The sequence below is a fragment of the Hyperolius riggenbachi genome, chromosome 3, assembly GCF_040937935.1.
Source record: "Hyperolius riggenbachi isolate aHypRig1 chromosome 3, aHypRig1.pri, whole genome shotgun sequence".
NCBI classification, from domain to species: domain Eukaryota; kingdom Metazoa; phylum Chordata; class Amphibia; order Anura; family Hyperoliidae; genus Hyperolius; species Hyperolius riggenbachi.
The window spans coordinates 62,278,405-62,391,208 of record NC_090648.1 but is presented as its reverse complement, the minus strand read 5'-3'; the positions used below and the strand labels follow the sequence as shown (position 1 = coordinate 62,391,208).

Genomic DNA, 112,804 nt, shown 5'->3' with positions numbered 1-112,804 from the left:
TCGTGTCTCGCTCTCCTCCTCCCTCTCTCTTGTATACAACACTGGCAGCCCTGGGGGGGGGGGGGGAGGGAGTCGTTCGTTGCAATAAAACAGGCATGATTGCCTGCCGCGACGAACGACTCTGGGGGGACACGCATGTCCCCCACAGGGCTCTACACGAGAGAGGGCAAGGGAGGAGGAGAGCGAGACACGAAGCCGGCGGCTTGATCTGTTACATTGCCGCCAGCTTATTTCTCATTTAATTAAATCACTTTTTTAATACACATATTGTTATCTTCACTATGAATGCAATTAGAGCCACCCACGGCGTTTACATTCAAGGTTTTGTTACGTGAAGTAATTAGCATTGAAATTGGCAACAGCGCCACCTGCTGGATGCGCCCGGCTAACGGATACGTACCAATAATTTCATTAATTTGGAATAAGGCTGTAACATAATGAAATGAGGTATAAAGTGATGTGCTGTGAATACTTTCTGGATGCACAGTATAACCTTGACTAAATCTAATAAGGAGGCCCTGCCTGTTCAGTAAGCCAGCACCTATTCAGTAGGACCTAACACTGCTACTGCCTATAGAGCGCGTGTTCTGTGTTTGTTTGCAGTTGTTTACATATTACATAACCGCTTTTAAATAGCAGAGAAAGCCAGACCAATCCCTCTGGTTTACTTTTCAATGGAGGAATAATCCGATATTGTGCCTGAATCTGGTCAAGCCGATATTCTTTCAGAGAAGTGTAAACTCCCCAGCTGTATATAGAAAATATCAAATATTTGTACTTAAAGTGAACATCCGGACTAAAAATCGACTCAGCAGCACTGGAAAGGCCTGGTGTTTCTTTAACAGTTTCACAGCATCAGAACTTTGTTTCTCTTATCCAAGCCTCATTTTTAGCTGCACAGAAGAAAACTGCCCGGGCTTTTTTCCCCTGATGCTGTGCAAAGCATGATGGGATTTCTGATGTTGTTGCTCTCGTTCTGCTATTTTGGTGCAAATTTTTTTTTTTTTACACTTTGAATTTGACATTTGAAGCCTAGCGTGTGCAGCTGGGAGGGGTTATCAGGACACAGGACAGTTGGAACTGTGTCTCCTGCTCCATGTCACCTCCTTTCAACCAAAAAGATGGCTGCCCCCATGACAAAGATGGCAGCCCCCATGAACCACAAACATTTGTCTGTTCTTTTAAAACAGGGTGGGTAAAAAATTATATTACCTATCTATTCTAATTAACATAACTAATGTAACTTAATGACAGTATGTTTGTTTAGGCTGAAGTTCCCCTTTAACATTTACATGCGGTTATTATTCAAGCTATTAAAACCCCATACCTGTTATTTTTTTAAGTCCCCCTTATGCTCTAAGGGCTCATTCACACTACACAACACAAGCACAAACACGATTTCGTGCTTGCGTTGCCATCGCACGGTCAACGCACGGAATGCACGTCGGAGAGCGCAGACGCCGGCAGCCGTACCCTTCGGGAAACGTGTGGCGTGCGATTTTATGTCCCCAGAAGCGTTACATCGTAACACATGGGAACGCACACCTGTAGTGTGAATGGTAACATGAAAATCTATGGACTTTCATGTTGCCATGTGGATCGTACACTATGTGCGTTGCGTCAAAACTGACAGCGCAACACATAGTGTGAATGAGCCCTAAGCGCTTTTTCACACTGGGAGCTGTTCTGTCTTTTTTGACGGAACGCACCTAGGATGCACTAAGAAAAGTAACATGAAAATCTATCGACTTTCATGTTACCTTTCACATTAGACAAAGTGTTCCAGAGCGTTACGTTATAATGCCTCTGGGAGCTTTTAATCATCTGACGCAAGCTTTTCCCATCAGTTGAATTTAGAACTAGCGCTGCTGAAATGTTTTGAACCGCAACTTCCCGACGTCATGCCATAGGTCTTAAAGGATACCCGAACTGACATGTGACATGATGAGATAGACGTGTATGTACAGTGCCTAGCACACAAATAACTATGCTGTGGTCCTTTTTTTCTTTCTCTGCCTGAAAGAGTTAAATATCAGGTATGTAAGTGGTTGACTCAGGGCCCGTTTCCACTATCGCGAATCCGCATGCGTTACCCGCATGCGGATCCGCACAGCCAATACAAGTGGATGGGCCTGTTTCCACTTGTCAGTTTTGTTGTGCGTTTTTCTGTGCAGGATTTTTCTGCACGGCAGAGCCCTCAGAATTTGCTTGCGTGTGGAATGCAGGCGAATCGCACGCAATGTATTTAATAGGGAAATCGCATGAGGTTTCCCCATGGGTTTTATTTCTGCGAATTCGCATGCGATTTCGCATAGGTAACTACCTATGTTAATTCACACAGGCAGTGACATGGTTAAAATCGCATTACCCTAACCTATGCGAAATCGCGGCAAAAAACGCATGTGGAATCGCACCCGCATGCGTTTTTGCCTGAGGTGATTCGCCGGTGATTCCGCAAGTGGAAACCGGCCCTCAGACTGGAAGTGACTACAGTGTGACCCTTACTGATAAGAAATTCCAACTATATAACACTTTCCTAGCAGAAAATGGCTTCTGAGAGCAAGAAAGAGGTTAAAAGGGGAATTTCTTATCAGTGAGGGTCACACTGTAGCCACTTCCTGTCTGAGTCAGGACTGAGTCAGCCACTTACATACCTGATATTTAACTCTTTCAGGCAGAGAAAGGAAAAAAGGAACACCGCATAGTTATTTGTGTGCTAGGCACTGTACATACACATGTCTATCTCATCATGTCACATGTCAGTTCTGGTATCCTTTAACACATGCATGAAATCGGGTTCTTGCATGCGTTGACTAGTGTATAAGTCTATAAGCTGCATGGTGGGGGCTTCATGGTTCGAAATTATTTTTCCAGAGAATCCCATAGATAAATGACATACTACATGCCCCTGGCCATCTACATAAACTAAAGAAAAATGTGTTTCATCAGACCACCTTCTGAGTGCTCCACTTCTGACATCCACCTGTGAATGTGCCAACAATGAGCATGTAAATAAGGGTCAGCATGGGAACTGGTTTTTGGCTCCCAACTCCTTACTATATAGTTATCCTACCTGCCTTTGTCCCAAAATAACATCTGTGAAAATGACAATTCTCTCAAAGTCTTGTCTTGCATGATTTCCGGACACTCCATGGAACAGCCATTTTCTACATAGCATGGTATTTATGACTTACAGCAGTGTGACTGTCCATGCCAGGAACCTACACACAAGCAAGGAAAGCTATGCTCATCCTGTTGAGGGCCCAGGATTTAATTTGGAAAGGAGGTACTGAGAGGAGTGGTCAATTTACTTACACAATCATTAAACCTCTGCACTCAAACGCTCACAACAAGCTGGCACTGGAATCTCAGGTTCAAGAGCATAAAATGTTAGTACTGGGCCAACACAGAGGAGAAGGAACGCCGCACGTCTGACATGATTGGGTTCAAGCGGGGAGGTAGTGGCAGGTGAAGATGAGAGAAGAGAGGCAATTTCATCTAAGGTGTGGATGAGAGAGTGTGAGGAGATGGAATAGAAGCTGTAGAATGAACAGGGACATTTCTCGTGTGTTAGCGACAATTTTCCCATTGATGTAGTTGGTAAAGGCAGACAGGCCAGAAGTTGGGGGGGGGGGGGGGGGGCAGTGGAGGAGGGAGTCAAGATTGGCAAAAAGGCGATAAGGGTTGGAAGCCAGAGATAATGCAGGGATGTGGAGTCGGTCCAAAAATCCACCGACTCCGACTCCTCAGTTTAGGATTCCACCGACTCTGACTCCTCTAATTTGCATATTACAATTTTGTTGATTAAAAGTATGTAACATGAAATTCGTCTCTTAACTGCCAACGCTTAGGAATTTTACAAGACAACTGAAGTGAGAAGGATAAGTAGACTACTATATTCAGGGCCGGATTTACAGCTCAGGAGCCCATAGGCACATAAGCGCTGGCGCCTTAAACCCCGCCCCTTAACACAGGCCACACCCCTCATATCACACCCCCTTTATCTTATTAAGTAAAATCACACAATGTAATGTAGGTATTACCAAAAACAAGTAGAGAATACCAACTGTGCAGATTTTAACGACAGAATTTTCCAAATATATATTATCAACAATAAGCCAATAATACAAATCACAAAGACATTATATAAATAAAAAATTATGATAAATAGTTTCTAATCACAGGCAGGTAGTAATAAGTAGATTGTAGTGATAGGAAGGTAGGGGTAGGCAATACGGATGGTGAATAAGTTTGCACATTGAAAGTGGACCAATCAAAATCAGCTGCAATATGATTTGATTGGTCCACTTTCAATCTATTGTTGGAGGAGAGGTCAATGACATTGGGGTACCTGTACACAGTACATCTACACCAAACACAATCAATCAATGATTGTTTCTACTGAAAAAAAAACACAGGTAGCTTTAGCAGGGGCTATTCCACTACTTTGCATGGAACAAATCAGATTCAGACAGCTTAGAACTATTTACTTGACTTGATTACCTTAATTAATCAGCTACTCTAGTGGTGGCTGGTAGTGATCAGTTAATCCTAGTGGCAGGCTTGCAGTGATAGGTTGAATCTAGTGGCAGGCTGTATTAGGAAGCTAGAGGTCTCCCCTTAAGGTCCGTACACACACCGGACTTTTGGCAACGACGGGTCCGTCGTTGCCTCCCGCTGGGTGGGCGTGCCAGCGACAGTCCGGCGTGTGTACGCTCTGTCGTCAGACTGATACGGCTGTTTCTGAGCGATCCGCCCGGCGGATCGCTCAGAAACAGCCGTATCAGTCTGACGACAGAGCGTACACACGCCAGACTGTCGCTGGCACGCCCACCCAGCGGGAGGCAACGACGGACCCGTCGTTGCCTAAAGTCCGGCGTGTGTACGGACCTTTAGTATAGTTAGCTAGATATGCTGTCACATTTATAAACATGGTATAAAACAACATTCTAACAAGTTTTCAGATGTCATTAAAAAAACAAAACAAAAGAAAGATTTCTGCACAGATCACTAGGCCTTTGCATAAATAGGGCCTGTTAAGTGCAGACAGAGACAGGAGATGACACAGAGGGGAACTCCTCTGAGAGAGTTAAACAGCGTTCTGGTATATCTGATGGCATGTCCGGCCTCCCTGTTCCTCTCTCTGTGTCATCAGCCTGCTCTGGCAGAAGGTAGGAGTGGACATCCCTCTATTTCTTTACCATCTGGCCTGTAATAAATAGGCCATTTTGCACCTTATCCTGTTTCCATGTTCTATCTATATGGACACTACTCACGGTGCACAGCAGGAGACTTGCTGGTTTCATTGTTCAAGCAATGACATCTCTCCTCAGCCATGCACCCAGCAGCCTCTCCTTGGCTACAGCGACGTCTCTTGTCATGTGACATGCCAGCACATATATGCTGTTACCAGGGAGAAGACACTGGGTGCACTGCAGAGGAGAGATGTTGTCTCTGGAATGTTGGAGCCAGTGAGGCTCCTGCTGCCATCAGTGCCAGGACAAGGTTCTCCTTCAACAGAGGCAGAGATTCCAAAGTGCCCCCTCCCGGTGATCCTCCAGAGGCTTCCCACAGCCTCCTCCATACCACTGTCGATGCCCAGGACTCTTCATGTTTGTGCTCCTCTTCATGCACATGCATGGCTGTGCTGCACCTGCTTGAGCATGGCTGCGCAGTAGCATGGAGCCGCTCATGGACAAGCAGCTCTGGCTTACTGCACAGACATGGGTGAACTTGCACTGACGTGAAGAGGAGCGTGGCCACATAACATATCTGACATGCTCTTCTTGTCATATATGTTCCCGGGGTCCATGCACAACAACGATGGGGGACTTAAGAACTTGGGAAGCCTCTGCAGGATCCAGCAGGTAAGTTTCACATTCTCTGTAATACTGTCTCGGGTACACTTTGAGTACCCATGTTAAACTTAAGGTGCCCATACACAATGAGACATTGTTGCCTTAAAAGGAACCTTAACTGAGAGGGATATGGAAGTTTCCTTTTAAACCATACCAGTTGCCTGGCAGTCCTGCTGGTCTCTTTGGCTGCATTAGTGGCTGAATCACAGACCTGAAACAAGTATGCAGCTAATCCAGTCTGACTTCAGTCAGCTCACCTAATCGGCATGCTTGTTCAGGGGCTGTGGCTGAAAGTAATAGAGACACAGGATCAGCAGTAGAATCAGGCAACTGCTAATCTTTTAAAAGGAAAAATACATATCCTTATCAGTTTAGGTTCCCTTTAACATGCTGCCCGAAATCAAATGGCATTAGCGATCGGGCAGAGCAGTTCTTTGCTGGTCGATAGGGAGCAGACCAGGGGTGCAGCAGTATCTGTGCAGGGTGGGGTGGGAGTGGCCTGTGACACATCCTACTGCTGGTCTTCCTGGGGATTCATATTGCAGAGTTTTAATGCAGTGAAGTGAAGTACTCTCACTAACCTTTTCAGCCGGTGTGATTTTACCTCTGTGCTGCTCTCATCTCCCAGTGCCTGCCCAGTGCGTGTAGTGACCCCATGAACTGGTGATGTATGTGGGTGCATACATGCCGCTGGGTCACTACAGGTAGCAGGAGATAACAGCACAGAGGAAGGAGTGCCGGCTGAAGAGGTGAGTAGAGTGCTTCACTGAGGTAATTCTCCAGAAGCTCCAGAGAGCATCGTTAGGAGGGGAGGGGGGGGGAGGGGGGGCACCTGTGAGAGCACTGGTAATTAATTTTTAATAGATTTCATTCTGAAATCTATTAAAAATCAATGTGCAATGTGCGGCAATGACAGATCTCTCTCTGATCAGATGTCAATCAGAGTAGGGTCAATCTTTTGTGCAGTGAGAAAGTGTGTCAGTGTATGGCAGGCCTCAGGCTTATGCTCAGTGACATGACATCAAGGTGACCTCAATACTGTAGTGCCATCTAATCAACCACACATGCATGCACACACACACACGCACGCACGCACGCACGCGCCCACATGCATGCACGAAGGCACATGCCCACACCCACGGGGCACGCACGCACTCACAAAGGCACATGCACACAGGGGCACACACACACATGGGGGCACGCATGCACGCAGATGCACGTACGCACAAAAGCACATGCACACACACACACAGGGGAATGCATGCATGCATGCACGAAGGCACATGCACACACACACACAGACAGGGGCACACACACGGGGGCAAGCATGCACGCCCGCACAAATTCACATACACACACACATGGGGTCATGCATGTATGCATGCATGCACACACACACAGGGGGCCACACACGCATGAAGGCATGTGCACACATGCGCACACACACACATGAGGGCACAAATGCACGCACAAAGGCATGCACACGCACAGAAGATGCCACGCACGCACGAAGGCATGCACACACAGAGGTAGGCACGCACACACACGTGGGGGAAGGGGGAAGAATTGAGGACACTACAGTAAGATTACTAATCACCTTGACAGCCATGGAGGAAAAAAAGGGAGGGGGGGGGGGGGGGTAGGACACTAACACTACGAGCCCAGAGTCCTGCTACACTCACACGCAGTTTCACTGATGATGCATCTGCACTCTCATTCCCTCCCCCGCCCATATCTCCCCTACATACATTTTTTCAAATACTTACTTGTTCCTTCCTACTTGATAATTTCCACCACCTGTGTATATCCAGTGAGCCAGCCTGACGTAAGCTTCCTTCCCCCGGCCTCCGCAGAGTTCCTCCTCCTAGGCAAGCTGCAGGAAGCAGGCCCCGGCTTCCTGCTGTTGCCTAGTAACGTTACCCCCACAGATGGTTCTCTTTGATGACAGCGCGGACCGCGGCTAATGACGCAGGGAGGGCGCCGCTGCCAAATCTCTGATGCCGGCGGACCACATCTCGGGTGCCAATGCATTGATTGGCAGTGCAGTGTCGGCGGCTCTAGCGAGAATGACCAGGTCAGGACTGGCTGCAGAGCTTAGTTTGGAGGTGTAACTTGAGGACGGCGGCAGAAAGAGTGGAGAGTAATGCGCCCTTACGAAACTGCGCCTCCTGCCTCTGCTTCCGTCTGGGATTTCCACTCCGCTTGCTCACACACTTTGCGGAGAGAGACAAGGGGGCACTTTGGGCGGCTGGAAAGCCGCCTCTCACGGAGGGGCCGCCCCTAGGCACGTGCCTACAGTGCCTAATGGCAAATCCGGCCCTGACTATATTTATTCCCTTTAGACTAAAACTAGTCCTTGGTAAGAGTACTTGTAAAAGGTACAAACCGGAACAAAGAACATCTATCAGGCCCTAGGCAATGTAACTGTGGGAACATGTAAGAGTGATGTGCAGGTACTCTGCAGGGGAATGAGGAGATTGTAAACAGACAACACCTCTGTGTTCAATGTGCACAGCATTCTCCGTGGATTCCCTGCAGCTCTGTGGGGAGTGCATATGTAGAGTATAGTACTACTGTGTAACAAAGTAAACCTGAGACAGATGAAATTAAAGTTTTATACATACCTGGGGCTTCCTCCAGCCGCCTTCAGGATAATCAGTCCCTCGTTGTCCTCCTTCACCACCCGGATCTTCTGCTATGAGTCCAGGTACTTGAGCCAGTCAGGCGTAGTGCGCATGCACACACTCCGCCGCCGGGAGCATACTACACCTGTGCAGCACTATTGCGCAGGTGCAGAATGTTCCTGGCTGTGGGAGCGGCATGCGGCCGGACAGCGCTGACTGGCTGAATTACCAGGACTCATAGCAGAAGATCCGGGTGGTGGAGGACAGCGAGGCACTGATTAGCCTGAAGGGGGCTGGAGGAAGCCCCAGGTATGTATAAAACTTTACTTTTCATCCGTCTCAGTAACCTTTTAATTTGTAGTCACCATTTTGCATAAATCAGCATCAATGCAGAATTATTTCCATCTCGTTGACCATCTCTATTAGTGACACAGCTACACATCAGGCTTTATTCTTACAGCATAGATGTTATTTAGTATATATAAGAGATTCCTGTGTACACATCATATATACAGTCACAATCAGATATGTATATCTGACCTTAAAAATACGGGGACTGCTTTATTGAAGCCGCACAAGTAACTAATTTTGATTGGTTTATTTCATTTTTGTGGACTAAGCATAGCTATTACTGTATATATACTGTATAAATACATTATTTTTAATGACTATTATCTGAGAAATAGAACATTTTATCATATTTTCTATTTTAATTACAGTTACAAATTCATTAGGAGTCGCTGCATTTTTTCCCGACTCCGACTCCAGGCACCCAAAATTGCCGGACTCCGACTCCACAGCCCTGAGATAATGAGCGGAGTAGTTTGTATGGCAGGAGAGAGTGCCACGTGGAAGGCCTGTAACTTTGCTGTATAGTCAGAAAATAGAGGGGCAACTTCATCTTAAGCTGGCCACTAACGATACAATCTTTTTCATCCAATCTTACCATTTCTATGTTATATAAGGTAACTGTCTAAATTATCCATTCAATATATTCCCTCAGTTTACCCTTATATTACATAGAAATGGTAAGATTGGATGAAAAAGATTGTTTTGTTAGTGGCCACCTTGATCATAAGGAAGGCGCTTGACCCCAATTGCTGGTGTAAAACACCTCCTGGTTGCAAAATAATGAAAGTTAAACCGAATGGGAGCATTAGTAACTACAAGCTTGTCAGCAGTTGACACGCGGTGTGGTTACTGCCTGGCAAACAAAGCATGTAGCTTCCAGGGCTGGCTGCTGCTGATGCACGTGCAGGGATCACCACAAGTGCTGGATGCTTGCAGATGGTTGCATGCACATACACAGGAGTGGCTGGGATGACCTCAATGCGTTTATTTACAGTTACCCGGGGCTTCCTCTAGCCCCATGAGGTCTGGGGCCTCCTTCTCCGTTTACTAGATATCCTTGTCGGTAATCCGACAGGCTGCGCTCTTCTGTGCCTGCATGGCCTGGCTACACACACATGCACCCTGGGTGCACTTCGGTGCCTGGGGCTGGGAGCATTCTGCCCTGGTGCAGTACTGCAAAAGCGCGTGTGCAGACGAGGCGTGCATGCGTAGAGGCCCACAACTGACAGTGAGGCCTGAAACACACCAGAGGAGTTTTTCTGAGCGTTTTGAGTTTTTAAATCTGCTGCTAATGTTATCCTATGTGTCTGTGCACACTGGAGCAATGAGGTTTTGTAAAAAACCCCATAGCATTACATTGGGAAGAGCTTTTAGGGGTTTCAAAACCTCTTCCCAATGTAATGCTATGGGGTTTTTTACAAAACCTCATTGCTCCAGTGTGCACAGACACATAGGATAACATTAGCAGCAGATTTAAAAACTCAAAACGCTCAGAAAAACTCCTCTGGTGTGTTTCAGGCCTGACTGAACAAACTACCGGCAAGAATATCTAGTGAACGTAGAGGATGGTGAGGGAGGCCACTTACCTCCTGAGGCTGAAGGATTGGTTCTAGAGAGAGTCTCAGCCACATTATTCCAAACAAAATAATCAAAGTACTGCTTTCATTGTCGTAAAAAAAAAAAAAACACTATGAGCTTATTTGTCAGTTGTGGAAAATCTTAACTGACTGCAGATTCCTGTGAAAAGATAAAAAAAAAAATGGCAATACTGTGCAACAGTGCTCTATATTTAAGGTGAGTAGCATTTCCCTTTTAAACGTGGACCTAATTGATAGTTTCTCACATCCAAGGTTTAGGCTACGTTCGCTGTTGCATTCCCTGTGGCAGCAGAAACACAATGCAATGGATCGGGGAAGTGGAACCGCACGTTATCCGCATGCTGTGTTGGGTACAGTGAAGCATACAGACAATGAAAAGTATGCTTCACTTTCACACTTGTCTGTTTTTCTGTGTGATTTCTGCATATGAAAACTGAGAACCAATGTTAATCAATGGGCTAGTTCACACTTGAATGCATTTTTCACATGCAGAAAAACAGCTGACAGCAATTATGCAGCACTGGCAGAAAACTGGTAGTTGAGGCTCTGTCCCCACTTGAGCGGAGGAAAGGACATTTTCTGTCCGTTTTCCGCTCCACAGTGAATGGCTCCTATTTTACAAATAAGAGCTGATTACACTTGTCACGCTGCAGGCCGCACTTCTGTGCAGTCCGCGATATTCCTGGGCACTGATGCATTTTCTCATATAACCTATGGGGGAGTGCATCTGCCCCGGGCTCTAGCCAGACCACGGAGGACCATCAGCTCCAACTGGTCGCGCGTGGTACGGAACGAGTGAGAATAGACGCATGCGGTAATCAGTAAAACACTGCATGCAGAGTGTTGCCATGCTACAACCCATTATATCGTAACGCACCCACCGCACAGTGAACGTGGTGCCATAACTCCCAACTTTTTGAGATGAGAAAGAGGGGCACTTAAACCACACCCCTAGACATGCATACCATAAAGATTTCATAAGAAAATATGTTGTTTTATAATTCAAACCACACTGGTCCTTTTTACCCTGCTTCATTTTCCTTCATATTAACATTTTAAAATTAGTAATATATCAATTTAATGGTTGGGAATAAAGTTTAGAGTCACTTTTTTTTTTAGTAGAGAAATACTGTATATATATTTACATAGAAAGAGGGACAAAAGTCCTGAAAGAGGGACAAATGAGGAAAGAGGGACAGATGGACAGGGCTCCCAAAGAGGGACAGTTGTGGTGCATTGCATTGTGGTAAGCTGTGGTGCCTTATTGTGTGATTGAATAAATACAGTAGATAACGCCCTCTTATACACTACATGAAATGAAAGCACATTATAACATAAATGATAATACACTGGAAGTGGGATTCTGAGTGCTAGAAACGGATAAAGCAGGCGACAACCGCAGTTCGGACAACACATTCCTTAGAAAAGCGTTTACGTAGGTTTGGGTCCTCATGAGCCGCCGTAGCTATCTGCAGTACAGTACACCAGCGCTAGAGGTGCATGGTGCTCAGGGAGAGTGACACAAGTGACTTCCGCCCGGCGGTCATGTTTCTGAAGACCAAAACCCATTGAAGGACAATTGCCGTAGCAGCTCCGGGAGGCGGTACACTTAGAACCCGGAAGTAGATTGGTGTTTGTTGTTAGAAGGTTGTGTCTGCTGTGTGCTGTACAGTGCTGTGGATTGGAAGAGGAGTAGGTTGCCTGGAGGAGGACGTTGTAGCTGTGTAAGAGCACAGGGCGGACAGGGGAAGCATGGTGAGTGTAATATACACATATATCACACAGAGCTCACTGCTCTACACACAGATTGTTGTGAGCCTGGAAATGCCAGCAGTGCCCATACAGCAAAGTGCACTTATCCTTTCAGCCCATTGAGCCCTGCAATGGATCAGTGGCCTGGGATGTGGCTCACTGGAGACCTGTTTAACCCAACCAAACTCAAAGTTGCACATAGAAATCATGTTGATGATCAGGAGGGAAGGCTAGGGTTAGTTATCAAGGGGTTGATGTTTTGTGGGAGAGTTTACAGTAATGGTGGCCAGTAGGGTTGCCAGGTGTCCGATTTTAGACCGGACAGTCCGGTTTTTGGCCGCTGTGTCCTGTCCAAAAAGGCACGTTAAACCGGACAATTAAGATGTCCGGTTTTATGCCTTTTGCCACTTGCCGCCAGTAACTCCGAAACATCCGTTCATCAGCCGTTTCGGAGGTCAGGTCACACCGTGACCGTCACAGAGATCATTCTGCCCGATTAGCAATAGGGATTCGGGAAGCACTACTGTGGATATGGCACCGCCCCTGTTTGTCATCACATCACAATACTGAGATCCGCCTCCAACATGGCGGCCTGTACGGCTCCGAAGTTGCGACATGGTGATGTACGACATGCCGCGCTAACTTGTGTGCGCATGCGCAGTGTCTGTAGTGAGGCTGTCTCCTGATGGTGGGAGCGGGGTTTTCCTGCAGTTTGTAATTCGGCAAAACTGTGCAGGACTCGTCACCAGCAGTATGGCGTTCAACTTCGGATCTGCTACAGGGGCCAGCACTAACCCAGGTAGGAAGATAGTGAGAGATGGGGACACAAAGCTCGGGGGGTGTTGTATAGAAGCAGCACGCTGTCACACATCATGCTTGTCAAACCTTATGTTACTGCTGTCTCTCAACACGATTACAGCAATTGAAATACAGTTTGATTATGAAGTCAGTGTAGCCCGTTTTGGGTAACAGGCCCGCCACCCGTCCGCCAGCGCTGCGCGACCGCTGATTCGCTGCCTGGCTGTCAGTCAAAGGCACAGCCAGCCAGCTTACGCGGCGTAAGTTACGCCAGCTTAACTACCGCCCCCGAGCCCGCGCTTCCCGACGTTGCTACGTGTAATGCTTGTGCATTTACTGGTGAAAAGCGGTCTCTTATTATGTGCATTTACTGGTGAAAAGTGGTCTCTTATGTGCATGTACTGGTGAGGACAGTTAGTGACATGGCTATGTACTCTGTAATGTGCTGCAGAAGATGTCAGTGCGATATAAATACTGTAAAAAACATTTTTTAAAAAGCCCATTGCTTAGCCCCACTCTACATAAAAGTGCGCTTCTGACTCCGCCCCTAACTCCACCCCCTGTCCGGTTTTCTCCATCAGCCGACCTGGCAACCCTAGTGGCCATACATGCTACAATTTTTTTTTCATCCAATCTTACCAATTGTATGTAGTATAAGGGAACTGCCTAAATTATCCTTTCAGTATATTCACTTAATTTATCCTTATACTACATAGAAATGGTAAGATTGTATGAAAAAATTGTACCATGTACCATTAGGTGTAACCTCTCCCACAAAGCCTGTATACAAGAACGAGGACTGCTGCCCAGCAAGGATCGGAGCTCGATCACTTGGGCAAAGGTTTGTGGGTTAAGTCTGTACAGAGGTGCCACTAGCCTGAAGGCAGTGTGTTCTGATGCGATGCAGTGGAGAGGGTGCTAGCATAGTTTAGGGGACTAAACAGGAATCCTCAGAGACTGACCCGATTACCGGGAGGTTTTCTGGGAGAACAGAGCGGCCGGGAAAGACGTTGAGGGACCCCAAGCACTTCAAGGAGCTGGAGCAAGCCCCTGGTAAGTATAAATTGGCCCACACACGCCATCTCAGGTACACTTTAAGCGCCAAGGGCTGCATTCCTCTCTTCTCTGTCCTCCCTCCTTCCCTGCAAATTTGCAAGCTGTGCAGTATTGACAGGGTTTACTTACCTAATTGCAGCTTCCAGCACTGTTCTCCATGGCCACGGCGGAGTCACGTGACACGCTGGCACATACTGATGCCGCTTTGGTGTGTCACATGACGCTGCTGTGGCCACGCTGGGAGCTGCGATTAGGTGAGTTAACCTTGTCATTTTGCACCGCTCGCGACTCTGTAGAGAGGGAGGGAAAAAGAGGAGTCTGTACCTACAGCAGCGGGCAGGATTCATAGCGCTTATTGGCTGCATACAAAGAATGTCTATAGACTGAAAGCTACTCTTTGAATCTTGTGAAGTTTGCCCTAAATGGTATCATTCGGATTTTTAAAAAATCTTGACGTATTCCATTATTGACGAGATTGATTAACAGTTGTAAATACACTAACACTTGTGCATAGCTATTGGTATTTTTTTTATTATGTATTTTATATAGTTTATTTATTTTATTTAAATATTTATATAGCGCCGACATATTATGCAGCGCTGTACAGAGTATATTGTCTTGTCACTAACTGTCCCTCAGAGGGGCTCACAATCTAGTCCCTACCACAGTCCTATGTCATATGTATGTATCGTGTAGTGCATGTATGGTCTAGGGCCAATTTTTTGGGGGAAGCCAATTAAGTTATCTGTATGTTTTTGGGATGTGGGAGGAAACCGGAGTGCCCGGAGGAAACCCACGCAGACACAGGGAGAACATACAAACTCCTTGCAGATGTTGACCTGGCTGGGATTCGATCTGGGGACCCAGCGCTTGCAAGGCGAGAGCGCTAACCACTATGCCACCGTGCTGCCCCGTTCTGACATATTCTGCAGAGCTTTACAAAGTATATAGGCTTTTCACTGACTGTCCTCATAGGCTCTCACAATGGAATCCATACAGTATCCCTAGTCTGATGTCCCTACTTGTTAGGCTGTGGTTAGAATTGGGGCCAGATTCATACTGATGGGTAGGTTTGGCAATTGGGTTGTGGTGAAAGATGGGGTTGAGAGTTTGGTTAAAGCGAATCTGAACTCAGAACTTCCTCTCTGCTCTAAAAGATAAACAACCGCATAATATTTAAAGAAAAACATTTCTTTGTTACAGCTGATACAAATCCTGCAATAAATCAGCAGTGTGTCTACTTCCTGCATTCATGGAAGCAGACATAGGGTTAACATCTGTGTTTACAAATTAGCTGTTCTGCTGAGGCAGCCAGCTGACACATGAGAGATCAAATTACACTTATGATTAGTCACAGATGAGGGGGTATTAAACAGGCTAAACTCTCTAAATACATATAGGGTGTGCTTCTCTATTTTCCTTCTGTACTGTGCAAGAGTTCAGGTCCACTTACATAGGATTTGCTGTCAGATATCACGGCCAAAGTTGTTTTACAATCATTTGTACTAGTGCCAACAATTCTTTTTCATAAACTACTGCATACAAAACTAATAAACTGCGTTCATAAGGCTTAAAGTGAACCTCCGGACTAAAAATCGACTCAGCAGCACTGAAAAGGCTTGGTGTTTCTTTAACAGTTTCACAGCATCAGAACTTTGTTTCTCTCATACAAGCCTCATTTTTAGCTGCACAGAAGAAAACTGCCCGGGCTTTTTTCCCCTGATGCTGTGCAAAGCATGATGGGATTTCTGATGTTGTTGTTCTCTTTCTGCTGTTTTGGTGCAATTTTTTTTTTTTTTTACATTTTGAATTTGACATTTGAAGCCTAGCGTGTGCAGCTGGGAGGGGTAATCAGGACACAGGATAGTTGGAACTGTCTCCTGCTCCTTGTCACCTCCTTTCAACCAAAAAGATGGCTGCCCCCATGACAAAGATGGCAGCCCCCATGAATCACAAACATTTGCCTGTTCTTTTAAAACAGGGTGGGTAAGAGATTATATTACCTATCTATTATAATTAACATAACTAATGTAAACTTGATGACAGTATGTTTGTTTAGGCTGAAATTCCCCTTTAACATTCATTTACACATTCTGTCTTCCCTTAGGGGGAAAGAAAAGGAACCAACAAGTATTACCCTCCAGACTTTGATCCTGCTAAAGTAAGTATGGTCTGCTAGTGTGATGTACAGCGTTTGAGACGTCAGCTGATTTTTGCATATGTAGATGCCTTTAGTACCATATTCCTCATAGCTTCTGACATCTGAGTGCAACCACATAACGTTATCAGTGTGCTTATATTATAAACAGGTTGATTAGGTGAGCTGTCATAAGGGTGTACAATCAAGGTTATGTCATGGTTAGTGACCAGCTTTTAGCTCCATTACACATGAATGAACACCCACTTGGGGTAGATGGGCATTCTTGTTTGGGTAAGCAGCTGAATAAGTTGTGTTTTGAAACACTTACTGCAAAGTTTAGTGCAAATAGGGCAGTTATAAAAGCCATGCTATTCCGCTAAAGTGCTTACACACGGTGGGAGCACAAGCATTTGAACCCTTCAGTCCATGGCATGAAGTAGTTAAAGCAGACCTGAACTCAGAACGTCCTCTTTGCTCTAAATAAGCAACAGCATAATAACCTTTACAGAAAAATATTTATTTGTTGCAGCTGATAGAAATTCTGCAAGGAGTCTACTTCCTGCTTTCATGGAAGCAGACATAGGGTTAACATCCTGTCTTAACCCTGTGGTCCTGTGCCATGAGCTGACACAGCTGAGAGATCAAATTACGCTTCCACTGATTGTGTTATGTGTACACACAAGTTAAGATGGCCATTGGATAGCTCCCTCACAGATCATTATCTGACCAGAGATGGATCTATCTGTATGAATCCCTCCGCACACCACGCACAGATTTTCAATAGTTTACACATGAAATATGTTGATAATCTGTGCGCACCTGGGCCATGTGGAGGGTAGGGGCAGTTTGCTTTCACCTGTCCATGGTGTTGTTCCCGTGTCTTCTTTACTTGCTGGCTTCCTGTCTCTTCACTTCTGAGTCCCGGGCGCCTGTGTGACAAAATGCTATAGAGGGCAAACATTGGGGTAGTGTGGCACGTACCTTACGTGGCCACTAGAGGCCTCTAGTGTTCAGCCTCTAGAATTTGTTACATCACACAGGCACCCTGGGAGTGAAGAGAGAGTGAAGGAGCAGCCAGCGGGGAAAGAGGAGACCGGAATCGGACCGCAGACAGGTGAGGGGTGGTACTAGTGAAAAGTCTGCTCTTCTACACGCTTCCTCCAGGTGAGAGTAGCTTCGTCACTTGTCACAAAATTTCCCAATCGACCAACATTTTCCTACCTGTGCAATCGGGCAATTTCAGCCATTGTGAATCATTTGCGGCATTGATTTCTAGCAGATTGAGTTGGCTGGATATTGATGCAATAAATCTTTGTGTATGGCTACCTTTATTCCATCTTTAAAGGGAAGGTTCAGGGAGGGGAGTGAAAAAATAAAAATCAATTTCCACTTACCTGGGGCTTCCTCCAGCCCGTGGCAGGCAGGAGGTGCCCTCGGAACTACTGAGCCTGCGCAGTACAGCCCGGAGGACGTCCGATGACGTCAGAGCGCCGGCGTGGGAGGCAGAAGTGCCGGGCCTTGGAGCGCAGAAGAGCCCGACCTGGCAGCCGGCCTGGCCAGGTTGGGTCGGCCACCGGAGACCACCGGGAGCCTGCGAAGCGGCGGCGAGGGCACCTCCTGCCTGCCACGGGCTGGAGGAAGCCCCAGGTAAGTGGAAATTGATTTTTATTTTTTCACTCCCCTCCCTGAACCTTCCCTTTAAGACCAGTTCAACTATAAGTGGAGTCTGGTGGGTTGTGCTACCCTTTGGCTTTCCCTATCTCGCTGGAATTCCAGGAGTGAGGTCTGCTGCCATAGTTTGTGCCTCTTTTATCCCACCCTCAGAATGGGAGGTGTTTATGTTCTCACATCAGTTACCAACTGTAGTTTACAATAGACTTAAATAGAGCAGAGCGTTAGTCTTTTATTGAGGAACAGACTAGGTCAGGTAGAGCGGAGTTGCTTAGAAGCCGGGGCTGATCTATTCCTCTTTGTTTTATTTCTCCTTTCAGCATGGCTCTCTCAATCGCTACCGGAACAGCCACCCTCTGCGGGAGCGCGCCCGCAAGCTGTCACAGGGCATCCTCATCATCAGGTAAGAGGCGGGGGGATTCCTTACTATAGCAGAATGAGTACACATTACACCATAGATCTTACTTACTAACCAGACACCTTGTGTACTGAACTCTATTTCACCCAGTTAGCTAATTAGCCCAATCCTGTATGGAGCCTGTATGTATACTGGATTTCTTATGGCCCCCTGCAGAGCCATATATAGGGATGGGGTTCAGAGTGAGCTCAGCCAGTCCCTTCTCTGAACCAGGCTGCAGCTGTAACCTCCACAACCCTTGACTTTGGTGCCCCTAGGGAGTTTGCATCCCTGGGTAACTGCCCATGTTGCCACTATGGAAGAACCAGCCCTGTTCATGCTTTAGATATTAGATGTATACATTTTTCTTATTTTGGTGTATTTCTCCTCCGCCCAGGTTTGAGATGCCTTATAACATTTGGTGTGATGGCTGCAAGAATCACATTGGAATGGGTATGTGTCCCTCTCTTCACCTCTTATCAGACCGCTCTATTATTCCTCATTTCTCATGAGTTATTGTTGTGTGTCTGTCAGGTGTGCGATATAATGCAGAGAAGAAGAAGGTCGGCAATTACTACACCACCCCCATATACAGGTCTGTATGTCACTCTGTAACTAGCAATCAGTACATGGGCATTCCACCAGCTGTAGATGGAACCATGCTTTATTCACATAACTTGTAGATCAGGTGTGTTCATTGCTCTGTGCTGTGATTCCTGTTCCTGTGAATGCCCCTCTGACTTCCTCTGGAACAGGAAGTGACATGCAAGAAGTGAAGTGATGCTCAGACCTGACTACAGGTGTGAGATAAGTAATGCTAGGAATATGCTTATACAGTTTGTGGCAGATCAGGTAGGGAATCAATGTCCTTCAGATATTATCATCGCTATTTATATAGTGCTGACATCTTCTGCAGCTCTTTACATAGTCTTGTACCTTAAAGGACCACTATCCCGAAAAATTTTAAAATGTAAAATACATGTAAACACATACAAATAAGCGTGTTTCTTCCCCAGTAAAATGTGCTATAAATTACCTTTCTCCTATGTAGCTGTCACTTACAGTATTTATTAGAAATCTGATAGAACTGACAGTTTTTTGACTCGCTCATCACGTCATGGGGTATTCTTAGTATTTTATTTATTAGTTACAAAAGCATTCACTATCTATACAAAGATGCAGGCCGTCCCTCCTACCTATTTGCGCACTATTCTGGCAGTTGGACTGAGCCACTGACGTTCACTAAGTGCTTTTAAAAATAAAGAAAACACCCATGAAGAGATGGGCTAGCCTAAAATCTGTCAGTTCTGTCATATTTCTACTATCTACTGTAAGTGACAGAATTTATAGGAGAAAATTCTATATAATAAAGAGTAATTTAAAGCACATTTTACTTTGGGAGAAATTTACTTTTTATTTGCGATGGTGGTCCTTTTTAAAGAGAACCCGAGGTGAGTTCTAACAATGCTAACAGCACACAGAGGCTGGGTCTGCATATACTGCCCAGCCTCTGTTGCTATACTGCTCCCCCCTAAGTTCCCCCTTCGCTCTGCTATGCCTCATAAATCATCAGCCGAGCTGTGCCGGCTGTACTTCTGTAAGTGTCAGTCTCGGCTGCTCCCCCGCCTCCTGCATAGCTCCGGTCCCTGCCTGCTATGGAGGAGGCGGGGGAGCAGCGAGACTGACACTTACAGAGGTAAACAGCCGGCTGCGACACGCTGCTTGACGACAGCTCGGCTGATGATTTATGGGGCATAGCAGAGCGAAGGGGAACTTAGGTGGATTGGGATAGCAACAGAGGCTGGGCAGTATATGCAGACCCAGCCTCTGTGTGCTGTTAGCATTGTTAGAACTCACCTCGGGTTCTCTTTAACTGTCCCTCAGAGGGGCTCACAATCTAATCTCTACCATAATCCTATGCCCATCGTAGTCTATGGCCATCTTTTTTAGGGGAAACCGATGAATTTATTTATATGTTTTTTGGGATGTGGGAGGAAACCGAGGTGCCCAGCGGAAACCCATGAAGACACGAGGAGAACATATAAAACTTGGTGCAGATAGGGTCCTGGCTGGTGTTCAAACCAAGGACCCAGCACTGCAAGGCGAGAGTGCTATCTACTACGCCACCGTTCTGCCAGTTGGTTGTTTACCTGGTATGCTACTCTGTACAAGCAGATATGAGACAGGATTTCATATGAACATTAATAATGATTTGTGCAGAACCAAGCTATAGACACATTGCTCATGTACCACAGCACATGTCCTCTTTAACATTTATGTTGGCCTGTGTTCATGCTGCAGGTTTAGGATGAAGTGTCACCTGTGTGTGAATTACATTGAGATGCAGACAGATCCGGCTTCCTGTGATTATGTCATTGTGAGCGGGGCGCAGAGGAAGGAGGAGCGATGGGATATGAGTGAGAATGAGCAGATTCTCACCACAGGTAAGCGGACAGGTGCTACACACCATGGGGTGACTGCGATGGGATCAGGCGGGCGTGGCAGCGCATTTCACGGTTCCTCGTTTTTTCCTCCTACAGAGCATGAGCAGAAGCAGAAGCTGGAGACGGATTCCATGTACCGGCTGGAGCACGGAGCGGCTGATAAGGAGAAGCTACAGAAGGCAGTGCCATCCCTGTCTGAACTTCAGGAGGCCCAGAGCGCCTGGAAGGATGACTTCGCCCTCAACAGTCTCCTGCGCAGCAAGTTCAGGGTGAGACTGCAGCTCCACCATGGGTTGAGTCCTTTTTCAATATTGTTTAAAATGAAATAAATGTGGCAGCCTCCATATCCCTCTCTCCAGGTGTACTTTAAGTGAACAGACCACTAGACCAGTGGTTCCCAACCTTTTCCGGCCCGGGAAACACTTTCTGACCATATTTTTCTCCGGGGAACGGCGGGGGGGGGGGCGCGGGTGTTTGCGCGACCTAGTGGACAGTGCCGTGCGCAGCAGGCTATAGGGGGGGGGGGGGGGCTGGGGTGCGGCTGCATAGCTAGCATAGTTGCCCCAGTATAGGGAGTTTAGTTGCCCCAGTATGGTTAGTATAGTTACCCCAGTATAGTGCCCCAGTATAGCTAGTATAGTCCCAGTATGGATAGGTAGTGCCCTTGTATAGTGCCCAGTATGGGTAGGTAGTGCCCCAGTATAGCCAGTAAAGTGCCCAGTATAGCTAGTTTAGTTGCCCCCAGTATAGCTAGTTTAGTTGCCCCCAGTATAGCTAGTTTAGTTGCCCCCAGTATAGCTAGTTTAGTTGCCCCCAGTGTAGGTAGTTTAGTTGCCCTCAGTATAGCTAGTACAGTTCCCCCCAGTATAGATGCCCAGGAGGGGGGAAGCAGCGCTAGAAGGAGGGGCAGTGGAGGCAGCGGTGGGGAGGGGGGAAATATCCCCCCTCCCTCACCTGGGACACCTCCTTCTGCCTCTCTCCCCCTCCATTTAGCGGTGGCAAGTGCAGGCTCGGCGGCGAGGAGACATGTGCAGAATTACTCACCACGCCACGTTCCAAGTGCCGGCAGCGTCATGTCGTCACAGATCTCCGCCTTCAATGCCGCCCACTGTGCTTCCGCTAATCAGGAAGCACAGTGGGCGGCATTGAAGGTGGAGATCTGACGACATGACGCTGCCGGCGCTTGGAACGTGGAAGTGGTGAGTAATTCTCCGCATGCCTCCCTGCCCCTGAGCCCGCACTTGCCACCGCTACTCTATGGAGGGGGAGAGAGGCAGAAGGAGAGGTCCCAGGTGAGGAAGGGGGGGGGGATATTTCCCCCCTCCCCACCGCTGCCTCCACTGCCCCTCCTTCTAGCGCTGCTTCCCCCCCTCCTGCGCCCTAGAGTAGGAACAGGTCTGGCGAGAGGCCAGACCTGTACGGCACACCAGGAAACATCCGTGCCGCGGCACAGCGGTTGAAAAACGCTGCACTAGACTACCAGGGAATACCTTAGGGGGAGAAGGGGGAATTAAGCTAATAAGGAAAGCTATTAAGATGGAAGGGGAGGGGGGGCACTAGACTACAAGGGAACGCTATAAGGTGGGGTGAGAGCGACCTCTATAAGGATACCCAAACTGACATGTGACATGAGATAGACATGGGTATGTACAGTACCAAGCACACAAATAACTGCTGTTACTTATTTTTCTTTCTCTGCCTGAAAGAGTTAAATATCAGGTATGTAAGTGGTTGACTCAGTCCTGACTCAGACAGGAAGTGACTACAGTGTGACCCTCACGGATAACCAAATTCCAACTATAAAACACTTTCCTAGCAGAAAATGGCTTTTGAGAACAAGAAAGAGATAAAAAGGGAATTTCTTATCAGTGAGGGTCACACTGTAGTCACTTCCTGTCTGAGTCAGGACTGAGTCAGCCACTTACATACCTGATATTTAACTCTTTCAGTCAGGGAAAGGAAAAAAAAAGGAACACATCATAGTTATTTGTGTGCTAGGCACTGTACATACCCATGTCTATCTCATTATGCCACATGTCACCTCGGGTATCCTTTTAAAAATGTTTTAATATAATTTCAGTGCTAGGAGAAAAGAGTACATAATGCAGGAAAATATAACTTTATTTCAAAATCAAATATTGACACCATACATTGTAGCAGCAACGAGACTCAATTTTTTTTTTAATAAATTGGATAAACAGCCAAGTATAATTTGTGTTTTCTATGTACAGTAACACTTTTTTTATTTTATAACAATGGGTGAAAACTAAGAAACGATTTTCTTTTTCTAGTGTTTTTCCTCTATAAAATGCATAGGTATTAATACTGTAATTCCTGGGGGAAAAAACACTTAAAGGGACTCTGAGCACCTCTCATGGGTATGCCTTTAAGCCAGACGACTTCCAACAATGTTGTGCTATGACCCCTCTGTAGGAGCCTCTTGCAATGGCCATGCGTGTCACTTCCTCTTCCTGATTCATTCAGTGATGCACTTCTCTAACAGAGAAGACAGGGGGTGACCTGGAAGTTATAACATAGCCAAGATGGCAGCCACGATTTTTAAATTGAATGAAAATAGTGTAGAACGGCGATTCAGGCTGCGATATGTGCAGCTAGTGCATGGCAATATTACTGTTACCACCGGCAGCAGGTTAAAGCGAGTTATGCTATTAGCGAGACCCGCGGTACTCGAGTAATGTGAGCGTTGCTACAGTCCTGGCATTACTAAAGTGCATTACCGTAGCAACACTTGCTGTATTCGAGTACCGTGTGTCATGCTAATAGCATAATTTGCTTTACCCTGCTGCTGGTAGTAACGGTAATATTGCCATGCACTGTCTGCACATAGCAATATTACCTCAGCTTTGTGCATCAACCATGATGTAACATATACTTCCATTTCAGAGTTTGCAAGTATGCAGAGACTTTGTGGGATTTAAAGGGAACCTGAAGTGAGAGGGATATGGAGGCTGCCATATTTTTCCTGTAGCAGTACCAGTTGCCTGGCTGTCCTGCTGATCCTCTGCCTCTAATACTATTAGCCATAGACACTGAACAAGCAGGCAGCAGAGCAGGTGTTTCTGACATTGACAGCTCTGAGAAGATTAGCTCCATGCTTGTTTCTGGTGTTTCATCAGACACTACTGCAGCCAAATAGAGTAGCAGGTCTGCCTGGCAAATGGTATTGTTTAAAAGGAAATAAATATGGCAGCCTCCATATCCCTCTCACTTCAGGTTCCCTTTAACCTTCCTGGCAGTAAGCCCGAGCTGAGCTCGGGATATGCCGCGCAGAAGGATTTCTCAGGCCGTGCTGGGCCGATTTGCTCACTTTCTTTTTGCAACACGCAGCTAGCACTTTGCTATCTGCGTGTGCATTCTGATTGCCGCCGCTCCGCGCTCGATCACCGCTGATCGCCGCTCCGTGCCCCTTTGATTTCCTGATCGGAGATCGCCGGAGGCGATCGAAGAGGGCGGGGGGATGCCGCTGTACAGCGGCTATCATGTAGCGAGCCCTAGGCTCGCTGCATGATTTAAAAAAAAATAAAAATTAAAAAATAGTGCTGCGCTGCCCCCTGGTGGTTTCTAATAGACCACCAGGAGGGTTAACATAACTCTCTCCAATTTCACATGAGAGCAAGATGCTTTCTAGACACAGAAGAAAGGAAGGAGGGAGAACGTATTGTCAATGTTCCGGAGGAAATGGAAAATGTGCAGTGTTCAAGCCTGCTTATTCTGTAAATAAACCAAAAGGAAGCACATTTCATCTGTAGCTCCACTTCCTGGTGACATCTGGGTCCTTATTCAAATCACTTTTCCTCTTAAAGAGACTCTGTACAAAAAAAAAAAGTCCCCGGGGGTACTCACCTTGGGAGGGGGAAGCCACAGGGTCCCAATGAGGCTTCCTCCCCCCTTGTAGCTGCAGGCAATCCAGTGCTGGCTCCCCCTAAGCGTCCCGCAATCCTGGCTCGACAAGCTTGACAACGCTTGATATATTTACCTTCCCTGGCTCCAGCGGGGGGCGCTGTTGCGCCTCTCAGGACGGAGATAGGCGGAGCAGAGAGCCATTACTACGCCTGCGCTGGAGCCAGGAAGGTAAATATTTACATCCCCGCTGTTCGGAGGGGTACAGCGAGACCGCCGTGGGACACAGGAGGACGGGGGAAGCCTCAATAGGACCTGGAGGCTTCCCCCACCGAAGGTGAGTACCCCCCAGGGGATTGTTTTTAGTTACAGATTCTCTTTAAGTTTTCTCCTAAGTGATATTTTCACACCTCATCAGTAAAAAGCTTTTTAAGCCACCAGCAAGCAAGAAAACACTAAGAATAATTCTGACGGTACTTCTGCACCCACGTTTTGGTACCGTTTCATTTGCAGAATGCTGAAAAGTTATTTCAAACATGCAAAATGCTCTTCTTACTTAGATCAACCGCAACTCCAAAGTTAAGAGATAAAATGATTTGAATAAGGGCTTTTGTCATGGGTGTCCATAGGAGGGGGCAAGGGGATCATTCACACAAACCCCCAGCACGCTGCAGTGACTTGTGAGATTATCTCTCTGATTGGGCTGCACTTATGATCGCACACCCGCACCCATAAGTTTAAGCCAGTGAAGTTTTGCTTAATGGCCATGCCCATTATAAACTTCCCACCCTTATAATGCTTTCTGCGGACCCCCTAGTGTTGTAGCATAACCATGGATAGGTCAAATGCCCAACTGCAGTGGAAGTTTTACATATTGCGTTTTCACGCTACTTTGTAGTTTTGTTTATAGGGCCTTCCTTACTTGATTTAAGGGCTCGTTCACACTAGGTCCAGAAACCTATCTGTTGCTCCGTATTTCAGGCTGGATCAAAACCGGAGCCATGGATACCAGTGTTTTAGATAGCAGCTGTCTTCACAAAAAACGGATCCGTCTGCATTTGCGGGGACCTGTTTTCAAAACCTGAACGGAAGGTCCGGATCTGCTGCATTTTCCCGCAACACATATGGATCCTGATACACGGAGGGGTAGTGGTAGGCAATAGGAAAACTGATCCCCCTCTACACAGGCAGATTTGGGCACAGAAACGGATCCGTTTCTGTGTCACAGTCTGTGGGGGGAGAGGGGGCCGTCGTGCTGGAGGGGTATAGCAGGCAGGACTGGGGTATCAGCGGGGACCCCCCTCACCTGGGTCTCCCATCCCCGCTACCCCTCCAGAAACATGCCGCAAAACTTGTTACAATGTATAGCAGCGGCGAGTGGGGAGCTTACCTTCTCCTCCTACTTCCTCCGCTCGCTGCCTGCAATGCTGCCCTCCGAAGTATAGAGGGCAGCATTGCAGGCAGTGATGCGGCGAGCAGAGGAAGTAGGAGGAGAAGGTAAGCTTCCCACTCGCCGCTGCTATACATTGTAACAAGTTTTGCGGCATGTTGCTGGAGGGGTAGCGGGGATGGGAGACCCAGGTGAGGGAGGGAGGGGACGTTCCCACTGACCGCTGCCAACCCCGACCTGCTTGCTATACCCCTCCAGCATGGTGGCTGCTTCTCCCCCATGGCTGGGCATATCTTTCCATGGACTGTAAACGTATGCATTTTGGGAAAAACGGGGGGAGGGAAAAAAAAAAGTTTAGAAAAACTGATCCGTTTGAAAAGGATCTGATCCTGAATGGACCAGTGTGGACCTAGCCTTATTCTATTTTCTAAACCTAGGTGGAGAAAAAGCAGATCCGAGAGGAGGAGGAGAAGGACCAGGCTCTGCTGAAGAAGACATCATTGGATCTGAAGCTCCTCCCAGAGACAGAAGAGGATAAGAAGATTGCGTCTCTGCTGAAGTACCACAGCCTGGAGTGTAAGCACATGGGAGGCATTGGGGGGGGGCAAAGGGAACAAGGAGGAAAGAGAATATCAAATGACAACTTTTTAACAGTCTCTTCAGTACAAACTTTCTACTTCTAGACTATTGACTAAAATGGCTAGAAAATGGGCTGCAATGCAACCTTATTTAGGAAACAAAAGTCAGTGATTTAAAAAGTGCTTTTTTGGTGTACCAGAGTCGAAGCTCGGGTACAAAATCACATACTTGCCTAAGAAAAGGGAAGCCTCTTGATCCTAGAGAGGCTTCCCGTGTTGCCCTTCGGTCCCCTGTTGCCAGCTGTGGACCCTCCCAAAGATTACCGACAATGGGCTTGTCGATGATCTGTTCGGGACTGGGCTCCTCTTCAAGCAACAGTACTGCGCCTGCACAAGTAAGGCCGCGCCTGTGCAGTAAGACAGAGCTGCTCGTGCACAAGCGCCCCCATGCTTCTGCGCAGGCGCGGGCTGGGCTCATGTTGCTGCAGCACGGCGGCGCTAGTGCCAGAAGAGGAGCGCACACCTAATCAGCTTGAGGCAGCAGCTATGGGGGACCAGAGGACAGCGAGGGAAGCCTCATTAGCATCCAGAGGCTTCCCTCTCCTTAGGTAAGTACCTGGGTTTTTTTGGAGGGGGGGGGGTTATGTTGGCCTTTGGTTCTGCTTTAAGCAAACCTGTCAGATTTTATTTATATATTTTTTTGTTTTCGAAATATCTCTTATATAGCAGAAAGTCACTAAATAATGCAGGCAAAGCATCAATAAAAGTTTCAAAACCTTCATCGTACTACAGAAAAAGTACATGTATAAGTCAGGTGGTGAGACCAAATGGTAAAAAGAATAAACATAAAATGTAGCAACAGTATGCCTTCTGAAAGGCAATAGTCAAACAGAGCAGAACATGCTGCTCAAATCACTACTGAAATAAAACACAATTTTTGCTGATTGCCGTAAGGTACACTATGCCTGTGACATTTTGCCAAACCATTTCCACGGGAAATAACCCATATACTGTGTGCAGTTAGAACAGGGGCAGCTGCCTATCAGTGGTGGCTGATAATCTACACGCAACAAAAGTGGAGGCAGAGCAGCGATACAAGGTGGCCCCTGTATGCAGCAACGCTGCTACTGCTCGCAGGCCGCATGGAATTAACAACTGTAGAGAGCTTTGTGGGCCACCAGAAAAGGCTCAGCGGGCTGCATTTGGTCCCTAGGCCAGACTTTGGACATGCCTACTTTAGAGGGACCCAGCTCCGGGACAGTGGGCGTAAGGGTGATCGGGGAAGCTTCTGAAGGCATCCCTCTGAGTTATCTCTCTGGAATCCCCCCTCCCCTCTTTAGTCACGTATGATTTAAAGAGACTCTGTAACCTCAAAAACATCCCCTGGGGGGTACTCACCTCGGGTGGGGGAAGCCTCCGGATCCTAATGAGGCTTCCCACGCCATCCTCTGTCCCACGGGGGTCTCGCTGCAGCCCTCCGAACAGCCAGCGACAGACCCGACTGTAAAATCAATATTTACCTTTGCAGGCTCCAGCGGGGGCGCTGTGGCTGATTTCCGCTCCGAACTACACGGAAATACCCGATCTCAGTCGGGTCCACTCTACTGCGCAGGCGCCGGAAACTTGCGCCTGCGCAGTAGAGCAGACCCGACGGCGATCGGGTATTTCCGTGTAGTTCGGAGCCGTCAGAGCGCCTGCGCAGGAGCCGGGAAGGTAAATAATGACGTCATCTTGTTCGGAGGGCTGCAGCGAGACCCCCGTGGGACAGAGGACGGCGTGGGAAGCCTCATTAGGATCCGGAGGCTTCCCCCACCCGAGGTGAGTACCCCCCAGGGGATCTTTTGATGTTACAGATCCTCTTTAAGGTTTTCGGTGGTCCACAGTGCTCTTTTTCTGTAATCTGAAGGTTTCTCTGTGCAATGGTGAGGGGATGTGAGTGACCCAAGGTCCTGGTTTTCTGCATGTGGAACAGGAAAAAGTGCTTGAAGGGTAGTTGTGCAGATCAATGATGAGCAGTACAGCAGTTAGTCAGACAAGCCAATGATCAGCAACAGAGCAGGAAGTCAGCCATGCAGGGTTCAGCAACAGTTCCGGTAGTCAGACAAGCCTGTGATTGACAACAGAGCAGGAAGTCAGCCAGGCAGGGTTCAGTAAGTTCCGGTGTAATGTCTGATTGCGCTGCCCGGAAGCTCCCTTCCACACTGAGTAGCACGCATGCGCAGTGTGAAGATAATTATGCTGCTGGAGGTAAAATAGTAAATATCTTCACTTCCACACCTCTTACACTCAACAAATTTTCAGGGTAGGGAGGGCCCCCCCCCTCCACCCCCGAACTACCTCTATACCAAATTGCAGCGCCCGCTGGTTCTGGAGATAGATTACAGAAACCTATCTCGGGAATCAGCAGGTCTCGGGGGCTGCAATTTGGCATAGAGGTCGTTCTGGGGGTTCCCTCCCTACCCTGAAAATGTGGGGAGTGTAAGAGGTGTGGAAGCGGAGATATTGATTATTTTACCTCCAGCAGCATCATTCAATAGGAAATGTGGCCACACTCCTACTGCGCATGCGGGGCAGCACAAATCCACAGGCAGCGTAATCAGACACAACACCGGTAGTCAGACAAGCAAGTGATTGGTAACAGAGCAGGAAGTCAGCCAGGCAGGGATTGGCAACAGTTTGGGCAGTCAGACAAGCTAGTAATCGGCAACAGAGCACAAAGTCACCCAGGCAGGGTTCGGTAACCGTTCTGGTAGTTAGACAAGCAAGTGATCGGCAACAGAGCAGGAAGACAGCCAGGCAGGGTTTGGACATCCCAGGCTATTGCAGTAATCCTGGGAGTCTGGGCTTGTGTAAAGTGGATATTGTTTACTGAGATTCTCATACTTTTCTCCATGACAGCCTATGAAAAACGCCAGGAGAAGAAACGTTCGGAGATCTCTAGCCGCTCCTGGTTTTTCCGGGGAAGTGATGGCAAGATCCAGCCAACAAATCGCTCCCTGAAGAACCTGAAGATCCGGCCTAAACCACCATCCAGCCCGGCAACGTCTGCTGTAACACTTGGAGTTTTACGCCGGGCATCAAAAGAAGGGAATGGAGAGGAAAAGACTGCAAGCCAGAGCGAGGACACGCCTCTGTCCGCACAGGAGGATGATGGGAAATGGCAGGAGAGCACCGTACACTTACAGACAGAGGGCGAGAGTCCTCATACACAGACTGTCAATAACACAGGGACCCCCAGACAACCGCCTGCCACTTCCTGCCTTGTACCAGACTATTCCGACTCCAGCTCTGAGTCAGAGTCATAAGCTACAACCTACAGAGTTAATTTATTCTACTTATTATTTTATATTAAAAGGACCTGCCACTATTGCAGTATTTCACTCCTTTTTTAATGGGATATGAGAATTGATAATGTTCTTCTATGTTCAGTGTGACAGAGGTGGACCATGTGAATGTGTTTTGGGCAGAGATCTAACCAAGTCTATGCTGCTTTGTTTCCTAGGAATCTCTTCTATATTCATCTGTTCTACATAAGGGAACCTGTCATATCGCAGAGTTTGAGCAAGCTAAAAATTCTAAGGGTGCTTATACATTACTCGATTTTTGGCATCAATATCTGCCTGATTTGATCATAATTATTAAATCTGGCAGAGATTGTTGCCTCAACATGGCCAGTGAAACCTATCGCTGCGATTGATCTCAGCTGAATCGATCGATCAGGCATGGGGGGGGCTTAGCGGATTCTGAGACACATTACATGGGGCGTTGGCCTAGCTGCAATTTACCATAGATTTCATTCTGGAATTTATTGGAAATATGTGGGCAGGCAATAGGACCCTCTCTGATCAGATACGATCAGAGAAAGGATCTATCTGATGGTCGATCTGATGGACATCATCTAATGTATGGCCTCCTTAAAGTGAACCTCCGGACTAAAAATCTACTCAGCAGAACTGAAAAGGCTTTGTAATTTAACAGTTTCACAGCATCAGAACTTTGTTTTTCTTACCAAAGCCTCATTTTTAGCTGCATTTTTAGCTAAGCTCCACCCATCAAAGAAAACTGCCCGGGCTTGTTTTCCATGATGCTGTGCAAAGCATGATGGGATTTCCTATGTTGTTGTTCACGTTGCCTAGCAACTAGGAGGGGTGATCAGCACACAGGACAGTTGGAACTGTGTCTCATGCTCCCTGTCACCTCCTTTCAACCAAAAAGATGGCTGCCCCCATGAAATCAAACATTTGCCTGTTCTTTTAAAACAGGGTGGGTAAGAGATTATATAACCTATCTATTTTGATGAACATAACTCATGTAACTTAATGACAGTATGTTTGTTTAGGCTGAAGTTCTTCTTTAAGTGTTGCAGTTTTATAAGTGTATGCGATTAACATTCCCCTCACCCTGGGGACCTCTGCTGTGTGTATAGATACACCTCTTGAACAACCACTGGCGATCATTTCAGGAACAGCTGTACAGATGCTGCTCGGAAAGCCTGTACAGCGCTATGAAGAGTGGAAGGAGGCAACAACGTTTGACACAGAATCGTTAAACTATTTAGTCCTCTACTACTTTCATTTGTGATCGTTTTGGGTGATAATAATCTAGCTTCTGTACATAGCTTGTGCTATGGGGAACTGGTTGTGGACTAATATTGTTTTATATAGCTTAGAGGGAACCTAAAGAGAGAGGTATATGGAGGCTGCCATGTTTATCTGCTTTTAAACAATACCAGTTGCCTGGCTAACCTGCAGTAACAAGCAAGCAGCTAATCTTGTCAGATCTGACAATAATGTCAGAAACACCTGATCTGCAGCTTGCTTGTTCAGGGTCAATGGCTAAAAGTATTAGAGGCAGAGGACCAGCAGGACAGCCAGGCAAATGATATTGCTTAAAAGGAAATAAATATGGCAGCCTCCATATACCGTATATACCCGCATATAAGCCGACCCCCCCCCCCAACTTTTACCTGAAAAACCAGGAAAAATGATTGACCCCCATATAAGCTGGGGATAGGAAATGCTAGATTGGTGCAGGCCGCGTGATCCCCCCAGTGTGTCCCAGTATAGCTAGTATAGTGCCCAGTATGGGTAGGTAGTGCCTCAGTATAGCTAGTATAGTGCCTCAGTATAGCTAGTATAGTGCCCAGTATAGCTAGTATAGTGCTCAGTATAGTGCCTCAGTATAGCTAGTATAGTGCCCAGTATGGGTAGGTAGTGCCTCAGTATAGCTAGTATAGTGCCTCAGTATAGCTAGTATAGTGCCTCAGTATAGCTAGTATAGTGCCCAGTATAGCTAGTATAGTGCCCAGTATAGCTAGTATAGTGCCCAGTATAGGTAGGTAGTGTCCAGTATAGCTAGTATAATGCCCAGTATAGCTAGTATAAAGCCCAGTATAGGTAGGTAGTGCCCCAGTATAGCTAGTATAGTGCCTTGTATAGGTAGGTAGTGTCCAGTATAGCTAGTATAATGCCCAGTATAGCTAGTATAGTGCCCAGTATGGGTAGGTAGTGCCCCAGTATAGCTAGTATAGTGCTCAGTATAGCTAGTATAGTGCCCATTATAGCTAGTATAGTGCCCCAGTATAGCTAGTAAAGTGCCCAGTATTGGTAGGTAGTGCCCCAGTATAGCTAGTAAAGTGCCCAGTATAGCTAGTATAGTGCCCAGTCTAGGTAGGTAGTGTCCAGTATAGCGCCCTCCCGCTCCCCCCGCGGCCACCGCTGCTATTACGTGCTCAGCCAGCGGCCGCTTCCTCTAATCCGGGTTCCCCTCTCCAACCTTATGCATATAAGGGTTTCACAGCAGCGCGCCCGGCGCTGCTGCTGTGATGAGGCAGGAAAGAGCGCGGCTTCCTGTAGCTGCGATGTGTATCGCCGTTACCAGGGGAACCGCTCTTTCCTGCCTCGTCACAGCAGCGTGAAACACTTATACGCATGGAGTTAGAGAGGGGAACCCGGATTAGATTAAGCGGCCGCTGGCTGAGCAGGTAATAGGAGCCGGGGGACCGCGGACTACCGACCACCACGGACCAAGACTCGCATACAAGCCGACCCCCCCCCCAACTTTTGGCCCCCTTTTTGGGGGTTCAAAAATTTGGCTTGTATGCGAGTATATACGGTACCTCTCATAGAATGTCCTCATACAGAACAGCATTATAACCTTTAAACAAAAAACATTTCTTTTGTTACAGCTAATACAAATCCTAAAATAAATCTGTACAGTTTCTACTTCTTGATTTATGGAAGCAGACATTGTTAACATCCAGTGCTTTCAAATGAGCTTATCTGCCATCTCTGCCGTGGCAGTCATGTGACATCACCAATACTGATAGGTGTGTCTTGAGGATATTTTTGGAGGTTTTCAGGAGTATGACGGATAGGCTGTGGTAGTGAGTTCCAAAGGAGAGGTGACACTCGTGAGAAGTCCTGGATGCCAGAGTGAGAGGAGGTGACCAAGCAGGACAACAAGGTCTCTTGGGAGGAGTAAAGGTTCCGGAATACATGATATTTGGAGTTTAATAAGGAAGTGTATGGAGGGGATAGGCTATGCAGAGCTTACTATGATAGTGTTAGAAGTTTGAACTGGATCCTTTGGGTGACTGGTAACCAATGGAGCGATTGGCAGAGAGGGGCAGCATCAGAGCAGCGGGAGGGGAGGTGGATGAGAGGAGCAGCAGAGTTCAGTAGGGACTGGAGAGGTGCCAGTCTGTTTTTTTTGGTAGGCCACAGAGTAGGGTATCACCATAATCATCACCAAACATGATTAGCAGCACATGTACAAGCATTTTAGTAGCCTGCGATGGATGTAGCAAGAGGTTTTTAATGTTAACCCTATTGGGACCGGCCGCCTAACCCCCTTAAGGACCAGGCGTTTTTGCTGAAAGGAGGAGGGGGGCGCGTTTGGGGGGGGGGGGGGGGGGGTCAGGCAGCCGGATCCCCTCTGTGGCGTGCTGGGCTGTGTGTCCCCCCCCCCCCCCCTTCCCTTTAGCCAGATGTCCTCCCTGCACGCAGCAGCCATCACTCACCTTACAGGCTCCAGCGATGTGCCGCAGTGGACCCCTCTGCTCCGGCCGGCATCTCTGCTCCTACTGCCGCTCAGTTCTGGGTCGTGGCTTGATGACGTCATCAAGCCGGGACCCGGCGCTGACGTCAGAAGGAGCAGAGATGCCAGCAAGAGCGTTGGGGGGAGCCGATCGTCACGGGAATGGCAGGGAGGTGAGTGGATCCTCTTCTTTCCCCCCCCCCCCCCCTGCCGCCGCAGCTGTCAAATTGATCACTACGATCTGCCGGCGATCGTAGTGATCACATGATCAGCAGCCATACGCAATGGCTGCTGATCACTGAGGGGAGATGTCAGCTGTCATGTGACAGCTTAATCTCCCCTCTCAGGTGCGCACGATCGTTTCGGGACGGTTCGTTAGCGCAGACGTTGAATCAACGTCCAGTCAGGGCGGCAGCACCACCTGCTGGACGTAGATTCAACCTACGTCGGTCCCCAAAAGGTTAATATGTGGTTGAAATGAGAGCTCAGAGTCCAGAGTTACCCCCAGACAGCGAGCTTTAGGAGTTGAGGTTAATGGGGTATTTTCTACATTAATTGTAACTATAAGTGGGGAGCAGAGAGAGCTGAAGGGAATAGCACAATTTCTGATTTGAGGAAACAGAATGACATGAATGCAGAAACAGCAGAATGACAGTCAGGGACTCGAGATAATAGTGCACAGAGGTCAAGAGCTGAGAAATAGATTTGAGTGTCATCAGCATTGAGGTGATGCTGGGAACCAAAATAGTGTATTAATTGTCCTGGGCCATGAAAATTATTATTATGCATTTATATAGCACCGACATCTTCCACAACGCTTTACAGAGTATATACAGTGTCTACGTCACTAACTTTCCCTCAGAGGAGCTCACAATCTAAGCTCTACCATGGCCCAATCCATTGGAGTCTAGGGCCAAGTTGTAGGGGAATCCAATTATCTGTGTTTTTGGAATTTGTCCAGAGGAAGCCCAAGCAGTGCCCTGGCTGGGGTGCAAACCGGGGACCCAGCACTGCAAGGCGAGGGTGGTGTCCACTATGCTGGGGCTTCCAAACCCTGCCCTCAAGTGCTGCCAATAGTACTTTGTTTTGTAGGAAAACAAACCTTCACAGATAGAGTAATAATTAGTGTCTCAGCAGAGCTGGTTATATAACCCTCTGGATTTCCACAAAACATGCACTTTTAGGCCTCATTCACACCTAAAATCGAAAACACAAGCATCTTGCATTTTTGTGTGCTTTCCCCCCACCCCCTCCCGGCGCTCCACTGCGCGTGCGTTTTCTTTTCTAAGCGCTTTTCCAGAGCGGTTTTGTAATTCACTCCCTGACAGCAATCAGGAAGTGAACTCTTTGACCTGGAAAATAATAAATACAATGGATTTTATTCTAAAAGAAAAACAAACAAACGCAATCGCTGCATAAAGCAGTTTCGTGAGCATTTAGCGCTCTTCCTATACCTTCCATTATAGCAAAAACGCCCCCAAAATGGTCCAGGCATTGCTTTGCTGGATGCACAGCGCACGAACCGTGCTGATATGAACCTTCTCAGAGATTCAGTGCACAAGCGTTTTGTGGGCGATTTTAAAAATCACCTGCACTTGAAAAAAGGACAAAAACGCCCCTAGTGTGAACGAGCCCTAAGGGGTACTTGAGGACAGGTCTGGGAAGCCCTGCACTACCCCACCGTGCATGGGAAAATAGAAGAGATCCTAGAACAGAGCCTTGTGGTACATGAACAGATAGCCGGCGTGGAGAGAAGTAGGTGTAATGCTGGGTACACACTATGAGATTTTATGGTCGATTTACTGTCAGATCGATTATTTCCAACATGTCCGATTTGCTTTCCGAGCATTTTCCGATAGATTTCTGTTCATTTTAATAGGAAATCGATTGGAAAATGCTCAGATATCAATCGGAACGCAAATCGGACATGTTGCAAATAATCTTACAGTAAATCGACCATAAAATCTCATAGTGTGTACCCAGAATTAGATTAGGAGACGGTTAAAGAGAATCCAGACAGGTAGGAGCTAAACCAAGAATGTGCTAGCCCCATGACACCCAGTGAGGAGAGTGTCTGGAGAAGCAGAGAGTGATCGATGGTGTCAAAGGCAGTGGAAAGGTCAAGGAGTATCAGTACAGTAAATTGGTCTTTGGATTGTTGCAATGAAGCAACATAAATTCACAATGGGGTGAATAGGAATTGGAGCTGACAAAAAGTATATTTGTAGTAGACATGTGAATAATAAAAGGGTTACTAGTAAAGAATATCCGTGCCAAATAATTTCAAGTTGTACGATTATGCAAGTTTAGTATGTATTTTATAGTATATACAGGCGCTGATCCAAACTTTATCTCATGTGTATGTTCCACCAGCTGCTCAGGATCAACCACATCCACAATCGGTTCCAAGAAAAAATGCATACAAATCCACAGTGCTTGGTACTCAGATCGGCATCTGCAGTAACCCCACAGTGCTCAAAAGCATATTTCCACAGTGACCATCACCAGAAATAAAATGAGAAAGGTCACTTCTCCATCCAAGAATCACATATACATTTATTAGAAGCTGAATCTACATCACATATACAATGACTTACTTCTGGGTCCTTTTGACAGGGACCCTTAGTAGTTAAAAGCATATAATGTAACCCAGTACACATTTAAAATCCAAAAAACTATCTCATATAAGTTGCCCAGTCTCCAGTTCCAACTGATATAGCTTCAGCTTCTAATAAATTTTTATGTGATTTTTGGATGGAGAAGTGACCTTTCTCGATTTATTTCTGGTGATGGTCACTGTGGAAATATGTTTTTGAGCACTGTGGGGTTACTGCAGATGCCGATTTGAGTACCAAGCGCTGTGGATTTGTATGTAAGTTTAGTATGTAACTGTGAAGCTTGAAAATGGACTAATCAAGTTCCTTCAGGCCTTGTTCACATTATAAAAAAAAATTAAAAAACACAAAATCCAGGCTCGTCACCTTGAGCTAGGACATTTAAATACTTGTAGATTTAATAGGGAGGTGCTGGAAGGGGTGTGGCAAGCAAACCATCAAAATGAACTTCCGCACACTCATGCAAATCCTTATGCGAATCCATTCTCAAAAATCATGCAGCAATCAATGCTGTCCCTACAGCTAAGTTAAAAGCTGGGATCTTCGTTACAAGAATAAAGTCTCTTGCGTAGTCACATACACCGCGTAGAGGTAGCCCAGTGTCGTGTGTTTCCTAACTCTGGCCCTGTAACATGCATAGCACAAACATGCACGCATTCAGCGCATCAAAACCTATCTAGGGAATAGGAGCACATATCCTTAACGTCCTCCCTGGGACAGATAGTGGATCTAACTAATCCTGCAAGTACCTACATATGTACCATGCGAATACACCTGTGTGTTCGCATGGTACATACAGTGGCTTGCAAAAGTATTTGGCCCCCTTGAAGTTTTCCACATTTTGTCACATTACTGCCACAAACCTGAATCAATTTTATTGGAATTCCATGAGAAAGACCAATACAAAGTGGTGTACACGTGAGAAGTGGAACAAAAATCATACATCATTCCAAACATTTTTTACGAATCAATAACTGCAACGTGGGGTGTGCGTAATTATTCGGTCCCCTGAGTCAATACTTTGTAGAACCACCATTTGCTGCAATTACAGCTGCCAGTCTTTTAGGGTATGTCTCTACCAGCTTTGCACATCTAGAGACTGAAATCCTTGCCCATTCTGCTTTGCAAAACAGCTCCAGCTCAGTCAGATTAGATGGATGGCGTTTGTGAACAGCAGTTTTCAGAACTTGTCACAGATTCTCGATTGGATTTAGATCTGGACTTTGACTGGGCCATTCTAACACATGGATATGTTTTGTTTTAAACCATTCCATTGTTGCCCTGGCTTTATGTTTAGGGTTGTTGTCCTGCTGGAAGGTGAACCTCCGCCCCAGTCTCAAGTCTTTTGCAGACTCCAAGAGGTTTTCTTCCAATCAACTTTGACCAGCTTCCCTGTCCCTGCTGAAGAGAAGCAACCCCAGAGCATGATGCTGCCACCACCATATTTGACAGTGGGGATGGTGTGTTCAGAGTGATGTGCAGTGTTAGTTTTCTGCCACACATAGCATTTTGAATTTTGTCCAAAAAGTTCCATTTTGGTCTCATCCAACCAGAGTACCTTCTTCCACATGTTTGCTGTGCCCCCCACATGGCTTGTGGCAAACTGCAAAGGGGACTTCTTATGCTTTTCTGTTAACAATGGCTTTCTTCTTGTCACTCTTCCATAAGAGCCAACTTTGTGCAGTGCACGACTAATAGTTGTCCTATGGACAGATTCCCCCACTTGAGCTGAGCTGTAGATATCTGCAGCTCGTCCAAAGTCACCATGGGCCTCTTGACTGCGTTTCTGATTAGTGCTCTCCTTGTTCGGGCTGTGAGTTTAGCTGGACGGCCTTGTCTTGGTAGGTTTACAGTAGGGCCATACTCCTTCCATTTCTGAATGATCACTTGAACAGTGCTCCGTGGGATGTTTAAGGCTTTGGAAATCTTTTTGCAGCCTAAGCCTGCTTTAAATTTCTCAATAACTTTACCCCTGACCTGTCTGGAGTGTTCTTTGGACTTCATGGTGTTGTTGCTGCCAAGATTCTCTTAGACTACATCTGAGGCTGTCACAGAGCAGCTGTATTTGTACTGACATTAGATTACACACAGGTGCACTCTATTTAGTCATTAGTACTCATCAGGCAATGTCTATGGGCAACTCACTGCACTCAGACCAAAGGGGGCTGAATAATTACGCACACCCCACTTTGCAGTTATTGATTTGTAAAAAATGTTTGGAATCATGTATGATTTTCGTTCCACTTCTCACGTATACACCACTTTGTATTGGTCTTTCATGTGAAATTCCAATAAAATTGATTCATGTTTGTGGCAGTAATGTGACAAAATGTGGAAAACTTCAAGGGGGCCCAATACTTTTGCAAGCCACTGTATGTAGGTCAGGGGTCGGCAACCCGCGGCTCCGGAGCCGCATGCGGCTCTTTTCCACCTTCGCCGCAGCTTCTAGGCGGCTCCGGTGTCAGTGGCTGACTGGCTACGGCGCGCGTGTGCTGTTGCAGGCCGGCAGCCTATCAGAGAGGCCGCCGGACCAGTGCAGTGCAGGGCTTCGGGCGGCCATTTTCCCGTAGCCCTGCAGTGTAATGCAGGCAGGCAGGACGTGACGTAGGAGGAGGATCGTGGGAGTTGCGCGCCAGAAGGTCGGGACCGGAGGTCGGGACAGGAGGACATCGTGACAGGAGGTCTTCTGACTAGGTGAGTAAATGTTTTTTTTTTTCAGATCTGCTAATGAGCTGTGCATATGGGGGTCATATCTGCTAACGAGCTGTGCATATGGGGGTCATATCTGCTAACGAGCTGTGCATATGGGGGTCATATCTGCTAACGAGCTGTGCATATGGGGGTCATATCTGCTAACGAGCTGTGCATAGGGGGTCATATCTGCTATGAGCTGTGCATATGGGGGGTCATATCTGCTAATGAGCTGTGCATATGGGGGTCATATCTGCTAACGAGCTGTGCATATGGGGGTCATATCTGCTAACGAGCTGTGCATATGGGGGTCTTATCTTTGCTAACGAGCTGAGCATATGGGGGTCATATCTGCTAACGATCTGTGCATATGGGGGTCATATCTGCTAACGATCTGTGCATATGGGGGTCATATCTGCTAACGATTTGTGCATATGGGGGTCATATCTGCTAACGAGTTGTGCATATGGGGGTCATATATGCTAACGTGTTGTGCATATGGGGGTCATATCTGCTAACGATTTGTGCATATGGGGGTCATATCTGCTGAAGGATTGTGCATATGGGGGTCATATGTGCTAACGATTTGTGCATATGGGGGTCATATCTGCTGAAGGATTGTGCATATGGGAGTCATATCTGCTAATGATTTGTGCATATGGGGGTCATATCTGATAACAATTTGTGCATATGGGGGTCATATCTGCTAACGATTTGTGCATATGGGGGTCATATCTGCTGAAGGATTGTGCATATGGGAGTCATATCTGCTAACGATTTGTGCATATGGGGGTCATATCTGCTGAAGGATTTGTGCATATGGGGGTCATATCTGCTGAAGGATTTGTGCATATGGGGGTCATATATGCTAACGATTTGTGCATATAGTTTTGCGGCTCCCAGTTTTTTTTCTCTTTTCCGAAACGGGTCCAAGTGGCTCTTTATGTCTTAAAGGTTGCAGACCCCTGATGTAGGTACTAGCAGCTCCCTTGCAGGATCAGTTAGATGCACTATCTGGGGTCCATGTTTTCACAAACTTAGCACCTCTAATTATTATAATTTAGTATTTATATAGCACCAACATCTTCCACAGGTTACTTAACTTTCCCTCAGAGGGACTCATCTAATCCCTACCACAGTCATATGTCTATGTACATATCGTAGTCAAGGGCCAATTAAGAGGGAAGCCAATTAACGTATCTGTATATTTTTGGGATGTGGGAGGAAACACACCTAGACACAACATAGTCATCCTTATCATTCCCAAAGATATGGAGCCGAGATTGATGCCATTGCCTGAGCTCCTCTGCCAGCATCAAAGATGGCTTCGGTAGGCTGCCAGTTTTCCGGTTTATACCGGAAGTAGTGAGTGATAAGCCGGAAGTGGCTGATGGTGTTGTGTTTGTTGCAGCCAGATAGATTCTGCATTGTGCTGTGTAGAAGAGTCACGGTGCCTGGAGCGCCATCTTATCTCCGGTAATGTCCTCTCCATGACCCGCTGCGCCTTCCGCTCATGTCACCGGCCAGTCCCCTCCCCACTCATCTCCCCGGAGGCTCTGCCTGCTGCCTTCCTATACCAACCTGTAGCCAGTACTGGTCTCTGCCATGTGTATCGTGTCACCCCATCCCTGCTGTGCAATGCTGTGTGTGACTGTGACCCCCAGACACTGCCACCCCTGTCTGTGTACCCCCAGCACCTGCTGTGCAATGCTGTGTACCCCCAGACACTGCCACCTCGGTATATGTCTACCCATATCATCACTCTGCCCCTTCCCTGCTGTGTGACCCCAGACACTGCAACCCCTGTCTGTGAACCCCCAGCACCTGTTGTGCAGTGTTGTGTGTCCCCCAGACACTGCCACCCCTGTCTGTGTACCCCCAGCACCTGCTGTGCAGTGTTGTGTGTCCTAGACTCTGCCCCCTCTGTCTATATGTACCCCTATCATCACTCTGCCCTTTCCCTGCTGTGTGACCCCAGACACTGCAACCCCTGTCTGTGTACCCCCAGCACATGCTGTGCAGTGTTGTGTGTCCTAGACTCTGCCCCCTCTGTCTATATGTACCCCTATCATCACTCTGCCCTTTCCCTGCTGTGCAATGCTGTGTGCCCCCAGACACTGCCACCTCAGTATATGTCTACCCATATCACCACTCTGCCCCATTCCCTGCTGTACAATGCTATGTATGTGCCCAGACACTGCCACCCCTGTCTGACTACCCCTGTCACCGCCCTGTCCCTTCTGTGCTTTGCAATGCTGTGTGACCCCAGACACTGCCACCCCTTAATATGTGTACCCCTATCACCACTCTTTCCTGTCCCTGCTGTGCAATGTTGTATGCCTCCAGACACTGCCATGCTTGTGTATATGCACCCTTATCACCACTCTGCCCCTTCCCAGCTGTGCAATGTTATGTGTGACCCCAGATACTATCACCCCTGTGTATGTGTACATCTATCACCACTCTGCATTTCCCTGCTGGGCAATGCTGTGAGCCCTCAGACACTGCCACCTCGGTCTATGTGTACTCCTATCACCACTCTTCCTCTTCCCAGCTGTGCAATGCTATGTGTGACCCCAGACACTACCACCCCTGTCTGTGTACCTCTCTTACTACTCTGACTATACTGCCATGTGTGATACCACAGACTATACCATTCCAATGCACTTTATCACCGCTCTGCTCCTTTCCTGCTGTGCATTGCTATGTGCCCTCAGACACTGCCACCCCTATTTATTTGTACCTCTATCACCACTCTGACCCTTCCTTGCTGTGCAAAGCTGTTTGCCCCCAGACACCACCACCCCTGTCTGTGTACCCCTATCACCATTCTCCCCCCTTCCCTGCTGTGCAATGCTATGTGTACTGTGTGCCCCCAGACACCACCACCCCTGTCTGTGTACCCCTATCACCACTCTCCCCCCTTCCCTGCTGTGCAATGCTATGTGTATTGTGTGCCCCCAGATACTACCATCCCTTTCTATGTGTACACTTATCACCACTCTGCCCTTTCCTTGCTGTGCAATGCTATGTGCCCCCAGACACTACCACCCCTATCTATGTGTACCCCTATCACTACTCTGCCCATTCCTTGCTTATACTGCCATGTGTGATACCAAAGACTGTACCATTCCTATGCACTTCATCATCACTCTGCCCCTTCCCTGCTGTGCATTGCCATATATGACATTGCAGGCTGTAGCAATTTTATGTACTTCTATGACCTCTCTAACTTATTCTTCTTTATTTCAGGTGAAGATTTAAACACCCCCTTCTAATAAACATGACGTCCCTGGTAAGTGTCCATTCTTGGTTACAGTGCCATCTGATATTATAGAATATAAAAGGGATCCTAGGCAAGATCTTCCTGAATTAATTCTATCGTGGTCCTATTATTTGTTGGATAGATCCTAAAGTGGATCCGAGATGAAAAACTAACTATAACAAGTAACTTATCTATATATCTTATCTAAAGTTTAGATAGTTTACACCGCATATCTAGCTGCAAACAGCTTCAAAAGTTTGATTATTTATTCTTGTGATACAATGAGGGCAGCCATGTTCTGTTTGTCACATTGTCATAGGCTGAGGGCTGGAGATGCTATCAGCTTGCCTGTGTGTAAATTCAGTCCCCTCTCCTCCTCCCCTCTACCTATGAAATCAATGGCTAGTAACCTCCTCCTGCCCAGACTGAATTCCCATGAGCCCTTGCTACAGTGCCAAGGCACTGTGAAAAGCTGTGGGCCAGGCTTGTTTAGTTTATAGGGAATTAGAGTATTAAGACAAAGCAAACAGTATCTTTGAACTGCCGATTGCAGCGGACACTTATGGCACACTGTACATGGCGGAAGGGGGGCTAGAGTCGCTGACCCCCATAGGTAGGCAATGGCTTGTCCCCCCCCCCTCCTTCCCCAACAACTCCCTGTGTTACAACCCTCCCTTACGAAGAGGTTTATTGTAGAAGAAAAAAAAAAGCGTCCTGGGTACTGAAGTTTGAGTTTGGAAGCAGGTACAGTTTTTGTTGTCTTTAGCCATAAAACATCACCACCCTATTGGAAGTGTAACAGCAGTAGCAGATTGTTTAAGCCTGGTACACACCATGAAATTTCCCGTCAGATAGATGGGTCGAATAGATAATTTCCGACAGGTCCGATCTGATTTCCGATCGTTTTTCTGATCGATTTGCATAGAAGTGATCAGAAAATCGATCAGAAAAACAATCTGAAATCCAATCAGATCTGTCAGAAATGATCTATCGACCCATCTATCTGATGGGAAATTGCACGGTGTGTACCAGACGTTACTGTGAGCAGTTATTTTCAGAATGCTTCTATGCTTGAAGTCCCTTGCTTGTGTTGTGACCTGGTCTTTATCTTACAGGGAGGGAGCGGTCAGTCTGTTACGGAGTATGTTGTGCGAGTTCCCAGGTAAGACGCAATACGTACGCTGTACACCATCCATCCTGAATTGACTGAAAACCAAACGTCAGGCACCACCTATGGATAAGCTTTAGATGGGAGCTTTACTAGTCTGAGCATATTCAGCAACCCCAGTGCACCATGGGTAGTGGAAGCTGTGCCAGAGCCTTCGCTGCACATTCCTGGGTAGAGCTCAGGGCTGCAGTGCTGCCTCTGTTTCTGCTGGTTCGGTTCTCCCATCAGTCTTTGCTATGCTGTTGGTTATTTACTTATTTTTTTACTTGGCACACCAAGTTTATTAACCTCCTTGGCGGTAATCCCGAGCTAGGGTCGGGGCTGAAAACTGCAGCTAAGAGCGGTAATCCCGACCTCTGCTCGGGGTAGCAGCTGGAGGCGGTGTGCAGAGTATAGCGCGCAGCGGGTGTTTCTACATACCTCCCGGGGGATCCCGATGTCGGCCACCATTTTTCTTCTGAGGCTCTGCTTCCTCCTGGTGTGATCGCTGGCTGTTGTCATGACTACAGCCGGCAATTTAATTTGAGTTGCAGCGCCATCCGGAGGATGGAAGCATAACTGCAGCGCTGCAGCCAGGGAAGTGAGTGATTTGAAGAACTGCTGCAGATCTCCCTGCCAGCATGATTTTTTTCCGGGATTTAGGGTTTGAAAGGGTGCAAAAAAATTGAACCACTTTCAGACCCTAAAATCCAGAAAGAATCATAACGCCAAGGGGGTTAAAGGAAACCTGAGATTAAAATCACCTCGTGACATATACTTACCTGGGGCTTCCTCCAGTACCATACATTCCAGTAGTCTGTCTGGTCCCCTCTGATGCGCTGCTGTGAGACCTGCAAGTACCGGGATACTGCACATGCACAATCCTGGCCTTGTGCACCTTCCGATCGCTTTTCCGTATTCGGGAGTGATCTGCCCAGTCGTGTAATTTAATGAGCCAGACCGCAGGATAATGTAGGCGACCAGAAAGACTACGGGGGGATGGGTTTAGACATAACCCGAGGTTACAATAGGTTACAATAAAAAACAGATCATCGGAGGGGTTTGTGTGGCTGATATTGTGGTGAAACCCCGCCCACAGTGTGATGTCATGACCATGGTCCTGACAGCTTGCTGTCCATGAACCTCGTTGCATTGTGGGAAATAACGTCTGTTTCCAGCTGCCAAGCAACCAGCATCCCCCTCTGTGCATAGAACTCTCAGTAACGAACACTCTGTACAGATCACCTGGCAGAACTAAAGATGTCCCCACCAGTGATAATTTCAGGATGTAAATCAGGGAGAGGGAAGATATTACAATGGGCAAACACTGACTAAATTATCTATACATGAATATTGTAAAAAAAACAAAAAAATGAAGGAATTTTATTCATTGTTGTTTTCACTACAGTTCCTCTTTAAGACAATTGGAGCAATAAAAAAAGCAACTTCAACTGTACATACATGTCATAATAAAAGGAAGTGCAACATAATGGGAATAGTGCACGTAAAATGAAAGGCCAAAGGCAAGCATGTGATTTAGGAGTCTTCTTGGTGTGCCTGTTTGGTACTTTAAAATAAAGTACAGTATTTTTTGCTATTCTATTTTCTGCCTGACTCTGGTACGGTTTATTGTGTAATAAAATCTGGAAATCTATCGAAATTCTCTAACAATAGCGCCCCCTTGGCATTTTTTCATAGTTTTATCAGTTGAAAATGGATTGATTAGGAAGGGTTGTTGTTTTGATGGAGTGTAGGGAGGCTGCTGGTGAGAGCAGTATGAGATTTATGCCTGCATAGCTTTATCCTGCATCAGGCAGCACAGTAATAGATAGTGGTGGGAGCGGTGTGATTGATATTAGATCAGATTCCTTCTGACACAAGTGTCAGGCATTTTTGGGGTGAAAGGTTAGGCCCTGGATTCTGCTACTTACATAAGATAGTGCTAAGGGTATTTGAAGTGGACCTGAACTCTTGCACAAGACAGAAGGAAAACAGAGAAATGCACCCTGTATGTATTTAGACAGTTTAGCCTGTCATTTGTGTCTAACCACAAGTTGTAATTTGATCAGGGCTGTGGAGTCGGTCCAAAAATCCTCCGACTCCTCAGTTTAGGATTCCTCCGACTCCTCTAATTTGCATATTACAATTTTGTTGATTGAAAGTATGTAACATGAAATTCGTCTCTAACTGCCAACGCTTAGGAATTTTACAAGACAACTGAAGTGAGAAGGATATAGAGACTACTATATTTATTCCCTTTAGACTAAAACTAGTCCTTGGTAAGAGTACTTGTAAAAGGTACAAACCGGAACAAAGAACATCTATCAGGCCCTAGGCAATGTGACTGTGGGTACATGTAAGAATGATGTGCAGGTACTCTGCAGGGGAATGAGGAGATTCTTCCTCTATTACACATTCTTCATGCACAATCTGAACCAGGTGTATGGGCTATAGACAACACCTCTGTGTTCAATGTGCACAACATTCTCAGTGGATTCCCTGCAACTCTGTGGGGAGTGCATATGTAGAGTATAGTACTACTGTGTAACAAAGTAAACCTGAGACAGATGAAATTAAAGTCTTATACATACCTGGGGCTTCCTCCAGCCCCCATCAGTCTAATCAGTCCCTCGCTGTCCTCCTCCGTCACCTGGATCTTCTGCTATGAGTCCAGGTACTTGAGCCAGTCTGGTGTAGTGCGCATGCAAACACTCCGCCGCCGGGAGCGTACTACACCTGCGCAGCACTATTGTGCAAGTGCAGAACGTTCCTGGCTGTGCAAGCGGCACGTAGCCAGACTGCTCTGACTGGCTGAATTACCTGGACTCATAGCAGAAGATCCAGGTGGCGGAGGAGGACAGCGAGGGACCGAATGGCCTGAAGGGGGCTGGAGGAAGCCCCAGGTATGTATAAAGCTTTTCTTTTAATTCGCCTCAGGTACCCTTTAATTCATAGTCCCCAAACCAAATTTTAACAACATATCAATTTATTTGATTTCATGAGCAAAGAGAGTGCATACATTTGCATAAACCAGCATCAATGCAGAATTATTTCCATCTCATTGACCGTCTCTATTAGTGACACAGCTACACATCAGGCACACTTACAGCATAGATGTTATTTCGCATATATAAGAGATTCCTGTGTACACATCATATATACTGTACAGTCACAATCAGATATGTATATCTGAGTTTAAAAATACCGGGACTGCTTTATTTAAGCAGCACAAGTAACTAATTTTGATTGGTTTATTTCATTTTTGTGGACTGAACACAGCTATTACTGTATATATACATTATTTCTCTAGCCGTCATACGGGACACTGGAGATGTGGCTCCGCCCATCCAATCAGTGGAAACCACCTGAAAGAGTAAAAAGAGTATTAATAGCCCCCACCCTCCCCTGGCTCCTCAGTTTAATTTGGTTTCCGTCCCGGAAACACCGAAGAGGAGTAGCTCCCTTAGTTTTTATTATTTTTTAGCTTCACTAGGTGGTGAGGCCAAGAGAGACCGGGTGTTGGGTGATCGTTGTGAGCGCTAAGTGGCGTCTCTTTATGCACCCGGTTTTCTGCCGAACGCGGTGTTCGGATGTCGATCCCTCTGCCCTCCGTATGCATTTGTGCGGGCAAGGATCGTGGGACTCTCCCCCAGCTGCTTGGCATGGCAGCACTGCGCATGCAGGAAATCCCTGGGCCACAAGCGATGGTTGGGAAGCTGGCGCTGGTGGGGGAGTCTAATATAGGAGAACTAGGCAGCATAAGAAATGGAACTGCTCCTGTTGTTCTCCCCCATGCTGGGAAGATGGGATCACAGGCAAGAGGCTTCCCAGTCTGTTCCAGCAGCAGAGGTGACTGCATTGACCATACTGGAGAGATGGGATCACAGGCAAGAGGCTTCCCAGTCTTTTCCAGCAGCAGAGGTAAGTGCATTAACCAGGCTGGAAAGATGGGATCACAGGCAAGAGGCTTCCCAGTCTGTTCCAGCAGCAGAGGTGAGTGCATTGACCATGCTGGAGAGATGGGATAACAGGCATGAGGCTTCCTTGTCTGTTCCAGCAGATGAGGTGTGTGCACTGATAGCGCTTTTTTGCAGGGATATACACTCATATTATGCAGTTTAGAGTGTGATTTCACCTGTGTTTTATCCTTTCCCGCTATCTATATCATAGCAAGCTGAAAGTAAAAGCGGGGGAGGTATAGGATAATGTTTGGAGAAGCCAAAAACGAAAATTTGCTATTGCAACATTAAGCTTCCCCAGTATTATAACGAGATGAGTAAGGAAAGCCCTGAGCAGTTTTAAGGAATCATTTGTTTCCTATGCTAGATGCAGAAACTAACATTTTACAGGGATGTGCACTCATATGTTTAGTATTGGAGAGTGATTTTCCCTGTATATATTTTTTTCTTTTCACCTATCCTCTGTGTCCATGTGATCTAACTGTGAATGTTAAGCAGCAGGTGGGGCAGCAATTGGCTTCCCCAATATTAGAACATGATGATTTGTCAAACCTGCACTGAAGCGATGGTGATTGACAATTAAGGAGTAATGGAAACTTTCAAGAAATGAATCTCTGGTTAGTTTTCAGGGAGTCCCTTGTTTCGAATTTGACTTCGAATCTGTTGCGATTACGACTTTCAGTCGGTTTCGATTATAACTGTCAGTACGTTATGACTTTCAGTATGTTGCGATTATGACTTTTAGTATGTTGTAATTATGATTTTTAGTATGTTGCGATTATGACTTTGTCTCTTTCGATTATGTCTTTGTCTCTTTCGATTATGACTTCGAGTCTTTCGATTATGACTTCGAGTCTTTCGATTATGACTTCGAGTCTTTCGATTATGACTTCGAGTCTTTCGATTATGACTTCGAGTCCTTCGATTATGACTTCGAGTCTTTCGATTATGACTTCGAGTCTTTCGATTATGACTTCGAGTCTTTCGATTATGACTTCGAGTCTTTCGATTATGACTTCGAGTCTTTCGATTATGACTTCGAGTCTTTCGATTATGACTTTCAGTCTTTCGATTATGACTTTCAGTCTTTCGATTTTGACTTTCAGTCTTTCGATTTTGACTTTCAGTCTTTCGATTTTGACTTTCAGTCTGTTTCGATTTTGACTTTCAGTCTGTTTCGATTTTGACTTTCAGTCTGTTTCGATTTTGACTTCTAGTCTTTCGATTTTGACTTTCAGTCTTTCGATTTTGACTTTCAGTCTTTCGATTATGACTTCGAGTCTTTCGATTATGACTTCGAGTCTTTCGATTATGACTTCGAGTCTTTCGATTATGACTTCGAGTCTTTCGATTATGACTTCGAGTCTTTCGATTATGACTTCGAGTCTTTCGATTATGACTTCGAGTCTTTCGATTATGACTTCGAGTCTTTCGATTATGACTTCGAGTCTTTCGATTATGACTTCGAGTCTTTCGATTATGACTTCGAGTCTTTCGATTATGACTTCGAGTCTTTCGATTATGACTTCGAGTCTTTCGATTATGACTTCGAGTCTTTCGATTATGACTTCGAGTCTTTCGATTATGACTTCGAGTCTTTCGATTATGACTTCGAGTCTTTCGATTATGACTTCGAGTCTTTCGATTATGACTTCGAGTCTTTCGATTATGACTTCGAGTCTTTCGATTATGACTTCGAGTCTTTCGATTATGACTTCGATTCTGTTTCGATTTTGACTTACAGTCTTTCGATTATGACTTTCAGTCTGTTTCGATTTTGACTTTCAGTCTTTCGATTATGACTTTCAGTCTTTCGTTTTTGACTTACAGTCTTTCGATTATGACTTCGAGTCTTTCGATTATGACTTCGAGTCTTTCGATTATGACTTCGAGTCTTTCGATTATGACTTCGAGTCTAGTTTCGATTTTGACTTACAGTCTTTCGATTATGACTTCGAGTCTTTCGATTATGACTTCGAGTCTTTCGATTATGACTTCGAGTCTTTCGATTATGACTTCGAGTCTTTCGATTATGACTTCGAGTCTTTCGATTATGACTTCGAGTCTTTCGATTATGACTTCGAGTCTGTTTCGATTTTGACTTACAGTCTTTCGATTATGACTTTCAGTCTGTTTCGATTTTGACTTTCAGTCTTTCGATTATGACTTTCAGTCTTTCGTTTTTGACTTACAGTCTTTCGATTATGACTTCGAGTCTTTCGATTATGACTTCGAGTCTTTCGATTATGACTTCGAGTCTTTCGATTATGACTTCGAGTCTTTCGATTATGACTTCGAGTCTTTCGATTATGACTTCGAGTCTTTCGTTTTTGACTTACAGTCTTTCGATTATGACTTCGAGTCTTTCGATTATGACTTCGAGTCTTTCGATTCTGACTTCGAGTCTTTCGTTTTTGACTTACAGTCTTTCGATTATGACTTCGAGTCTTTCGATTATGACTTCGAGTCTTTCGATTCTGACTTCGAGTCTTTCGATTATGACTTCGAGTCTAGTTTCGATTTTGACTTACAGTCTTTCGATTATGACTTCGAGTCTTTCGATTATGACTTCGAGTCTTTCGATTATGACTTCGAGTCTTTCGATTATGACTTCGAGTCTTTCGATTATGACTTCGAGTCTTTCGATTATGACTTCGAGTCTTTCGTTTTTGACTTACAGTCTTTCGATTATGACTTCGAGTCTTTCGATTATGACTTCGAGTCTTTCGATTCTGACTTCGAGTCTTTCGTTTTTGACTTACAGTCTTTCGATTATGACTTCGAGTCTTTCGATTATGACTTCGAGTCTTTCGATTCTGACTTCGAGTCTTTCGATTATGACTTCGAGTCTAGTTTCGATTTTGACTTACAGTCTTTCGATTATGACTTCGAGTCTTTCGATTATGACTTCGAGTCTTTCGATTATGACTTCGAGTCTTTCGATTATGACTTCGAGTCTTTCGATTATGACTTCGAGTCTTTCGATTATGACTTCGAGTCTTTCGATTATGACTTCGAGTCTGGTTTCGATTTTGACTTACAGTCTTTCGATTATGACTTCGAGTCTTTCGATTATGACTTCGAGTCTGTTTCGATTTTGACTTTCAGTCTTTCGATTATGACTTTCAGTCTGTTTCGATTTTAACTTCTAGTCTGTTTCGATTATGACTTTCAGTCTTTCGATTATGACTTTCAGTCTTTCGATTATGACTTTCAGTCTTTCGATTTTGACTTTCAGTCTTTCGATTATGACTTTCAGTCTTTCGATTTTGACTTCGAGTCTTTCGACTGTGACTTCGAGTCTGTTTCGATTTTGACTTTCAGTCTTTCGATTATGACTTTCAGTCTGTTTCGATTTTGACTTCTAGTCTGTTTCGATTTTGACTTTCAGTTTTTCGATTTTGACTTTCAGTCTTTCGATTATGACTTCGAGTCTTTCGATTGTGACTTCGAGTCTGTTTCGATTTTGACTTTCAGTCTTTCGATTATGACTTTCAATCTGTTTCGATTTTGACTTCTAGTCTGTTTCGATTTTGACTTTCAGTCTTTCGATTTTGACTTTCAGTCTTTCGATTTTGACTTTCAGTCTTTCGATTTTGACTTTCAGTCTTTCGATTATGACTTTCAGTCTTTCGATTATGACTTTCAGTCTTTCGATTATGACTTTCAGTCTTTCGATTATGACTTTCAGTCTTTCGATTATGACTTTCAGTCTTTCGATTATGACTTTCAGTCTTTCGATTATGACTTTCAGTCTTTCGATTATGACTTTCAGTCTTTCGATTATGACTTTCTATCGGTTTTGACTTCGTCTGGTTTGATTTTAACTTTGAGCCTCTTTCGAATTGGTCTGCAAACCTGTTTCGAATTGGTCTGATATACAGGCCGGCACTTTATCTATGCTGGCTGTGGAGATTGAAAATCTTGTAGAGAGGGAGAGCAGAGTTGACAATCCTGCTCTGAGGGCCAGTGCGGTTGTGTGGCAGAACTGTTCTGCATGGGAATTTACTGCCCATAAGGTTCTGTGGACCTATGCATAGTACGGTGTTGTTTTGGCAGAGTAGTGCTCCAGGGTTGTGGCCCTCCCTAGTTATGTCTTTTCAGACTACTTGTTTATCATCTCCAGTGTCCCGTATGACGGCTAGAGAATATTACAGTTAGACTTACCAGTAACTGTATTTCTAGACGTCATACGGGACACCAACCCACCTCTATTCCTGTCGCACTCTCTTACGGCTATTGGATTGGGGGTTTATGGGTTACACTTCTTTTGAGGTGTCTTATTTCCTCTCCTCTTCTCTGTGTTTTAGTTGGAAGTTACTTGCATTACACTGAGGAGCCAGGGGAGGGTGGGGGCTATTAATACTCTTTTTACTCTTTCAGGTGGTTTCCACTGATTGGATGGGCGGAGCCACATCTCCAGTGTCCCGTATGACGTCTAGAAATACAGTTACCGGTAAGTCTAACTGTAATATTTTAATGACTATTATCTGAGAAATAGAACATTTTATCATATTTTCTATAGTTACAAATTCATTAGGAGTCGGAGTCGGTGCATTTTTTCCCGACTCCGACTCCAGGCACCCAAAATTGCTCCGACTCCACGACTCCGACTCCACAGCCCTGAATTTGATCTCTCTCCTGTGTCACCTGATTGCCACAGCAGATAAACTAATCTGTAAACACCGGATGATGCCCCAATGTCTGCTTCCATGAAAGCAGGAAGTAGACACACTGCAGATTTATTGCAGGATTTCTATCAGCCGTAACAAAGTAATGTTTTGTTTTTTTAAAGGTTATTTTTTAGAGCAGAGAGGACATTTATGAGTTCAGGTCCACTTTATAGTGGCCTCATACATCAGGCGATTTTGCAGGCCGATCAATCGGAGGAAAATTGGTGTCGCAAATCAGTCGAACAGATCGATCGGACATGCTGGTAAAACTATGCCGTTGCCCGGCTGTTCTGCTGATCCTCTGCCTCCAATACTTTTAGCCATAGACCCTGAACAAGTATGCAGCATATCAGGTGCTCTGACTGAAATCTGAGTAGAATAGCTGTATGTATTTCAAGTGTGTTATTCAGACACCACTGCAGCCAAAGAGATCAGCAGGACTGCCAGGCAACTGGTTATAGGAATACATTTGGTAGCCACCATATACCTCTCAATTCAGGTTCCCTTTAAAATGAATGGCCAAGTATAGGCCTGCCTTATATCATACTCTAAACACTATGCTGAAAACCTACACAACACTATTTATGCTTGTTGTAGAGAGCTAGAGAAGTATATAAAACTTAACTTTTAATGAACAATTAAAACTTCAGGTGTGGCCTGTATTGCCTATGTGGTTTACTTGACATGTAAAAAATATGTCAGAACAACCTATTGATATCGCCTCATTATTAACAACCAAAAATAACATTTATGAAACGCTTTTCTCCCGTAGGACTCAAAGCGCATAAGCATGGCTCAGACCAATAATTGGTTGAATGGTAAATTGTGGTACAGAGGAAGAACAATAGTCCGGAAATGCCAGGCTGAACAGGTGTCTTTTCAGTCTGGATTTGAATAAGTCCAGGGAAGGGGCTGTTTTTATTGGATGTGGTAGGGAGTTCCAAAGGGTAGGGGCAGCATGACAGAAAGCTCTGTCTCCAAAGGTTTTGAGGCCCACTCCGGGAATCTCCAGGTTTATGGATCCCGCTGATCTGAGGTTGAGAGATGTGGTGCAGTTTCAGCAAGTCCTTCATGTATCCAGGGCCCAAATTGTGTAGGGATTTGAATGTCAACAGTCCAATATTGCAGAGTATTCTCCATTTTACAGGTAGCCAGTTCATGGAGCAACGAATCAGTGTAATGCGACAGTGGCGAAGCGGGTTTGTTAGCAATCTGGCAGTAGCATTCTGTACTAATTGCAGGTGATACAGGTCATTGTTTGGGAGGCCTGCATAGAGGGCATAGCTGTAGTCCAGCCGTGATGTGATGAACTTGGGAACTAGGGTTGGGAGATCCTCTGGGGGAATGTGTTTAATTTTTGCAATGTATTAGCAGGATGTCTACCCCTTTAAATCACATAAAAATGAATGCATATTCATACACAACACCATCCTCCACCTAACCTGACATGTTTCACCTCCATAAGTACAGTAGGCTTCATCAGAGGACAATTAAAGTGCAGTAGTGCGATACATATACAGTAGTTAAAATACATTCATATTATCAATGAAGCATAGCTACACTGCCATATACAGTATACAAGCCAGTGGCCGTAGAGACATGGACATAGAGGTGATAAATATGTACCCATTTTCCACAGCAGTAATAGAACACACTAGGGGAGAGAGCCATACCTATTGCAGCTTGTTCATGCAGCAAGAGGACTCTATCTGGGCATTCTGTATTACCAATAGATTCCATGCCTGAAAAGAAGTGCAGTTTGTGCTTGCTGTTAGTTCTGGTAACTGATAATATCAGTGCAGTGCTTGATGTATCCACTGGGAGGCAGTAGAAAAGCAAGAAACAATCATGAAACAGATTTGGAGGCAAATTACAAAATCCAGTTAAATGGAGCTGCCTTCATATCACAATTCTGATTAAAGATCCAGATACATTTTGAGATAGTTTCTCCTCACATCTCAGACCTGGAGAAAAAACTCAAACAAGATTGTTTTGTAATGTGATAGGTTTGTGCTGATACAAAACTTGCTTTGATTAAACAGTTGGGTTCCGTTCACAATTGGTCCACTGCCAGATCGTTTTTACGGATTGGTGGGCAGAAAAACAATGGACATGTGGAGCGAACACGCCCTGTCCCACACCCCATGCCACAATAGACATTCCTGATTGATGGAGAGCTGATGTGTTGCCATAGCCCCTGCCTGTGTTGTGGAAGGGCCCGCCTTGTTCGCTCCCCTGGGCGGTCCTTTATCCCTCCCCGACACTGCCTATTACCAGCCACGCGTATGGGACACTGGTTCCTCCTGCAGGGCCATTTGTGGGCAAAAATATTCCCATCAGGGTCCAAATTCCGCATTTAGGCCCAGAGATCTATACCTATGCCATGGGGCACACATACACTATGCAGACATTTCGAGCTCCTCCGCAGACTACTGGTGCAGGTATAGTGCATAAGGTACCCTTCCTGCTTCAGCTTCTCCGGTATTGTGGCAACCAACCAGTGCTCGGCATTGCACTGGGCTACACAAGGTAAATAGGCGTACTTTACTTACATTGAAGCCTAAGGCACAAGAGCTGGGGCATTTATAACCAATCATATGGCCATTAGTCTGAGCTTCAGGTTCCTGGGGGCCAGGGGTCTTCTCTGTCTCCACTGGGGATGATCAATGAGATGCAAGTATATGCAGCTTGAAAATGGACCAATCAGTTTAAACCTGGGTGAGACTTGATTGGTCCATTTTCTAGCTGCATATATTTGCATAAAAATGTGCATACACTTGCATAAGCTCAGAAACATTTGCACATTGTTGATCATCCCTAGTCTCCAGTAGGCCTGAAGCAGCCAGCCTTGCAGTGTTATCATTGGTGCATTTCCTGTTGGCTTCTAATGTACAGTATATGAATAATTCTCTATTTCACTCCGTTTTACAGGAACCCCAGCAAACGATACAATGTCATGGCCTTCAATGCAGCAGATAAAGTGGACTTCTCTACTTGGAACCAGGTACACAGTCTCGGCTATATAAATGAGGTATCCATTCTCATCCTGTCTACTCCCCAGAGTGCCAGTGATCATGTGACGGTGACCAGCCTGCACATGGGCTGCACTCTGTCCTAGCGGCGTGTCCAAAGTAATCCTGCAGAGGGGTCACAACCCAGATCCTGTGCAAGATGTGACTTACTTTTAAAGGACACCTGAAGGGAGAGCCATAAGGGGGCTGCCATATTTATTTCCTTTTAAAGGATACCTTAGCGCTCTTGCAAATTTAAAGACGGGGAGCAGGCATGTGTAGGATGCTCTCCTCATGCCGACCACTACGCCTGTTCCCCCTTCGTCCACCTGTTACGTTTTAATAGCCCCCGAAGCTACTTCCTGGTCTGGAGGGTTGGTGAGCAGTACTGAAGAGGTCACCACCTGTGATACATTTCAGAATGGAAATCTGGAGGAGGAAAGATTTTGCATTGAGCAATAACTGACTAATGTATAAAGTAAAAACCATTTCAACCGCCCGGACTTGAAGCTCACGTCCAGGCAGCTGCGGTGGCGCGATCGCGTGCGCGCCCCCGTGGTGTCCCCCGGTAGCCCTGGGATCAGTGAACGGGAACATGGTTCCCGATCACCGATCCGTGTCCCCAGCAGAAAAACCGAAGCGCTCTTACTAGAGGCTTCAGTCTTTCTGCAAATAAAATTTTCCATGTCCTCCTTGTGCTTCCGGTTAGCGAGAAGCACAAGGAGACAAAAACTCAAGGTGGCCATCTTGTGGCCAAATAGTAAAACTACATCTACATATTTTTTTACATTACAATTTACACATATAATAACATTAAAAATTAACGGTTTATTTCCCACACCAAAATATTACCCAAATAAAACATTTTAATGGAAAAAAAATTACAATTAAAAAAAACCCAAACAAACATAAATAGTTACTTAAGGGTCTGAACTTTTTAAATATGCATGTGAAGGGGGTATACTACAAACATTTTTAAATTATAAGCTTGTAAATGGTGATGGACGCAAAATGGAAAAAATGCACCTTTATTTCCAAATAAAATATTGGCGCCATACATTGTGATAGGGACATAATACATTTAAATGGTGTCATAACCGAGACAAACGGGCAAATAAAATACATAGGTTTTAATTATGGTAGCGTGGATTATTTTAAAGCTATAATTGGCGAAAACTGAGAAATAATAATTTTTTTCCATTTTTGTTCTTATTAATCCTGTTAAAATGCATTTATAAAAAAATTATTCTTAGCAAAATGTACCACCCAAAGAAAGCCTAATTAGTGGTGGAAAAAACAAGATATAGATCAATAAATTGTGTTAAGAAGTGATAAAGTTATTGGCGAATGAATGGGAGGTGACAATTGCTCTGATGCATAAGGTGAAAAATCCCCGTGGGCTGAAATGGTTAATATTGTAAAAAAAAATAGGCATTTTAATCAGAGTGTAAAAATATCACGTATGAAGAAACTTCCAAGAAAAAGTGAATTGAATTGGGGTCCTGGTGAGAATCTAGTGCAGACTTTCTCAACCAGGGTTCCCTGAGGACTCTGCAGGGGTTCCTTGGCATTTTACCCCATCGTGGGGGAAGTTTAATAGGGAACATTATAATAGGAGTATCAGAATAATAATGAGCACATTAATAAAAAGCACTAGAATAAGAAGACAGTATAATGTGTGGCAGTGTAATAGCGGGTAATGAAATAAACATTCACATCTATTTTTAAAGTTCATGCCACCTGCAAAATTGTTTGCAGGGGTTCCTTGAGATCCAAAAATCATTTGCAGGGTTCCTCCAGGGTAAAAAGGTTGAGAAGGCAGCCACACCCCCTTCCTCAGTCTGGGCGCATTGTCTCGGCTCAGGGCATTGTTCTTCCCTCTTGCCCCACCCACTTTTTGTCATGCATCACTCTGTCGATGGCCTCGGCCACCCACTTTCGCCCGAGGGATCGAAACTCGACACTCTGCCGGGCAACAGTCCCTGAACGTGCGTACATAAAGCTCCGCCCCTATCTGCCAAAACACCTGGGGTCAGAAGCCAGCATGGAACTATGGCAATGCCTGTGCAGAAAGCCATAAATGGGCACATACATCTAAATATACAGACAAAAATAATAAAGTAAGAGCCCCAAAAAATACCTCCAATGCTAAAGGTTAGCACGTCCGTGATGAGTGAAGACACAGTAGCCAGAATAGTATAGTAATGGAATGTTAACGCCAACAGCGCTAAGTAATGTAAACTGTGATCTCATAGGTGGTACTGGAAGTATACACATGTGCCACCCAGACATGTTCCAGGCAGGAAAATAACAAGGTTACAGCAGTGTGACCGAGACTCACAATGCACGTATGATTTACAGCGGAAGTGTTGCGTCATCAGTTATCTCATTGAGAAAGACTGTGTGCTGGGCCATAGGGGAGCTCCTGCAGCGTCTGTCCCTCTCGACCTGAACTCAGAACTTCCTCTCTGATGTAAAAGATAAGCAACAGCATGATAACCTTTAAAGAAAAACATTTCTTTATTACAGCTGATACAAATCCTGCAATTAATTTGCAGTGGGTCTACTTCCTGCTTTTCATGGAAGCAGACATAGGGTTAACATCTTGTGTTTACGAATAAGCTGCTCTGCCTAGGCAACATAGCTTAATTACAGCTGTGATTAGTCACAGATGAGGGGAAATTAGACAGGCTGAACTCCCTAAATACATACAGGGTTCATTTCTCTCTGTTTTCCTTTTGTCCTGTGCAAGAGCTCAGGTCCACTTTAACTGGTTCCTTCCCTGAGGATAGTGGTCCTGTGTGCAGTATATGGCCTGCATATAGTATCTGTGTACTGTTTCCAAACTATTCCTGCCCTACTCTTTGTAAATGTTCAACAGTAATGTCATCTGTGTAAAAATAGCACACCACCATGCTGAGAATCTAGTGCAGGTACAGCAGCTGTTGATGGCCGACCCCCATCTGTACATCCTTAACTTTCCAATGTCACCTGAGGGATCAAGTCCCGATCCCTGCCAGGAGACATGCCTCTTACGTGTGATCTGAGGCTTCAGTTTTCCTTTGTTTTTGCACTGCTTATCATGTCTGTGCAGGTCTTATCTGCACATCAGCGCACATTGACTACATAGTAAGACCATTGATAAACCATTTCTTAAAGCTAATGGGAATCTATTAAAAAAAAAAGAAAAAAGAAAAAGAAACCAGATACTTACCTAAGGAGAGTGAAGGCTTTGGGTCTTAAAGAAACTAAAGTTGAAGAGAAATCGAGAGCCCAATATGGTGTAGTATGTCAAAATTGATTGGATAAATGAAACAGTGAGATGGTAATACTCACAAACACGGGTTACCACCTAGGTAACCACTCATTAGGCAGGTGAGGAGATTAGACCTGTCCTCACTCAGGATTAAGAAGTCGCTCTCTGTAGATAGGAAGAAAGGGGGTAGATCACCCCTCCACCTGGGGTGGACTCAAATATCCGGCACCTCTGTTCACCTACCAATATATTTGGGTCTTAAGGAACCTTCCCTCTCCTCTCCCGGTGCCCTCGGTGCAGCTCTGGCTCCCCCTTTTAAATCCCCCCGCCGCAGGGGACTTCGGGAGCGGAGTCCTCCCAAAGACAGGCAGCTCTGTACTGCGAGTGCGCGAGAGAGGGGGTGATCGCGTGTGTGCAGTATGTAGCGGCCCGTCTTCGGGAGCACTCGGGCTTCTGAAGACTTTTGCCTGATATCAGCCCAGAGTCATGTGAGCTGATCCACCTGTTGGATTGGCCAAACCCCCTGTTATCCGTCGCTTTTCTAGTCGTTTGTCACACATTTACATGCCTAACTATCGCCCAACAGACCACGTTTGGACAATTGATGGGTGGAAAATTGTGGTAGCATGTTTGCAGTCCTAATTGTGATTTTCAGTGTAAAGGGGCCCTACAACTTCTATCCTCAGATTAACCAAACACAGCTTCTGTTTCCACCAATCTTCTCCTGTTCAGGTTTTATGGACAGGTGCTTTTTAAGATGTTTCTCCCCCAACCTCCAGTATTTCCCAGAGGCATTGTGTGAATTAGGATCGGTATGTCTTGTCGTGCGCTGTCTGTAGAGACATCCAGTCCTCAGTTCCATTCGGAATGTTTGGAATGTTGAAGGAATTTGTTGCCTTCATTCATGTGAGTTCATCAGAAGATAAACAATCCACAGTGCTGTTATTTATCTCAGTAGCTCCAGCCATCATCATCTCCAAGATAATAGCAGAATTGTGAGCATACATCTGGCTGCTGAGCTGAATTATTCCTCTGATGGGGGGTAAGGGGGGGGGGGGGGTGTAAGGTGATGGCCTCGCTTAAAGAGGACCTGTTTTGATGAAACCGCCTGACCTGCCATTGATTGTATTCCAGCATGTATTCAGTAAAGGTGGCTATACACATGCTGATCTGCCATCACATCAACCATCAGATAGATCCCTCTCTGGTCACAGAGCTATCTATTACCTGCTCACACACTGCAGGCAGATTTCCAATAGATTTCAGCATGAAATCTATTAGAAACTGTCTTAGTAATTAGATTGTGAGCTCCTTTGAGGACAGCGCTATACAGCGCTACATAAGGCCCCGTTCACACTTGCGAGTCCGCAAGTGTCTGGGGGTCCGCTGGCCGCAAAGAGACCGTACGGGTCTCTGCGGTGGCCACAAGTTGCGGATCCAGAATGTATCAGTTCCGGCTACAATAAAGTAGCCGGAACTAGATACATTGCAGTGCCAGAAAGGCACCGCAAGCATGGGGGATACCGGGGTGTAGTCCGAGCCCCCCAAGTGGCATAGGACCGGTGCTGGAAGCATCCGGTCCTATTGCCAGTGTGATGAGAAACATCCGTTTCTCATTGCACAGCATGGCCGCATGTTCGGGTCAGGATCCGGCCCGGGTCCGCAGCCGCACGGGACGGACGGCAAAAATGGAGCATGTTGGAAAAAAGCCGGATCGTCCCGGAGCTGCGTTCCCGGATCGGATCCGGATCCGGACGGTCGCACGAGTGTGAATGGATACATTGATTAACAATGTATCCATTCACCATCCGCTGTGTACGGAGCGTTCCGGGTTCCGGGGAAGCCGGACCTGGAACGCTAATGTGAACCGGGCCTAAGATGTCGGCGCTATATACGGTAAATACTAAATGATAATAATAGTGTCACTGCCTGCTGAGCCCCCTCACTTTATTTGCCCCCCTCTAACCCAAATGCCAACCACCAATGGAGGAGGAGTAGAGGATCCGTGCCAGCATGACAGGTGCCATGCATCACCCACCACAGGTCCAGGGAAGAGGGGACACATACGCTTGGGGGTCACCGGTTGGAGGTCCGTCTGTCATCAGGAAATCGAGTGCCGTTATCGCCATGTACACGGTTGAGCCCTTGCAATTAAGATTTTTCAGCGTACCCAACTGGTTCTCTCAAACTATTTCATCCAGAAATCAATTGAAAGGTCGGGTGGCCATGTTGCATCAGATTTGATCATTATACCCAATGTATGGGCACCCAAAGGCCACATACAGACATCAGACCATAGTCTTTGGAAAATGAAAGATCACAGACCAATCTTACCACCCTTCATGTAGTATGAGAGCCATACTCTACACAGTCTTTTCTATGGAGCTGAACTCCACATCAGGACAAAATCTTGGCAAGATGCTGCACACACAGATGCTGTACAGACACAAAAGATCAGTATCTGTAAAAGATCTGTTCCTGCCAAAAATCCATTCCTGCAAATTGCAATGATAGTCTATGAGATCTGCAGATCATCATACACACATGATTTAACTGACATTCATCTGCAGATCTGCAGATCTGAAAATCCATCCTGGTGGATCTGATCTGCAGATGAATGTCAGTTAAATCATGTGTGTATGATGATCTGCAGATCTCATAGACTATCATTGCAATTTGCAGGAATGGATTTTTGGCAGGAACAGATCTTTTGCAGATACTGATCTTTTGCGTCTGTACAGCATCTGCGTGTGCAGCATCTTGCAATGATTTTTTTCTGATGTGGAGTTCAGCTCCATAGAAAAGACTGTGTAGAGTATGGCTCTTATACTACAGGAAGGGTGGTAAGATTGGTCTGTGATCTTTCATTTTCCAAAGACTATGGTCTGATGTCTGTATGTGGCCTAAGGCCTGATTCACACTTGCGTTGGAGTGACAAATGGATTTGTAAAAACAGATCTGATCACCGGTCGATCTGATCCGCTTCCATTCTGTTTCCCCTCATCCCCCCCAGATCCCAACCCCCAAAGTGGATTTCGCTCCTTAGCACGGTCTGTTTCATCATTAGTGTAAAAACACATTCTGTTTTCTCATTGCCCCAATGCAGGGATTCAGCTTCTGTTCCGCTGGGCTCAGTGGTCCAGAAAAATTGCTGCAGAACCAAAGTTGCAGTCCGCTCAGCTGATTGTGCAGAATGGATCAGTTTGAACAGATGAATGTGAACAAATCCATAGGTTAACATTGGATCCATTCGTATCCGTTAAGATCCGCCCCGATCCGCAAACAGAACGTTATTTTAACGCCAGTGTGAACCGGCCTGAGACCTGTCACCCTGACTCCTGGCTTAACTTCTCAGTAGTCACACCTAGGACAAGCATGCAGCCAATAGAGTTGGAAACTTCTTCTGTATGCTTGTTACTGGGCAAGGAAGGAGCATGAAAATCTTTTTTTTCATATATTAAAACATGTAGATTTGAACCAGGAGCTTCTTTACAGCAGGAGGGCGCACAGTGATGAGTCACTAGTGTGCTGCTGATCTGCTCAGTCCAATCAGCATGTTGTGGCCTGTGTGTATTTGCTTTAGTTCAGCTTACAAAAGTCAGGTGTAGTGTAGTGCTCTACTGCAGGTTTTGTGCTGCATCAACTGAATAAACGGAGTGGCTGGACAGAATTACAGATCTCTTGGCACATAAAACGCTTCACATGTACTGTATTTCATAACATTCAGCCGTTTGGCTTTATCAACTCTTAAAGGGAGATAAAACTCTGACATAACATTCAATAAAAATGTGTTTTCCTTTTTATTATCCATACAGTTACCATATTTGCTTTTGTCCACAAGTAATATTGTCTGTCTACAAATTACAAGTACCCAAAGTACAGGTTATCTGCTCTGAAAGCTGCCATTGCAATTTCTTGCATAGCTGCTGTATTTATATATCTAGTGATCACTTATCAGCTCTCTGCTTGTACAGTAGAGAGAGCTCATTTTCAGCACAGCTAGGATTGTAGCAGACAAAGGAACGTAAACAAAACATAATGTTATCACCTCTTTAGATGTGGCCAGAAGTTGCTCACTGAAGCAAGGAGTTTTCCACTGAAGTGCTGTGGCTCTGTTCCTACTAGAGCGGAGAATGGCTATCTTTTGTGTGTTCTCAGCTAATAGAGTGAACGGCTCCTATTTATAAATAGGAGCCTTAAAGAGGAACTCCAGTGAAAATGTTAATACAATTTTTTCACAATAATTATGTATACATTATTTAGTCAGTGTTTGCCCATTGTAAAATCTTTCCTCTTCCTGATTTACATTCTGACATTTATCATATGGTGACATTTTTACTGCTGGCAGTTGATGTCAGTGGAAGGAGATGTTGCTTGCTTTTTTTGGCAGTTGGAAAAAGCTGTAAATCGCTATTTTCCACAATGCAATGAGGTTCACAGACAGGAAACTGTCAGGACCATGGTCCTGACATCACACTGTGGGAGGGGTTTCACCACAGTATCAGTCATACAGAGCCCCCTGATGATCAGTTTGAGAAAAGGAAAAGATTTCTCATGGGAAAGGGGGTATCAGCTACTGATTGGATGAAGTTCAATCCTTGGTCACAGTTTCTCTTTAACACTTGTCATTCTGCAATGGATCCACGGGATCCATTGCAGTAAGCGGACTGCACTTCTGTACAGTCCATGATAATCCCATATAGCCTGTGGGGGAGTGTATCTGGCCCAGGCTCCAGGCAGACCAATAGAGCAGACACCACACTGGCCGATTTCGCTGTCCGCACGTGGTCCAGGAACAAGTGCGCTTAACTGTTTGAATGCTGTTCTACTACAATTTTTTTGTGGTAGTAGACTTTATGATGTCAGTAATCTTGCAGAGTAGAAGTGCTGAGCTCCATACCACTTTAACAAGTAAGCATATTTATGATTTATACATCTGTTGGGGGGATCTCTCCATAATCCAGGCTCGCATGGAACGGGACCTGAGTGCTAAGAAGATGTATCAGGATGAGGAGCAGCCAGAAACTGGAGCCGGCAGCGAATTTAATCGCAAGCAGAGGGAGGAGTCCAGAAGGAAGAAGTACGGAATAATCCTCAAAGAGTTTAAAGTGGAAGATCAGCCCTGGCTGCTGAGGGTTAACGGCAAGGCGGGACGCAAGTAAGTGTGCAGCATCTGTAGACAGGACGCCACCTCGCTGTAAGGACTCATGGCATTGGCTTTCTTGTCTCTCCAGGTTTAAGGGAATCAAGAAAGGGGGCGTGACGGAGAACGCATCATACTTCATCTTCACGCAGTGCCCAGACGGAGCGTTTGAGGCATTCCCTGTGTCTAACTGGTATAACTTCACCCCATTGGCCAAACATCGAACTCTGACGGCGGAGGAGGCGGAGCAGGAATGGGAGAGGTGAGGGCCTGGTTTACTTTCAGTACATACAAATCGCCGTGTGTTGAGTCGTCAACAAACTGCAGGAAACTGCTTTCTAAGCTGCACTTAGTATTAATACAGCGCCAACATCCTCTGCAGCGCTGTACAGAGTATAGTCTTGTCACTTCAACTGTCCCCCAGAGGGGCTCACAATCTAATCCCTACCAGAGTCATATGTTTGTGTGTATCATGTAGTGTATGTATCATAGTCTAGGGTCAATTGCGGAAGGGGGGTGTTTAACGTAATGTATGTTTTGGGGAAGCCCAGGTAGGCACAGGGAGAACATACAAACTCTGTGCAGATAGTGCCTTGGCCGGGATTCAAACCGGGAAGCTTTGGGAAAGGCAACTCTGAAAGAATGACTGTTGTTTTGATTGTACAATGGGGGGGAGTGAGGTGCAGTGTCTGCTCACTTAAGCCTGGTACGCACCTGCAATTTTGATTTGCCAGTTACTGACCAATTGTACCACCTACATGTAGTAGGATAGCTTACCTGCACAATCTGTTCATGGTATTCAGAATCCTTTGGCCCTCATGCTACATGGAGGGGGTAAAACTGGATAATCATTGGCCAATCAAAATAGTATATGTACCAGGCTTTAGACAGACATCTGCTGGAGGACAGATGTTTGTTTGTTTCTTTGTAGTTTTATTGACACCGGGATCACATTTGAGAATCGTATGCAGTTTGCCTTGTTGCCAAAACATATATAATACTTTGTATGCAGTGGCGTAGCTAAGGAGCTGTGGGCCCCTGTGCAAGTTTTACATGGAGTCCCCAAGCACTCAATACATAACAATTGATATGTTGCACCAAAACCAATCAAGGACAACCACAGGGTCAGAGGTGCAAGAAGGGGATGGGGAACAGTTTGTTAATGATTACCACTATTTAAAGCATCTATAGAAGTGATTATTATGAGCACAGGACCAATAGAGAGCTAATACTGTAGTTAAGGGAGGACCCTTTAGGGTCCCTCTGGCCCAAGAACTCCGATGTGGTCGCACCCTCCGCAACCCCTATTGCTACGCCGCTGTTCCTATGGACATTTGAGGTCAAATGTTGCAGATTTTCAGCTTTGTTGCTTTTTTTTTTTGCGATTCATATTGCAGATAGTCAACTGGCTGTCTGCTGAAGTGTGCGGTAAATGCAAAGAATTGTCCACGGAAAACTGCAACAATTTTACACGGACATCTGATGGTATCTTCTGCAGCGCTTTGCAGACTATACAGTCTTGTCACTAACTGTCCCCAGAGGAGCTGGCAATCTATCCCCTGCCATAGTCATATGTCCCCATAGTCTAAGGCTAACTCCATGCAGATAGTGTCCTGGTTCAGCGGTGCATGGCGAGAGAGCTTGCAGTCATTCTTAACAAACAAACAAACAGAACATTTATATTGCGCTTTTCTCCTGGCAGACTCAAAGTGCCAGAGCTGCAGCCACTAGGACGCGCTCTATAGGCAGTAGCAGTGTTAGGGAGTCCTGCCCAAGGTCTCCTACTGAATAGGTGCTGGCTTACTGAACAGGCAAAGCCGAGATTCGAACCCTGGTCTCCTGTGTCAGAGGCTGAGCCCTTAACCATTACACCATCCAGCCATTCTTATGTAACCATTTTCCTGGGATACAGCACATAACTATCCCGTAATTAATGCTCATGTTCCCTTGTGTTCTATGCCTGGTAATGCTCTTACAGAAGTCTAAATCCGTATAGCTGCCTGTAAGGGAGGGAAAAGGCGGCTCACTGATGAATGGGGCTGTGACATGAAGCTGAAATGACATTACAGCTACTTAATAAGTACATCACATTGTGGCAGGAGGCCTGAGGTTCATGTTAATGCTCTCAGAGTGCAGCAGAAAATGTTGTCAGTGCTTGATAACAGAGTAGTGTGATATACATAAGGGAACGATGGTACCTGGGAAAGGAAGATCAGCAATTCAAGTTATTTATTCCTAAAGAAGGAGAGTTCCTGAGGTTCCTGTAATTCAGGGAAGTCCAAATTTTTTCAGCCAAGGGCCATACCACCGTTCTTGAGTGCTAGGCGGCTGAACTACCAATAGGCACACTATGCCTGTGACATTTTGAATAAAATATTTCCACTGGAAATAACGGCCCTTTTCCACTAACCTGCGTTTTGTGATCTAATTCCGATTGCTAACGGATCACAAAACGCAGGGTACAGTAAAATGAATGAAAATAGCAGCAGCCATTTCCAGTAGTGCTATCCGATTACGTTGCGGTTTTGGCCCTAGAGCAATAGTCCTGCCGCATTTTAGATGTGATCAAGTTCTCTATACTCAGTATAGTAGCACAATCACATTAGTGAAAATGCAGTGGTTTGAAACTCAATTGCGGTCACGTTTCATTGTGGAAAAGAGCCCTAACCCATATACTACGTGCTGTTAGCACAGTGGCAGCTGTTAATCCATGGCTGTTACTGCTACTGGCATAGCAGCAGCTGCTAATCAGTGGCTGTTACTGCTGCTGGCACAGTGGCGGCTGCTAATCAGTGGCTGTTACTGCACAGTGGCATCTGCTAATCCATGGCTGTTACTGCTGCTGGCATAGCAGCAGCTGCTAATCAGTTGCTGTTACTGCTGCTGGCACAGTGGCGGCTGCTAATCAGTGGCTGTTACTGCTGCTGGCACAGCAGCAGCTGCTAATCAGAGGCTGTTACTGCTGCTGGTACAGTGGCTGTTGCTGCTGGCACAGTGGCATCTGCTAATCCATGGCTGTTACTGCTGCTGGCATAGCAGCAGCTGCTAATCAGTGGCTGTTACTGCTGCTGGTACAGTGGCGGCTGATAATTAGTGGCTGTTGCTGCTGGCACAGTGGCGGCTGCTAATCAGTGGCTGTTACTGCTACTGGCATAGCGGCAGCTGCTAATCAGTGGCTGTTACTGCTGCTGGCACAGTGGCATCTGCTAATCAGTGGCTGTTACTGCTGCTGGCACAGTGGCGGCTGATAGTCAGTGGCTGCTACTGTGGCAGCTGGTATCCTACCTTTTTCAGTGGCTGTTACTGCTGCTGGCACAGTGGCATCTGCTAATCAGTGGCGGTTACTGCTGCTGGCACAGTGGCATCTGCTAATCAGTGGTGGTTACTGCTGCTGGCACAGTGGCATCTGCTAATCAGTGGCGGTTACTGCTGCTGGCACAGTGGCAGCTGCTAATCAGTGGCTGTTTCTGCTTCAGGCACAGTGGCGGCTGATAGTGGCTGCTACTGTGGCAGCTGGTATCCTACCTTTTTCAACTTGCGATCGCCAGCAAATTGTGCTGCGCCCAGTGGGCGCCTGGCCTAAGGACACGCTCTGTAGGAAACCCTGGATAATTGTGTTCTTGTCCAAGGACTCTTTACTGAATTGGTAACTGGCTAGCCAGGTAAATAGCCGGGGGTGGAACCCTAGTCTTGTATGTAAAAGTACACTGTCTGGCCAGCATACAGTTTATGCATGTAGAATGTGTATCTCTTCACTGCAGGAATGATGGTGCGGCGTTTTGTTTTTTGCGGGTTTTGACAACAGTACCAGCATTGTCAGATTCTGACAGCACTAAGGGGTCTGTGCTGTTGCCAATCTCACTTATCACCTACCTAACCTGAGTTTTTCATCTTTGTGTGTATACAGGCGAAACAAAATCCTCAACCACTTCAGCATCATGCAGCAGCGGCGCCTTAAGGACCCCGGGGGGGAGGACGAGGAGGATGAGGAGGGCGGCAGTAAGCAGGACAAGGCTGGCAAGGGCAAGAAGAAGAAAAAGAAGAGTGACCTGAAGATCCATGACTTGGAGGACGATCTGGAGATGTCAACCAGCGAGAGTGATGACAGCGGGGAGGAAGGTGAGAGCAATTGAAATATAGGGTGTCTGCTAGTCATGTCTGGACTGTGGTGATGTTAGGTTGCATTGAAACGTCTCCTGGGAGTTGCTTTCTATTTAAAGTCAGTATCTACAGAGAGGTTACCAAGGAATACACTAGAATTTAAAAAGAATTCTCAACCACGAGTTTTTCCCTGCCTGAAATGGTGTATGCATTGCCAGCCCTCCTCCCCACTGAGCTCTGTAGGAACTATACTGTCATATCTAGCTTGCTTTCTAAACAGGTGAGCACAGCAACGATTGTCTTTCAGCAGCTTCTGCAGAGGGGTGAGGTGTATTTCCCTTTTCAACCTCATGTCACACTGCACCGCCCTCAGCCAATCAGTGAGGAGCAGGAATGTGGGAAGGAAGATAACAAGCTCCCCTCTCCCTGTAATGTACCAGAACAGAGCCAGGCTGACTGGGATAAGATTCATTACAGCAGACACGTTTATGATTGTATTTGAATGCTTGCAATGCAGACTGCATGTAGACTACATAAAAAAAACAGAGAAGTAAGTTAATGGAATTTGATTTTGTGGAATTTGATTTTGTTCATCCTCCAACTGCAACCTAACTTCACACACGAAATGGACATCCATTCTGTAGCTGAGTGGCGAGACCGTACTCTGTTTAAGGAAGAATTAGGTGTAACCGGCCCTCTCGACAGGCTAGATAATGAAAAGGGTCGTACATTTGTATGGTCACAAGTCCTGCAGTGACAACAGTGGGATAGTACATTACCGTATATACTCTAGTATAAGCTGACCCTCAACTTTTTACCTTAATGTGGAAAAAATGACTGACCCGAGTATAAGCCGGGGGTGGGAAACGTAGTGTGTGCCACCAGCCAGAGCGGAAGCAGTATTAGAATGGCAAGGCATTAAACGCAGAACAGTTGCATTAAAGTCAGAATAATGAGGAAATAGCCACTCCAATATAGATTACCGTGTCCGTAGGCTGGCTAAGCCAACCCCCACGTGCGGAGCGCTGTTGGCCCTGTCTTGTTAGATTACATGGCCATGAGCCACGCTGCCTGCCTGACCCCCCCCCCCCCCCCCCCCCTACAGGCTACTGTGACATCTGTCCCCTGGCGTTTGCAGGCTTCTACGAACATCCGTCCCGCCAGCATATACAAAGATTTGTCCCAACGTAAGTCCATCCCCCTGGCAAATGCAGAGCTCCACGTAGTTCTTAAATCACCATTCCACAACGCTGTCTCCTCCATAGCCAGTCAGTGGCAGTCTCCTCGTTCTGATGCCCTCTAGTGGTGCCTCTCAATATGTGCACAACCACAGGGATAATAATAACTGAGGAAATGTAAAGATTTCTCATGGGAAAGGGTTTATCATCTACTGATCGGGATGACGTTCAATCTGAGGTTAGAGTTCCTCTTTAATGTTCCACCTGCTGTGATGCTGTGTGCAGGCCAGAGTCATGTGAGATCACCATGTACAGATGAGTTTATAGCATAACACAAGAGGAATTGTCTGTAAAGATAAGTTTGTAGGTTTTAGGCCTGCACGATTTTAGAAAAAAAATTGAATTGCGATTTTTTTTTTTCTCTTTTTTTCTTCAAATCAAGCATTAGAATTTAATTCATAATGTACAGTAACAATTACAAACATGCATTGACAGAAAATGACATCATACTATCAATTTAATAGTATGGTTTCATTTTCTGTCATATTTATGTTTTACTGCATTGTGAATTGATCAAAACAAATAGCAGCTATTAATAAATGCAAAGCTGAGTACCACAGCAGGTCCTGGGCAGTGGGTGGTGATCCAAGTTGCTTGCTGGACAGGATAGTGGAGAAATAACAGATCCTGGGCACTAAGCAGATGTACAGTACACAGTATGACCACGGGAGACGGGGTGCAGAGTGCAGAACAGGAGTGCCTGATGTGCGGAGCCTTCTCCTCCACAAGCAGCGTGCTGGCCGCATTACACTACTTACTGCCGCTCTGACTCCTTCCGGCCAGAAGCACGCCGCGCAGCCAACTCAAACAATTTTACGCATGGAACGCTTAAAATAGTACGTGTAAAAAGCTTAAAATTGTATGCATGAAAAAATTGCCACTTTGATGATTAGGAAATCGTCTTGCCACAAATCACGATATCTATTTTAAAACGATATACCGTGCAGCCCTAGTAGGTTTGGAGCATAGTGATGTGGCAATGTGGTCATTTAGTATTTTACATTTCATTTAAGGTGAGAATCGGCCGAAGACCCAGAAGAAAGCCGCCCCGTCAAAGAAAAAAAAGAAACATAAGTCTGATGACGAAGCCATAGAAGACAGTGACGATGGTGACTTTGAGGGACAGGAAGTGGATTACATGTCAGATGAAGAGAGCAGGTAACAGGAAGTTGTGTTTCTCTTGGTCATGTGACATATGACTCTGGGTACTTGTGCAGATATTTGAGGTCCCTTTTGTCCTTCTGTTGCAGTTCTGATGACGAACTTCCAGGCAAGCCCAAAGTCACCAAGGAGGATGAGGGTCCTAAAGGTAACAGACTGATACCTAATGCTTATTTTAGTCTGTGAGGAGTGCTTAGTATTATTTTATTTTTTTTTACTATGTTTAATGCTTTAAAGCAAAAATGTAATTACGATTGTAATCCCACTTTAAAAAAAAAAAGGAAAATAATAAATCTATCCCATGACACATTAAGTAGACCCATTTCCATTGCGTTCTGTACATCCTGCAGGAATTGATGAGGCGAGTGAGAGCAGCGAGGAAAGTGAGGAGGAGAAGGTAGAGGAGGAAGAGGATGAAGAGAAGAAGGCCAACACTCCTCAAGAGAAGAAGAGGAAGAGAGGAGGTGAGGCTCAGGGAGGGTTCCTATACAACCAGTGGCTGTGTAATCTCTGTGTAATAACATGCTGCGTAATCTTCCCACCCGCAGAGAGCAGCGAGGAGTCAGAGACATCTGATGAAAGTGATATAGACGGAGAGGCTTCCTCTGCTCTTTTCATGCAGGTATGCAAAGTGGTGCTTTTATATAGAGAACCCATAGAGGCGGGAGAGGATTCTTTACTGTGAAAGCAGAATTTCCTGCTAAACTTAATGAAAAGTCTTGGGAGAGAGACATTTATGCTAATTGTAATAGAGACTTCTAGGAGCTGGAAGAAGCCCCAGGTGAGTAAAGCTCATGTATCCTTTAAAAAGGTAGGCAGTAAAGGGCAGACACTGCTTTGTTTTGTTGTTAAAGAGACACTGTAACATCAAAAAGTTCTCCTGGGGGGTACTCACCTCGGGAGGGGGAAGCCTCAGGGTCCCAATGAGGCTTCCCACGCCGTCCTCTGTCCCACGGTTGTCCCGCTGCAGTCCTCTGAACAGCGGCCTGACAAATCCGTCAGCTTGTTCAATATTTACCTTTGCAGGCTCCAGCAGGGGGCGCTGTTGTGGCTTTCGGCTCCGAAGTAGACGGAAATACCCGATCTCAGTCGGGTCCGCTCTACTGCGCAGGCGCCGGGGACTTGCGCCTGCACAGTAGAGCAGACCTGACGGCGATCGGGTATTTCCGCCTATTTTTGAGCCGAGAGCCGCCACAGCGCCTGCGCAGGAGCCGGAAGGTAATTATTTACATAGCCGCTGTTCGGAGGGCTGCAGCGAGACCCCCGAGGGACGGAGGACGGCGTGGAAAGCCTCATTGGGACCCTGAGGCTTCCTCTTCCCAAGGTGAGTTTGATGTTACAGGTTTTCTTTAAAGGGATACTTAAAGAGAACCTGAACTGAAAATAAAAAGTCAAAATAACCATACACGGGTCATACTTACCTCCTGCGTAGTCTACCTATAAATCGCTTTCTCCTCTCCTGTGTCCACAGTGATCAATGAAATTCTCCATCCTCCATTTTAAAAATGGCCATTACCCCATAACAGCTTCCTGGTCAGCACACTGTTAAACTGTAATATCACCAACTTGGCCATAGGGAAACATGGACATTACCTTGCACATTCGGTTGTAACTGACGGTTGCTGATATATAACTGACAGCAACTGGTATATTTCAGTTCTGACAAAATATTGTCAGAACTGGAAGGGATCACTGTAAGAAGAAAATGGTGAGCTTCTGAGAGGAACAGACTGTGAAGTTAGTATGTAATATTTAATTGCAGCTACGTCATGTGTTTGTTTTAAATAATTTTACTTGCTTCAGGTTCCCTTTAAAGAGGAGCTGTCAGCCACACTATCTCCGGAAAAAAACACATATATAAGTAGATAAATACTTACATAACCTTTATTGCACTGTCCATGTTTTGATTTCAGTGATTTTTCTACAGTAAAAAAAGAGAAAATCCTTCTTAGCATTTCCCATTTTAAGTGTGGCTAATTTGAAGCCAATCCTGTTGTCATTTCCTCCCTTACTCTCCTCTGCCTGATTTTCCCGGCCTTCACTATAGAAAGTGCATTGTCTCAGCATGAGAAATATTGGTCAATCAGAGAAGAACAGAGGTGTGGGAGGGGACAACAGAAGGAAAAGAGGCTTCAGCCAATCAGGCTGCATTAGTTAAGTCTGAGGGGAAGTAGAGAAGAAAAAAGAACAACCCAGCACCCCCTGCAACTTTGTGTACCAAATTTTGTGTGTACCAAAGAGTCGGGTAAACTGGGGAATGATACTTTATCAACAATAAAAGTAATAGTGATTTTAACTTTTGGATTGCCTGGGTAGCATCCTTATTACTTGTTTACCAGATACAAATAAATAATTGATTTTTGATTTTATGCCCGACAGTTACTCTTTAAGTCACCTGTAAAAAAAAGTTTCACTTATCTGGGGCTTCTACCAGCTCTCTGCTGCTGTCCTGTGTCTGCGCTGGTCCTCAATTATCCTCCTATCCCCCGCTGCCAGCTACTTTTGTTTTCGCCGACTCAGCTGCAGAGGGCTGGCAGAAGCCCCAGGAAATTGAAACCCTGTATCAACAAACATTAAATAAGCCCCTCCCCGTGCCATTCATTTTCATCCAATTTAATGGTGGAAACATGTAATGGGCTTAAATGGTATGGATTATTCTTCTTTAACCTAAAGCGGACCGACGCAGGTTAAATCTACGGCGGGCGGCGCTGCAGTTCTGACCGGACGTAAGCTCTATGTCCCATTCACCGCTCGTCCCCGCCGCTCTGTCCCCGCCGCAATGTGCTGCCCTGCCGCCTCTATGACGGCAGAGCACTGTGAGCCGGGCAGGAGCCGTTGTCATTGGCTCCTAGCCCTGTCATTACTATAAGCCGTTCCCATTGGCTTACATTGAGTGACAGGGTCAGAAGCCAATGAAAGCGGCTCCTGACCGGCGCACATCGCTGTGCCGTCATAGAGACGGCAGAGAGAGCAGCCTGCGGCGGGGACAGAGCGGCGTGTCCGGCGGGAGCGACAGATTATTGCGGTGATTCGTCGGGATGCAGCGTTTTAGCGTACCAGCAGCCTCTGGTCCTTAAGTAGTCAGAGGCTGCTGGTACGGAAGTGGTTAAAAGACATTCGAGGTGAAAATAAACTGATAAGGAAAACCATTGTATCTATCCTCCGTCTCCTAAAATGACTTTTTTAGGTATCCCACAGTTGTATTTTATATTTACATCTAGTTTTTAAGTTTTTACTGTTTCATTGTCTCTGCTCAATGACACCTTCATTGATGTATGTCAGAGCTCAAATCTATGATTTTTTTTGTGCCTTTTTATCTCTTCCCTGCTCTCAGAAGCGTTTTATTGACAGGAAAGTGTTTTATGGCTGTAATTACTTATCAGTGAGGTTATGCTATAGTGTGACCCAGTCCGTCCCAGTCCCGACCCAGACAGAAACTGTCACTTACATACCTGATTAACTTTTTCAGGCACAGAAAGAAAAAAAAAAAGGAACACAGCCTAGTTATTTGTGTGCTAGGCACTGTACATACACATGTCTATCTCATCATGTCACATGTCACCTTGGTTGTCCTTTAACTTACTGAGACAATATAATCTGATATTTCTGTATTTTCTTGGGATTCATTGCTTCATGGGGCTATGTCATGTCTTCTGATTTCTCTAGAAAAGGAAAACGCCACCTAAAAAGGATAAAAAGGGCGGCTCCAATAACAGCTCTCGCGCTAATAGTCGGCCCGGTACACCGTCACCTGACTCAGCCAACACCTCCAACACGCTGAAAGCAGCAGCCAGCAAACTGGAGCAAGGTATGTTCTGGTCATGTGATCATGGGATATACCATCTATATCTGCATGGGAAATATGGTACAGCCCAGCATTGCAAATATTTCCAGTAACTCCCCCGCTGTTATGCAGGCTGTGATTGATTTGCAAATACTCCCTGCAATATACAGAATAATAGAGTACAAGGAATTGCTCTTTTTTTCAGCAAAAGCGGAGTTTCACTTTAATGCAATACTGAACTAAACGTTCCTTCAGTTTATTCCATCTCATAGCCATATTCTCCATACCTGAATAATGTATTGCCAGTATACAATGTCATCCCACCTCACCTGGCCACAGCTGCAGTCTGTTCTGTCATCTTTTGAGGTCACCATCTTGCTTTTTGGAAATTCTGAGTCTGATTTCCTGCAGCACTGACATTCCTTAGGGCCCGTTCACACCTGAGCGGGAATCGCGCGATTCCCGCTCACGGCAAACCCACAATGTAGCGAGTGGCAGTGTTCTCACTGCCGCGGTTGCGGTTGCGGTTAGCGATAACCGCAACCGCGCTGCATGCAGCAGTTTGACGGCGATGAGCGTTCCGCGATTTGCGATCGTGATTAGCGTGCATAGCACGCTAATCGCGATCGCTCCAAAACTGCCGCAGTGTCCAGTGATTTTTCCACGCTAATCGCGGGAAAATCACTCCCGCAAAACGCCGGCGGTAATCGCTGGCGTTCTGCGATTTTAAGTGTGAACGGGCCCTTAGTGAGACCTGACAGCTGCTGCAGACGCTAAAAGGTTATCCTTGTCCCTCATCATGTCAGTTTGTTTACACTAGAGGGACACCGCAGGTTAAAAATCAAGACGGTGCTGTTGACGTCACATAATTTGGCAGTGAAAGAAATCTGTATCGAAAGGACCTTCAGTTTTGCAAAGGTGCCCGTCAATGATACAATCCTGATTGTACAATCTTACCAAATCCATGTAGTAGAAGAGTAAACTGAGTGAATATACTTTGGCTACTTCAGGTAGCTCCTCATATTATATAGAAACGGTGAAACTGTACAATCAAAATTGTATTGCTAATGGCCACCTTAACTGCATGTGTGGGACCATATTTAGGAGAGCCCACCCATAGCTTGCATTTTTGTTTGTTTATTTTGTTGCAACAATTTCTGAGCCCAGCTGCAGGAAATATTTTGGACAGCGAGTAAGAGGGATCAAAACTTATATTTGGGGTGTTATTGCTGTCTGTGTGTCTAGAAGATGCCTTGACACTAAGAAGGTTTTTGTTTGTGTTGTTTTTTTTTTCTCATCTGCCAGCAGTAAAGATGCTGTCCTGCAGGCTGATTGTGGATCAAACAACATGAACAAATTATATTGCGAATATAAATCATTTCTTCATCTTTTATTTTTTGATTTCTCATTTTGCAAAGCATTGATTTATGTTTTCCCCCTTTTCGCTAAAGTTCTTCTTTTAGGTGATACTGAAGCTACTGTGGGGGGGAAAAAAGGCAGATTATGGAGAGGGAAGGCTCTGAGTCTCGTACAGCTTTCTCGATCCTCTCTCAGCCCCCTCGTTCTAGCGCTGTCACCCCTGCTGCAGGTAATCCACCAACTGGTCAAATACCAGGGCTGTGGAGTCGGAGTCTGAGCAATTTGGGGTGCCTGGAGTCAGGAAAAAATGCACCGACTCCTAATGAATTTAAACTGAAATTAAAATAGAAAATATGATAAAATGTTCTATTTCTCATATAATGGTCATCATAAATAATTTACATATACAGTAATAGCTATGCTTAGCCCACAAAAATGAAAAAAAAAAAAAGTTACTTGTGCTGTTTCAATAAAGCAGTCCCCGTATTTTTAAAGTCAGATACACATATCTGATTGTGACTGTACAGTATATATGATGTGTACACAGTAATCTCTTATATATACTAAATAACATCTATGCTGTAAGAATAAAGCCTGATGTGTAGCTGTGTCACTAATAGAGATGGTCAATGAGATGGAAATCTGTGTTGATGCTGGTTTATGCTCATGAAATCAAATAATTTGATGTGTTGTTTAATTCACAGTCATCAAACCAAAATTTTAAGGGTACCTGAGATGGATGAAAAGAAAAGATTTTTTTTTTTTATACATACCTGGGGCTTCCTTCAGCCCCTTCAGTCTAATCAGTCCCTCGCTGTCATCCTCCGCCACCTAGGTCTTCTGCTATGAGTCCTGGTAATTCAGCCAGTCAGCGCTGTCCGGCCGCGTGCCGCTCCTACAGCCAGGAGCATTCTGCATCTGCACAATAGTGCTGCGCAGGTATAGTACACTCCCGTCGGCGGAGTGTGTGCATGCGCACTACACCTGACTGGCTCAAGTACCTGGACCCATAGCAGAAGATCCATGTGGCGGAGGAGGACAGCAAGGGACTGATTACCCTGAAGGGGCTGGAAGAAGCCCCAGGTATGTATAAAACTTTTCTTTTCATCTGTCTCAGGTTTACTTTGTTACACAGTAGTACTATACTCTACATATGCACACTCCACAGAGCTGCAGGGAATCCACTGAGAATGTTGTGCACATTGAACACAGAGGTGTTGTCTATCACCCATAAACCTGGTTCAGATTGTGCATGAAGAATGTGTAATAGAGGAAGAATCTCCTCATTCCCCTGCAGAGTACCTGCACATCATTCTTACATGTACCCACAGTTACATTGCCTAGGGCCTGATAGATGTTCTTTGTTCCGGTCTGTACCTTTTACAAGTACCAAGGACTAGTTTTAGTCTAGAGGTAGACGATCCGCCAGATATCCAGGTAACTGGTATTGTTTAACAGGGAATAAATATGGCAGCCTCCATATGCCTCTCGGTTCAGTTCCTAAGCGTTGGCAGTTAAGAGATGCGTTTTATGTTACATCCTTTCAATCAACAAGATTGTAATATGCAAATTAGAGGAGTCGGGGTCGAGGAGTCGGTGGATTTTTGTACTGACTCCACAGCCCTGTCAAATACACATTCAGGGACCCTCGGAAGGCTTTTAAAGCACTCGTGTCCCTGAGGGCTCCCAAAGACGGGCAGCTCTGTACTGCACATGTGCGAGTGCATGCGTTGTACGGACCACCTCTTCCGAGGGCTCTTGGAGGTGGCACGTTTAAAACGGCACAGTGCTGAAACAAGGACACGAAGAGAGGACCATGAAAGTGCTATGAAATCCAGAGCCTTCCTTCCTGTAGGTGCTTTTTTCCCATAGTTGCTTCAGTATTGCTTTAAAGAGAACCCGAGGTGGGGTTCTGACAATGCTATCCGCATACAGAGGCTATCCGCGTACAGAGGCTGGGTCTGCCTATACAGCCCAGCCACTGTTGCTATCAAGATGCCCCCCTCCCCGCTCTGCTATCCCTCATAAATCACAGCCTTTGTTTACCTCTGTATTGTCAGTCTCGGCTCTCCTCCTGCATAGCTCCGGTCCCCGCCCGCGTCCCTTCCCTCCAATCAGCGGGGAGGGAAGGGACGCGGGCGGTGACCGGAGCTATGCAGGAGGCGGGGGGAGTGCCGAGACTGACAGTACAGAGGTAAACACAGCGCGCTGTGACACGCTGCGTGTCGACAGCGCGGCTGTGATTTATGGGGGGATCTGGATAGCAACAGAGGCTGGGCAGTATAGGCAGACCCAGCCTCTGTATGCAGATAGCATTGTCAGAACCCCACCTCGGGTTCTCTTGAAAGGAAACCCGAGCTGAGGAAAAAAACAAGTTTTATACATAGCTGGGGCTTCCTCCAGCCCCATGCGCACGGATCGCTCCCACAACGCCGTCCTCAGTCTCCTCCCGCTTCTGTACCGGGTCCCGTTACTTCCTCCAGTCTGCACAAGAGAAGTGCACCCTCTGCATATATCTCCTGCGGCTGCTGGAGATATGTAAATAGCACACTTCGCTTGCGTGCAACTGGAGGAAGTAACGGGACCCGGTACAGAAGAGGGAGAAGACTGAGGACGGCGTTGTGGGAGCGATCTGAGCGCATGGGGCTGGAGGAAGCCCCAGCTATGTATAAAACTTGTTTGTTTTTCCTCAGCTCTGATACACTATTTTAAAGTCAAGAAGGACCTGAGGCAGTGAAGAAAATCCACCCAATGAGGAAACGGACCACCTTTCACCCAGAATACTTTGGGTTTTTTTTTTTTTTTTGCCAGAACCTGGATTTATCGAATATCTCCTGCTTCTCTTGCATTTGGGTGATTTCTGGGCCGAACATGTGTAGTATCTCTCTCTCTGTGACTTCACAATGCTTGTCTTCATGTCTCCCAGGTAAACGCGGGGCTCTTCCTCACACACCAGCCGCAAAACGCTTAAAGATGGAATCCGCGGCCCAGAACACCTCCGGAAAGTCAACCCCACAGCCGCAGTCTGGCAAATCCACGCCGAGCAGCGGGTGAGTATATTTTAGTTTTAAAAAAATTAGGAGAGATTCCCTCACTAATCCCTGCGATTTTAAAGGAAACATGGAACCTATCTATCTATCTATCTATCTATCTATCTATCTATATATATATATATATATATATATACATACATACATACAGGGAGTGCAGAATTATTAGGCAAGTGGTATTTTTGAGGAATAATTTTATTATTGAACAACAACCATGTTCTCAATGAACCCAAAAAACTCATTATTATCAAAGCTGAATATTTTTGAAAGTAGTTTTTAGTTTGTTTTTAGTTTTAGCTATTTTAGGGGATATCTGTGTGTGCAGGTGACTATTACTGTGCATAATTATTAGGCAACTTAACAAAAAACAAATATATACCCATTTCAATTATTTATTTTTACCAGTGAAACCAATATAACATCTCAACATTCACAAATATACATTTCTGACATTCAAAAACAAAAACAAATCAGTGACCAATATAGCCACCTTTCTTTGCAAGGACACTCAAAAGCCTGCCATCCATGGATTCTGTCAGTGTTTTGATCTGTTCACCATTAACATTGCGTGCAGCAGCAACCACAGCCTCCCAGACACTGTTCAGAGAGGTGTACTGTTTTCCCTCCTTGTAAATCTCACATTTTATGATGGACCACAGGTTCTCAATGGGGTTCAGATCTGGTGAACAAGGAGGCCATGTCATTAGTTTTTCTTCTTTTATACCCTTTCTTGCCAGCCACGCTGTGGAGTACTTGGAAGCGTGTGATGGAGCATTGTCCTGCATGAAAATCATGTTTTTCTTGAAGGATGCAGACTTCTTCCTGTACCACTGCTTGAAGAAGGTGTCTTCCAGAAACTGGCACTAGGACTGGGAGTTGAGCTTGACTCCATCCTCAACCCGAAAAGGCCCCACAAGCTCATCTTTGATGATACCAGCCCAAACCAGTACTCCACCTCCACCTTGCTGGCGTCTGAGTCGGACAGGAGCTCTCTGCCCTTCCAATCCATCCACGGGCCCATCAAGACTCACTCTCATTTCATCAGTCCATAAAACCTTAGAAAAATCAGTCTTGAGATATTTCTTGGCCCAGTCTTGAAGTTTCAGCTTGTGTGTCTTGTTCAGTGGTGGTCGTCTTTCAGCCTTTTTTACCCCGGCCATGTCTCTGAGTATTGCACACCTTGTGCTTTTGGGCACTCCAGTGATGTTGCAGCTCTGAAATATGGCCAAACTGTTGGCAATTGGCATCTTGGCAGCTGCACGCTTGACTTTTCTCAGTTCATGTGCAGTTATTTTGCGCCTTGGTTTTTCCACACGCTTCTTGCGACCCTGTTGACTATTTTGAATGAAACGCTTGATTGTTCGATGATCACGATTCAGAAGCTTTGCAATTTTAAGAGTGATGCATCCCTTTGCAAGATATCTCACTATTTTTGACTTTTCTGAGCCTGTCAAGTCCTTCTTTTGACCCATTTTGCCAAAGGAAAGGAAGTTGCCTAATAATTATGCAAACCTGTATAGGGTGTTGATGTCATTAGACCACACCCCTTCTCATTATAGACATGCACATCACCTAATATGCTTAATTGGTAGTAGGCTTTCGAGCCTATACAGCTTGGAGTAAGACAACATGCATAAAGAGGATGATGTGGTCAAAATACTCATTTGCCTAATAATTCTGCACTCCCTGTATATAAAAACTATATGTATGACTCCTTACTAACTTCCTCCACAGTCAAGCCAGCACCATCCGTAGTATTTAAAGCTCTTTATTTTCTTTTAAAAAAGCATGACAAGTTTTCACAGCAACAGCAGCGCTGTTTCGATCACCAGATCTTTCTCAAGCTGTACAAAATTATGTCACACCAAATCAGCAACAGCATGCCTTTAAATGGCCCCCTCAGTATACCTTCACCAATCAGAGTCAAGTACCTGTAGCCTACAGGTACTTGACTCTGATTGGTGAAGGTATACTGAGGGGGCCATTTAAAGGGAAGTTTCAGGGAGGGTGGGTAAAAAATAAAAATCAATTTCCACTTACCTGGGGCTTCCTCCAACCCGTGGCAGGCAGGAGGTGCCCTCGCCGCCGCTCCGCAGGCTCCCGGTGGTCTCCGGTGGCCGACCCGACCTGGCCAGGCCGGCTGCCAGGTCGGGCTCTTCTGCGCTCCAAGGCCCGGAACTTCTGCGTCCCACGCCAGCGCGCTGACGTCATCGGACGTCCGCCGGGCTGTGCTGCGCAGGCGCAGAACTACTGCGCTTGCGCAGTACAGCCCGGAGGACGTCCGATGACGTCAGCGCGCCGGCGTGGGACGCAGAAGTTCCGGGCCTTGGAGCGCAGAAGAGCCCGACCTGGCAGCCGGCCAGGTCGGGTCGGCCACCGGAGACCACCGGGAGCCTGCGGAGCGGCGGCGAGGGCACCTCCTGCCTGCCACGAGTTGGAGGAAGCCCCAGGTAAGTGGAAATTGATTTTTATTTTTTACCCACCCTCCCTGAAACTTCCCTTTAAATGGCCCCCTCAGTATACCTTCACCAATCAGAGTCAAGTACCTGTAGGCTACAGGTACTTGACTCTGATTGGTGAAGGTATACTGAGGGGGCTATTTAAAGGCATGCTGTTGCTGATTTGGTGTGACATAATTTTGTACAGCTTGAGAAAGATCTGGTGATCGAAACAGCGCTGCTGTCGCTGTGAAAACTTGTCATGCTTTTTTAAAAGAAAATAAAGAGCTTTAAATACTACGGATGGTGCTGGCTTGACTGTGGAGGAAGCTTTGGAACGTCTGGAGTGCAGAGACGCTACAAGCCTTAGCACATCTATCCTTTTTTTTTTTTTTTTTTCCCCTCGGGTGCTTGCTTTACACTGATTGATGACTCCTTACTAACTTCATTGCTGCAGTTTTCGCCGCTCCCCACCGCCGCTCTTATTGGTTTTTTTTAATCAAGAACTTGAGGTGGGGTTCTAAGAATGCAATCCACATACAGAGGCTGGGTCTGCCTATACAGCCCAGCCTCTGTTGCTATTTCAATCCCCCCTAACTTTCCCCTGCACTCTGCAATCAGCCATAAATTACAGCCGCGCTGCTGATACACCGCGTCAGAGCGGGCTGTGTTTACATCTGTCCTGTCAGTCTGCCGCTTCCCCCGCCTCCTGTAGAGCTCCGGTCCCCGCCTGCGTCCCTTATCCTCGCCGCTGATTGGAGGGAAGGAATGCGGGCGGGACCGGAGCTATGCAGGAGGCGGGGGGAGCAGCAGACTGACAGGACAGATGTAAACACAGCCCGCACAGCGCGGCTGTGATTTATAGGTGATTACAGAGTGCAGGGGGAAGTTAGGGGGGATTGAAATAGCAACAGAAGCTGGGCTGTATAGGCAGACCCAGCCTCTGTATGTGGATTGCATGATTAGAACCTCCGCCTCGGGTTCTCTTTAAGTTTGAAAATCCTGTTCTTTAAGCAAGATGGGGGCGACCTCGGAACTACTTCCGGGGCATTGAGGCGTGCATAGATCACGGGCACTTTCCTGTACAGCACGAGAGGGCTCCAGCACGGAGCATGCCCAGTATGTCCGCTATTTATTGCCTGCTCCTGCATGTGTCCCATTTCGCTCTGGCCTCACAGAGCCGCTTGCACCACCTCAAACAGGAACACGCACAGAGGGGTTGTGGAGATGCCCGGCAAAGGTGACATAACAGACAGAAGAGCACAGCCTCTTCCTGTCTGTTAACAAATGACTTATAAGTCAATTACCGTATTTCCCGCCGTATAAGACGCTCCGGAATATAAGACGCACCCAGGTTTAGAGGGTAAAAAACAGGGGGAAAAAAATATAAACTAAACCTGGTGCGTCCATATTTCAGGAGTGTCTTATACATGACCTCCCCCAAATGGTGTCCTCCTGTGTACCTCATGTGCCCTCTTATCTCACCCTGTCTACCCTAAGTGTCTTGTGGTCTCCCCCCTGTGCCCTCTGGTCTCCCCCCTGTGCCCTCTGGTCCCCCCCCCCCCCCTGTAGTTAGCCCCCTGTGGTCTCCCTTGTACCCTGTGGTTGCCCTCCTGTGTCCTCTGGTCCCCCCCTGTGCCCTGTGGTTTCCCCAGTGTCCTCTGGTCCCCCCCCCCCCTGTGCCCTGTGGTTGTCCTCTGGTCCCCTCCTGTCCCCTGCGGTTGCCCCCCTGTGTCCTCTGCCCCCCTGTGGTCACCCCCGTGTCCTCTGGTCCCCCCTGTGATTGCCCCCGTGTCCTCTTGTCCCCCCCCCTGTACTCTGTGGTCCCCCTGTGTCCTCTGGTCCCACTCCTGTGTCCTCTTGCCCCCCCCCCCCCCTGTACCCTGTGGCCACCCCCCTGTGTCCTCTGGTCCCCCCTGTGGTCGCCCCCCTGTGTCCTCTTGTCCCCTCTGTACCCTGTGTCCTCCTGTCCCCTGTGGTCTCCCTGCTGTGTCCTCTTGCCCCCCCCCCCCCCCCCCCGCAGCGTCCTCATGTGTCCCCGCTGGCCTGGCCTGCCCCTCGCTTATGTCTCCGGTCCCCCCGCTTATGTCTCCGGGTCCCCTGAAGTAAGCGGCAGCGGCAGCTTACCTCCTCCATGTGTCCCCGCTGGCCTGGCCTGCCCCCCGCTTATGTCTCCGGTCCCCCCGCTTATGTCTCCGGGTCCCCTGCAGTCAGCGGCAGCAGCAGCTTACCTCCTCCATGTGTCCCCGCTGGCCTGGCCTGCCCCCCGCTGATGTCTCCGGTCCCCCCCGCTTATGTCTCCGGGTCCCCTGCAGTCAGCGGCGGCAGCAGCAGCTTACCTCCTCCATCTTTCCCGCGGCGATTGAAGACATCCGGCTTCCCCCGTGCGGCTTCCTCTAGTGCCGGCTTCTAATGACGCGTCATTAGAAGCCAGCACTAGAGGAAGCCGCACAGGGAAGCCGGATGTCTTCAATCGCCGCGGGCAAGATGGAGGAGGTAAGCTGCTGACGCTGACTGCAGGGGACCCGGAGACATAAGCGGCGGGGACCGGAGACATAAACGAGGGACAGGCCAGGCCAGCGGGGACACATGAGGACGCTGGGGGGGGACAGGCAGGGAATCCCCGATGGCGTCGAGTCGGCGGGTCTTATCGGCGGGCGCGTGGAAGTCGGGGATTCCCTGCCTTTGCCGTATAAGACGCAGGGACTTTTTCTCCCCATTTTTGGGGGAGAAAAAGTGCGTCTTATACGGCGAAAAATACGGTAGTAGAGGCTGCAGGAACAAAGGTATGCCAGCCTTAAAGTGAACTAAATGCTCAGTCGGGGATTTTATCAGGGCTGATAACAAGCAGGCTGAGCAGTGAAGAATGAAGCAGAGAGCAGGGTAGGTGTTTTCTCTAATGTTCCCACTGATATATATAGTAAAATACATGAGGGTGCTTCGTTTCTGCTTCACTTTAAAGGCACATACCTCAATTGGCAAATATTAAAAAAAAAAAAAAAACCTGGCTTCAGGTTCCCTTTAAAGGGGTTCCTAAGCCTACAAATAAACAGATTAAATTACCTATGGCTTTTTGCAGCCCCCTGCAGTCATCCTGTACCCGCGGCGACCCTCCAGTCAGCAGCAGTGACCAACTTGATTTATTCTTTCTTATATAAATGTTGCACTCACTATGGCTCAGTAACCCACCTTAGTTTATGGTGCTGCATTGTAAAGAATACAACCTCAATTCCACCTTAAACTCTTGACTTTTCTGACTTATATTTTTTCCCATTCACAAATCACCGGTACCGACTCACTTGCCAACAATGCCCCCGTAGATTTTTGGATCTCAAAACATTTGCTTTAGGAAACTGTGATGTTATTAAAGCGGATCCGAGATGAAAAACTATAACAAGTAACTTGTCTATATATCGTATCTAAAGTTTAGATAGTTTACACAGCATATCTGGCTGCATACAGCTTCAACAGATTATTATGATGTATTACTGTGATACAATGAGAGCGGCCATGTTCTGTTTGTCATCATTACACAGGAAATCTGCAACTGCATCTCCAGCCCTCAGCCTGTGAAAAATTCACTCCCCCCTCCCCTCTGCCTCTGAAATCTTTGGCTAGTAGCCGCCTCCTCCTCCTGCCCAGACTGAGCTCCCATAAGCCCTTGCTACATGGGTCTCAGAGTGCCTAGGCCCTGGAGGAGCTGTGGGCGAGGCTTGTTTAGTTTATAGGGAATTAGAGTATTAAAAAGAAAAAAAAAAGTATTTGGCTTGAGGAATGCCCTATAAGGAACACAATTATGCAATGAGTAAAAGTTCATCTCGGATCCACTTGAAACTGTAAAGGTGACCACACACGTCAGCTGCTTTTCACTCAATATTCCCGGCAAAATCAATCTTTATTATCGATAATCAAGAAAGATTATGTAGGTTGATCGAATCTGCCAGAGATTAATGGTGCAACGTGGCTGCCTTATGGTAATTTTAATAAATTTCCATCAAAATTGTTCAAAACAATCGATCCAACATGTTGGACAGGGTATCGCGGGAAAATTGTTGGGTGGGAGGCAGTAGCAGCGGTCAAATTTTTTTTTCCGATGACCCCCTGGCTGGTAGACACGCTCCCCAATCTGAGGGATCTATCTAAAGGTTGAATCTGCCAGCCTATCAGGTAGTGTATAGGCGCCTTTATACTGTGCTAGTGTTTGAGGAAAAGGATCAGCAGGACAGCTAGGCAATGGGAACCTGAGATGAGACACATGGAGGCAGCCAGTCAGACGCCTGAAACAAGCATGCAGTTAATCCAGTCAGACTCAAGTCAGACCACCTGATCTGCACATGCTTCTTCAGGGTCTATGGCTGAAAGTATAAAAGGCAGAGGATCAGCAGGACAGCCAGGCAACATGTATTGTTTAAATATGTCATCCTCCGTATCCCCCTAATGTCATGTTCTCTTTAAAAGGAAATAAATATGGCAGCCACCATATCCCTCTCACAACAGTTTCTCTTTCAATAACCATCCATATCAAAACCGACTGTCATACCCCAGGGCTGGAATACCAAGCTCAGCATAAACTCTTTTCTGTGTGGCCCTCGTATATGTTCATGTATTTGATAACCGCTAATACCCGCATGTGAGACACTCTCTCTCTCTGCTCGTATTTCAGGGACATTCAGCTCACAGAAGAGGCGGTCCGGAGGTACCTGACCCGGAAGCCGATGACCACTAAAGACTTGCTGAAGAAGTTCCAGACCAAGAAGACAGGGCTGAGCAGCGAGCAGACCGTCAACGTGCTGGCCCAGATTCTGAAGAGACTGAACCCTGACCGCAAGACCATACATGACAAAATGCACTTCTACCTGAAGGAGTGAGGGCAGCCGCATGACAGTTACACGCATCACACTGCGCGCACTGCAACTGTCAGTACCTCCAAAATGGGAACCTCCTAGCTGATTGCAGCTACCAGTTACATCCAGACTGTCTTCCAACTGTCAGACCGCAAGAATAGTGTGTCATGGATCGACACAGACAGTCCTCACTTCACCCCTATGACAACTAAGGCCCAATTGTTCATCAAGTCACCCAGACGTCAGAAGAACCTGTGACATTCCATTTCTTTTTTTCAGTTCCAGCCAGAGAATACAGATAGTATTTCCATGCTGTAGGAAGCTTTTACTTTTAGGCACTTTGATAAGTAGGGCAGTGTGTCCTGTGCGGTTTCATACTGCGTTTCGTATGTAGGAATTATCAAAGAGATGCAAATACTTAATTAATTGAGTTAATGCAAACTTATGACAAATTGGACCAATCAAGTCTCACACAGGTTTAAACTGATTAGTCTAATTTCAAGCTACATACATTTGCATAAAAAATTACATAAATTTGCATAAACTCTGAAGTATTGGCATCTCTGTGATCATCCATGTTCGTATGTTACAGGGGAAGGGGGGGGGGGGAGGTGGCGTGTGTGAAGAATCAGAGCGATGAGTTATTCTTATTAAAATGGAATGGTTTTCATACCTCCCCTGGTGTTTGTCTTGTGGTCTGATCGCAGTTGTTTGGCACCGGACCCATCCCCTGACAGATGTATGGAGCGGGGGTATTGCCCGTCCGGATTGGCTGTGGCCCTGTCTGAATATTTCACATTTCTGAACAATAGCCCAGATCCATTCTCTACTTCCAGGAATTCACCCCTTTCTGCAACGTGACTGGCCTTGCGATCTCTCTCAGCTTAGTCTCTTATGGACTTAACCCTCTGCAATCCTATCTCAGACTGTCGGCCACTGGCAGTTTTCCTCTGTAGGCCCAAGGTCTCGACATGGGGAAAAGTGGCTGCCTCTAGGTGGCGCTGTTGCCGGATAAAATCCTGTACTGCAACATCTTCTTCAAATCAGTGTTAAGGGGCCCATACACCTAACGATTTTTCCACCGATATACTGCAAATTCGATCACCATGATCGAATCTGCTGTGAAATCGTTAAGCAAACGATTGATTTCCATCCGAAATAAATCGTTCCCGTCGAGCCGTCCGTGCGGAAGATTTTGCTCGATCGCCGACGGGTCGGGAATGCGTCGATTAGCGGCGTTCGAATGCCCGATGCAATACATCGGCAATACATTACCTGCTCTGGCCGGCGCAAGTCCCTCGTCTCCGCTGTCTCTTCTCCGCTGGGCTCCAGCTTCACTGAACTTCCTGTCCCGGCAGGAAGTTTAAACAGTAGAGCGCCCTCTACTGTTTAAACTTCCCCGGACAGAAAGAAGTGAAGCCTGCCGGTCCGGAACCCAGTGGAGAAGAAGACAGCGGTGACCAGGAGGACACGCGCCGGCCGGAGCAGGTAATGTATGCAGGGGGGGGGGGGGGGAAACGGCAGCGGCAGCACCACCACAGATTGTGATCGGTTTCATGCTGAAACCGATTCACAAGCTGTTTGCAGTAACGGTGGCCATACAATCCCTCTCTGATCAGATTCGATCAGAGAGGGATCTTATCTGTTGGTCGAATCTGATGGCAAATCGACCAGTGTAGGGCTACCTTTAGATCAGCTGTGGGCAAACTACGGCTGGTGGGTGCTATGTAGCCTGTAGTCTATAGAGGACAAGCTTCTGCTCCCCTGCCCTTCTCCATCCTGCCGTCCTTAGCACAATATGTGCAGAGCACATACAATAACACTAAATACAAGCATGCAGCTAATCCAGTCAGGAACACCTGATCTGCATGTGCTTGTTCAGGGCCTATGGTTAAAAGTATTAGAGGCAGAGGATCAGCAGGACATCCAGGCAATCTGCCATATTTTTATTCTTTTAAACAATGCAGCCACTATATCCCTCCCCGTTCATGTGTCCTTTAAAGGAAACCTAAACTGAGAAGGATATGGATTTTTCCTTTTAAAATAATACCAGTTGCCTGACTCCTGCTGATCCTGTGTCTCTAATACTTTTAGCCACAGCCTCTGAAGAAGCATGCAGATCAGGTGCTCTGACTGAAGTCAGGCTGGATTAGCTGCATGCTTGTTTCAGGTGTGTGATTCAATCACTAGTGCAGCCAGAGAGATCTGCAGGACTGACAAGCAAGTGGTATTGTGTAAAAGGAAACATCCATATCCCTCTCAGTTAAGGTTTTCTTTAAGCCTAAGATAAAAAAAATCAGTTTTACTCACCTGGGGCTTCTACCACCCCCGTGCAGCCGTCCCGTGCCCTCAGTCACTCACAGATCCTGTCCCCCGCCGCCAGCTACTTTTATTTTTGGCCGACAGGCTTACTGCGCCTGCACAGGCCTGGCCACCCATCTCCTTCTACGCTCTCCCGTCCGCAATAGTTCCCAGTACAGAACGCTATTGTGGACGAGAACATGTAGAAGGCTACGCATGGCCAGGCCTGTCGGTGAAGTGAAACTAGCTGGCGGGGGGACCGGAGGCTCCGTGAGTGACTGCGAGGGCATAGGACAGCTGCACGGTGCTGGTAGAAGCCCCAGGTGAGTAAAACTGATTTTTTATTTTTTTTTTTTAATCTTAGGCTTAAACGTCTCTTACCAGCAACGGATTAATCATTAATGAACTGGCAGCTCCTGAATATGATGGACCATCTGCAAGTTCTGGTTCAGGAGATGGTGATCGGGGACAGGTCATGGGGTGTGTCCCCTGTATAGTTATTATAGATAGTCGGTAAGAGTCAGATAATCCTGGCTTGCATGCAAATTTGGTTCAGATTCTATGAAGTTTGGATCTGAGCCAATGACACAGACTTCCTACAAATTCGGATTGGCGCATTCCAGGCTGTAGTCAATTTACATTGTTTGCAGGCAAGGCAGAATTACTGGCGTCACATCGACCATCTCTAGCAGTGGTTAGTACCTAGCAAGGTAAAGGGGGAAATATCTAGGTCAAACTGTTATTTTTTGTCACCAACTTGGTCATGTAGACTATAGCAAAAGTGGTCTAAGGAAGAACAACTGATGGACTGGAGGCAATCATTGGTGCCTAATGCTGGGGATTCTACACAATTCTATTTCCCATCTGATTGATAAGAATCTGACTATTATTTCCTTCATGTCAGATCTGCTCCTGTTCTATAACTGGATCGTTTTTCCGAAACTATCACAGGAAAATCGATCCCGTTATCGATGGGAAGCAGTTTGGACAGGTACACACGATGCAACTTCCTGTCAGATTACCCACTATATGGACGGGCAATTGCATTGTGTGTACCCAGCATAAGGCTCATGGGCCCATATGCAATTCAGTTTTTTCCTAGGAGATAATTTTTCATCTTCTCTTTTAAAGAAATTTCAGCATTTCGCAATTGAAAAAGAACCAAAAAGAAGGTGAAAAGGTACTTACAGAATAATTTGGAGTATTTTCTTGCTTGTTGGCGGTTTAAAAGGCATTCAAAGGGAACCTGAGGTGAGAGGGATACGGAGGTTGACATTTTTGCTTCCTTTTAAACAATACCAGTTGCCTGGCTGCCCTGCTGATCTATTTGGCTGCAGTAGTGTCTCAATCACACCAGAAACAAGCATGCAGCTAATTTTGTCAGATCTAATAATGTCAGAAACTCCTGATCTGCTGCATGCTTGTTCAGGGTCTATAGCTGAAAGTATTAGAGGCAGAGGGTCAGCAGGGCTGCCAGGCAACTGGTATTGCTTAACAGGAAATAAATATGGCAGCCTCCATATAACTCTCACCTCAGGTTCACTTTAATTTACAATTTGTAAAAATATCACCTAGGAGAAAAGTCAGAAGAAAGAGTTAATTGCATATGGACCATGGTCCCTTATTCAGTTCACTTTTTTTTATTAAGTTTCTCCTAAGGGATATTTTCACACCTTATTAGTAAAATGCCTTTAAAGTGAACCAGAGATGAAGCACCCTCATGTATTTTACCATATATATCAGTGGGAACATTAGAGAAAACACCTACCCTGCTCTGTTTCATTTTTTACTGCTCAGCCTGCTTCTTATCAGCCCTGCTAAAATCCCCGACTGAGCATTCAGTCTGGCTTTGCTATAATGACTCGGCTATAATGATTCCTGAGCAGAGCCAGAAGGGGGCAGGCTTGGGCTTGAAAAGACATCAGAGAAGACAGTCTCAGCTATGATTCCTGAGCAAAGCCAGACTGAATGCTCAGTCGGGGATTTTAGCAGGGCTGATAAGAAGCAAGCTGAGCAGTGTCAAATGAAACAGAGCAGGGTAGGTGTTTTCTCTAATGTTCCCACTGATCTATATGGTAAAATACATGAGGGTGCGTTGTCTCTGGTTCATTTTAAGCCACCAGCAAGCAAGAAAATACTACTTTTTCAGTTGTAGTGTGCTGAAAAGATGCCTGCTCAGTAGCACGGAGCCGACTGGGCTTGACTTTTCACTCTGAGCTGAAGCGGCTCTGTGATACTGTGCAGTAGCAAGCCGTCCTATGCAGTGCGGCCCATTAGAGAGAGGTGTCAGAACACACAGCTTACTCCTTGTGGGGATGCATATTCGCAGACCAGAGTCCACGCTGAGCCATGTCCACTACCGAGAGAGCCTACAGGGGACATGTGAGCATCATGTGGTCCAAGGCGTAATGGAATCAAGTAGCCTAATCTGCTGAATCCTATTCCTGTGGGCACCACATTTTCCAGATTTTCGCATGATCTCTGAGGTGTCCCTCCTGCCAACTTATAGCATATGCTGCTACCATCTTAGTGCCACATACCAGAAGACATTTTCAGCAACCTTGTAAAGTTAATGGCTCAGCTGCTTTTGTGGCACGAAGGGGGCATGCACAATAACGGGCCGATCAATTCGTAACAAAACTAATAACTTTTTTGCAAATCATCTAGAATTTGCCACATATCAGACACAACACCCCCAGGATCCCTCCCAACCTGTGGTGGCGCTACAGCATACATTGAACAGGATAGGGTCTGTACAACAACAACTCTCCATGTCGGCTTGAGTCTATGAAGGCGTTAAGTAAACCAAGGGTCTTATCTAGTTTCCATAAATACCTCACAATCCTTTGAAATGAATGTATCTGGATGACACATGGCCCATATGCAATTAACTTTTTCACCTGAGTTTTCTTCTAGGAGATAATTTTTCAACTACTTTTTAAAATAACCTTTGAGCATGTTATAATCAAAAAAAGTACCACAAAGTAGATGAAAAGGTACTATGAACATTATTTTGAGTATTGTCTTGTTTACTGGCATTTTATTGATAAGGTGTAAAAATCTCACCTAGGAGAAAATTCAGGAGAAAAAGTGAATTGCATATGGGCCCTATTTGCAAAAAAAAAAAAAAATCTATGTTCTAACATTGTCAGTGAACAGGAATAGAGTCTGAAGAATGCTTACTAGCTGAAGGCTTAGGGTTTTTCTTTTAAATTAGCCAACAAGTGGTATTAGCCTAATTCAAAACTTCCTGTAAGTAAAATGCATGCTCTAGTCTGCAGCAATGCTTAGCTACTAAGATAAGCAGTGTTCTCCCCAGGATCTTTTAGCCGGGTTCTCCACCCGGCTAGTTTTGGTGACCACCCGGCTGTCATCGGCTCACTTCCTCCTATGCTGTAAGCAGAGTTGCTTACAAAAGCACTGGCCCTGCATTCTCTCATCTCACCCCACCCGGCTACTATTTCATGCCACCCGGCTGGAAAAAAAATTCTGGGGAGAACACTGATAAGGCATAACATGTTTCTCTCCCTCCTGCCTCTTCTCTCTCCCCTTGCTTGTAGTGCCATCAGACACAGGCTGGGGGCTGGAATTATTTGTGTGATCAGTCTAGAGAAGCAATACGAAACCAGGTAATTCCTGGAACACTGTGGCCTTATTAGCTAAGTGGTACCACGAAAGTTTGGGGGAGCATGAGTCTGATTTTGTACAAAACAATAGAAAAAAGGGGGAGAAATCAGGCTCTGCTTCAATTCACCATAGAAAGCTTTATTCAAAAATGAGTAAACACTATATTGATACAGTGGCCTCAATTCACTAAGATAATGCTGGAGATAAGGCAAGAGAAAACCACCACGCAGTGAGAGAGTTATCTTATCTCTTCATTCCTAAAGTTACCTCCTCTGTAGTTATTTTCACACGCAGTTAATTAACAGCCTGTCTTTAACTTTAGAATTCTGGGGTTATTTTAAGGATTGAAGAGGTAACTTTAGGTTTACCTGAGGTAAAATGTTTCCTGAATACTACATGCCTCATCACCATGGTGATAACTCTAGAAACTTTATAAAAGACAGGAGATAAGCTTAGTGAATTGAGGCCAAAGTGTCCTTTAAAACCATAAAATCATTCTCATGGTGGTAATAGCACAGCCGGCTGGGCTCGCGCTGTCACACATACTTCAATCATGCCAATCAAACCTGGGATCCCCACACTGTTGAACCATACACAGTAATAAACATGGGCGAATTCTGACCTAAACTGCAAGTGGGAGCAGTCCCTCTAGACACACTACACAAGAGTTCAGTGACAATCACCAATGCAGGTATATTTCCACAGTAAAGGTATTAGCTTATAAACAGTTCCTGTTAAAGGGAACCAGAGGCCCAAGAAAAAAGAATTTATACATACCTGGGGCTTCCTCCAGCCCCATACGCACGGATCGCTCCCACGCCGCCGTCCTCCGCTTCCTGTATCCGGCGGTAACGGGTCCTGTAGTTTCGGCCAGTCGGCTGCAGCATGCAATCAATCGTCTGCATCACAGGGGCTCCCAGCATACCCTTATGCGTGCGGCTGCATAGTGCGCAGCCACAAGCGTACGGGTATGGAGGGAGCCCCTGTGCATGCGGACAATAGTCCATGTCCGCCGGAAGTGATGGGACCCGGTACCGGCGGATCCAGGAAGCGGAGGATGGCAGCGTGGGAGCGATCCGTGCGTATGGGGCTGGAGGAAGCCCCAGGTATGTATGAAATCTTATTTCTTTTTTTCAACGCTGGCGTCTCTGGTTCCCTTTAAGATTCAAGGTTGTCTCCAGAAAAACTTGTGGCCACTTCAACTATAGGCTTATGTTTCAAGCAGTAATCTACATCCCAGATAATCATATAAAAGTCACAGCATAAGTCGCCTCACTGAGGCTCTTACCACTCATTTGAGTATCGGCCTTAATCTATGATAGATCACATGATTAAGGCCGCAGCGGCCTATATGCGTGGTGAAGGCAGTCGTTCTCAGCACCGACGTTATCAGTCCAGAGGGACTGCTCTCACTTGCAGTTTATGTTAGAATTCGCCCATGTTCATTACTGTGTATGGTTCACAGCACTGAAACTGCCCTCTTCCAAATATGCAACCACCTGCTCATGGCAAGAGACAGAGGAGAGTGCTCCATCCTGATACTGCTAGGCCTTTCTGCAGCCTTTGATACAGTTGACTGCGGCATTGATGGCATAGTTCTTCAGTGGTTCCAATCCTTGAGTGGCAGAACCCAAAAAGTGTCTAAGTGTCTATACACCTCTGTACCACTTAAGTATGGGGGGGGGCACAGGGCTCAATCCTTTCTCCACTGCTTTTCACAATTTACATGTTACCGCTTGGAAAACGAATCCAAAAACATGGCCTGACATACCACTGCTATGCAAACGACACCCAACTATATCTTTCCTTCAAGCCTGGTGTGACAGACCCAACTCCAACTATAAACGCTTGCTTACGCGAACTACAGCAATGGATGAGTGACAAGTGGCTGAAACTAAATGCAGACAAAACTGAAGTCCTTCTGATCGGAGGGCAGTGCATGACAACAAAACAACTTAACTTGCAGTCTTCACCACTGGGAGTAGGAGGCACGGATCTACACAGCTCTGATCATGTGCGTAGCCTGGGAGTTCTAATTGATGGGGATTTAAACTTCAGAGCTCACATCTCTGCTGTGGTGAAATCATCCTATTTTCACCTGAAGAACATTGCAAAAATCAAGCACCTCATCCCCCCAGAAGATCTGCCAACCTTAGTTCACGCTTTCATTACCTCCCGACTGGACTACTGCAATGCTCTCTACACCGGCCTTCCAAAAAAGGTCTTGTACCGCCTACAGCTGATACAGAATACTGCTGCCAGACTGCTTACCAACCAACCAACCCCGTCACTGCCACATAACGCCAGTCCTGTACTCCCTTCACTGGCTACCTATAGAATGGAGGGTCCTATTCAAGATTGGCCTACTGACATTTAAATCCCTGAATAATCTGGGCCCTGGACACATGAAAGATATGTTGCAGCTGTGTAGAAATCCCCACATTCTCAGATCCACAGGTTCTAATAATCTAGTCATACCCAGAGTCCACCTGGAAACTTTTGGTCGCAGAGCCGTTTGTCATGCCGCTCCTACATTATGGGAACTCCTTACCTTAGCTGATCAGGACAGCTCCATCTCTGGACGGGTTTAAATCCAGACTGAAAACCCACCTGTTCAGTTTGGCATTTGCAGAAATATAACTTTTGTTGTGTGAATACTTCATCCTACTAATTACTGAATCTGAGAGAGCCTAAGCGCTTTGTGTCCTATGGGAGAAAAGCGCTATAGAAATGGTATTGTATTGTATTGTATGGTTCAACAGTGTGGGGATCCCAGGTTTAAGTGACATGATTGAAGTATGTGTGACAGCGCGAGCCCAGCCGGCTGTGCTATTACCATCATGAGAATGATTTTATGGTTTTAAAGGACACAATGTGTCAATATAGTGTTTACTAATTTTTAAATAAAGCTTTCTATGGTGGATTGAGGCAGTGCCTGATTTCTCCCCCTTTTTTTCTTTTAGTCTAGAGAGGCAGCTCGCTAGCAAGTAAGGGTTGATGCATGCTAGCCAACTGGTCAAATACATTTGTAGGTAACTTTTATTCCATAAAAGCACCATCATTTGGACAATCGGCTCTGCTGAAAAGCCCCTGAGTTCTGTTTGTGATGTTTACATTTGGTTCCGATCGTTGCTGAACTACTTAGCATTAATTTTATCATTTGAGTTACGCAAAAAAATATCTAAAGCTCACCATGCAAACATCAGTTTTGATCACTAAAATGGGCCCCACCAGCCAGCTATTGTGCCCCCCCCCCAAAAAAAATCTGAAGCTGAAGCCGCCACTGCTACCAACCCTGCAATAAGAATGTGCTAGGGGATTCTGCCTACCAGCTTCTAACCATGAATGAAGTATGTTTTGTGCTGCCCCGACCCATTACAGTAGTCAGGGGCGTAGCAATAGGGGGTGCAGAGGTAGCGACCGCATCGGGGCCCTTGGGCCAGAGGGGCCCCGAAGGGCCATCCCTCAACTACATTATTATCTCTCTATTGGTCCTGTGCTCATAATAATCACTTCTATAGATACTTTGAATAGTGGTAATCACTAACAAACTGTTCCCCATCCCCTTCTTGCACCTCTGACACTGTAGTTGCCATTGGCAGGTTTTGGTGCGCCGTATCAATTGTTATGTATAGAGTGCTTAGGGGGGCCCCATGTAAAACTTGCATCGGGGCCCAAAGCTCCTTAGCTACGCCACTGACAGTAGTGTCTGGATAATGAGAGAATTCAAAAGTTTACAGTGAGCCAGTCCACATACAAGCCACAGCAGACAAGGAGACATGGGCCTCGATTCATCAAGACTTATCGAATTGGTTAACGACAGTACCGAATTCGTTAAGTTGATTTCAGGATTAATCAAATGTATCTACAGCTGTTAGCGAGCATTCGGTAATCATTCGGTAATCATTCGTTAGTGATGCATTAAAATGGAAGAAAGTGCAATTCATGAAAATGAAAGTGGGCGTGGTTTAGCGTTACATTTAGGATTAGTTATCTCCTTCACTGCTCTGTCATTATTCCTGTCAGATCATTGCTGACAGAGAAGATGGAGCCATTTGAAGTGGTTATGTATCAGCTGAGAGTGATTCAAAGGCGCAGAAGGGCAAGAATATGGTCTAGAACCAAATCAATTTGCAAGAGAATGGATTTATTTGCTATAACAGGACATCTGGATTTCTCTTGAATCATCTTGTAAGAGAACACAGGCAGTGCCAGGGTTAACTAATTTGCTAGCTGCACTATATTTTTTTTAGAAAAGGCTCCTATCAAGCTTCAGCTGGCGAAATTGTCCAGGTGTTAAGCCCTATTCAGAATGTTGCTACATAGGCCTCGATTCATAAAAAGCTGTGCGATAAAAAAAATCTTGGTGGGAAAATACTGCACTCGGTATTTTCCCGGTCTGTGTGCTAATTCATAAAGATTTCCCCAGCTGCCCTTGGAGGTCGGTAAATTACCACAGCCCATTGAGCGGTGGAGTAGAGCAGTGTCTCGATTCTCTCTTTGCGCTGCAGAAATGACTCCCACAGACGGCTCTCTGCACAAATGACTCTTAGACAGATGACTCACACAGTCTTTCCCTGCCTGCTCAAATGACTCACACAGACGGCTCTCTGGCTCTCTCCACAGATGACTCAGACAGATGACTCACACAGTCTTTCCCTGCCTGCTCAAATGACTCACACAGACGGCTCTCTGGCTCTCCCCACAGATGACTCACACAGTATTTCCCTGCCTGCTCAAATGACTCACACAGACTGCTCTCTCCACAGATGACTCAGACTTCGGCTCTCTGCACTTTGCATTCTTCAGAGCTGTTGGAAACTTGTTAACGCCTCACTAGAGGTGTCGGTAACTACCACCAGGCTTACCGCTTGTTGAAGGCTTTATGAATTGGCATTTGCTGACAATTTACTGACATGTGTTGGCGGTAACTACAGCCAAGTCGGTAATTTACCTCCCTGGTCGGTAATGTCAGCTTCTCATGTGGTAACAGCCTTTATGAATTGACACTTTGCTAAGTGGTCGGGGAACTCTGCTGTTTTCAGCATTACCGCATGAGGTAATGCTTTATGAATCGAGGCCATAGTGTTCAAAGGACTGCTTTTTACCCAAAATTCCATGGGAATCTTATGGCATTGTGTTAAATTACCGCTGTAAAATGGAAATATCGACACGTTACCGAATTGTTATCGATATTTTATCGAATTTACACCGAATGCGGAAAAACCTTGATTAATACAACTAGAAATCGATAAACTTCGAATTTGGTAATTTAACAAACTGGAAAAAGTTATCTCAAAGACAATGATGAATCGAGGCTATGGTGACTGCAAGATAAAGGTGGCAGTGAACAGGTAGGTAATAAAGGGTCTGCACACAACAAAAGATAGCCAAACCAGTGTTTAGTCCCAGGAGGCCTCAAGCTTTGTACACACCCTAAATCGTTCTATCAGCGAAGGACAAAGTCTCAACTTGCACGATTTTTCCACACAAGCAGGAGTATGTTTCCCATAGAAACCTACAGTGGAAACGGCTGCTTTCTCTCCAAGTGGACCATCAAAGTGGACCCTGCGCTGTCTACTCCAGTTGGCCGTTGGAGATCCAGCTCAGGTGTGTAGGTAGTAGTGATGGTCATGTCTAGAAGACATCATGGAGTAGCATGGGATTTGTTTAATCAGCTGATTTGCAAAAGCTCTGATTTGGTTGGTCTGAAATGCCGATTTTCCAAAATTCGGTTTACCCAAAATGGCAAATATCGATTCTGTGCATTTCCAATTTCTGAAATACGATTTCCGAGGAAAGTCTTTTTTTTTGTCATTTTGTTTATAAAGTTGGTTAATTATAATACTCCTGATTATTGGACCAATCAGAGAATGCAGAATGTTGCCGTGGTAATCGGAATACCACAGAAATTTGATGCCAGTCACAAGACTCAGAAATACTCTTTTGTATGTGAGTATTGTGATTAGTCTAAAATTACCGGGGTAATCTGATTTTCACAGGAAACATTGTGCGTTCCGTGATTGGTCCGATGCTTCAGAGTTCTGTTATTAGGCTAAGATTACCAAGCTGTGGTAATGCAGCATTTCTGTGAAAAATCTGATTTCATATTGTCGCTGAGGGAAGCCCATTTGTGTTCGGAAATGTGGAAATTTCAATTCTGTGATTACATCCTACTTTAGCACCTGATCATAACTGTCAAATCAGAGACTTGCATGTCTATCACCTGACCAAACTGATCACGTTTCTCCATGAGTTCTCCAAGACATGACCGTCCGTAATAGGTCGTTACTCTGTTCTGCATATTGCCTGGTTCTCCTCCAGAGACGGATTAAGATGTTCTAGGGCAGTGGTCTGCAAACTTGGCTCTCCAGCTGTTAAGGAACTACAAATCCCACAATGCATTTGCCTTTACAAATCATGACTGTGGCTGTCACTCTTGCAATGCATTGTGGAACTTGTAGTTCCTTAGCAGCTGGAGAGCCAAGTTTGAAGATCACTGTTCTAGGGTCGTAGATTGGACGCCCTTTATGGTCCTGTTGGTAAGCTGAAGCAAAGAGAGGTCAGAGAAGGTGGCAGGTGGACCCCTTGACACCCACTAGGCCCCAGGCACCCGCCTAGATTGCCTGGTGGATGATCCTGCTCTGTTCTCATGTTGTTTTCAGCTTCCACCATGTTGTTCAGGGCAAGCTTCTTTCCCCCTCGTAATACATGTCTCAGTATTGTTATCCTCTTTCCTCTCATCCATTCATCTCTGGCTGTCCCAGGTGCGTCTCTGGCTCGGCAGATATAATGCCTTTTGTCTCCCTCTTCTGTGATTTACTGTGACGTGAGGAATTGCAAGATCGTGGCATTTCTCTAATTTCTTCCTTTTTTTTTATGGCTGGCCTTACGGTAAACATCTCCATCACTGCCTCCTGCCAAATCTTTCCGTACTTTTAACTGTTTTCTGCTCTCGGTACCGCTTTTCCATACAAGGGGAAATGCCTCAGCAGAACAGGCTGCGTTCTTGGAGAAGGATTGACTTCTGTGGAGCTCGAGGTCAACACATTCTTCACGATACAAACTCAACTCGCCTTCAAGTCTAGAAGACCAGTGCATTCGTGCCAATGGCTCAGCACTAGAAAGCACATTCTTAGTGATGGTTGTGATCTGCTAATTACAATTTTGCTAAATTTCCGCAATTACAGCTATACGGAATTCATTTACAATTTGGACATTCAACTGACTGTGTAATACATTCGTAATTTAGTGTAATTTTTGCATAATATACGTGCCAACTTTAGCGGTTAATAGCAAAGCACATTTTGTGGGTACAATCAAAAAAAAAAATTTTTTTTTCAAAAAGTCCTTAATTTTTGAGAATTATGCAGGAGAACAGAGGCGCCAAGTGGAGAAAGGAAGCTAAATGAGCTTAAAAACCAAATTCTTGGTAAATAGAGGAGGTAGAGGTGGACTTACCTCCTCCAAGTAGACACACAACGACTGTAGTAAAGACAGCCAATATATTTTATTTATGAACTCCAAATATGCATCGCGTTTCGCAGGTTTGATCCCGCTTCATCAGGCAATAACAACGGAGCAATAGCATATGTGGTCAGTAGAAGAGCCAGCAAGGCTCATTTAGCTTCCTTTTATCCTTTTGGCGCCTCTGTTCTCCTGCATAATATTGAGTCCACCCTGAGTGGAGGGTTGAACCCCCTTTTTTCTCATCTACAGAGAGCGACTTCTTCTTCCTGAGTGGGGTCAGGAAAATCTCCCCACCTGCCTTTACAGTGGTTGCCTAATGGTAACCCTGGTTTGTGAGTATTAATATTTACTCTATCTAGTAACCATTTACCAGTACATATTACACTATTTGGGCTCTTAGTGTTCCTTGTTTTTATTTAGTTTTTGAGAAATCGATTTTAAAAATGCAAAGGAAAAATGTCATTTTTCTGAGTTTAAAAAACATTTTTCCATTGCATTTTTTCATTAACCACTTGAGGACCACAGGCTTACACCCCCCCCCCCCCCCCCCTAATAACCAGGCTATTTTTTACAATTCAGCACTCTGCCGCTTTAACAGTTTATAAACTCGGCCATACAACTTAGCAGCCAAATGAATCTTGCCTCCTTTTCTGCCCCCCAACATGGCTTTCTGTTGGTGGGATCTAATTGCTGCTGTGATTATTATTTATTTATTTTTTTTAATAAAAATTGATTTTTGTTTATTATCCCTCCCCCCCCCCCCCCCCGAGATCCAATAACTGCGATCACCTCTCTTAGGCATCAGCCTATGAGAGGGATTGCGTTGGACAGGGGACAGCCAAGTGACAGGGCTGTCCCCAGTACAGCGCTGCGCTAGATCTGCGCTAGATCGCAGAGCTGTACAAAAGAAAATAGACAGTTTTTTAGTCCCCTAACAGCCTGCCAGCTCCGATCACGGCTGGCAGGCTTTTTTAACTCAGCAGGATGCGCAATTCCCGCTAATCTCCACCTACTGGAGCTGACGCCAATCGGCGTTAGCGGGTCCTGCAGCTGCCACCCTTCTACCGCCAATGGGCGTTAGGCAGTAGGAAGGGAGTTAAAGTCACAAGGTCCAATAAAATGTTGGTAGATTGCATGGAATCTTTTCAATTAACTGAGTAGAACAATCCTTTAAAGGGGGTTGTAATATGCAAATAATAACATTTTGGCAAAATAGTGCCCCAAAAATATAAGAACGGCGCCAATAAATTTGGACGCAGGCTGAAGTCGAAAAACTGCTCAGGAGTGATGTCATTTTTGGCAACACAGAGAAACAGTACAGGGAGTGCAGAATTATTAGGCAAGTTGTAATTTTGAGGAATAATTTTATTATTGAACAACAACTCATTAATATCAAAGCTGAATATTTTTGAAAGTAGTTTTTAGTTTTAGATATTTTAGGGGGCTATCTGTGTGTGCAGGTGACTATTACTGTGCATAATTATTAGGCAACTTAACAAAAAACAAATATATACCCATTTCAATTATTTATTTTTACCAGTGAAACCAATATAACATCTCAACATTCACAAGTATACATTTCTGACATTCAAAAACAAAACAAAAACAAATCAGCGACCAAAATAGCCACCTTTCTTTGCAAGGACACTCAAAAGCCTGCCATCCATGGATTCTGTCAGTGTTTTGATCTGTTCACCATCAACATTGCGTGCAGCAGCAACCACAGCCTCCCAGACACTGTTCAGAGAGGTGTACTGTTTTCCCTCCTTGTAAATCTCACATTTTATGATGGACCACAGGTTCTCAATGGGGTTCAGATCAGGTGAACAAGGAGGCCATGTCATTAGTTTTTCTTCTTTTATACCCTTTCTTGCCAGCCACGCTGTGGAGTACTTGGACGCGTGTGGTGGAGCATTGTCCTGCATGAAAATCATGTTTTTCTTGAAGGATGCAGACTTCTTCCTGTACCACTGCTTGAAGAAGGTGTCTTCCAGAAACTGGCAGTAGGACTGGGAGTTGAGCTTGACTCCATCCTCAACCCGAAAAGGCCCCACAAGCTCATCTTTGATGATACCAGCCCAAACCAGTACTCCACCTCCACCTTGCTGGCGTCCGAGTCGGACTGGAGCTCTCTGCCCTACCAATCCAGCCACAGGCCCATCCATCTGGCCCATCCATCTGGCCCATCAAGACTCACTCTCATTTCATCAGTCCATAAAACCTTAGAAAAATCAGTCTTGAGATATTTCTTGGCCCAGTCTTGACGTTTCAGCTTGTGTGTCTTGTTCAGTGGTGGTCGTCTTTCAGCCTTTCTTACCTTGGCCATGTCTCTGAGTATTGCACACCTTGTGCTTTTGGGCACTCCAGTGATGTTGCAGCTCTGAAATATGTCTAAACTGGTGGCAAGTGGCATCTTGGCAGCTGCACGCTTGACTTTTCTCAGTTCATGGCCAGTTATTTTGCGCCTTGGTTTTTCCACACACTTCTTGCAACCCTGTTGACTATTTTGAATGAAACGCTTGATTGTTCGATGATCACGCTTCAGAAGCTTTGCAATTTTATGAGTGCTGCATCCCTCTGCTAGATATCTCACTATTTTTGACACTTCTGAGCCTGTCAAGTCCTTCTTTTGACCCATTTTGCCAAAAGAAAGGAAGTTGCCTGATAATTATGCACACCTGATATAGGGTGTTGATGTCATTAGACCACACCCCTTCTCATTACAGAGATGCACATCACCTAATATGCTTAATTGGTAGTAGGCTTTCGAGCCTATACAGCTTGGAGTAAGGCAACATGCATAAAGAGGATGATGTGGTCAAAATACTCATTTGTCTAATAGTTCTGCACTCCCTGTAAAGATGAAAACCACCAGAAATATTATTTTCTTTCTTTTTCATATCACATTTCTCCTAAATCTGACAATGGACACTAAAAACAACAGGGTAGGTAAGCTAAATGAGTAATTTGTTATTGGATGATATTTTTTTCAAGTTAATATGGAGTTTCATCTCACTTTAAGACTGAATGCATGCAAGGACTGCTCCGTAGTCCCCCCTGTCTATATGAAAGTCCCCATCTTCTCTCGCTCCATGCTGCAGGCTGAAATTCCTACGATGATATAGTGCATCTCCGGCGAACCACAATGCATCCCTATGCTATGTATGCTGGCCTGGTACATGTGGTTACATCTTCCGGTATTTATTGCGGCTGCTGGGTATGCGCTATATTGTTTTTAACTTGTGTTCCTGTGGCACTGAGCGAGAGAAGATGGATGCCTTCATATTTCATATCGGCTCTAGTCTACAGAGCAGCCCCCATATGTAAGTAACTGCTTAACCACCCCCCCCCCTCCAAAAAAAGGGGCACACAGTTTACAAACTTCCCTTGGGGGAGGTTCATTTGACACATTTATCATAGGAACCTAAACTGAGCAGGCGCGGAGCTAGGGGGGGGGTCGGGGTAGGACAAGTGCCCCGGGGCGCCTGGTCCCCGAGGGCGCCCTCAGCCTGGCTGAGCTGCGGGGTTTTTTTTTTTTTTTTTGCGGCGGAGGGGAAGGGGGCCAGCGCAGAGAAGAGGGAGAGCTGTGCGGACGGTGGGGAAGGGGGGCCATCTCCCCCCTCCTTCCCTCACCTTAGGTGCTCTCCCTCCCTCGCTGTCCCCTCCAATGTCTTCCGGGTGGCTGGCCTGGCAGCGGCGGGCGGAACTCACCTCCGTCTCGCTCCAGCGCCGGCCGGAAGTTCGGGTGCGCAGCCGCTGCTGACCAGAGTAGTGGCAGATCCATCCGGCGCTGCGACGAGACGGAGGTAAGTTCCGCCCGCCGCTGCCAGCCTGAGCCACCCGGACATTGGAGGGGAGAGCGAGGAAGGGAGAGCAGCTCTTCTCTGCGCTGCTCCCCTCCTGCTGGGGAGGGGGACACCTGACCTGGCTACCTACTCTGGGCACATATACCCCTGCCTACATATACTGGGCATATACCCCTGGCTACCTACTCTGGGCACATATACCCCTGGCTACCTACTCTGGGCACATATACCCCTGGCTACCTACTCTGGGCACATATACCCCTGGCTACCTACTCTGGGCACATATACCCCTGGCTACCTACTCTGGGCACATATACCCCTGGCTACCTACTCTGGGCACATATACCCCTGGCTACCTACTTTGGGCACATATACCCCTGCCTATATATACTGGGCATATACCCCTGGCTACCTACTCTGGGCACATATACCCCTGGCTACCTACTCTGGGCACATATACCCCTGGCTACCTACTCTGGGCACATATACCCCTGCCTACATATACTGGGCATATACCCCTGGCTACCTACTCTGGGCACATATACTACTGCCTATATATACTGGGCATATACCCTGGCTACCTACTCTGGGCACATATACCCCTGGCTACCTACTCTGGGCACATATACCCCTGGCTACCTACTCTGGGCACATATACCCCTGCCTACATATACTGGGCATATACCCCTGGCTACCTACTCTGGGCACATATACCCCTGGCTACCTACTCTGGGCACATATACCCTTGCCTACATATACTGGGCATATACCCCTGGCTACCTACTCTGGGCACATATACCCCTGGCTACCTACTCTGGGCACATATACCCCTGCCTACATATACTGGGCATATACCCCTGGCTACCTACTCTGGGCACATATACCCCTGGCTACCTACTCTGGGCACATATACCCCTGCCTACATATACTGGGCATATACCCCTGGTTACCTACTCTGGACACATATACCCCTGGCTACCTACTCTGGGCATATACCCCTGGCTACCTACTCTGGGCACATATACCCCTGGCTACCTACTCTGGGCACATATACCCCTGGCTACCTACTCTGGGCACATATACCCCTGCCTACATATACTGGGCATATACCCCTTGCTACCTACTCTGGGCACATATACCCCTGGCTACCTACTCTGGGCACATATACCCCTGGCTACCTACTCTGGGCACATATACCCCTGCCTACATATATTGGGCACATATACCCCTAACTACATATACTGGGCATATACCCCTGGCTACCTACTCTGGGCACATATACCCCTGGCTACCTACTCTGGGCACATATACCCCTGGCTACCTACTCTGGGCACATATACCCCTGCCTACATATATTGGGCACATATACCCATAACTACATATACTGGGCATATATACCCCTGGCTACCTACTCTGGGCACATATACCCCTGGCTACCTACTCTGGGCACATATACCCCTGCCTACATATACTGGGCACATATACCCCTGGCTAAACATATACTGGGCATTTATACCCCTGGCTACATAAACTGGGCACATATACCTCTGGCTACATATACTGGGGACACATACCCCTGCCTACATATACTGGGCACATATACCCCTGGCTACCTGTTCTGTGGACATCTCTACCCCTGGCTACCTGTTCTGGGGACATCTATACTGCTGGCCACCTATTCTGGGGACACCTATAGACCTGGGGCTACCTATTTTTGGGCAAGCACTGCTGTCAGATTGAGTGTATTTTGGGGAACTGCTGCCAGGTGAGAGGTGTCTACCATATTAAGGGGACATTCTGCCTATTTATGTGAAATTTGTCTTGTTAGGGGCCTCATGATTGCTGAATTTGTCTTGTTAGGGGCCTCATGATTGCTGAATTTGTCTTGTTGGGGGCCTCAGGATTGCTAAATTTGTCTTGTTGGGGGCCTCATGTTTGCTCATGATTGCGGAATTTGTCTTGATGGGGGGGGGGGGGGGGGCTCATGATTGCTGAATTTGTCTTGGAACATGCTGGAAGGTACATACTGAGGGAGGGTGGGTGAGCGTGAGCCTGCTAACCTCCATGTACATTTGAAGGGGCGTGACCAAATGTGGAGTACCCATAACCACGCCCACATTTGGTCACGACCTTTCACCTTAGGGGGCGCATTAATAGTCTTTGTCCCTGGGCGCTGAAAACCCTAGCTACGCCTCTGAAACTGAGAGGGATATGAATGTTTCCTTGTAAACAATACCAGTTGCCTGGAAGTACTGCTGATCTGTTTGGTTGCATTAGTGGCTGAATCACACACCTGAAGCAAGCATGCAGCTAATCCAGCCTGACTTCAGTCAGAGCACCTGATCTGCATGCTTGTTGAGGGGCTGTGGCTAAAAGTATTAGAGACACAGGATCAGCAGGAGAGTCAGGTAACTGGTATTATTTGAAAAGGAAAAATCCATATCCTTCTCAGTCTAAGTTGCCTTTAATGCTTAGTTCCCTATTAGTCTGCCGCAACATTAACCACTTAACTACCAAATCTGAGAGAGCCTAAGTGCTTTGAGTCCTACGGGAGAAAAGCGCTATAGAAATGTTATTGTATTGAGTTGTATTGTATTGTAAAGATGTGACTATCAGGGCCCAGTATACATTGGTCTCAGGGCAAATACAAATCATGTGGATGACAGTGCCCCTCTTATGGTATCTCCACATTTGGGACAGATTTCAGAGTAGCTTTGTCTGTATTTAGCAAGAATAGCCCCATGGATATTGTATAAAGCAATCAGTCTGCCGGGCAGGTGAAGTGAAACCAGCACCACAGTGGAGGGGGGAGGGGGCATTCTCCCATTCCTAGTTATCAAGGAGGCCCCCACCCTGCTCCCGAGTAGATTTTTTTAGTGTAGGCCCAGCACCAGGCAATGGAAGAATACAAAACTAAAATTAGCTTTACAGGGAAGGCAGGGCTGCCATCATAAATTTCTGGGCCCATGCTGAGCAAACCTACTGGGCTCTCCCTAACTTCCCTTTGACCTCACACCCCACATTCCAGTCTTCTGAAGTACTAGGTATTTGACCAACCCACCGACCCAAAAAGGCATTATTCACCCATAAAAGAAACATAATTAGGCAGCACGGACCCGAAACATACTTAGGCAGCATTTCACAACAATACATAGGGATTTCCCCAAAGTTGGAGTCTTTCTTTAATCCTCCCAAAAGCATCCTCTGGCAAGGATCTACAAAGATAGCAGCCAGGCTTGCAGCACACTATTCTGGCAGTGGAATAGTGCCACTGCCATATGGGGGCGGGGGTGCTTCTGAAAATGAAGGAATTCCAGAGAATCCACCATGAGGTATTGGACTCTACCAAAACCTGTCACAGCTGTAAAGTGTATGGTGCAATGAATGAACCCACTTACCCAGGAATCGATAGCCACCTGCTTGCCTGTCTGCTTCCTGCCGCACCTGTCATGCGTTTCGCAGCTTTCAGCTTCAACCTGCACTGAGAATAAATAGACCTGGATAGTGGGTTGGAGTTGGAAAGGAGACACGGGATAGCGAATGAGGCAGCAAACCTCCAATGCTACCTATAGAAAATTATAGTCTTGTCTGAACAGGTGTGTCTTGAGAGTACGTTTGATGGTTTCCAGGCTCAGAGCATGACAGACTGGCAAAGGGAGAGAGTTCCAAAGAAGAGAAGATGCTCATAAGAAGTCCTGAAAGAGACTGTACTAAAAAAAACATCCCCTGGGGGGTACTTCCCCCGGGAGGGGGAAGCCTTAGGGTCCCAATGAGGCTTCCCCCATCCCTGTATCTGCAGGCAATCCAGAGCCACCTCCCCCGAAGCGTCCTGCGATCCACGCTTGACAAGACGTGATATATTTACCTTCCCTGACTCCAGCGGGGGAACTATTGCAGCTCTCAGCACGGAAATAGCCGATCTCTGTCGGGTCCGCTCTACTACGCTGGCACGGGCACAGGAGACTTGCACCTGCGCAGTAAAGCGGACCGACAGCGACCGGCTATTTCCGCCTATCTCCGAGCTCCTGTGCTGGAGCCGAGAAGGTAAATATTTACATCCCCACTGTTCGGAGGGGCACAGCGAGACCGCCGTGGGACACAGGAGGAAGCCTCGATAAGATCCGAAGGCTTCCCCCACCCTAGCTGAGTACCCCCCACGGGAACTTTTTTTAGTTACAGGTTTTCTTGAATGTGGCAGTGAGAGGAGGTGACCGAGCTAGAGGACAGAAGGGTCTCCTGGGAGGAGCGAAGGTTCCAGGTGGGATGGTAACTGGAGATTAATGAGGAAATTTATGGAGGTGGCAACTGATGTCAAGCTTTGTATGATGGGTGAGGACTGGATCCAGAATTTGCTGGTTCAGTGTTGGGCTTGGTTTGGCTTTAATTAGGCCACAATGATCATACATTTCTTGACGGTTGGCATCCCAGACACCTTCACCGTTTTTGGAGGTGGAGAATCCGCTTCTCCGATGGTCTCAGCCTTTGTGGCTCCCTCAGCCTTTATCCTCTCATACTCAGACACGCCGGGGATGCTGCTTCCTGATTTACGGGAATTCCTCTTGCATTCCGCGCGTGACTGGCAAGATATCAGCAGGTTTCACTGGTTAGACTGGAATGCGTTGGAAGAGACTGATGCGCTATCCAGCTTTCCAGATGCTGCTAAAAATAAGAAGAGAGGGAGTGCTGTCACCCGAGCCGGATGCTGACTGACGCACAGGCCTAGCATCACATCATAAACTTAGGAAGAGCGCTTTGAAGACTGGCCTATTACAACATCTGCCTTTGCAGAATGTCTCTGCCGTTCTGCAGTCCCGAGTACGGGTGCGCAGCCCCATGGCTAATGTATGTAGAGATGTCACTTTGTACTGATTGGCCCTCTTGGATTACCGAACTTGAGACTGGTGGACCCAAAGGAGGAGGAGTATGCCCTAGTCAGTAAATACCAGTCTGCACGCCATGGTCCATTTTTTTTTGTTGTGGTTCATATTTATTACCTGCCATATAAGTCAAACATATTATTGAATGTATATTTAAGATGAAATAACTCAACCTAGCAGGCAACACAAGAGATGGAGAATCTCTGGGGAGCATCTGAAGACCTTTACCCCAGATTCCTGAAATCCCTGACCAACACATCTATGAATGAAGGTACTGAAGACACTAAGGCCTTTTTCATATGCAAGACGGAACTCAGTCAAGGTGACCATTTAGGGCCATCTTGGCCGATAATCTAGAGTTTGAACAGGTGTCCCACAAGGTTGCTTATTATATGTGACATGCGGCAAGCCATGCGTTGCTTTGTATCCAGTACACACAGACTGTAGGACAGGAATCAACAAGTCTAGAACAGCATAGATAGATCCCATGCAGTATAACAGAAGTATATCACAGCGCCATCTACAGGCCAGAAGTATGAACACCACATTTCAATTATAACACAAACCAAGCAATACAGTACTATGCAAGTTAACTGCATCACATAGTCATTTGTCTACACAGGTGGTCTTCTGATTCTTGGAGTAACTCTGGTTAGTTCTGTTTCGGGCTCTCCAACTTGATCATCATCAGTCGTAATATGACTATGTCCATCAAATGAAACATCAAACAAGTCCTGCGAGATGCTGGTGGTCATTCAGAAAATGAAAGTAAAAAAACACATACACAACACTTCCTGTGTACTGTTCACAGCACACAAGAATAAAGTGTGAAGACATCTAGTGGACAAAGAGTAAAAATACACTTACATACACTAAAATATATATACTGTATATATACTATATATATATATATATATATATATATATATATATATATATATATATATATATATATAAATAAAATTCTCCCATATGTTATTAACCTCGTATACCCCCCGTCATATACTTACCTAGAAAAAAGTGACAACATTAAATAAAAAAATACCTAAATAGTTACCCTAGGGACTTTTTTATATATGTATGTCATGAGGGTATATTACTGTTTTTTGTTTTTATTCAAATATAGGCTTGTAATCATTGATAGAGTATAAAGAAACACAAAATGGAAAACGTACTCCTTTATTTACAAATAATATATTGTCACCATACATTGTACTAGGGACAACATTTAAATGGTGTAATAACTAGGACAAATGGGCAAATAATATGTGTGGGTTTTATATACAGTAGCACTTTTTATTTTTTAAATGTAATAGCTAAAAACAGAGAAATAATGACCTTTTTTTCAATTTGTTTATTTTTATTCCCTTTAAAAAGCATAGGAAATAAAAGAATTCTTAACAAAAAATACCACCCAAAGAAAACAATATATAGATAATATCAGTGTGATAAGTAGTGATAAAGTAATTGGCAAATGGATGGGAGGAGTGCAATGTGAAAATTGCTGTGGTAAACCTGTGGTTTAAAGGAGTTCTGTGGGGGTTGTGGAAGAGAAAAACGGACACTTACCTTGGGCTTCTATCAGCCCCGTGCAGCGGTAATGTCCCACGCCGTCCTCCTCCCATCTGCCGTTCTCCGCTGCCGGCCCCGGTCTAAGCGGCATGGGATCCAACTGCGGCTGCGCTAGAGTGGCCGCGCACCCGCTCGCTTCCGCCTGCGTCATCGGAAGCTTACTGCACAAGCGCAGTACAAGGCTCCGTTGTTCTGCGTCTGCGCAGTAAGCCTCAGATGACGCGAGCGGAGGCACGGCAACGCGCATTATTCGTCTGTATGTCAGACGAATAATAGCCCGGTGCCGGCTGCGGGGAACGGCGGATGGGAGCAGGACGTCGTGGGACATTACCGCTGCACAGGGCTGATAGAAGCCCAAGGTAAGTGTCCGTTTTTCTCTTCCACAACGCCCACAGAACCCCTTTAAAGGCTACCTGGTAGCTGCCATATTTATTTCTTTTTCAACAATTCCAGTTGTCTGGCTATTTTAGTTGATTATTCTGGCTGCAGTAATGTCTGAACCACACACCTGAAACAAGCATGCAGCTAATCTAGTCAGATTTCAGTCAGAACAACTGATGTGCATGTTTGTTCTGGGTCTATGGCTAAGACTATCAAGTGGTGTAGGGGCCGTGGTTGCAGAGGTCGCTGCTGCGACCAGGCCTGGGGCCCTGAGGGGGCTGCTCGTCCTACCAACGTGCTGCGTGGGCGCATAGAGTGGCTAAGCGCATAATCAGATACTAACATTGCTCGGATCCAAGCGCTTGCGATCTCGGCAATGTATCTGATTACCCGCTCAGCCACTGTGCATGCACCCACCGCTGTGCCCCCCCCCCCTCCACCTGGCTACCTATAATGGGGGAGCCTTTACCTGACTACCTACAATGGGATGTGAAAGTTTGGGCAACCTTGTTAATTGTCATGATTTTCCTGTATAAATCGTTGGTTGTTACGATAAAAAATGTCAGTTAAATATATCATATAGGAGAGAGACGCACACAGTGATATTTGAGAAGTGAAATTAAGTTTATTGGATTTACAGAAAGTGTGCAATAATTGTTTAAACAAAATTAGGCAGGTGCATAAAATTGAGCACCACAAAAAAGAAATGAAATCAATAATTAGTAGATCCTCCTTTTGCGGAAATTACAGTCTCTAAACGCTTCATGTAGGTTCCAATGAGAGTCTGGATTCTGGTTGAAGGTATTTTGGACCATTCCTCTTTACAAAACATCTCTAGTTCATTCAGGTTTGATGGCTTTCGGGCATGGACAGCTCTCTTTAACTCACACCACAGATTTTCAATTATATTCAGGTCTGGGGACTGAGATGGCCATTCCAGTACGTTCCTCTGCATGAATGCCTTAGTGGATTTTGAGGAGTATTTAGGGTCGTTGTCTTGTTGAAAGATCCAGCTCCGGCACAGCTTTGTCACCGATTCCTGGACATTAGTCTCCAGAATCTGCTGATACTGAGTGGAATCAATGCGACCCTCAACTTTGACAGGCTTCCCAGTCCCTGCACTGGCCACACAGCCCTACAGCATGATGGAACCACCACCATATTTTACTGTAGGTAGCAGCTGTTTTTCTTGGAAAGCTGTGTTGTTTTTCCTTCATGCATAAGCATAATGCTCCTTGTTATGCCCAAATAACTCAATTTTAGTTTCATCAGTCCACAGCACCTTATTCCAAAATGAAGCTGGCTTGACCAAATGTGCCTTAGTACCTGACGCGGCTCTGTTTGTGCTGTGGGCGGAGCAAAGGCTTCCTCTGCATCACTCTCACATACAGCATCTCCTTGTGTAAAGTGCGTCAAATAGTTGAACGATGCACAGTGACTCCATCTGCAGCAAGATGATGTTGTAGGTCTTTGGTGCTGGGCTGTGGGTTGACTCTGACTGTTCTCACCATTCGTTGCTTCTGTCTGTCCGAGATTTTTCTTGGTCTGCCACTTCGAGCCTTAAATTGACAAAAAAATGACAAGTGCCCAAATTTATGCACCTGCCTAATTTTATTTAAACAATTATTGCACACTTTCTGAAAATCCAACAAACTTCATTTTACTTCTCAAATATCACTATGTGTATCCTCCTATATGATATATTTAACTGACATTTTTTTTCGTAACAACCAACGATTTATACAGGAAAATCATGACGATTAACAAGGTTGCCCAAACTTTCGCATTCCACTGTATACTGAGGGCCCCGATACCTGTCTAACCTATACTGGGGGCACCCATACTTAGCTACCTATACTGGGGGAACCTATATTTGGCTAGCTATACTGGGGAACCTATACCTGGCTACCATATACTACAGCCACCTATACCTGGCTACCATATACTAGGGCCACCTATACGTGGGTAACCTATACTGGTGGCTACCTACCCTGGGTGCACCTATACTTGGCTACCTATACTGGGGGCACCTATACCTAGCTTTCTATACTGGGGGCACCTATACCTGGGTACCTATACTGGGGGCACTTATAGTTGGCTACCTATACTGGGGGCACCTATACCTAGCTTTCTATACTGGGGGCACCTATACCTGGGTACCTATACTGGGGGAACCCATACCTAGCTACCTACACAGGGGGCAACTACAACTGGCTACCTATGCTTGGGCTATACCTGGCTACAATATACTAGGTCCACCTATACCTGGGTAACCTATAATGGAGGCACCTATACTTGGCTACCTACCCTGGGGGCACCTATACTTGGCTGCCTATACTGGGGGAACCTATACCTGGGTACCTATACTGGGGGAACCCATAAATGGCTATCTACACAGGGGGCAACTATACCTGGCTACCTATACTGGGGCCACCCATACTTGGCTATAACAGCAGGACACCAGGGAGCACCAGAGCTGCAGCAAGGGACCCAGAAGACTTCTAGGGGCTGGAACAAGCTCCGGGTAAGTAAACAAGAATTTACATTTTCACTTTTGGAGTCCTTTAAGAGCCCCACTGAGGAAGGGACAGTTAGTTCCATGTTCTCTGTAAAAGCGTTACAGAAAACCTGTCAGTGCTATAGAAATGCATAATAATAATAATAATAATAATAATAATAATAATCTGTCTAAAGCAGCATACCTCCTGGAATGGGGATTAAAACAAAGTATTTAGCAGTATTCTTAGGAATTTCCAGGTGGAGGAAGAGAGAAATTGCAGGAGGTATTATAATGCCTGTCTACACACATATTTTGCCTACCTTCACTTTATGATCCGATGAATTGTCCATCTTCCAATAAAAATTCCTTCTTTGTCATGAAAATGATCTTAAAGGGATACTTAAGACAAAATAAAAAATGTAGTTTTACTTAAATGGAGCTTCTATTGGCCCCCTGCAGACATCCTGTCACTGTGCCCGCGCCAGTCCTCACCGATCTACTGGGTCCCCCCGCTGCGGCTAAGTTTCACTTTTGCTGAAAGCGGGGGACCGGAGAATCGTTGAGGACCAGCGTGGGCTCAGGATGTCTGCCGGGGCCAGTAGAAGCCCCAGGTAAGTAAAACTGCCCTTTTTTAGTTTGCATTAAGTATCCCTTTATTATCCCCCTAAACAACACTTTCCACTAGTGATAAGCACAAAATTGTAATGAAAAATTTTGGTAAAAAAAGTTTCAGGCTAGATTCACAGTGGGACGTTGCGTTTTGATGCCACGTTAAAGTCGCACCGCAAGCTTACAACGCAACGCGCCCAAAAAGTGGCAACGCAGCGTTACCGTCGCATACAGCAGATACAGTAAAAACTACAGGCAATGAAAAGTATGCATCCAAGTCATTACTGAGCATGTGCAAACAGTCCAACGCAGCTAATAACGTGTATAACGCACTGCATGCAGTACTTTTACTTAACGTGCAGCGTTAGTC

General features: G+C 46.0%; 2 protein-coding genes across 2 annotated transcripts; both read left to right on the top strand.

Annotated features, from left to right (window-relative positions):
* Nucleotides 1-11,926: 11,926 nt before the first annotated feature.
* YJU2B (YJU2 splicing factor homolog B) lies at nucleotides 11,927-29,885 on the top strand. The gene is made up of 9 exons (XM_068272167.1): nucleotides 11,927-12,186; nucleotides 16,145-16,198; nucleotides 18,169-18,251; nucleotides 18,643-18,698; nucleotides 18,780-18,840; nucleotides 20,547-20,689; nucleotides 20,786-20,958; nucleotides 26,378-26,516; nucleotides 29,417-29,885. Exons 1-9 carry the CDS (start codon nucleotides 12,184-12,186, stop codon nucleotides 29,821-29,823), a joined length of 1,119 nt encoding a protein of 372 aa, XP_068128268.1. The 5' UTR covers nucleotides 11,927-12,183; the 3' UTR covers nucleotides 29,824-29,885.
* Nucleotides 29,886-40,233: 10,348 nt separating this feature from the next.
* GTF2F1 (general transcription factor IIF subunit 1) lies at nucleotides 40,234-85,901 on the top strand. Its single transcript, XM_068272166.1, has 14 exons — nucleotides 40,234-40,338; nucleotides 42,115-42,157; nucleotides 43,243-43,289; nucleotides 54,838-54,910; nucleotides 63,138-63,331; nucleotides 63,408-63,578; nucleotides 67,224-67,435; nucleotides 69,669-69,813; nucleotides 69,906-69,964; nucleotides 70,167-70,280; nucleotides 70,365-70,438; nucleotides 73,483-73,624; nucleotides 77,886-78,009; nucleotides 85,111-85,901. Exons 2-14 carry the CDS (start codon nucleotides 42,146-42,148, stop codon nucleotides 85,313-85,315), a joined length of 1,572 nt encoding a protein of 523 aa, XP_068128267.1. The 5' UTR covers nucleotides 40,234-40,338; nucleotides 42,115-42,145; the 3' UTR covers nucleotides 85,316-85,901.
* The last annotated feature ends 26,903 nt before the right edge of the window (nucleotides 85,902-112,804 follow it).

Coding starts and splice junctions, on each gene's coding strand:
- YJU2B (XM_068272167.1), top strand. Junction 18,699..18,779: donor CAAGAATCACATTGGAATGG/GTATGTGTCCCT, acceptor TGTGTCTGTCAG/GTGTGCGATATAATGCAGAG. Junction 20,959..26,377: donor TCCTGCGCAGCAAGTTCAGG/GTGAGACTGCAG, acceptor TTCTAAACCTAG/GTGGAGAAAAAGCAGATCCG.
- GTF2F1 (XM_068272166.1), top strand. Junction 69,965..70,166: donor GGAGGATGAGGGTCCTAAAG/GTAACAGACTGA, acceptor TACATCCTGCAG/GAATTGATGAGGCGAGTGAG. Junction 70,281..70,364: donor GAAGAAGAGGAAGAGAGGAG/GTGAGGCTCAGG, acceptor TCCCACCCGCAG/AGAGCAGCGAGGAGTCAGAG.